The sequence below is a fragment of the Haemaphysalis longicornis genome, unplaced genomic scaffold (assembly GCF_048455015.1).
Source record: "Haemaphysalis longicornis isolate Haplotype H1 unplaced genomic scaffold, Haemaphysalis longicornis Haplotype H1 scaffold_1, whole genome shotgun sequence".
In the NCBI taxonomy this organism is placed as follows: domain Eukaryota; kingdom Metazoa; phylum Arthropoda; class Arachnida; order Ixodida; family Ixodidae; genus Haemaphysalis; species Haemaphysalis longicornis.
Window position 1 is genome coordinate 103,669,086 of NW_027526203.1, and position 144,179 is coordinate 103,813,264.

At 48.3% G+C, this 144,179-nt stretch overlaps 1 protein-coding gene and 2 long non-coding RNA genes across 4 annotated transcripts; 1 reads left to right on the plus strand and 2 right to left on the minus strand.

Annotated features, from left to right (window-relative positions):
• Positions 1-6,211: 6,211 nt before the first annotated feature.
• LOC144178503 (cytochrome P450 3A24-like) lies at positions 6,212-80,942 on the minus strand. 2 transcript variants are annotated; one of them, XM_077706427.1, is made up of 6 exons: positions 80,649-80,942; positions 40,601-40,790; positions 14,918-15,130; positions 12,030-12,211; positions 8,548-8,811; positions 6,212-7,297 (listed from the first exon to the last, which is right to left on the minus strand). In XM_077706427.1, exons 1-6 carry the CDS (start codon positions 80,829-80,831, stop codon positions 6,698-6,700), a joined length of 1,632 nt encoding a protein of 543 aa, XP_077562553.1. In that variant the 5' UTR covers positions 80,832-80,942; the 3' UTR covers positions 6,212-6,697. The 2 variants fall into 2 exon arrangements, with proteins under 2 accessions (XP_077562553.1, XP_077562546.1); XM_077706420.1 differs by having other exon boundaries at positions 6,213-7,297; positions 12,030-12,215; positions 14,922-15,130; positions 80,649-80,941.
• Positions 26,253-31,681, plus strand: LOC144178519 (uncharacterized). Its single transcript, XR_013324021.1, has 3 exons — positions 26,253-26,562; positions 29,002-29,082; positions 31,561-31,681. It is a non-coding gene; the product is annotated as an uncharacterized LOC144178519 (long non-coding RNA).
• Positions 80,943-118,837: 37,895 nt separating the features above from the next.
• On the minus strand, positions 118,838-121,027 carry LOC144165178 (uncharacterized). The gene is made up of 2 exons (XR_013321398.1): positions 120,914-121,027; positions 118,838-119,250 (listed from the first exon to the last, which is right to left on the minus strand). It is a non-coding gene; the product is annotated as an uncharacterized LOC144165178 (long non-coding RNA).
• Between the last annotated feature and the right edge of the window lie 23,152 nt (positions 121,028-144,179).

The following is a 144,179-nucleotide window of genomic DNA, read 5'->3' on the forward strand; positions in this document are numbered from 1 at the left end:
ATCTATCTATCTATCTATCTATCTATCTGTCTGTCTGTCTGTCTGTCTGTCTGTCTATCTATCTATCTATCTATCTATCTATCTATCTATCTATCTATCTATCTATCTATCTATCTATCTATCTATCTATCTATCTATCTATCTATCTCCATTTCACTCAGTAACACAGCAAACAAAAAAGGCTTTGCAGTATAGCTAATTTTGACAGCGAATTTGAATGAACATGAATTGCCTGATTCATTGCCCGTGCCCACATGTAAAAATTGAATTGCCAGCCGTGGGAACAGTAAATGAGCTCTGGCAATGCCGCCCTGTGGTGCTTGAGTGTTGCCAAAGCTGCAAGAAAAAAAACTGGTTGATTCCTCTGCCATAGGAATCGGTAAAACACGAAAGTGAAATGTGCGGCGAAATCTGCAGCTGAGCATGATTTGCGGGATGGCGGCTGCCTTGTGGGTGTTCTTGGCGAGCGACGTCCTGCTGGCAGGTCGCTCCGGCAAAGGTGGGCTGGCGTCATTTCTGCGACGGATATGACGTCAGTAAAATCTTGGTGTATCCTGGCATAAAACAGTTTTGTGTTAGAATATAAAACCCGATAACGAACAACGCTAAGTATAAGTTACTTGTTAGTACTGAAGGTTGCTTCCCCGCAAGAAGGCCCTGTGTGCAGGGGTGGGACGGTACTGACTGGAACAAGGAGCTGGAACGGTACTGACTGAAGTTTTAAAGCCAAGTTCTTTCAAATTAACTAAAGTTGTCTTTTGTCTAACTGGCCCCTTCAATACGTCTCTACGCTGTTTTCTTCAGTGGTAAAAAGGTCATAAATTGTTTAGAAATGTACCGATGAAAATGTATGGGAGAACAAAGCCATGGTATAAAAATAAAAGCACAAGAGATGCATCAATTCTGCTTCCAATTTGAGAAATGAGTCATCATGTAGCCGGTTCGCCCTAGCTGCTTGACGCAAATGCGTGATAGCACTCGTTGCAGCCATGCCGAGCGGGCCTGGTCTTGAGTACACACGTCCGTTTTACGGCCTGATTAATGATAAAAACTTTACGTATTTATAGATGCCGGACGCCGTTCTAAGAGCTTCAAGTCACGCGCTGACTGCCAAGATAAGCTTTGAGAATCACTAGAGCATCATACAAAAAGGGATACTTTGGGAACGTTGTTGGTGTTCCTCGTCAGTAGCATTAGATATTTGTCGAGGGTGTAACAGCGGTTTGGTCACGCTTTCGATGCCTTTTTTTGCCAAAGAACTAGCAAAATTACCGGCTGCCACTTTATACCTACCGAGGCGACGAAACTTACTTGTGAAAAGTCGATGTTACTAGGTGGTGACAACAAATGGGTCCGCCGAAAAAAGTCGATGTCGATGAACATCTACTGGTTTCAAAAAGCCGGCAGGTTAGATTTTGCATCACTCAGTAAACACAGGCCATACTTTTCTGCATGACAGAAATAAGGGCAGAACTGCAGGACTCCTGCAGGACTCCTGCAGGAGGTGGGGCGAGGGGGGGGGTGTAAATAAGGCTGTAGATTGCAAGGTTAGCAATCTTCTTTTTTATTCAAATTTCCTTTGATGTTCTTGTTCTTTTTAAGCCATGCTGCAGAGTGAGGACAGAAGGTTCCTGTACTTGGCTGGCTGATTGAATGATAGGTCAAGAATGGACATATTGCACAACACTGGTCGCATGTTAAACGTCGCATCCTTCGTCTCAACAGCAGGTAGTCTCTATAGCAGCAGCACCGGTGTTCGTTCAAAAGGGACTTGCGATCAAGGAACTTAAACATGATAGCAGACACAAAGGGACGCGAAAAGTACGGGTTATAGGTTATCTCTGTTTATTTAGTTCGCGTTCGTTTTCACATGTTATTAGGTCACTAACTGCATTTACCTCCTGCGCTGAATTGTTATGGAGGAGTTTGTAGAATATGCTACTGACGTTTTGCCAAGACAAGAAGACTTTAAAACCTGAAGCCGGTAGTTCTGCCACACTTTCAAAGGTCCCTCCTCCTAGATGGCTGAAGCAACACGTACTCAAACCGCAATGTGTGCGTGGCAAATCCCATCAGTGAGTCTTGCATGTAAACTTACCGAATACTTTAAGAGATGCCAACGACAACAAGGGATCGTAACGGTGGATCGGAAATGCAGGTTACCACAAAGTTTATAGCTCGTCCGGTAACTGTCCCTTCGTCCGGTTTTTGTTTTTGATTCCTGGAGGCAGCAATTCCTCTTGCCCTACTAAAATCATTTTGAAATATTTTCTCTGCCGCTTTTTGATGCTTTTTTATGTTCGAGCCGCATAAGAGGCTGCTGCAGTAAATTTATAAAAATGTACGCAGTGAACATAGGTGCTGACGCGGTTAGTTCTAAACACTTGCGAGCTCACCAACGCCCACCTGCAGACATCAGACACCTTTACAGCCCATTTAGTAAGCTGAAGAAACTTCCCTAAATTTTTGCACGCGAATGAACGCTGAAGGGCTGAAGGCAGTGCGGCGCCCTCGCTCATTTCTAGCGGTGAACATTGACCGGCTGCTGTGGCTACGAGAAATAATGCCGATATCTGCAGCACGGGGCCACCCCCGTAGCATCTACAAAGAGCGCACGCTCTCGCCTGCAGTACGAGTCGGGCATCAATGTCTGCATATGCAGCTAGAAGTAGCCACAATGAGTGCGATGTCCAGGGGCCGAATTCTCTAAAACACGGGCGTCGCTTTGAAACGACGGGGTGGCGCCATTTAAATGCATGTGTTGTGGGGTTGTGGGCGTCGCTTTGAGGAAGGTGTGCTCCTAGTAAGAGCCGCAGAAAAGCATTGTGTCAAGGGCGCGAAGCGACAAGTGAAACGATGGGGGGCAGTCGGCGTCGCTTCGCGCCTTGGCAAGGGCGCGAAGCGACGCCGACTGCCCCCCATCGAAGCGACGCCGACTGCCCCCCGACTGCCCCCCATGCCGCCAGACTCTTTAACTCCCGGCAATGCGGCAACGCCGCCTGAAGGGCGGGGGCCCCGCCAGATGTACAAGTGTCAGGGGCCCCTCGCAAGGGTAAAAGCAGCTTTCCAGGCATGGAATCCCCTTACCAAGGGTCCGCACTTGACCTGGGACGCTTGCACCCACTAAAGAAAGCGGTGGGTGCCCGGCGGTACTAGGGTTCCAACCCGGTACCGCCCGCATACGAGGCGAGTGCTGTACCTCTGAGCCGTCCCTGCGCCCTAAAAGTTACGACCCCTTCCACTGGGGCATTTTAGACGAAGTCGGATAACTTCCCAAGCACGCGATCCCCTGTGCAGGGGGTGCTTGTTCCAATTTTGTTACTGGTTGGTGCCCAGTGGAACCGAAATACCTACCACTTTCTTGTAACCAATAGTACAGTCCGACGTGGTATTACGGCTTCCAGGATTGCCCGTATGGAAGCCGCCTGTACCCATTTTTATTCTGCTGTGTTACCAGCGGCTGAAGTCGGGGAGCAGCAGCCTCCCACGTATGCCGCAGCCGTAGAGCGGGTCCAAGCCTTTTATCCCCTGACCCTCCTGACTAATGGGCGCCCAGCGGTCCCCGACCCCGCCCGAAGGGTTTTCAGGAACCTCCCACGTGGCCTCCCACGGCTGCTTGTGGCCAAGTTCCCAGCGCCTATTCCCACGTCCAAGGCGTCCAGAGGCTACGGGGACGCTTGTACCCTTTAAAGAAACCGGTCGGTATCCGGCGGCCCAGGATTCGAACCTGGTACCTACAGCTTACGATACGAGTGTTTTACCACTCGACCATCGCTGTCGGTTTTTTTCTGAGAAAATAAGCGTTCAAATTACCTCCAAAAATATTAAGTTACTGACAGTGTTTTTTTTTATTAAAGGGACCCTGCAACACTCTTTGAGCAGTGCAAGTAAACCTGCGCGACGTTTAGATTACACTGCCAGGTATACCTGAGCCACATATTACACGTGCACGTGAAGCGGTGAGCGCGCAAATCGATGTGAAAGACGTGGAAAAACCAACCGCTCTCTCTTCAGTTGTCCTCATTATGCAACCCCTGGCATGGCCTAAGGGACGTCACATAGGCCATGGCTGCCCGATCGGCTGTCACTGGTCAACTTCGCGGCTAGATTCTCCCATTTCCGTCGTCGTCATCACTGTGTACGAACCTCTTCTATGCCTGAACCTGTAGGCACAGTTTTGCTGTTTCTATTGTGTTTTGAGTGCGGGCGGAGTTTGAGTGATGAGCTCAATACTTCCCTTTCAACGGGACCACTCGACTACAAACGTTTATTGCTTCAAAAACGCCCTACCAGCCCGAGCGCGCACTTGAGAGCAGGCACCCATGCCTGCTTTTTTGTTTCACCAGACCGGAAATAGGCCCCTCCGCGTTGCGGAGAAAACGAGAAAACTACCCGGCATGTGATAAATCGAAGGCCGCCGAACAGAACGCCGCGAGCCGCCCCCCTCTCCGGGAGAGAGCACGCAGCTTTCGTCGCGTTGTTCGCGGTCGAGTTGAGAGGGAACGATTACCTATGCGCGATTTCTCATCGCGCGTAGTTTCGTTAATTGTGAACGGATTTTCATAATTCTTGCGGGAGGAGATTTCTGGGACAATAGACTTTTTCCCAAAATACATTACTAGTAGTCGATGGCAAGTGTTGCAGGGTCCCTTTAAGTGAGGTATTAAGTGATATTAAGCGAGGTATTCAGTTACTGATGATTTTCTTTAGAAAATTAAGGTTCAAATTACCGCCAGAAAAGGAATGAAGTAACTGATGTTTTTTTCTATAAAACGTGTGTCTAAGTAATCGAAAGTAGACGTCATTACAAAACAGGAGAGGCTCTGTTATCTAACTTAATGAAGAGGAAATTATACTCGCTAATAGAGACAGACATATCTTTTACTCACAGATTAAGCCTTGTCCACGAATATCCATACACTGCCTCCTCAAGAACCGCTGCGATTAAGAAGGAACGTGTGGTTAAAAGGTAGCCGAAAAACATTTTAGTCATGAGTTGATGACTTTCCAGTTGGCGTTACTGCGTGCAATACCTGTTGTAATTGCTCAAAGGAACTATCCAAACATGATATTCTAGTATTTCCTGCAAGTACACTCAAATAAATCGCCGCAGGTCAGCTTGACTTCAACGCTCCAGGGCGACAAATCAGCATGACCAAATGTGCAGATTTGGCGAATGACGGCGCCCAGCATGAGATTTGGATAAAAATAAAAACTGTGTAAGGACAAGATCACAAGGTGCGCATTTGTGTTTTGTAACATATCGAAGTTCTAATACAAATGATCCCGAACTTCTGGGTTGAACAGCTCGTACTTTGTCAACGCCATTTTTATATGGAAGGACTCGCCCATTGCCGTGCCGCCCATACGACAGTTCTGTTCCTTTCCCTAGTTCTGCGTTGTAATCGCAGCTCTCGCGTTTTTTCTTGCATGTTCGTGGACAGTCTTGCAACTGAGTAGATGCACGTCAACAGCTTTCGTTGTAGGTCGTAGCAGCCTGGGCGATCGCCTGGAAGTTTTACCATTTCGGGAGCACGTTGCAAAAATTAGCCGGCAGCTGCCATGGGATACATGTATTGACGTTTTCGCCTTTTTACTCCATTTAAGCAATACTGCATGCACAAGTTGTTCAACCGTTTCCTCGTCGAGGTACCTATCGATAAAGACCAACATGCGTTTTATTTTCAGTGTACCTTTAGGCGCCTGGGTCAGGCTGATAAATCGCTATTAGATCAGGCCATTCGTCGATTGTTGATGGACTTGCGGTGCCAGCCACTTCTACCGTGATAGCTTACGGGGTGGGTAGTATGAGTGGGTAATAGGCACCCCAGCTTCCCTGATGAATTCGGAAGACGCACCCGCCGCGATGGCCCATTCTCCTAGGCGTTCTACGGTTGAGCCTAAAGACGAGGGTTCGATTCCCGGCCGCGGCGGCCGCTTTTCTGATGGAGGCAAAATGCGAAAACGCCCGTGTATTTGCGATTTGGGCGCACGTTGAGATCTCCAGGTGGTCGAAATTAATCCGGGGCCCTTTACTACAGCGCGCTTCATCGCCTGTGTGGCGTCGACGCGTTAGCCTCCATATACGATCAATCATTTCCGAATCGTAACGTTAACGTAAAAAAGAAGTCGTCTTGGGCCTTGGGAATTATGGCTATATCCTTCATGTAGGCTTTGATTTCAAGGGGAGCAGAAATAAAAACAAGTGCAGCAGAATCAAAACAAAAACACAGGGTGGAAGCCGTTTAATCTAAGCACGACATATTCTTCAGAGATAACAAGGATTTTAGAAAAGGCTGGTGCAAAAAAAAAAAAAAAAAACGAATACAAGAAGGGGGAGTGGCCAGGACGGCAAGCTTTATTTCTCCAGTTTTCCGACATCGGCTATAAAACGCAGTGTCGAGGCGGCACTGACTGACACAGTCCGGCGGGTCTTTCACTGAAATCCGCTCCATCTACTCCCTCCAAGCAGTCACGACGAGTTCCGTTCTCAGTCCGCTGACACTGGTAACGCTTGACCGCCATCACGATGCCTTAAGGTCGCCGTGATTGGGTTTTCTTGGGGTTGACGATTTTGGGTCACAGTTTGTTCGTGGGGGATTTGTTCCCCGCGGACAATTCATCTTCGCGGCACGCGTAACACGTTGGCACCGACGGAAAGCCCCGTCGGGAACAAATAACAAAAACAAAACCCGTGTCAGGTGGCAGAACTTCTCCTTTCGACCATTAGTTCGATATTGTTCACCGGGTGAATCATCATGGCTCTATTAGTCAGCTTCAGCGGATGCTGATGTTTTTTGCAGTCCGGCAGCGCAAGCCTGTAGCGACGTACAACTTTGCAAGCAATGGTCTTGACTTCGAGTACTGCGAAACGGCGGCCGATGCACTCGCGTGGCCCGATGCCGAAGGGCACGTAAGAAGCCGGGTGGGGCGCTTTCTTCTCCGGAATGGAGAAGGTGCTTCCATTTCCGTAGCCACCATTCGAGGACGGGCTGCAGCAAAACCTGTCCGGATCAAAGCGGTGCGGCTCCGGCCATAGCTCAGGGTCGTGGTGGACATGCCAAGTTGGAACGACAATGTTGACGCCAGCAGGGATTTCATGACCCTGGATTGTGGTGTCACGAGTGCACGCCCTGGCTATGAATAGCACCACTGGAGGGTAGAACCGCAGGCACTCGCGGATAAATGCGTCCAGACGTTCGAGACTCTGCAGCTCTTCGTAATTCAGCTCACGATCGTCGCCAACGTCCCGCTGGTCGCTCTCGTAGCCTTGCTTCGTTCCCGTGGGGTTGCTTAGCTGGAAGTTGGCAAAATACAGATGTGCGTTACATGCAGTACGATCAAGCCGGGAAAACTGAACGATACACTAAACGAATCTAGCACAGACGTGTTATGAGTATAATGTGATTACGCACGCACAGGTACCTTCAAAAATATTCTAAACAAGCAGTCATGAATGGAAGAGAATTTCCCCAGAAAATTGTTTGGAGCACACTCTCAACGCACTCTGTGTTAGCTTTTAGCAGTGCAGGGGAATGAGAGCAGTTGCGATGAGTAAACGTGAGCATATGACGTGGCCCAGCGGACGATATTCATTAGAAAAAAACCTGGTTTGCTATCTGGCATTACGCAATGGAAGCACTACATTTTACATTGGTTTACAGTGAAAATTACTCCGTTACTCGGTACACGTTAGGTTCTCCATTGCTCGTTAAATTTTCCGCTTTTTCTCAATTGATTGCTTATTCAGGCACTCTGTGCTACGGCGGACACAATTTTCTGAAGGCCAGCTGTTACAATGAAGAAGGCGGTGTTTCACGTTGGAAAGTCTGCCCTAAATACACGTCCCTGAATGCAATACTCACGTGGACGAAAAAACTCGTCTAAATTTGGGAGCTGAAGCCTCGTTTGTTTTTCATGATGCCTAAAGGGGCGTCTCGGGTAAGGCGCAATGCCGCCGTCGTGATGTGTCAGTGCTGTTCGTGCACCATTACAAATAAATACCTGCTTTTAATGGAGCGAAAGGAGTTGGGCGCGCGATAATGAAATTTCCGTTCGACCTGTTTGCAGCCATCGTCGCTTTACACCCATGCGAAGACACTATTGAGGGCAAGGGTCCCCCAAGAGATAAACAATTACCGACACTTGACATTTGTATTGACCGCAACTTTGGAGCGGGTCTATGAGCGATTTAGTATCACTTTCAACATAATATGGAATTGTCAACCCCTGCAGTTATTCTTGAAATGTCCCCGAACCTGCCCATATTCAATTTTTTAAAGGGCTTCAACTTTCCCCTAAAAAAGGCCGCTGCAAACTACATTCGCCCCCCTCGCCCCACTCCATGAAGAGTGTCAATAAATATTTACACCTGCTAGCAGAGAAGAAACCCAAACTTTCAATCTAGAAAGCACGCCTGCCGGTCATACACTGTTTACGTAAAGGGAAACAGTAGTAGTGTACAATACGCAGGTGTGTGGGAGACACCGCTACGTAGAGGATAAAATGCTGTGGAGGGTACCGAAAGTTTATCGACAGAGCACGCACCGCAACGAGCTCTTCGTAGATTTTATCCTGTTCTTCGGGGTGTCGGGCCAGCTCGTACAGAACGAAGGCCAAAGTTGTTGCCGTGGTCTCGAAGCCCGCAGCGAGAGAGACGAAGCAGTTGCTCAGTAGCTGCTTTTCCGTGAGCACGGAGGCGGCCGATTGGTCCCCTTCCGTCGCCAGGATAGCTTTCTCCTTGGCATCCAGCATGAGCTGCAGCATGTCCACGTGTGCCGACCGTTTCCCGCTTTGGCGCACGCTTACAACCTGCCGGGAGGGTTGGTTTGTGTTAGAAAAAATACAAAATATTGCTTCGTGTACGCAGCATGTGTCTCCCTCAAGGTTAGAAGAGAAATTAGCGCCGGAGCGAAGTCCACAATCTTCCTGCCTCGCATGTGAATCATCGAGTGTTAGGGCAAGCGTGGCAAGCCAGACCTCCATGTGGAGAAGGCAAGTGTTTCACAGCCCTGATGTCATAAACGCTACGCGATCATTTCCTATGTATTGTGATAATCAAATGTAAAGTGAATACTCTTGATGACGTCGCACCGAGAAAGTCTTTTACAGTTACATTACTGCGGTACACAGTCAAGCAGCACTGTGTATGGAACTCAGAGACTATGCAATTCAGCGCCAGCTGGGAATGCTCCCAAACTCCGCGCAACAGACGACATAGAAGAGATGGCGGGGGCAATGAAGTTTCGGTTAGGCCGGCATCGTGATGCACTCATGAATGGTGGGTTGCACGTTTCGTGCTCGAGACATGCGATTGCAGCAAAGGGCCAAGGATGGCTAGAACATCAGGACGCAAATTCAAGCGACAAGCAGCGTCTTAACTTAAGTGATAGCGAATTCTTGCTCATAAGGCTTCGGTCTCATTCACCTCCCGTCTAGCCAGTGTGTAATGCCGTTGCCATTCGCCTTCATGCGAACGTCTTCCGAAGCCCTTAGAAACCGTGCTAGAGTGTCAGCGCGCGTTTTTATATTCTGCTTTACATAATGAGACCTTGAGTCGCAAGACCGCAACTGTGTTCGGATTTCAACTCACTTTGTAATTTTTGCTTAGCGCACTTCGGTTTCACTCACGCAGCGACGCTGACATGAAAGCTAAGCCGGTCATTTTCACAGTCCGCACGGTGGATTTGCTCTTACCTCGTTTTCAAGTACAAGGCTTGAATTTTAAATTCTATGTAACTTTCAACCCACATTGCGCCGGAATAAATGTAGCCAGCTGAAAATTTGCATGGATCTTCATTGCCATTGCTTGCCGGTTGGGCGTTTCTGTTGAGGAACAGGTGCCGTCATAAGTAATTGGGACAAGCATTTATGAACATCACAAAATATGTATCTTACTATATTACCGGTTTACAGGAAGATTTTTCTATTAGCGAGGACTTTTCTAAACGCACACCAATGTAGGCAGCCAGTTTTCAGAAGAACGTCCTGTACATTTGCGAGGCCGCGTTCCAATCACTTTTGACGGCACCTGTAAACGTGGCTCCGTTGTAACCGCCCGGCGAAGACTCAAGTACAGAATACTTAAAGTGCACAGCTCTCGCCTCATTTTGAGTGGCTGCGTATGTCGAAGTGAACTCGCGGTGAAAGCCGACATATAATCACTTTATATTATTCATTGTGCTTTAAAAGAACATTGAGGATGTTCTGTTTGGAATGTTTTTCAGAAATTTGTATGCTATTACAGTAAATCCGGAAAACTATTATGCAGAATAAATACTTTCAATATGCACGTCGTCTCCACCAAACAACTCTTGACAGAGCAAATATTTACCCTCACTTGACTGATGGAGGCATATTGACCAAGTCGTAACAGCCTTATATTATTACGCAAGCACCTTGAATTGTTATTCAAAGTAAAATTACTGTTAACTTGCGGCAGAATGGCGTGGAGGCATTCTACAAGTTACTGTTGAATGTCTAGTTTCGTTTCACTGATTGCCTTCCAGCACAAAGATGCGGTACTCGCATCCAAGGAAGCTCGCTTTTTTGGTGCGTCACTCAAGCAGATATTATTTAGTAATCGCCTAACGAGGTAATACATTGGTACTTCTGGCCTGCATGTATGATCTGTCGCAAGCTTTATGTTTTAAGCGCCATTGTCATGCCAGATGAATTTGGGTTGAGAGTCTCGGACCACTTATCAACCATATATATTTAAAAAAAAGAGTTTTTCATAAACTTCATTTTGAGTGCAAATACCATGACACACCGACCTTTGTCTATAAACGAAATACATATTTTCTTCGTAGAGCAGGAACGGTAAATGAATAGTCTGCACCTGTACTACTTGCGTCATTTTCGGTGTTTCGACAGTTGCAGGAAAAGCGTTTGGAGATAACCACAGATTCAGTTTTCTACTGCGTATTAGAAAATATCCACGCAGTTACTAGAGTGCAACATTATTTTTTTTCAAGGCAACAACCGCGAATCGTTAGGTTGCTAATTTGGAAGTTGTATGCAAGCCGTAATACGAAATATATGGTTTAACAGAATTAAGGCAACAGGTTGGCCTTTGGGCAGCAATAATACGTCCAGTAAAATTCTCCGAAGCTGATATCCACACACACAAGACGGCATATTTAGCGAAACGCCATTAAATTTGTACCCAATAGCACGACTCAGTCTAATGTACGGTCATGTCCGCGTGTGCCGACTGTTGCTGTGCCGCCAAGGAAACACTTTACGGCAGTTTCGCAGTCGCCCAGCATTCAATGGCATTCTAATATGAATGTGCTTCGTTCTCCAAAACAAATATTTGAAGAGTGTCAGAGGCAGGATGAGGTCCCATATTGGAACGCTGCAGGAAGTTCTCATGACTGTTCAACGCGAGGTGTTCATCTGTGGCGTACGATGGTGCTCCCCCGCTAAAGCTACCGAGAGGTCGTGGAGGACCTCCATATACACTGAATGAAGGACGCGAGCATCAGTAAGCCCCCTGAGACAAGCAGAAATCGCCTTCTGAAAATAATCATTACGGCGATGAAAATGCTATTGCCCGTTAGATCATACATTTTATGCGTTAATATCTTACTGATATTATTGTTGATATTTCTCTCGACTATTTCTTTGTGTTCCTGCCTTGCCTTGCGCATGGGCATAGGGATGGTTGCTCATTGTATAAATAGAGCAACGTGTTGAATAATTTTTCAGTTGAGAGTGAGCGCTCGTCTTGTTTATTTTCTTTTCGCGTCTTGTACCTTCGCTCTGTAGTCATACCAAGGACCCCAACTAGCCACCTCACTTCAACCAAGGTGTCCCTTACGAGAAAGCTTCGCGTTCAGCCATCGTCGTAGCTAGACGGTGGGATGCATACACCTGGCATAAATGCTCTGCTGTGAAGCGCATTCGCAGTGATTGCGTACGCAGTGATGGCTGGTTACGATGCCGAACCCGATTTTCATGGCGCCAAATGGTTCCTTCATCCCCGTTATATTTGCTCAAGCTGTTAGTTCGCGATACCCAGTTACCTGGCGTAAGTTGTCGATGATTTGGCCGAAGAGACGTCCAAACGGGGTTAGCGGGAAGCAGACCTCGATGAGCGCGCGAAGCGGTGGGAATCGCAGGGCCAGCGCCGCAACCGAGTCCTCTACTTGGGAGAAAATCTGCTGCAGCTGTAGAAGGGTAGGGTTGTTGGGGTTCCTCTGGCACTCTACCTGCACCAAGGCGGGCGTTATTTTCGCCACTGCTCTTTGCGCCGAATGCTGCAAATACCATGCATCATTCAGTTTCTTCCGGAATATTACCATCCTCATTCAAGATACTCGAAAGAAGGTGGGTGTCGAACAGACTGTATTGAACAAACTGTATTGAACTGTATTGAACTAGTTACGCAAATTTTTTCATCATGAACAGTCTGATCAACATCATCCCCACTTGCATATTTCTGAATAAATCCATTTCTGGGCGGACTCTCCTATAGACTTCCAACCTGCCTCATCTGGCAATGCCCGAGTTCAACACATGACCCCAGATTTTTTAAATTCATCCCTTCATCAGCCCCTTAATTTAGACCCTTACTACTTACTAAATTCCCTACTTAATTCAGCCCTTTACGACTTCTAGTATTATCGTCCTTTCGATGAGTTATTTGGCAGTAATTTGGCTGACATTACCTCTTCTGCAGGTCATTAGTCAGTAAGGCGCAAAGACTCTGCGCTATAAGATCACTGGCTGCAAGCATTGGTTGCATTCGAATGAGAGCGGTAGCCTCCACTGGGAGATGATCCTAAGGTTCAGCTTCTTCACAATACACTAGATTGCGTAATCCATGCCAGAACCAAAGTGTATTCGACCATTGGCAGCAACGTGCACACTTTCGCACCCAGAAATTTGATTTTTGCTCCGGCACTGTGCAGTGCAGAACGTCGTGCTTGCACTGCGTGACGCCACAATGCCGACCAAACGTAAAAGTCAACCTGAATGCTCGACAACTTCATTCGCCGAAGTTTTATCGTTGGTTGGATGGATTGCTCATTCAAGTGCGGTGGAGTAAAGCTGATCGAAAGATGTGTCTTACAATGTGCCTACTGCTCATTATTTGAGTGTGCTTGCGCAACGCCGCCCCCCCCTCCTCCTCCCCTATACAATTTTTATGCCGTATTTCGCTGTCGTGGTTTGAATCCGCAGTACTAGCATACTCAAGATCGTTAAATTAATTCAGCTGTTCTAGTGTTAGTTGCCTAGGATGGAAGGGGTTAATTCGGGTGCCGAAAATTTTATTGGAGTAATTCATATCGTTGCGTCCTGACAAATGAAGACAAAAGTCGGCTCCACTCAGGAAGGTGGACTGTAAACGATGTCCCCAGCTGGCGAGGTCGGGTAAACCAAACACCGAAGATAGCCGGCATTATGGCGACGAAAGCACAGGCTCGCGAGCCGTCGGCGGACACTCTTCTTCACCGTCATCTGCCGTCACCATCGTCGTGCCATCTACTGCCCATACGTACACACGGGGCGAGAGAACGTGAAACTGTCCAAGGCCGGTTTATCTCTCGCCCTTTCACGTCATGTAAATAATACAAAATAAACTTCTATTTAATTGTATTCTATTTACGCAACTTGTACCTTTACCCCCCCGAAATTAGGCCAACGGAATTCAATTTAACGTAGGGGTTAATTTGCCACTTCAATTACGCTCCACATTGTATTTTTATGCCCAATCCCGCCGTTTTGGGAACAAATTAGAAGCGCGACGTCAGCTTCACCAGTAACGAAATTTTATTAGTCGTGCAAGTGTCATTATGTCATGATTGGAACAGCGCTATTCAAAAACGAGGACGAACCATGAAGCACAAAACGAAGCGCTTACATCCCATAGATGAACTTACACCAACACGCCCAACTATCAGGTCTTCTAAGTGGCACTATATGGGCAGCAAAAAAGCTGCCGTTAAGAAATGTTCCGAAGGCGCTCCGCTGCTCATCTAAAGCAGGCGGCGCAGTTAGGGTAACCATGATCTGCGACAACAATGTAGTTCACATCAGTCATAGAGAAACAAAAACATTACTGAAATACCATAATGGCCTTGAGTCTTTAGTCGGAATTCCACCAGACGCTACAACGGAATTATTATTCATAATTACGACGTCCATTCTTCTGTGACGCGTCATTTTTGTATGTAAAATTAGAGGTACATGTCTCGGTTAGTAACAACACCTGGTTAGCGATCCCTGCTACGATTCGACAATCTGCACTAAATGCAAATATATAAATCGCGCCTGATTAGTTAACAATTCTCACTTTAACTACCCGCAGGCACATTTTTGGGCGCCATCGAAGCAGCACACTTAACCCTGAAAAGCCTTTCTTTCAGCTGGTCTTTTCTCCTCCATAAATTTTTACCAGTGATTACTGAAGCACTGCGACACCTAGTGGAAGAAGTGACGACTGGGCTAGTTGGTAATGCATATGGGACATCTTGAAAGTAGCGCACTTAAACACGGACACTAGCGAAAGAAACGACAAACCACAGCCACGGCCGCTCGACGGAAACTAGGTCCCTAGTTTCCATCGAGCGGCCGTGCAACAGCGCTGACTCACAACTAATTTTTATTAGGACAGACACACGCTGGAATGTGACGTATGTATGATGTGTGGTCACATGGGTTAAGGTTGTAGTATTTAACTGTGTGTCTGTTCTAATAAAAATCAGTTGTGACTCAGACACACGCAGACACATGCTGGAATGTCACGTATATTTGATGTGTGGTCACATGGGTGTAGGTTGTCGTATTTACCTGTGTGTCTGATCTTATAAAATTCAGTTGTGAGTCAGCGCTGTGATTTGTCATTTCTTTCGCTAGTGTCCGTGTTTAAGTGCACTACTTTCAAGATGTCCCCGACACCTAGTGGGACTTGCCTGCCAGGCGAGCGCACACTTTGTGATGACGTCCATGCTGAATCCCTGTGCTATGGCCGTGACGTCGGCGCAGCGTCCCGAACCAGCCACCTGGTCGAGGACCTGGAGAGTGACGCGGGCGCAGCGGTCCATCGTTTTCGTCATGAGCTTCATCTTCGCCGCTGTGAAGCTGCCGTTGAGCACGCAACGGACACGCTTCCACTCCTCGCCTGCAGGGAACGGATGACATGAACCCCCCGCGCACAGCGGGCATGCAGCAGTAACGTGGAGAAGCGTGCTATCCTTATCACAATGGCAACCATATAATAGTGAGACTAAGGGCCGTAACATGAGTCCCTCCTCCACTCCGTTTGCTCCCTCCACTCGACTGAGGAGAGGGTTCCGCAACGCTAATGCACGGGCAAATCGATTTCAAGGATTTCCTCCGCTCGAGTAAAGGAAGGACTCAGAATACCAGGGTAAGTGCTTCAAACAGATTTTCCTTGCGCCTGACTACATTACCGCGTAAAACACTTCTTCAAAGTCAACGGCACCTTAATCACAGAAAATAGCACCTTATTGTTTATAACAGCCGGGGCAAATGCACGCTGACAATTACCACGCTCGCTGCTGTGCATAAAGAACGTTGTTGTTTTCTAAATTCGCCTTGTCGTCTTCCTTCCGTTAATCGTACGATGGCTGCGAAATTGTGTACCCTCAGGGTGGTTCGATGTGCGGAGGTTCACGATTGGTTTGACAGCTGTTTTGATGCCTGTGTACGGATGTTTACGCATGCATGCTTGAAATATGTCCGGGAGAGTATGTATCAAATTTGGTCAGGCTGATTATCGTAGGCGTTCAAGCGAGGCTGACATCGCAGTGTTCTCAGCAGTAATAAGCAGACACGGCCATAAAATTGACCCACCAGTAATACGCTCATCGATAGCATCGTTGGCAGTTTTTTGAAGCTGTTAAGTAAGCCATTAAAATGAACAAACCAACATTTTCTGCAAGCCGTCGAAGGGGAATCGTGTAAATAAGCTTGGTTTGTTCTCTACAAGGTCTCCAGCGGGGCTTCATATATTTGCCTTTCACGCCAAGCAGAGTTCTGTGACGCAACCTGACTTGGTGAAATGTGTTTTAGACGATTTTAAGCGCCTTGGTAAAGGCCTGACTTTTACTCATGAGTTGCCGCATGATGATGCCATCCAGTTCTTGGACCTGAATATTAAGGTGTTGCAGGGGCATGTGTGTTGGTCCTTTTCACCTTTTCAAGAAGTGCTACTGTATGACTCGGCACACTCTAAGTTAGTTAAGTTCATTTGAACACCTATGCTATGACTTATCAGCATTAGTGTTTTTGGTGCAGACAGACAGTGTTCCTTGAGCTGACAACCGAGCCCCGCTGAGCATGACATATGTGGAAATGAAGTCTGATTTCAGTGGAAACAACGGTATGAAGATGCAAAAACTGGAACATATCTATTCAAATATTCTATGTTAAGATGACAACCAGGCCTGCACAGACAAAAAGTAGCTTCAAATGATTCACCTTTAAAAATGTCACGTCTTTCTTTAAGTAGTGGTATAGTGTTTCATACTTCCTACCTTATTTTGCCTCATGCTTAGCGACTCTTTCTATAAGCTTGTTGCTGCATGTAGATTATTACTTAACATAACGATGTCACAGAGCTTTGTAGTTTTTTAGCGACTGCAGCTACTCCATTACATGGGTTGTTTACTGGGCTACAACAGAATATTACAAAAGGACAAGGAGAATGCAGCGAATATAGCCATAAATACTGCTTTGTGTGAAACAGTGATTTTATAATAAATGTTCTTTCCATTTCTTGGCATCTGTTTTGTTCTGTGCAGAACAATGACATTAACGCTGGACTGGGGAAGCACACGCCTGAGAAGCATATCATAAATTTAGCTCAAATTGGAACTCGTCCACAATTTGTTCAATGGCGGTATCCAAACAATCCGAAATTTTGGAATACTTTCCATACATCCGCGCAATTATTCGGGTGAAAGATCTGTATTTGGCCGTGTTTCTAAAGTGGACCACGCAGCGTTGACTAAACAGGTACAATAAGTATATGACTAAAGCAAATTCTACCTTAAAAAAACAGAAAAGAGAGAAGAACCAAGAACTTCGCCAACAGTTAAGGACTCTATTGTTAGAAGAAAGCGCAAACGCCGGCGAGTTTAAGCAAGATATAAGAGACACAAAAAAAAATCGCGTCAATCCACCCTGTGAATGTGGTTGGAAAGCAAAGCTATAAACGGCATTCATAACGATTACCCATGCGACATCACTTAAATTCACTCACATCGCTCAACAAATAGCAAAACCAGAGAGAAGTGAAATGCACTTAACCACACTATTTATTACATCAAAGAGATATTCTTGTTAAGGTTAAATCAATGCATGAAGCATGAATGGTGTTTGGTTGAGTTGTATTAATATAGCACAAGAGTGGAAGCTTTTTTTATAAAATTAAAGTAAGCTCCCACCCGGTGTTAGCCGATCTGTCTTCTCCGTCTCTGCACCGCGAATGGAGGTGACGACATTTGCGGCAGAAAAGGAGAAGCAGGAGGAAGAAGATATACTTCTGTTAAGATTTCTGAACGGCCCAGAGTGCAGCCCTCCATGGGGAGTGATTACTTCTTCTGAGGGGCCCATATGCAGTCCGCGTGGTCTGTGTTCTGTCCACCCGCTCAAGCGGGGTAGGTAGAGAGGGCCTGGACAGCAGCATCTCCCATTGCTCTTGTTGGGTAGTTCACGGAAAGAGAGAAGGGTAATCAGGGCTAAAGTTGCACACCCCGATTACGAGGCGAAGTGTTCCTACTTCTGAGCAAAATTTGCATTCAGCGTCAAAGCGATTCGGATACATTAAGTGAAGACGCGTAGGCTGTGGGAAGGAGCCCGGTTTGTGTGAGCCGTACAGTAGTTTGTTGTTCTCTGGAAAGGTCAGGGTAAGGCGAAGGTACGGTCTGTCTTAGAAGACGATAATGGTGGGTTATCTCCCTGAACGTGACAAGCTCCCTCGTGCAGCTCCATAGCACGAGAGGTAAAAGCGCAGGCTTGTTGGGTGGGCGTATTTGTTGCCCTCCATTGAAGCGTGTCGGGGTGTCCAGATGAGCTGAATGGAACCGTTTGGGGAGTGGCTTTTTAGCACCCGCAGTGCAAGTCAGGACACCCAATCCTACCGGTAATTCCAGTAGGCTTGCTGGGAATCGATGACTACCGTCCGAACCCCTGGTTGAGCGAGAGCCAAGGTGATTGCTGCCTTGCCATTGCCATTTCTTGGGTACTAAGCGAGGTACACGCAAGGAGGTTGGTCCTGGAGGTACCCACGATCCTGGCGTATTACTGCCCTCGATGTTTGGAGGCGTCTGTGTAGGTAACTGCATGTTCCCCACCGAGGGTGGTGTTTAGCGCTTGAGCCCGTGCTTTTCGGTGACCCTCGTCATGTGCGGGGTTCATATTCATAGCAAAGGGAGCATCTCTAGTTTTAGTCTCCCAGAGTCTGGGAATACGTCAATCGGAGTGACATTCTGGGCTGCCCAGCCAATCTAGTGAAGCATGCGGTTACCCATCGCAGTTCTGAGTCAGACCTTCTGGGTAGAAAGATGACCTTCTATCAGCTCTTCCACCGTGTTGTGGAGCCCCGTGCTAAGCAGCCTCTGTGTGTACGCACTCATGAGAAAACCAATGACCTGCTCGACCCCTTTTCTAATCATTATATAAAGCATCTCTATGTCTTCCTTGTCGAGAAGAAGACAGGGGGTTCACGTAAGTAACTCTCGAGAGGACACTTTAGGACTCGCTTCTTGGTTGCAACTCGCCTGATCATGTGTATGATTTGATTAATGCTGTTTTTGAGGCACTGCAAGGAGACGTCACTCTTGGTTTTAGCCTCGAGATGTAGGCCCAGGATCTTGATGCTGAGGTTTGGAGTGATGGCCTGGCCATCAAGGAGTATTTGAATGTATGCCTTGGTTTGGCATGAGGGCGGACGAGAAGGAGCTGTGATTGTTTACGTGAACACTGGAGGCCACAGGCTTTAGCACATTGGCGTTCTAGAAGTGCGATGTCATGCATTGGTGTGAGCTTTCTTTAATTTTTGTAACTCTTAGCACATGAGCAAGGTGCGCACAGGGCCGCTGGAAGGGCGTGAGCGGTCACGTGACGCTTTCACGTGGCATTCAGCGAGAACGCAAGGGGTAAACCCGTAGATGTGTTGGTGGGTACACAACCTGTCGTCGCCGTCATCCCGTGGGCTCGTAGCTAAATCGGTAAGGCAACGGGCTCTCGCTTTGTTAGTCTAGTAGTTCGAGGTTCGATTCCCGGCGGTGCCAGTAAATTCTTTTATTTGTTCGCTGGAGTTTTCTGGTGACACCAACGGTCGCGAAAGAACCCTTGGGGGGTAGAGGTAAAAAGCTTTGCTTTAAAACATTTCCCCGAGGGGGAGAATGTGAAAGTGCGAATGCACGGTTGTCGGCCCGCTTGCGGCGCTTGCGCTCGGCCCCTGCAGCCCACCGCCTCGCCGCCTTCTCTTCCATCTCTTCCATCGGGTTTGTAGTATCACGTGTACATCACGCAGTTATCAAGCCGCTATAACGCCGCTGAGTCGCCAACGCGCGCCGCTGACGACGTAGTTTGAATGCGTTAAAGATATAAGGCGCGTCTAACACTGGTATCACCGTCGCGTCCGTGGCTTGGTCGGTAGAGCGTCGGGCTGCGGCCCGCAAAGTCCTCGGATCGAAACCTGGCGCCGGATGCTGTTTCATTTTTAAATATAGAGGAGCACTGCGGACGCCGCCGCCGCCGCCGACGCCGGCGGTGGATGGTTTGGGGTCGCTTATAAAGTGCATTCGCACTTAAAAATTACACTATCTTCCCGCGAGGGGAACCATAGGGTAGATGTGACGCATCGGTGGTTGCCGTTGCGTTTCCGTTATGTTAGCGATGTCAGCGTGTGGATTGCTGTTGTTGTGTATCCTATTTACGCAGCATGTTAACCCCCGATGCGTCGCATCTACCTCATGGTTCGCCTTACGGGAAGATGGTGTAAAGTTTTAACCGAGCGCAAGCTGCGCGCTAACGCACAGCTGGCACGGCGACGGGAGCGAGCGCAGCCGAGCGCAAGCTGCGCGCTGACCGCGCTGACGCACAGATGACGCTGCGGTGAGAGCGGCGGAGCGCGCAGCTGCCGCGGCGAGGAGAATGGGGGAGGGATGCGGACTACGCCGCGACAACGACGCGGGACAAGGCGAGTTAAAGAGATGCGTTGCATCTAATATATTGTAACGCTTCGCATACTTGGACATGCACACGACGGATGGGTAATCCCTGGGCTGGAGGAGGAAGAGGAACGATCTTTTTTTTGAAGCTCCGTTCGTTCCTGTGAAGCTTCTCCGTCCTGTACAGGAAATAAACCTCCCTTTTACCGTAACAATATAGAAATATAGGAAAAGCCTAATACTCGTTAAGGGGTGGTAGATTAGGGTGGTTCGCAGCTTTGGTGCTTTTTAAAGAATAATCCTCATGTGTTATTACTTAAATATGGGTACTATATATGTTCCAAATACTCATGCCAAACTTCTGGAAATGTGCTCGTGTAATATGTGCAAACATAAGTGCACGTATTGCACGATCTTTTTGATCATCATGACCCAAGTTGTCACACAAGAATCTTTGGCTTAAGGCTATGTTATCACAGCTTTGGCGTCCTTTTGAAGTAAGCCATAAGTGTATCTCATCTGGCTTTCACTAAATGTGGTTTCACTAATGTGGTTTCACTTTCACTAAATGTGGTTTCACTAAAGCTTAACTTCATTCCCGCAATTTACTATAAGAGCTTTCATGCATGCGTGATGCTCGTTTCTTAAACCGCACAAAGCTGATGGCGACATCAAATTTAGTCATGCCTGTTCATATGCCTCAAGCGTTGCCAATATACTCAAAGATTTTTCAGTGACAACTTGGGTAATGACTATCCAACAGGTCATCCTATGCATATACATATGGATGCATATAGGTAAATTAAGAGAATATTTTCAAGCTTTATGTCGCCGGAATTTTAGTAATTATAAAAGTAACTTTTATTTTAGTATACCCTTATTGCATTGTTTGCACAGCCGCAATGGTGGCCGGCAGTTCATTGAAGGGACTTACAAAAGACACTCGAGGCTTTCCGAGTTCAGACTGCGCAGTGGATAGCGTCGTTGCACATATCGTCTTCCACTGACGCACTGTGCGTTTACCGCGCCCGAAAGGCGCCATCGGAGGCTCGCCACAGCGACGTCGGCGGAAACGCACTGATATGCAGCATAACTCCTTCCAAGTGTGTAGCCTTGCAGGGCGGTAGATGTCACCTATATAAAGGTATACATGCTGAAAGCTGCAAAGTAACCTATAACTCAGTAACCCTGACTTGTATACTTATATAAAGGTTACTAAGATATAGGTTACTTTTGTACCTTATAAATTATAGGTTACAAAAATTCGAAAATGTGCACCTCTGTTGAGAGTTACCCAGCTTAGAGTGTAGAATACGCAGCATCGGTATGGGACCCAAGCCATTCTCTCGAGCTTGTTCAAAATAATTCCGCTCGCTTTATCCTATCAAACTATAACCGTACTGCCAGCATATCTCCAATGAAAAGCAGCCTTTCCCTTCCCTCTTTATCATCACGCCGGAAACTTTTCGGCTACTTCAATAAAGCTTGGTGTTGGGCTAGTTGGCATCTATACATAATGGAACAATAGCGCAGAAATTAACACAATGACAACAGCGTAAAGAAAAAAGGACACACGAAACGGAAGATGCGCTACTAGCAACTGTGAAAAGTTTAATAAACACGACAACATATCAATTCCCCTGCCACCTTGCATCACCACCCAGTGCATGTGCGAGTCATATCACTTCATACAACAATTCTTTTTCTTTAGATACTCAGTCTCTCTATCCAGTAACGAGACTGACGGAGCACTGACGCACTCACCTTCGAGGCCAGAAACCATCGAAAATGCTTCGCATATTTCCCTTGTAACTCTGTCCCGTGATTTAAAGCGCACCTTCGGCTAACCATGCTGCACAAAATATATCATCATTCCACCCTGCGCAACGAACTCTTACCCCAACCCCTGTACATTTCCCATCGCGTTGATCACCGTCACAAGGTGGGCATTAACTATTATTATAGAAAATTTGCCACTCAGTCATTCGTGGCACGTTCATCCCGGGAATGGAACCACCCTCCAGGTGAAATTGCGGGTATAACTGATAACCAATTGTTCCGAGCTGCCCTAGCCAGTATTGTATATGCAGAAGATATATGATGTGTAATCTCTGTTTATGTGACCACGTTTTTGCGATAATACTAATTTGTTTTGTCTTTGCTTTTGCTTTTTATGCACACCACGTTTTTGTAACCATGCTACCTCATTTTATGCTTTTTTTGTACCACTCCCCTCTTAATGACTTTGGCCCTGAGGGTATAATAAAAAAATAAATAAATCTGGACTGTGGCACAACGGCAGCTGAAGTGTGGAAAGTAGGACAATAATACTGCGGCGGAGACGAAAGAAAGGACACGCATTTGCAGAAGGTGCCACGCCTGCGCAGTGAAGTTCGTTCTGCGCCATGTCGGTGGTGGAATGCTCGGCAGACACGGTGGCCAGCTGTGCCCGCATCTGATGCCATCACACCAAAGCACCCCCCCAATGGAAGATAAAAAAGTTAAATTTTCGGTAATTCACGTGCCCGAGCCACACCTACGGGCGCTATAATGGGAGCAGTAGTGGAGGGCTGCCGATTTCGACAACCTGGGAATTCCTAACACGTCCTAAAAGCTCGACACACTGGAGTTTTTTTTTATCTGCTTCCACCAGGAAAGCTACCGTAGTGTCCAGGAATCGAACCCGCGTCATTGGGCTCTGTATCTCCCAATATTTAACCACTTGCACAAATTATGAAACGCCAAACCAAGAGAAGAGCAGGAATGAGGGAAGAAACGGTAAGACTCATGCAGCCACTGATAATGAGCCGGATTTCACCGACCCTACCGTACCACTAATTTACGTGCACCGAAGAAGATCAAAGGAGCACCATCATCAGGACAGCCTTCAAGGCAGCCCTCACTAGCGTGAGACGGAAAGACAACCGGTGGGTCACCCGTGTTGCAGAATGGGCACCCAGACTGGAAAAGAAAGCTTTAACTCTATTGAGTGACGAAATAAGAAAATTCGCACGCAAAAATAAACTTGGGCATCGCAGCACAGGAGCGGGTGAAGGTCAGTGGAGATGCCTTCTTTGAAACATATTTGGAGAAATCAGAGAAACCGCTCTCCTGGTACCAAGGGCGTTGCTCAGAAAACAAATTCTGGACAGGCCATCGTACAGACGAGTAGACTCCCACCCACCGCAAAAATTACCATATGCACGCATCACGGTCGCGTCACCGATCCAACGGCTCCGTATAAAAACCCTCAACCGAAACGCTGATCCAAATTTACACAGGGGCAGGATTAAATTAATTCAAAGAAATTCAAATATCATGAGAACATAGTGTACACCGACTCCGGCGTTTACGAAAGTATGAGGCAATAGTTGACTACTCCGGCAATCTTTGTGACTGCATGACCCTCCTAGAAACAGGAACAAAGAAGCGAAAGTTGGGGCCACCCTTTAGGCAATCCGACTAGTGGAAGTATCAAATAGAAGAGCAACACCATTAAAGAACTCTCAAATGGCTTAGACTTTTGGGTGCAGGCAGAATATTTAAGCGCTTCGGTAATATATTCCCACCCACAATGACGAAAGATAACGACGTCACCAGGACACCCGGACACATGGGATTGAAGAGATCGAGAACCGACCAAGAGGCAGGCGAACTAACGTAGCGTGCTTCTTGCGGCCACGACTACTACACTCGCCTCCCCGAAAAAAATTAAGAACATCTCGTAATCGTAAACCTAGAAATACGATCTTCCCCCTGCTACAGGGGGGTCGCAATGCCGAAGAATTTCAAACTCTCTGGAGATAAACCAACACAAGCATCCACAAATAAATGTGGGAGAAGATGTAGGGTTGGAACATCATGCATTAACATGAAACTCTGACAAATTCGGGGAAGCGTTTGGGTAGAGTGTGCTTCTGTGTTTCTTTTTGCTTCCTTTTGTGCGTGATTGAAATCTACTCAACGGGTATGTAACACTGTTCCAGGCTTCAGAGTACGCGCACAGATTTCTTGCGGTCGAGTATCTTGCATCTTGCGCAATACATCATGCACCACAAGGAGAGGGACTGCCATTATCTTCCACAATATATACGCATGCGTAACCAGCAGAAGGCCCTTATGAAAATGAACTTTTCCTTTCTGTTTACTTTGTGTCTCCTGCATGTTGACTGTGTGGCCTTTCTTTTGACTTTTCCTTTGTGTTACCTCTAGGACATAAGCAGGCTGTGTACTTTTTATAGACTGCCGGATAAACAGCCATGATGTTTTACCTTTATATGTACTATGGTAAAGACAAAGTTTAAATTTCTATACAAAGATTTTATTTCGGATGAGAGGTATAAAACTTTAAAAATGACTTGCTTTCTTCTCTTTCTGAGTTCCGCAATGCTATTGCCCATGTGTGTACTCAAGGCAAAATGAAGTCAAAAGACTTTGGCCTGTTTCCCCTGTGTTGCCTCTAGGACAAAGGCTGTAAGATAGAACTTGAATTTGCTGTCTTAATTCTTCCGTGTGCCGTAATGCTGTTGCTTATGTATGTACTGAAGGCAAAATGAAGTAAAAAGACTGACTTATGTCTTTTGTGTTGCCTCTAGGACACTGGGAGGAAGGATAACTATTTGTTACCTTACATTCTTTTTCTGAAGATTGTGCTTCCTCTAGTAAACATAAAGTCGAGCATGTAAGCCTTAATTATACTCGAAAAGTTAAGTTTTTTGGCTTGGCTAGAGATGGTAAGAAACAATGCCGATGGTTTGTGGAAATTCTGCAGCACTGTATACGTTATTTCGTGCTAGTGAGGTCGGATAAATTCGCAGAATTAATATTACCAACTGGTACGTTTGTATGAAACAGTGGCGTAAGAAGGATACATATTGAACGAGGCTGTTCGAAGTGCCTCGTCCCTCCCATTACGAAAAAAAAGTGGGAGGGAGAAGAATATACAGATCAGAAAAAGTAAAAAGAACACAAAAAGCCGAATAGAAAACGAAGCAATGAAAACAAAAACAACCTAAAAAGTGGCTTCCGATTGTCCTGGTCTGTGTTTTCCTTCAGGGTCGTTGTAAAATGGCTTATCCTTGCAACTAAATGCTGAAGCGGTGTACTGTTTTTTGGGGCAGAGCTTGTGGTAGAAATATATTGTGACAGAAAAAAAAGGGACACAGCCAGACGAGAGCAACAAGAGCAACAACAATATCAAAATATAACCCAAGGCAGAAAAACTTCAATTAAAACACGGTTAAAAAAAAAAATCAAAGCCACTCAGCGGGTTTCGAAACTCCGCCCTTTGAATCAGTAGGCGAGTACTTAACCTCCAAGCCACCGAAACAGTACACGTTCAAGTTGTAAACCTAGGTCTAAATACTTGAGCTCACATAGTCTTGCTAAGCCTCCATTTGAGTGAATTGTTTGCCTGCGTGGATTTGACGCACGGTGCTTTTGTGCGCGCGCGCGCGTGTGCGTGTGCGTGTGCGTGTGCGTGTGCGTGTGCGTGTGCGTGTGCGTGTGTGTGTGTGTGTGTGTGTGTGTGTGTGTGTGTGTGTGTGTGTGTGTGTGTGTGTGTGTGTGTGTGTGTGTGTGTGTGTGTGTGTGTGTGTGTGTGTGTGTGTGTGTGTGTGTGTGTGTGTGTGTGTGTGTGTGTGTGCGTGTGCGCGTGCGCGTGTGTGTGCGTATGCGTGTGCGCGTGTGTTTGCGTATGTCTGCGGGGAATAATTTTTTTATCCGGCCGTTCTGTTTGTGAAAAGCCCACAAACAGTGAATGGTAATGCTTGGACGCTGAACAAAACACAAAACAGTCAATCTAGATGTAGATGACGATGATAATAACTTCGTTTGTTAATACATTTTTATTCGCTTTTGAGTAGCAACAACTTACAACAACAAAAGACGTTGCTCGCATCAAGAAAATATAGTGCCATTATATATATGTTTGCTATTATCAACTTTAACAAAATACTATAATGGCGTCTGCCTAGTTTGCTTCAGGGGTGATGATGAAGGAGGAAAGTAACTGCTAAAACTCTATGACTGCTAGATAGCCAACTGTAGTAATAAGTCTAGTCTAGGCTAGCATATATGCAGTCATTGTTATAGGTGCGCAAGAAAAGACGTGGTTTGTTCGTTGTGCGTGGTTTTGGCGGTTTGTTTTCGATTTGCTGGTGTTACGTGAATTACTACGTGCTCCTCCTGCCGTAATATTACGTGTTAGTGCTCTTGTGCCACCTGAAACATCGTGAGTGCTGGCAAAGCGTCTGTGTCGTCGCCGTACTGCGCTGCTGTAGCAAACGCACATCGAGGTCGCCATTTGACAAAATACCTGACAAGTTGTGCGTGCCTACGTGAATCAAGAGTCTCTACTGCAAGTTCCAGTCTGTCGACGCGACGTGGGAAAAATGCTGCGTGTTCTGCCGTAAGTGATTGTTTATCGTGGTGCATGTTAAAATTTTATTACGTGTTGCCGCAGTGCTGTTTTGTTAAACGTGTTGAGTATATTCCTTGGTGTTCGGCTCGCCGCGCTTCTTTTATTGTAAATTACCGGCTGCGTCGGCTTCCAGGAGCGGCGGCCAGTATGCTGTGTGAGTGATCGACCCCCTTGCCATTGCCGGCAACGAAAATATTATGCTGACGGCCCAGCGGCCGCCGCTTGGCTTGGGTGGATTCGACGCTAAAGCTTGTTGCATGAAAAAAAAGAAAAAGACAACTGCGTTAATGGTTGTAAAACAAAACGCCCACTCCCCGATTTTTTTTTTTTTTTTTAGGAGGCAGTTGACCCACAGTATATTTTTTTACAGGACGTAGGCAGCTTAGCATTGTTCTAACGGGTTGTTTTCGTTTACGGGTAAAGAAATGCAAGGAGGCTGCATTACATTTGTAGTTATAATACGTAAGAGTTGCATATACGTTGAATTTTCGACATTTAAGCATTGCTAGCAACTTTATAAGTAGTACCACATGCACAAGGTCTTTAGGCAGTGAACATTTGACCAGATAGTTGTTTAGACGTCGCAGCTTGAAAACATGCTGTTCCAGCCTGCATTGCTGGTGCAGTCACAGGGCAGCTTTCACTGTTTTAATGCAAGAAATTTGTCCACCTTCCTAAGCTCATCCAGCATCGTCATGATCAGACAGAAATTCTTGTTTGGTGGGACATTATTTGTAGCTGGCTTGCATAAATTGTGTTGACCGTAACATGTTGAGCATGGGTTAAACGTGTTGATTCTTACAAATATGCATGTGATGGGGATACAATCACGGTGCGAAAAAGATTAAACAGGGCGTGGGCTTGCCACCGTGCTCCTTCGCCATCCTGTTTTTTCGTTTCGTCAGCATTTCAACTTGCCTACCCCTTGGAGGTATTGGCACGCCGAGACGTTCACCATGTGCCTCGGAGAGAATTGTAATGGCGCCATGAAGACAAAATACAAGTTTGTGTTATTCGAAAGATTTCGTGTGGTATGGTGCCCCCAGCACTTGTCCAAATGCAAACGATGCTTTATTCACTGAGAAATTCATTAATTGAAGCTAAAATTTTGGTTTTCCCGCTAAATCGTGCATTTTCAGGGTCTGCATCACAGGAACCGACCGCTCTGCAGCCGATTGGGAAACCTTCTTTACCGTTAGTTAACCTAGATGGTGCCACCATACCGTGGCAAGCCACTTTCTGCTTTTGTTTTGTTTTTACCGTATTTAAACGTGGCTTGTTTTTGTTCAGCGAGAAAATAATCGTTTCGTGAAACATAGTGCTCGCTCCACAAATATGGTCACGTAAGACACTGTTGCTTGTGTCAATTGGCCATTGTTGTCCGAGACAACCCCAAAGCCCCGCAGTCCTGTGCAGCTAAACCAAGCATAGTGCGCGCAGTACCAACAGCAGTACGCATCGGTACTTCTATGCTTACGTGTGCTTTCCTAACCTTTACTGTTGGCCCCACCATTCTTACTACTGTAAAAAGAATGTGCCCTAAGTTTAAGCGCAAATAGTTCGTTCGGCAAGCTTATATATAAGCCTCTGCCTAATTCGTGTTTGCTGTTGCCGCCCTCCGCTAACTGCAGAGCTGGCTGGTATGACATAGGTTCTGTTGCGGGAAATGAGCTAGTGGGTCGCATGGCCATTTCCTTTGTTCCTAATTTGTAGCTTATTTGAGTGGAGTTTGTGTTAAAAATGGTGTCAGCATGATTCTAGCAACGGAATCCTTTGAATGAACCAAACTTGTGTTTTCTCTTCATGGCTCCTTTAAAAGCCGTAACCACGTTTCGCACCCTCTGGACCAGAGAATATGCTTGCCCAGTGGAAATCTGGGGCCACAGATTTCTACCACCTAGGGATATTTAATAGGCTTAGTTTAACATTAATTCAGTGTAAGGATGCTTCTGTTCCTTTAAAGTATGGCTGAAAGCCTTGTAAGGATTGTAATGTATGTACAGTGCTCACGGATTGAAACGCGACACTGCAAGCGCGTGGCCTGCGCTACATGCAGCGCCGCCAGTGGACGCCCGTGGAAGCTAGGTGTTGCATTGTGGTATACCACGAGGATGAGAGTGTTTTGACCATAAGCTTGCTGCTTCCGGTTGCCAATAAGCGGGGCAGTGGTTCCCCGCAGCTACAGCGGTGCGCTGTCAGCGACAGCGGCGTCCATGGACGGCGCTGCATGTATTGGCGGCCACGCGCTCGCAGTGTTGCGTTTCAATCAGTGAGCACTGTACTTATTTTTTAGCTTGAAAGAACTGAAGGTGCCTTTTTTGCACCTACAAAAAAGAAATTCTGTCATGCCCTGTCAGAGCGAGTATTTCACGGCATTATACCGCATATTTATGGCTTGTTTACTACTTGAACTTCCATTTTTTACAGGGCCAGGTGTTTAACATGGAGGATGTACGTTGTGAGCTACCAGAAGAATTGGCTGCCTCCTGTTTCTATCCTGCACGACCTGTAAGTGGAGTTCATTACGGCTGTGAAATGCATGAAAATCTCCATTTTGAAGGCTGAGAGAACATGAAAACATAGAAAACCATTGTGGCATTCTTGTGGTACCTTAGTGATATTAAGACATAAGAACATTGCAGAGATGGGGCAAAAAATAAGGAACCGATGAGGGTGAGAAACTTCCTGGTACCTTTCTTATTTTTTTTGTCGCATCAGGGCTGCGTCCTTGCTCCATGAATTAATTAATAACGACTTTGTCACCCTTGTTCACTGTGGTAGTTGCGTGGTACCCACAGACAGTGTGTGGGGATTTTTCTTCTACCGCCTATTACAGATGAACTAGATCTTTAGACTTCTACTCAAAAGTCATATTATGGATTACATTACATGAGTGAAACAATTCCGTGCACCCAGAAATAGAATTTAGGTGAATTCACTTCAATGCCCTAGATGCAACTTGTGCCTAGCAGTGAAAAGGGTGTATTGCGTGCCTTTTTGCCACTGTGTTTCATGTAGTGTAATGAGTCTCACTGGCCATCGTAGCCCCCCCCCCCCCCCCCCGAACAGCTATTTACTCTAGCAAATATAATGATGGTCCTAATTGTAGAAGGGTACCCTCCGCGGTGGCTCAGTGGCTAAGGCGTTGCGCTGCTGAGCACGAGGTCGCGGGTTCGATTCCCGGCCGCAGCGGCTGCTTTTCTGATGGAGGCGAAAAGCAAAAACGCCCGTGTGTACGAGATTTCGGCGCACGATAAGGATCCCCAGGTGGTCAAAATTAATCCGGAGCCCTCCACTACGGCGCACCTCATCGCCTGCGTTGCGTCGGCGCGTTAAACCCTACAATCAATCAATTGTAGAAGGGTACTCAGCAATTGAAGAAAGAGCTGTGGGGGGTTCTGGTTTGTGTATCAGACTTTGTTTGGAATATTGTTATGTAGCCACGGATAATGCAGGGTTTTTGTAAAAATATAGATTATCGGAGCAAACTTGTGCTCCGCAGTAAACATAAAAAAACACAAACCTCGAAGGAGTCAGCAAAGGGACGTGCATGGATGAGCGTTGGCGAATTGAATGCTGCAGGGTTTCTTTTGCACTCATTCATTTAGATCGAGAACATTTTCAATAAAAAACAGGAAAAGCTAGGATAGGGATCGCAAAGCAACACCCTTTCCATATCAAACAGGACTGCTGGTGCAGCATACAAAGAAAAAAGGGGAAAAAGACGGTTCCCTTAAAAAAGGATAAGATTGCAGGGTGTGGCCAGGTGCTTGTAACAAAACATTTTGTAAACAAATCAAATGGCGTGGTTGGGGGCAATATTATGATGTTTATAGTAGGAAAAACCTGCATTATTTCCAAACAGTATGAATCCTCTGTGTGCAAACATATGCAAAAATGCTTGTGTGTTTTTAGCATTTGAGTGCACGTTACAGAGTAGTCGGCTCAAGTTACTGCGGTAGCTTTCCTCATTGCTGGTAAGCATAAACCCTGAAATTAAATTTGCTGTATTCGACCGCTTTAACCCTTTCACTGTCACTGATGTCCTGGTTTGTCTTCGAATTTCTCCTCCACGGTGTCACTGACATACCGGTGCGTTTTCTGTTGTGCGTTGAAAAATTCGTGCCATGGTGCAAAGTTGGCGCACCTGCACTGTTTGTGCTATCTCAAATCTTTCTAGTAGCTTGTATTTTCACAAAGTACAGAGCGACCACGCCCAGCTTTCGCTGCTTGGGGGTCACTCCGTGCACTGTACATCTGTTGGGATGAGTGACCACGTGGCACGCGTGCAATGATGGGTGCAAGTGTGCTATCCACCACGTTTTTCTAGGGTTGTTTTTTATTTCTGTTCCTGTGTCTGCTACCCATCGACACAAGGAAATATAAGAAGTGAGGAGCCAACCTAGAGGTTGGTCAGTTCATGGTGATGTACATTTTGCTTTTTGTAAGCAAGCACAGACAAACAAACTAGACAATGCAAGTGCTGTCTCGTAAACGAAATGCACAATAAAACTGCTGCCTTTATAGGTTCCAAAGAACGCGTAGACACAAGCAACTACTTATGATGACGACTGATCAATGCCTGTCTTAGCATGTTCATGCAATTTTATGTTGCCTTCCCTGCCCCCCCCCCCCCCAATATTGCTTTGTTCCCACAGTGCTGCTGCAATAATCTCATCTCAAATGTTCTTGCGAGGCTGTATAAATGCCCGTCATGAGGCCATGAATCTAAACAGTACTTAGTTCTGGGTTGTGTTGCCTATGTAACAGTATGTCATATTTGATGTTCGTAAGCTCATTAGTTAATTTATGTGGTCTAAATTTTGTGGCTAATTTTGCAACCTAGAAGTTGTACCTTCTCTTTCAGGATACTTGGTTCAGTTTTGTATGGGAACACTCCTTTATATTTATAAGCATAACCAGCAAATGTTTGAGACGTGTTTGTTTAAACCCCTTCATATGCGATCAATGCGTTTGTCATTTCAGGTTCAAGCGTGGCAGTGGCTATCCCGTCCTGTGAGGGGTGAAGATGAGGCGACACCTGGTGTGGCAGGCGGCAGCAGCACGTATGGATCCAACCTGAATAAAATAGTCAGGTTTGCAAGAGTCGTGTGATTCATGTGATTTTCGTCAGCTTGCTCTTACAGAAACAGCTGCAGCATGAAACAGTGACTGTGGAGCTGGCTGACATTTTCTACATGCAGCTGGCTGTTGGGCGCTGTTATTTGACAGCATGCAAAGGGCACTCAAAAGGTGGAAGCTTGTGGGATACTTAGAGGACGGAAACATAAAGGATTCTTGGAGGACGCAGAAAGTCGGTGGCGAAATTTCAATACAGGGGACACACAAGGGACGAATGCGGTCTGTTGCCTTCAAGACATATAGGGGACACACAAAGGCCGTATGGTGTCTGTGTTGCCTTTGGGAGATAGACTGGACGCATGGAGGACGGAAACACACGGGACACTTGGAGTACGCAGAAAGTCGGTGGCGAAATTCCAACACAGAGGAAACACACAGGACGCACGCAGTCTGTTTCCTTCGGGACGCAGACTGTCTTTTGACTGGACATAGAAATTTTCATAAGGGGGGAGAGAAACTAGAATGGAAACCGAGTTTCGAACTGCGGTAACGAGCGCTTCTGTCACGAGCAGCTTAATAAAACCCCGCACAGCTATAGATTCATCATAGCCGCGAAAAGTATGTCTACATTATTTGCCTTCGAGTAAGGCCCACAGGGCTTTTGCGGCTATACACTCCGTACTGAGACCGATAGAGGTCGTTTGGTTTTAAAAACTGGCAAACGAAAAGTGACGGAAAAAGAAACGCTGCATAACAGATGAAAGTACGCTTAAAAATGCAGTTGTCTAAGAAAGCGTCGCCCATATAGCGGCGTAAGAAAAGCTGTGGCCACCCGCCGCGGTGGCTGAGTGGCTAAGGCGTTGCGTTCTGGGCACGAGGTCGCGGTTTCGATTCCCGGCCCCGGCGGCCGCTCTTCTGATAAAGGCGAAAAGCAAAAATATCCGTGTGTACGAGATTTCGGCGCACGTTAAACATCCCCAGGTGGTCAAAAAAAAAAAAAAAAAACTCCCGAGCCCTCCACTACGGCGAGCCTCATCGCATGAGCAGCGTCGGCGCGTTCAAACCCAAGGTGGAATCAATCAATAAATCAAAATTGTGACCGAAATACTCAGGCGTGATTAATTACCTTTTCACCCATTTGATCTAGATCTAGCCTGTCATATCTTGCTTTACCATGTATGTGCGTTTTGAATCTTCCGGTGGGTTCTTTCTGCGTCTAATATTAAATTAACGTGTTCAAATAATAACACACTGAACACGTCGGCACTGCAGTACAATGCAAGCAAAGATATTTGGTGAAGCATTACGCTTGTGCATCTACCGGTGTGCTTCCTCGTGGTGGTCTCTATACTGCTGTAGCTCTCGTGGCCTCATGGTTGTAAAACCGCAGGGTTTTCTATGTATGCTAAAAAATGCAGTCTAGCCTCCATGCTCACCCTTCTTTCACCACGCAGATAGGGTAAACTTCCGCTTTTGCAATTAGGCGGCAATGTTACAACTGAATCAGTGCAATTTCAAAAGCAAGCGCACATTCATTTGTACACGTGCTCTCCATTTTATGAGCATGTTTTAGGACAAAAGAGTAGGCGTAGGCAGATCCTGTCAATTATTCCTCACTCGGCCACCGCTGGAACTAGGGAACCGCACGCGCCGCCCTAAGCTCACTCCAAATGCCAGAGCTGATTAAACATTTTTCGCCTATCAGGTCGCGGATAACTGCGGAGCGTGGCCGAGAAGCAACCGTGCGGTTCTAGGGCTATTTCGTTAGTTGAAATGGAAGTATTAAAAAAATTCAGGGGGTTTTGTGAGGCAAAGCTACACGTTGGCTATGAAGTGCTCCGTATTGGATGGCTGTGGATTAATTTTGACCCCCTGGGGACCTTTAACACGCCCAAAAACCTCGACATACGGGCGTTTTTAAAAAAAAATCGCGCCAATCCACCCCGTGAATGTGGTTGGAAATCAAAGCTGTAAACGGCACGCATAACGATTACTCATGCGACGTCACTTAAAATCACTCACACCGCTCTACAAATAGTAAAACCAGAGAGAAGGGAAATGCACTTAACCACACCATTTATTACTTCAAAGAGATATTCTTGCTAAGGTTAAATGAATGCATGATGCATGAACGGTGTTTGGTTGAGTTGTATTGGTGTAGCAAGAGTGGAAACTTTTTTTTATAAAATCAAAGTAAGCTCCAACCCGGTGTTAGACCATCTGACTTCTCCGTCTCTGCGCCGCGGACGGAGGCGACGAGACTTGCGGCTGAGAAGGAGGAGGAAGAAATACTTCTGTTGAGATTTCTGAACGGCCCAGAGTGCAGCTTTGGGGAGTGATTCCTACTCCTGTGGGGCCCATATGCAGTCCGCGCGGCCTGTGTTCTGTCCACCCGCTGAAGCTGGGTAGGTAGAGAGGGCCTGGACAGCAGCATCTCCCATTGCTCTTGTTGGGTAGTTGACGGAAAGAGAGGAGGGTGCTCCGGGCTAAAATTGCACACCCCGATTACGGGGCGGAGGATTCCTACTTCTGAGAAAAATTTACATTCAGCGTCGTAGCGATTCGGATGCATTACGTGAAGACGCGTAGGCTGTGGGAAGGAGCCCGGATTGTATGAGCCGTGGGGTAGTTGTTCTCTGGAAAGGTCAGGGTAAGGCGAAGGTACGGTCTTTCTCAGAAGGCGATAATGCTGGATTATCTCCCTGGACGTGATAAGCAGGTGACTGTCCTCATGCAGCTCCATATCACGGGAGGTAAAACCGCAGGCTTGTTGGGTGGGCGTATTTTTTGCCCTCCATTGAAGCGTGAGGTGGTGTCCAGATGAGCTGAATGGAACCGTTTGGGGAGTGGTTTTTTAGCACGCACAGTGCAGGTGAGGACACCCAACCCGACTGGTAATTCCAGTAGGCTTGCTGGGAATCGGTGACTACCCTCCGAACCCCTGGTTGAGTGAGAGCCAAGGTGATGGCTGCCTCTTCTGCTGCCGTCATTTGTTGGGTCCTAAGCGAGGTACACGCAAGTAGGTTGGTTCTGGAGGTAGCCACGATGACGGCGTGTTGCTGCCCTCGATGTTAGGAGAAGTCGGTGTAGATAACTGCATGAGCCCCACTGAGGGTGGTGTTTAGCGCTTGAGCCCGTGCTTTTCGCTGACCCTCGTCATGTAAGGGGTTCATATTTCTAAGCAAAGGGAGCATCTTTAGTTTTAGTCGCCAAGAGTCTGGGAGTACGTCAAGCGGAGTGACATTCTGGGCTGCCCAGCCAATCCGGTGAAGCAAGCGGTTACCCACCGCAGTTCTGAGTCGGACCTTCTGGTTAGAAAGATGGCCTTTTATCAGCTCTTCCACCGTGTTGTGGAGCCCGTGCTAAGCAGCCTCAATGTGGACGCACTCATGAGAAGACCAATGACCTGCTCAACCGCCTTTCTAATCATTATATAAAGCATCTCTATGTCTTCCTCGTCGAGAAGAAGATAGGGGTTTGTCGTAAGTAACTCTCGAGAGGACAAAAGCTTCAATTAATCGAAAGGTACCGGATTCTTTTAGGCCTCGCTTCTTGGTGGCAACTCGCGTGATCATGTGTATGATTAGATTAATGCTGTTTTTGAGGCGCTGCAAGGAGACGTCACTCTTGGTGTTGGCGTGGAAATGTAGGCCCAGGATCTTGATGCTGGGGTTTGGAGTGATGGCCTGGTCATCAAGGAGTATTTGAATGTATTCTTTGATTTGGCGTGAGGGCGGACGACAAGGAGCTGTGTTTTTTTACGTCAACACTGGAGGCCGCAGGCTTTAGCACATTGGCGTACTAAAAGTGAGATTCCATGGATTGGTGTGAGCTTCCTTTAATTTTTGTAACTCTTAGCACATGAGCAAGGTGCGCACAGGGCCGCTAGACGGGCGTGAGTGGTCGTGTGACGCTTTCACGTGGCATTCAGCGAGAAGGCAGGGGGTAAACCTGTAGATGTGCTTGGTGAGTACACCATTTGTCTTCCCGTGGTCGCGTGGGCTCGTAGCTGAATCGGTAAGACAACGGGCTCTCGCTTTGTTAGTCTATTAGTTCCAGGTTCGATTCCCGGCGGTGCCATATTCCCAATATTTAGCGCAAAATAAAACTAAGGCACGTTTTAGGCAAAAGATTAACTACTTAATCATTAGCACCCGCGTTCTGTTAATGAAGAATACACGTTCGGTTTACTTTTGCGATGACAAATGAAAAACCAACGGTTAGAAATGCGGCCAACAGGCTCCATCTCGTGCGAGAGAAAAACCACACAAAAAAGAACAGATCTTCCACTCGTGATTTTGCAAGCCGAACAAGAAACAAAGAATAAAGAAAAAAATCGCGCCAATCCACCCCGTGAATGTGGTTAGAAAGCAAAGCTGTAAACGGCACCTATAACGATTCCCCCTGCGACGTCACTTAAATTCACCCACATCGCTCTACAAATAGTAAAACCAGGGAGAAGTGAAATGCACTTAACCACACCATTTATTACTTCAAAGAGATATTCTTGGTAAGGTTAAATCAATGCATGATGCATGACGGTGTTTGGTTGAGTTGTATTGGTGTAGCACAAGAGTTGAAACTTTTTTCATAAAATTGAAGTAAGCTCCAACCCAGTGTTAGACGATCTGACTTCTCCGTCTCTGTGCCGTGGACGGAGGCGACGAGATTTGCGGCAGAGAAGGAGGAGGCGGAGGAGGAAGAACTACTTCTATTCAGATTTCTGAACGGCCCAGTGTACAGACCTGGGGAGTGATTCATTCTTCTGTGGGGCCCATATGCAGTCAGCGCGGCCTGTGTTCTGTCCATCCGCTGAAGCTGGGTAGGTTGAGAGGGCCTGGACAGCAGCATCTCCCATCGCTCATGTTGGGTAGTTGACGGAAAGAGAGGAGCGTTCTCGGGGCTAAAGTCGCACATCCCTATTACGGGGTGGAGTGTTCCTACTTCTGAGCAAAATTTACATTCAGCGTCGTAGCGATTCGGATGCATTAAGTAAAGACACGTAGGCTGTTGGAAGGAGCCCGGATTGTATGAGCCGTAGGGTAGTTTGTTGTTCTCTGGAAACGTCAGGGTAAGGCAAAGGTACGGTCTGTCTCAGAAGGCGATAATGCTGGGTTATCTCCCTGAACGTGACAAGCGGGTGACTGTCCTCGTGCAGCTCCATAGCACGGGAGGTGAAAGCACAGGCTTGTTGGGTGGGCGTATTTGTTGCCCTCCATTGAAACGTGAGGGGGGGGGGTCCAGATGAGCTGAATGGAACCGTTTGGTGAGTGGTTTTTTTAGCACGCACAGTGCAGGTGAGGACACCCAACCCAACAGTTAATTCCAGTAGGCTGGCTAGGAATCGGTTACTACCCTCCGAACCCCTGGTTGAGTGAGAGCCAGGGTGATGGCTGCCTCTTCTGCTGCCGCCATTTCTGGGGTCCTAAGTGAGGTAGACGCAACTAGGTTGGTTCTGGAGGTAGCCACGATGATGGCGTATTGCTCCCCTCGATGTTTGGAGGCGTCTGTGTAGATAACTGCATGATCCCCACCGAGTGTGGTGTTTAGCGCTTGAGCCTGTGCTTTTCGGTGACTCTCGTCATGTGAGGGGTTCATATTTCTAAGCAAAGGGAGCATCTTTAGTTTTAGTCGCCAAGAGTCTGGAAGTACGTCAATCGGAGTGACATTCTGGGCTGCCCAGCCAATCTGGTGAAGCATGCGGTTACCCACCGCAGTTGTGAGTCGGATTTTCTGGTTAGAAAGATAGCCTTCCATCAGCTCTTCCACCGTGTTGTGGAGCCCCGTGCTAAGCAGCCTCAGGTGGACGCACTCATGAAAGGACCAATGGCCTGCTCGACCGCCTTTCTACTCATTATATAAAGCATCTCTATGGCTTTCTTGTTGAGAAGAAGACAGGGGGTTGATGTAAGTGACTCTCGAGAGGACAAAAGCTTCAATTAATCGAAAGGTGCCGGAATATTTTAGGCCTCGCTTCTTGGTGGCAACTCGCCTGATCATGTGTATGGTTTGATTAATGCTGTTTTTGAGGCGCTGCAAGGAGACGTCACTCTTGGTGTTAGCCTCGAGATGTAGGGCCAGGATGTTGACGCTGGTGCTTGGAGTGATGGCCTGGCCATCAAGGAGTATTTGAATGTATTCCTTGATTTGGCGTGATGGCGGACGACAAGGAGCTGTGATTTTTTACGTGAACACTGGAGGCCACAGGCTTTAGCACAGTGGCGCACTAGAAGTGAGATGCTATGCACTGGTGGGAGCTTGCTTTAATTTTTGTAACTCTTAGCAAATGAGCAAGGTGCGCACAGGGCCGCTAGATGGGCGTGAGTGGTCGCGTGACGCTTTCACGTGGCATTCAGCGAGAACGCAGGGGGTAAACCCGTAGATATGCTTGGTGAGTACACCAACTGTCTTCCCCGTCTTTGCGTGTGCTCGTAGCTAAATTGGTAAGACAACGGGCTCTCGCTTTGTTGGTCTGTTAGTTCCGGGTTCGATTCCCGGCGGTGCCAGTAAATTCTTTTATTTGTTCGCTGGAGTTTTCTGGTGACACCAACGGTCGCGAAAGAACCCTCGGGGGGTAGAGGTAAAAAGCTTTGCTTTAAAAAAGATGCATGATGTCGTCACAAATGGTGCGTGAGGAGTGCGAAGGCGGGGAATTCGAATTACATTGAACAAACGCATTAAATTCCTCACGAGAAAATCAAGAGAGGAAGGGAAGAGCTGAGACCAAAGGAAGAGTTACGCGAAAGCGGCCACCGACAACTATCGTTTTTGGACGATATTTGCAGTGAAGCCTGCAAATACACCGGTCAATTTCTGTATTCAATCTCCTGATGATACAAGTCACAGAGAAACTCAACCAGATCGAGGGAGTCGAGCACACAATCTACGCGGATGACATCGCGCTGTGGGTTTGCGGGGCAGCGATGCCCACGTAGAAGCAGCCCTACAAACAGCCGTCGACGCAATTGAAGACTGCCTCGAGGATACGGGACTTCAATGCTCACCGAGTAAGTCCGAATTCCTGCTGTACCTCCCGAGGAACAGATACCATAGGAAAATAACTAGTAGAGAACACGAGAAAATCCAAATTAGAACCAAAGCGGGGACGGTGATCCTGAAAGTAGAAACATGAAAGTAGAAAAAACTGCGCGTAAAAGACAGGACCGCGACAAGTAGACAGGGCATGCGCAGTAGACGATCCTGTCTTTTACGCGCAGTTTTTTTCTACTTTCATGATGCTGCACCAACTAGCCCAACAACATGCTGTACTAGGGGACGGTGATCCCGATGGTGAACAGAATCAGAGTGCTCGGGATGACCATCGAGGACAACTGAAGAAACGGAGACACCGTCACCCGCCTCATCGGCAAAGCAGCAAACGCAGTAGTGAGGCTCCTCAAAAGAGGAAGAGTGGCATGAGAGAGGAAAGCCTCGTCAGACTAATTCAATCATTTGTGGTCTGCCACATTGGGCGCGTGGCGGCTTTTCACAGACGCAAGAGGAGGGAGGGAAGAAATCATACGGAGAGCCTACAAGACGGCCCTGGAACTGCCGGAAACCACAAACACGAACCGGCTACTGCAATTGGGCGTCCACTATACACTGGAGGAAATAGCCGAAGCTCAGCGCGCAGCCCTGATTGAAAGACTGTCGATGACTAAAACACGCAGAAAAATCCTAGACAAGCTCGGTATACGATACCACGACCAACAAGGCATTAAGAATCCGATACCAGGAGAAATAACAAGCGGCTACAGAGTTGACCCTATCCCCAAGAATGTGCACCCGGAATACAACCAGGGAAGAAGACATGCGAGTGCCAAGGCACTCATAGACCCAAATGCCGGCCACGAGGGCGTCAGATATGTGGACGCGGCCGAATACGCCGGCCGCAAAGGCTTCGCCGTAGTGGTGGTCGACGCCAACGGGAACACTCGAGCGGCACCAGCACCCTAAGCACTCAACCAGAAGAGGCCGAGAACATAGCCACCACCCTGTCCATCGGGACTGCCAGACGGTCCTTAGCGACTCCAGGCAAGCCGTAAGGAACTGTGCCAAGGGCAGGATCGCGCCGGCGGCGATCCGCATACTACAACAAGCAAGAAAGGACAAGAACGTCCATATCAAGTGGTTTCCGGCGCACGGAGGAAAGGCGTCGGAGAGAAACGGGAACCACAACAAGACGGCAAACGCCGCGGCGCGAGAACTAACCGACCGCGACCGCAACGGCTGTCGACTGCTGTGGTTCAGCACCAAAGATCGCATGGTGAACTACAACGAGATGACGAAGTCCTTCAGACTGAGCCGCAGGCTTCTCCCACCTCCCTGTAAAGGGCTGGACAGCGTCCAGGCTGTTTTGCTCCGACACATGCAGACGGGCACCCTACCCAGTCCAGCGTTACTAAACAGGATGTACCCCGAGACATACCAGAGCGACAAGTGTGCTGCCTGCCGCCGGGAGACGGCAACCTTCACGCACATGCGGTTGGACTGTACCAAGAACCCCAGCGAAGCAAAGTCAGGAAGCATACCGCCGCGACGATGAGTGAAAACTAAGAACAACCACTTCGGGCTGTCCAGCCGGCCCTCGAGGCACTGGCCAGGCAGGGGCTCCGCGAACCGGTAACGGCAAACGGGGATCCACGCCGGGAGCCTGCCCCGAGGATGGCATAGGGCTCAGTCTACACGCGTGCACGCGTACTGCAGGCACCAATAAAGTTTGTCCAATCCAATCCAACCCCCTCCACCAAATGGCCGGCGTGGTCCGAGTTAAACCAGCGTCCTTACACTCAGCAGAATAACGCCTTAGTCAGTGAGTCACCACGGCGGGTGTAAACCAACCAAACAGCTTCCCCTGTAGCTGATGGTCACTCTGAAAACAGACAACAAAGAATAAAGCTGTTTCGATAAGTGACCAAGCATACATGGATGCCATTGGACGTACCTGTGAGGCAAAGCAGGCTACTCTTGAACGGCTCCACCATTATGGGCATCGGGGGACGGTCCCGGAACAGGTTGCACTGCTTGATGAAGCACTCCTTGATCATATCCGGGTCGGTGAGGACCACGTACGGGACCTCCCCGTAGAAGAAGCCGAACACCTTGCCGTATTTCTGGATCCACTCGCCCATCACCTGACGAGGAGGAAAGGGGCACTTGGGCTATGGAGGGGCGCCATAGACGGGAGGCCCTATGCGGGTCCTCAACTTGGGCGAAATCGAGTGTACGTGGCGATTTTCGCACTTTCCCACCACCAAAAATGCGGCCTTGGGGGCCTGCAATCGAACCCGCTACCTCGTTTGTAGCAACACAGTAGCATAGCCCCCCGACGCCTCAGCACGCTTCGGTGTACTGAAAGTTCCAGAGAGTCCAGACTGTTTGTTATTTTGGTGCGCAGAAATTAAGCGCCCACTGCTGTGGTTTCACGTCGTCGTCGTCCCTCGTAGTAACCGAGCGAACGCTGGGAACACCGATGAGAAACGAGATACAACGAGCAGGAAAACTGAGGCGGAAAGTGTGCCGAAAGTGAGGTATAGCGATGCGGGGCGAGACGCTCCCCGGCGGCGACGCGCTGCGAGGTAACCGAGAAAACGAAGAGGCCACTGAAGATACGGCACGCACGAAAGCGGAGGATGCAAGTATGGCGAAAGTGCAAGGGAGGAATGCGGAGGAATGCGCAAGACATGGACCCCCCCGTGCGTTCGGTGGTGCAGCGAAACTTCCTGAGACGCAGCCACCCAGAAGGCCGCAGTTCTCGTAACGCACAAATTTCGCATTTCGCATTACGGAGTATCGTAAACATCAGCCATTGTATCAATATATACATGGTGATCAAAGTTAGGTCGACAGGTTTTTTTTTTAATTAGGCGCTTAGATTTACATGAAGACCACCTCTACAGTGAGGTTGTGAGCCCAGGGGGACACATAATTAGGAGGTAAATATTGAGGAGGTGAATAATTGACTTAATTAACTAAAATTGATTAACTAACTTTTTAGTGGCTACAGTAACCAGGAATGTTTGTATTTCAAAGTTAAAAGCAATCGTGTTTCGAAACAGTTTCATTTGGCAGAATTATTCTAGCGCGTCCGTACTCCGAGATATCGAACTGAGACATTTAATTGCCGCTCGAATGATTACGCATGCTAGAAGTCAAGACGTCAAGTCAAGGGTGCCAGTTATCACTTTTGCCTATGCAAAAGTGATAACCCCGTTGCCGAACTAACCACCGTACACAGCAGGCAAGTCACAGAAGGAAGGAGCTTTGTGCCGGTACAGTCAAACCTCGATATATCGAACACGGGTATATCGAATTATTGCCTATATCGAACACTTTCTATATCACGCGGAAAATCACATGCATTTTTAATTTTTTATTTCGAACTGGGGCGGACATGAATTGGGTGTATCGAACTCCGCCACCCCAGAATGCCCAGACCGCTCGCGCTCTATTGACAGACAGCGAGCTATCCCGCAGTACCCTCGAGGATAGCGGTGGCGCGATGGGCGTTCCCGACTGCTGCACATCCGTTGCGCCGAAGCAGAATTGGGCGGTGCAAAAGAAGAATGCGAGCTTGAAGAAACCTGGGGTCAGCTGGAGCGCTTTTTGGTGCTGAGCCACGAAGCATGTGCATTGATGACTTTGTTGGCGGTGACGACAGCACCGGAACGACGGCGGAGTTGACGGATGTGGAGATGCTAGCGGACGTTACTACTGAGCGCACAAACGAAGACGCTGCCGAGGTTGTACCCGCAAGCGCTGATAGTGCCCCGCTCCCGACTTCGACCGAGGCTTCAGCGGTTTTGGGCCTACCGCACCGGTACTGCAGCGCTATAGAAGGCACCGGCTTGTCGCTTGTGGAACGTATGGACTACGTTGAGGAAGTCGTGTATGACACGCCAGGCTACCCTGCTGCAGTACTTTCAGCCAAAATAATAAATACTTTGAAGCACCAAGTGAATGTTTACTGCACAGTTCGCTCATTTGGTGATTTGTACCAGTTTATGACGCGATTTTTACGTGATTTTATATATCGAATTCTGGTTATATCGAACTATTTCGCGGGCACCGCGCTGTTCGATATATCGAGGTTTCACTGTATAGACTGTCTTGCGTGCGTAATCATGCCAACGGCAATTAAACTTCGCAGTTTGATATCTCGGAGTACGGATGCGCTAGGACAATTATGCCGAATGAATCGACGTAGAAACACGATTGCGTCTAACTTGCCAATACAGACATGCCTGGTTACTGTAGCCCCTAAAAAGTTAATAAAGAAGCCACCGAACTCAATAATTCCCTCCTAATTATGTGTCCCCCTGGGCGCATAACCTCACTGTATAGGTGGTCTGCACGTAAAAATAAGCGCCTAATTTAAAAAAACACCTGTCGACTTAACTTTGATCACCCTGTATAATGTAGTTAAAGCGTTACGCATCAAGCGTTGCAAACAGGCGGACAGACAGACGGGTTTCATCGTTCAGTCTACTTCAAAATGACGAGCCATTTTAAATGGCCGTAGTGAGCCTGGCCCAAAGATAGTGAACGGAGTGAACGGATTGAAACGGAGTGAATGGATAGTGAACGGAGCTTACTTTCATTTTTTTATTGAGAAAGCACAACACTGCATTTAATTCGGCATGCTGAACTGCATGGGAGTTCTTCTACGGCTTTGACAGTAGAATCAGTCTAATGAAATGTCGGCTCTGAAATTATATAACACTGATCCCGTGGACGCGGGTTCGGTCCCTGCCGGGAAGCCCGCTTTTCTGATAACGACGAAAAGCGAAAACACCCGTGTGTCGAGGTTTCCGTGTGTCGAGAAGATCCCCAGGTGGTCAAAATTAATCCCAGAGCTGTCCACTGCGGCACGCTTCGAAGCCGAGGTGTAACCTCGGGTCCTTAAGTCCCTTAAATTTGAAAGAAAAGGAAGCTCCGTTCACTATGCCATTAGGCCACCCTCATTGCGGCCGTTATAAACGCCTCGGCATTTTGATGTTGGCTCAGTGATAAAACCCGTCCGTCTGTCCGCCTGTCTGCAAGGCTTGATGCGTAACCCTTTAGCTGCATTATATATATTGCCACGAACCATGTTTTGGGTTTGTTTGTTCTGTTTCTGCCGAGAGGCTGCGCCGGGCTATGTTATCTCTGTTATCCGTGGGCCAGCGCATGTTCTATTCTTTATGCCGCACCTGTTATCTCCTTTGATAGAGAGAGTGTCGTGAACTAGCGTCACCAGCCTGGAATAATATTGTATGATCTACCATGTTCTGCATGGAATTCGACTGTTCGAGAAGACCTCGCGTCGAGAGATAAATGACCGCAGAGCAGACGCCGCCGCATTCGACTCACCGATGCTCTCCTGGGCAGGTCACTTTGTTGACTGCTGCTTCGCCACCTGTGTATGCTTTGAGTTGTTAGGGGAGCACAAGTTCGATCCAATAAACGTGTTTTCCTTCAAGACAACTGCGTCGTCTTTGGCTTCGTGACAATATTGATAAAATGGCTGATGATCCCTAACGCGAAATTTGTGCGCAGCTAGAACTGGGGTGGTATTCGTGTAACTGTCCCTTTTGAAAACGTCCCTTTTGCGTCCCTTTCGTCGTGACGTACTTCCGGTTAAGCACTGGGATTTGGCAGTAGGTTTGCCGCACTTGCATTACGTCACTTCCTGTTGTTTGCTTTTAGCCAATCAGGGCTCGCTAAAAGGGACACTTCTGAAGTGGACGCAACAGGGACAAAACTCGAGAATACCGCCCCTGCAGTCTTCTCGGTGACGGCGCATTCATGCCGCGCCTCAGAAAGTGATAGCCGCATCAGCGAACGCACGGAGAGGGCCATGTCTTGCGCAAACCACTGCATACCGCCCTCACACTTTCTCCACATTTTCATTCTCCGTTTCCCTGCTCGTGGAATCTCGTCTGTCTCCGGTGTCCACTTCGTTCACTAGGTTATAACGAGGGACGACGGCACCGCGGAACCACAAGAGCGGGCGCCTAAGTGCTGCGCACTAAAAATAAACGCATCGTGCAGAAAAAAACAGTTGTTATAACTAATAATTGGAGGTATTGAGATTACAACCTGAAAATTGAGCGTCTTGATTGATTGATTTTGCGGTGTAAAGTGCCGTAGTGGAGGGCTCCGGTTTAATTTTGAGCGCCTGGGATATTTAACGTGCGCCGAAATATCGACACACGGGCACTTTCGCTTAGCGTCTCAAACTCAAAAGCGGCCTCCGCGGCTGGGACCGAACCCGCGTCCTCGGTCTCAGCAGCAGAACGCCACAGCCACTGAGTTACCGCGGCGGGTTACCGTAGGCGTCTTACCCGCTACAATGCTGTCCCTTTCCGTAAGCGGCACAGAAAAGGTGAAGGTCTGTCGCGTTGCCCGCCAAATGTGGACGCGCGGTTCATGAACGGCAGGGTGCAAAGCAGAGGCATACTTTACTACAATCCCATTCTTCTGACTCTGCACAACCGTGCACATCCCCATCTTCGCGCCATTACTGTAAGCTTAGTACGTGCGCTGATCTAAACTGTTCCCTTTTTGATCACAGTGGTGCGCATGGGGCGAATGGCAGGTATGCGGTGGTGTAAAGGGCCACTGCGTACTGTTGGTCACCACACTGTCCGCTCACTGATGAAGCACGAAGACGCGTGTCGGCTGCGAAATCCACAAATGAAGGAGGTACTGATTGCCGCGGCTGCTGACAGATCTAAAAAAGCGGAAATGAGGTCCCCTCAGACAACGCGATGCAACAAGGAAAGCCTCGGAACAAGCAAGAGCTTAAATACCGAGCGTCACCGTGAACGAAGAGCTCAGTTGGGCGAGAACAAATCCAGGTAAAACGCGACAGCGGTGATGAATGTCAATGACACCGTCGGCAATGTGCCGCGACAGTCAAATCCCGAGCCCCTCTTGCAGAACTGGGTGCCACCACGCGCCGCGGTGGTGCACGTGCCACCGTTGAATCACCGAGCGCCTCATTGCTCCTCGGATATCCTTCACGTCCATAAAGCAGGCTTTGATACGAAGAGTGGGGTTTTGTGGGCCAAATAGCGGACGTTGCAGTTGACGCAAACGGGATGGCCCTTTCCCTTCCGCGCAACAGGTGTCAGCACAGTCACATGTTTACCAGCCGTTTAAATAGCTCCCGTAGCAGTTTCTTCTTTGGCTTTTTTCTACTATGCGCCTGAGAACAGCAGGCCATTGTGCTTATAGTCACCGCCGTGATCTTCGGAGACCACCGTACACGTAATTTACAAAAGCCTTCAATCTTAGAAAGTTAGCCCGGTGGGTAGCGAAGTCACTTACTAAAAAGGAGTTTTTATAGTGTGAAGTGGATCTGTAGACAAGGATTGCTTTTTTTTTACAGCGCAGAGGGTATGGTTTACACGAGACTTCGATATCAGGGGAGTGCTCTTCTTATGAGCGGCAGCGACGGCATGCAGGTTTTGGCGCAGATTTTCATTTTCGCCCGGTGGTACGAAACATTTGGTGATTGGCGGCGGAAGGAACGACACGGGAAGAAAATCGACGAACAGACATACCTCGCGAGATTTGAAAACACACGGTTTTGCGGGACGGTCGAAATTTTAACTGAAATTGATTCGTTTCTCGGTGAATAAAGGATAATAAAGGATCGTTTGCTTCCGGGCAAGCACTGGGAGCACTATAAAACAGGAAATATTTCGAATAAAACAAACTTGTCTTTTGTCTGCATGGCCCATTTAGGGCTCCGCGTACCAAGCTGAGAAGGCCAGCGGTCTTGCTCGCTGCGAGTGTGGCATTTCAGGCACTGGACGGCCTGGTCAGAAATCTAGTGGAACCTTTTTACAGCGAAGCGCTCTTGAAATAAGTTTTCACCAAAATTGCGTGCTTCTGTCACGTCGCGTCGGCAAACAGTCGCACATGCTCTCTCCAGAGCTAGAGTAATATGCTGTGTAGCTGTCAGTATAACATAGATATGTTCGAAAAATCTGACTGAAATTGGCCGCTAAGACGAATTTATCAATACGTCGAGTTTCATTGACTTTCTGAAAATAATTCACAGGGAAGTTGCCAACGTTACAACAACGTTGCCAGCAGAGTTACAGAATGCAGCTGTAACTCGAGCTGTATCAAAACTATTCTAAAACGCATACCCTGACAATTAAGCGCTAAGACGACTCTTATCATTACGCCTGTTTTCGTTTATTTGCCGCAATTTCAACTTTGAAGTTGTAAACGCTGCTGAATTCCTGTCTGCTATCACTACATACCCGTCGTACCAAGGATATGGCTGCAGAAAAGGGTTGTAAGGATTCATAAAAAGGGTTGTAATAGTTGATAAAAATTTTCAAAAAAACACGTGAGAAATAAATTAAAATTGATTCTAATGAAGTTATGCGTACGTGTCTTTATTCGATCGATGCAGTAAGCCACCATACATCACTCGGTATAGTTATCCTCCAATACAGCTTCGCTGGTCCAACATTTTCACAGCAGTGGAATGGTTCTAAATTGTTTGCTCTTTCATTGTGAGGGACAATCGCCTGTTCCCTAATTCATGACCGCTCATTCCTTCCCTAAGCATTACACCTTTCATGCACATTTCCGTGATTCATTGAACCCAGCGAACAGACTGGTTTTAGCAAAGGTTACGTTACAATAGATCCCATTCATGCGATCGCCCGGGTAGTCTATAATTCCCCGGAAACATACTCAGCCTATGTGCTCGCTCAATGACTGTCCTGTTTTCGTGCAAGGAGCTTAATATATTCCAAGTTTCTGCCGCATATTTCTCCCCAAGAACCTTGCATTGCTTGCATATTACCTTTAATGACACACCCGCCGCGGTGTGTCACCCACCGCGGTGTCACACCCACCGCGGTGTGTCATCAGTGGCTAAGGCGTTGCGCTGCTGAGCACGAGGTCGCGGGTTCGATTCCCGGCCGCGGCGGCCGCTTTTCTGATGGAGGCGAAAAGGAAAAAATTACACCATCTTCCCGAGGTGAACCATGGGGTGATGCGGAGCGAGTACTGCTGCTCGCTCAGATACTGTTGCTCAACGTTGTCGTTTCGAAGCGGTTTCTCGTTGTCGTAGTTCAGGTTCCGCTGCTCGACGTTCACGAACCACCGCTGCTTCACGTTGTCGTAGTTCAGCATCCGCTGCTCGACGTTCACGAACCAACGCTGCTTCACGTGCTCGAAGTTCAGGTACTGCTGCTCGACGTTGTCGTTTCGAAGCGGCTTCTCGTTGTCGTAGTTCAGGGTCTGCCGCTCGCTTCAAACGTTTACGTTCAGCGTCGCGTGCCCTTCGCTTCGCAGCTTTGTCTTGATTGGAAGTAACGTTGCTGTGTGCGTTTGTACTGATGCTAGTATGAGGTTGCGTCAGCCCACTCGCAGACGGGGCTGTTGCTTCCATCACACTGCATCTGAAGTCAAGGGAGTCAAGCGGAGTCAACTGACGTCAACTGAAGCAAGCGGTGCACTGACGCGCAGCGCGCTACCGCTGCTTATATTCACACTTGAAGGAGAGGAGACTAGAGGAGGAGATGTGCGCAAGCGCCGAACGTGCGCGGTGTGAGTAGAAGCGAACGCACGCGAAGGGCACGCAGCTGGTAGAGAGAGAGAGAGAGAGAGGAGAGAGAGAGCGGAGAGAGTAACTCTCAGCTGTTGGGAAGGAGGAGAGTTGCGCATGCGCAGTGTGAGTGCGGACACCGCCGACGCCGACGTGGGACAGGCCACCGCTATAAGATGCTCCGCATCTAAAACGCCCGTGTGTACGAGATTTCGGCGCACGTTAAAGATCCCCAGGTGGTCAAAATTAATCCTGAGCCCTCCACTACGGCGCGCCTCATCGCCTGCGTTGCGTCGGCGCGTTAAAACCTTACAATCAATCAACATTTAATGACACAGGTAACCAACTGTTGCTTACCTGAAAGTGCTCCCTCAAATTCTTCCTCTTCCATGCTAATTCGACATCTGTTTTCTTCCCATGGATACAATGAGCAGTGACAACTTGTTTAAGGTAATTAAATGATCACTCTCGTAGAATTTCATCATTTAGACTTTCATCATCTATGCTTTTGTCAATTTCATCATCCAGGCTTTCCTAGAATTTCATCATCATCTAGGCTTGGTCACCGCTTGAATGTCTGTTATTACCTCGAATTTCTTGGCATTCGTGTGCATATTTTTGGCTTCGCTATTTCAATGCCGTTGCTAAACTAATCTTGGAAGGACTCTGCACTCAAAGAGGACGACATCGTCTGCAAATCTATAGCGGCCTAGAGATACTTAATTTACTCGTATGCTAATAAGCCACCCCGATTAAACTTCTACATAGCCTTTATAGACGGCTGCAAAAAAATTCGCCCAGATGGTGTCGCCTTGGCCGAGGCGCTTCTTAATATGGGAACTACTGTGCCATTTTTCCTTACGGGAACCATTTTCCATGCGAGAACCATGTGCCATACGGGAAACATTTTTCGTTTAATATTTTTCGTTTTTTTCGTTTAAAAGCCCTTTTAAACTCTCCTGAACACCCGGGTCTCCCAATGCCTGAAATGCTGATGGTGTTCCCACTCTATTAAGCAGTCTACGAAATCCATGTGCAGGGGCTGAATATGTTTCGGTGATTTATAGACTACCCACTTTATTGCATAAAAGTAATCTATTGTAAATTAACCTTTCCTGCACATAGGAGGTCGCATCTTCTATTCACAGAGTATACTCTTTGGTATAAATTGCATACACTGTGGTGTGTACAAGTTGTTGGGTTTGTAATTGTTAACCTCTTTGACATACGCTTCTTCTGGATCAGGAGTACGCTTAGGCTTGTGGTGGTATCTTCAGCCCTGAGGCATCATAAGCGTACATTACAGCTTTCCTACCGCAGTACACCCTCCATACTTCATTAGATCCGTGATTATTTCGTGGTATTATGCGCTGTTCCTCTCAGCCCCCTCTATGACGCTCCCCCCACACCTCCGTCCCTATCCTTCGCAAATGTAAGCAACTATGTGAATCTTACGTATTTAGCTCGTCAACTGAATACGTTACATGGCCCAGCGTTGTTGACGTACACGTTGTGGGAATCGTAGTGAACCGCGGCCCGCGATCCCGAGCCGGCGCGCGCTTCGGGAGACGCTTGTACGCTGAAACCGGTCCCGAGCTCCGCTGGTTCGTCGGCGATCCCGAGAGATGGCACCACCGGTCCGTGCGGGAATAGGCGCATAGGCGCGCGGGCGGCGCGAACCCTGTTCTGTGCGCTCGCCGGAGGCCCGGTCGGGGCATGATCGGCGGTTCAGCGCGGCGGTGCGGATACATGTGTCTCAGGAGGAAACTATGTCGCGCGCCGTGAGTGCCTGCCTCCCGTTCGCGATCACGACCCGGACGGCGTGATTCGTCAACGCCGTCGAGCCTTGTGCTCGCATGCTTTGGGACTCCCGAAATAAACGGCTGTGCTTGGGCACTACTGTCTACTGTGTTGTCGTATCGGCGAACCTCGCTGGGCTTCCGTAGGCATGGGAGCCCGCGTGGTTGACACGGCGGGAGCTAGCGTGGCGGCCTACGCAGAGTGCCTGCAAGGTCCCCGAGGAACCCCCCATATGGAACCCCCATGGAACCCCCATATGGAACCCCCCCAACGTGGGGCTCGTCTTCAGACGAATTCGAGGTTCTAGCTCCCCGAGAAATGCGTTGCTGCAGTCGCAGCCCGCTATACTTTGTCCGGAAGACTTCGGACGAAACGCCTCGCGCCAGTCGGTTGCAGGCAGACAGTTATGATGCCCGGTACAGCCGTTTCGGCAAATGTGTAAACCTTCCTACACGCACCAGGCGGTACGTCAGAAGGATACCTCCGGGCACCGTAGTCGCGGCCCGCCTGCGAGACGGGAGGTACGTAGGCCTTGTTCCAACATGGCGGCGGGTCGCCTTCCTCGTAGCGCCGTCTCCGCGCAGTCGCGCCGGCGGCGCCGGTTTAAGTTTCCCGCAGGCGCGGCGGACACTACCGAGGGAGGGTGGGGTGTTTGGGAGTTCACAAGCCGCACGATGAACCCGCCGCTACTGCACTTCATGTCCGAGGCGGAGTGTTTGCCGATTTGAGGCCTGACAAACAGCGAGGGGTATCGCTGAAGCATCAGTCTACTTTCGCTGCGGGGGGAAGCGGGAGCAATGGGATCATTGTCTCCGCGCTTCCGGAGTGCGTGCGTCTCGATGCCGTGCAGTCTCCGCTCGAGATTGCGTTTAGGCAGCAAGAGCTTCGCGCGGCTCGGCAGCGGGCTCGTTGGTGATGAGAGATCGCCAGTCTTAGGAAGAGACGGACTCTCAGGCGACCTATACCGGTTATGTGCGCCCGTAAGCCGCTGGTATTGCGGTTAGCGCTGGCTCTACGGCAGCTTGTATTGCTCCGAGTGAGTTGCAGGAGCCCCAGCTGCTTGATGCTGACGCAGCTTTGCCGACCAACGCACCAGGCCGAAATAACTCGGATGGGTGTTTCGATGCCGACAACACGTAATAGACAGGCGAGCTGCCTCCAGGAGGGGGTGGCTACTGAAGCACAGTTGCCGGACTCGTGATTCCGCGAGCCAGCGAACGTGCAAAGGGGAGTACCCTCGGGTATCTTTGTTACCCCATTTGGCGAGGTCGTCGTTAAGGTTTTCGGCCAGTCACAGAAGACTGCGGAGTTCCGCTGCACCCAACTTCAAGTATGGGAATCGTTTGCACCAGTCGGTGAAAGCGAGACCTGCAAACGGATACCACCGGGAGCCACGCCAGTCACCACTGCCACGGACAGCGAGGATGGCCTGTTGAACCACCGGCGGGGCCGAGCGTGGCCCGCGGAACTAGCGCCAGTTGCTGCTCCGGTCCGGCGGGCGGCAGCTAACCGTTCGGGAGTACCTGCGGTCGAAGCGGCCATGGGACCCAGGAGGCGGCGGGATCTGGCGCCTACGCGAGCGGCGCGAGCCTTCGGGCAGCCGCAGTGGGCGCGGCCGTTCCTGTTACCGCATCGAGCTGGGAGTGGGGGTCGCATCATGGCGCGACTCCGGCGTTCGTCGACTGCGGCGGCCGGCTACCCCTGGGCCTGCCAACATGATTTGCTGCCCAACCGCGAGAAACTCGGAACCTGTGCAATGTGTTTCCGGGTTTGTGAGGCGAGCATCGCGACGACGGCATCGTGAGGCGAACTTCGGCGTGGACTACCGTATGTGTGGCGTTCGGGGGCAGTTTTGCTGTCTTGAGGCGTTGTGACGAGTGTTGTATGACGTGGCGTCACTTGAGCTCAAGGGGCGTCCAGTCTTTAGTGGGGAGGAAGGTGCGAATCGCGGAGAACCACGGCCCACGATCCCGACCCGCCGCGCGTTTCGGGAGAGTCGCTTGTGCGCAGAAACCGGTCCGGCGCTCCGCTGGTTCGTCGGCGCCCCCGAGAGATGGCACCACCAGTCCGTGCGGGCTAAGGTCCCTAAAATTACTAAGGTAGCGCAGCGTTGCCAGATTGAAAATACCTATCGACACCATCTCCTGGCCCAAATTTCACCAGATATCACCAGCACTAAATACAGCCACTATTATATTATTTTGGATCCTTCGCGTCTTCTGTGCGTGCAATTCTTAAAAACAGCCATTTGATATGGCGTTTTGGTTGCTTTTGGCAATCCATCCAGCCTACCCAGGGGGTGATTTGATCATCTCATAATTAAAAATCGAAGAGTGTTACTCAGTTACCTATATTATTAAATTGGCAAAGTAGTATCAAAAGAAGTGAAATATTACTTCGTATTCATATACATCGCAGTACCTGTCTAAGGAACCCTTATTCCATGTTCTATGGGCACGCTCGCAGAGCAGGTTACTGCGCATCCAATTCAGTTGTCGCTATGCTTTTTCACCTATATTGAAACGCAAGACCTGGTACAACGTAAATTTCTCTTGAGTTAGTATGTGAGGATTTAACATTGCACTTTTTTTTTATAATAAACATGCCATACAAAACTTATGTAGCTGTAACCATTTAGAGAGGGAACCTCAGGACGCTTTTGGGTACACGCCCTCCGTTAAAAAATTCGGAGGTTGTGGTTCAATGTGGTATATTTGAAATACAAAATGCACCATTTGAGCTTTCGTTACTTTCAAGCAGTATAGTGAAAACCCAATGTACTTATCAAGCACATTAGAACACGCATGCTCAGACAGTCCAGCGGCTTTTGGTGTTTATATGCTTAAAAAGCTTTCATTCAAGAAATAAAACAGTCTAGTTCAAAGAAACAACACTCTTTTTTCACCAGTTTTCACCAGATATTGTCTGGTGTAGCCGTATTGGTACCTCAACACCAGTAGCCCCCGAATTTCACCAGATTTCCACAATCTGGTGCCGTATTTCACCATCTGGCAACGCTGAGGTAGCGCCATCTTTAGATCTCGCCGCCTTTCGCCCTCGCCCGCGCTCCTCTCTTGCTTCGTTTTTTGCCATTTTCTTTTTCGCCGGCGAACGCCGCGCGCCATTGGTCAAGGGAAAAGTCACGTGGTTTTGTTTTTTTTTGCTCCGCCGCCGGGTCGCCTCGCCGATGCCTCGCCGGCTGGGACATTGCGCAACGCCGCCGCTGCGACGCCATTGCTGGCTTCCGCGCCACCGTCGCCACCGTGCTTCAGTACCGGAATTAGCTGCTCGCTTCGAAAAAATGTCGCACCGGTGTCGTTTTAGGTTGCTTCTCGGTGTCGATGTGTTGTGCCTTAGGCAGCGCGAATATCGTCAGGCAGGGCACAAGACTTCATTATTCCGTCCGGGAAACGCGACGCAGAAAGGAGAAAAGTTTGGTTGCATAGATTTGAACGGGCATACTTCAGGCCGACGCTACCATCACTCTTTTGCGAGGTAAGTTTCTGAATGCTTGTTCTTGCTCTGTTAAATTCTGCGCGAGCTTGAGCGGTCACTTACGAAGAAATGCGTATTCCCTTCGCGACCGTCGTCCACGCTTTGTTCTTAGTAGGCATTGCGCGCAGCGCCGAGTTCGTCCCGTCGTAAGCTTTGGTTTGGATAAGAGGCCGTGTATTTGTCATGTGCGCGCTTAACTTCCAGCATCAATATCAGCGGCGTAGCATGTTCAGTCAGTTGTCGTAAGGGTTTCGTGACGCGAGAATTGTTCACCTGAATTCATGCTTGTTTTGGCCGACGGCAGCTTGCGTCTGACCATGTATCGTGTGCGTTCCGAGTGCGTGTACGCTCTTTTTGGCGTGAAGTCATGTTTTGTGTGTTAGCTACCCGGTGGTATTATAATCCCGTTGTTATGACATCGGAGTGATTTGCTGCGTAATATGGGCTTGGTCGGTGCGGCGCAAATTGAGGCTGTTGCGAGAAAAAAAAATTGCGGCTAGGTAAAACAATTTAAGGTCAGCTAATATAGTGACCGCGCCGTTGACGTACGTTTGATGCGCAATTTCTGTTATCGCTTTATTAAATTCGCGCACGTTTGAATGAGCACTTCAAATGCATATTCGCACCGTAACGGCTGTACGCCCTTTCTTCCGTGTATGCACAGAGGAACGTTAATTACGACTTACGTTTGCATTACACGTGATGCCGTACATTTGCAGTGTGCGCGCTTACTTCATCTTAGTAGTAAATGGCGCAGCGTATCCAGTCATTGCGATTTGAACCAAAACACACTGGGCGGCTATATTATTTTCAGCAGACGTATTTTTGTCCAGCAAAGCGCTTGCTAAACGGGTTTAGTGTAGCGAGTTGAGCGGACGCGGCACTGAGCAGATGCGCGAACACGAATTTGACCATGCTACGGTAGAACAGTCACTAACTCCCTTCTGCAATGCATTATTGCCTATATTTGCGGAGTGTTTGTGGCGCATCTCAAACTCGGTGGCGACATTTCTTTTCCCTTCTCAATAGGATTATTTCACGGATCAATTTGAGCAAAAACTAAACCCAAACGCCACTCCCAACATTTTTTCTCACGGGAAGCCACGTCAGCAGCACAAGCCACCTGCACGACGTCATTACGGACGTTTGTTCCAATAAAATATCTATTTGCTGGCACCAATTCATTTTTGTGATTTATTGTTTTCTCTTGATAATCATTGTGACATTGGTCCTCTTTCGAATTTCTTTCGGGTGTATCCCTGTGTTAGTGCAATATACAAATCTGCCAGAATATATCCCAGCACAAAACAAATCTGTCCAGGCGCCTCCATTAATAACGGCTGTAAACGACCGCGCCCGGTGAAAAAACGTATTGCATGATTAATAAACTGCAGTAACTGTTACATAATTTGTACCTAGAGGGACTGTAATTTCAGTTTACCTGATCGATTGATCGCAGTCTTCTCTGGCGCATATTCCCAGAATTACAAGTCTGCGTTTTTCACTAGGTTCGCACATGAACGTACGGCCGCGAGTGTAGTTTAGTGTATCCGGCTGCGAAGTCGGGGAAGCAGGGGCTTTTCACGTCGCTGTACGTGCACACACGCACAACAGCATGTGTATGTTTTTAGTCTACTCACAGCAGCCTATAACGACATGAAGGTGAAGGAAACATTTCTACAAAAACGGCAAAGCACTCTAAACTGCGCGTAATTAAGGTAGGCTGTAGGTCGTTAGTAAAAGCGGGCGCAGAGTGAACGCCGCTGAGGATACACAATTATCGCAGGAAAGGCGAGTGCAAGGACGCCAGCGCAGCGCTCGAACTACGGCATTTGCGAATGAAGCGCACTGTATACTGCCGCGAACCGTGCGCAAGACCTCTGTGCAGTGATTGCACGACCACAGTCACGCGGATGCAAGAACGGAACTACCGTAACAGAGCAGTTTGAAATGTCCACGCTCGATCCTTTCGCATTCACGAGCTATCCTGAGGTGTTACAGAATGCCGCACACGTAAACAAAAACCGCGCTGTGCGTATGCGCCAGCGGCATCCGCCTCGCAAATATCCCCTTGTAGACAAAAATATAAAACAAAACACTATCACTCAGTGCCTGTTGGTAAAACGGGGCTCTAGAAATCCTATAAATGCTACCAAAGAGCGATTTCGGCGCGAAAACAAGAGCAAACTGCAGCGAGCGCCCTGAAGCGTAGCGAGGGCGTCTGCTCTCAAGTGGCCAACAAATATGGCGGCCCCGCCGCGGAGTTAAAGGGACGGCGGCGCCGCGGGTGAGGGGAGAGAAAAAAGAGGAGGGCGGCGGAGAAGGAGGGAGCAGTTGGCGCTACCTTAGTTCTTTCAGGGACCTTAGTGCGGGCATAGGCATAGGCGCGCGGGCGGCGCGAACGTGTGCGCGAGGGAGACGGTACGGAACGGCGTTCCTGGAACTACTTCCTTTTTGGATGAACAGAGGAACGCCACCGTTCTATTACGGGTCGGTGGGACTGTAACAGTAGAGAGTTATAGCAGATCGGAAAAACGGTTCCGGTACGGTAACGTCTACCGCCTGGACGCCACCTCGCATGCGCAGAACCCTACCGTATACCGGAACGACTTGGCCGCACAGTAGCGAGACGTACCGTGTCCGTCGTTCGAAAGCGGGCGGCCGCTTTGAAGAGTTTGGGAGACGTACGATTGGCTCACGCCTAGTCGGACGGATTGTAAATATGAGATCGTTTAAAGGAGCCATGAAGAGAAAACACAAGTTTGGTTCATTCGAAAGATTGCCTCGTTAGAACCATAACGACACCACTTATAACGCAAACTTCGCTCAAATAAGCTACATAATTAGGAAAAAAGGAAATAACCATGCCACCCACCAGCTCATTTTCCGCAACAGAACCTATGATGTCACTCGAGAATGCTCTGCGATTGGCGGAGGCCGACAAAAGCCGACATGTTAGGCAGGGCTTACAGTTTGCATAGCGAGCTAAATGCCCGTGAAACATACTGCAGATTCTTTTTATGACAAAGAACGGTGGAGTAAACGGTTCAAGTTCCGAACGAACACGCCAGCGTGTGCGCCAATGAGTACGATACTACCGCCGGCCGAGCTCGACATCTCGCCGTCGCGCAGACGAATTTTCGGGTTCGAGGCTCTTAGGGGCCGACGAACCGTTCCAGCACGTACAGCCGCGACCTTGCTTGGTATCTTAATCCCTTGACAGGAGGTTGGCCGTCATATCGCCAACCAGCAAAGGTAAAAATAGAAACGAGGGGAGTAAGGAACAGCAAGAAGCGACGAGATAGTGCCAGTCGTCGCAGAAGTTTCGAATGGTGTTGGCTTGCTGCTGTCGTTACGAGCTCGTTTCCAGTTTACAACCACTGAAAACTTCAGTTTGTTCGAGTACTTTACAATGAAATTTCGTTGCTGCGTTTTGAAATGCCCATGCAGTGCGGGCAAATCGTCAAGGGAGTGCGACATCCCCGCTGGTGAGGAGATCTCCTTTCATGTGCTGCCCAACGACGAACCTCGGCGAAGCAAGTGGCTACGTTTTGTGAACTTTGCAAACGGAGGAGAAAGAGAGCTAAAGGAAGTACGAGTGTGCTCGCTTCATTTCCGATGAAGTGGTTACGGCAGGGACCCTTACGTTAGCTCACTCCTGGGACATGCCAGCGCTCGTCGCCGACTTCGTCAAATCGCCGTAAACGCGCTCTGACCTTGGGGGAAAAAAATGCCGTAAACACCGCGCATTGACGCTCGTATCTTTCTGGTCGAAGCAGAGAGCTCGTGCGAACGGCTTTCCATACACGACACCGGCCAACTGGCATAAGCGATACTGCTACAGAAATTGAACTATTATTTACCGTAATAAAAATACGGCACATACGTACCAGTCTGTATTCGTCCGTCGCGACGGGGCTGACCAGGCTGCGGTACCGACGGCAGGGCGTTCGTCTGTTGTGGCTATCGCGGAATGGTCGCTTTCCCGTCCACCGCGTATTCCACAACTGTTGCCGCTCGTGCACTTAGAAGCATTGAGCGTTCAAGTGGTGTGAGGTTGTTAAATGCAAGCCCGAGCTCCTCGGCGAGAGTTTTGTTCTCCCGATCAGGCGATTCCATGACTAATGCTGCGGGTGCACTAGGATTTACTAGTATTTTTAAAATGGCCGCCGTCTCGGTCGACTCCCGCGTGTGGGTGCTATATGGAGTCGACATACTAAGTATCTGTTTCATGGACCGGCTCGTATGACGCCATTGTTCACGCCACGGAATCTGCAATTTTAGCGGGAGATTTAAAATTTTGGCATAAATTGCCGCATTTCTCAGTGAATAAAGCATCATTTGCTTCCGGGAAAGCGGCTTGGGGTACTATGAAACACCTAATCTTTCGAATAAAACAAACTTTTGTTTTCTCTTCATGGCTACTTTAAGAAAAATGAGGTTGCAACAAGTGAAATCCGCGCGATTCTGACAGCTCAAGAAGCAAGCGAAAGACGGTCCTGGCCCAACTGCCGTGGCTTGTGTCGTCGAGCCACGCATGTCTGATAGCTTCTTTTAGGTTAAATAAAGGCGGTACGGCTACATAACTAGTATTAACAGCAACATGGGGGCCGTCTACAAATCGACGAGATAGGAAAAGGCGGTATCAGTGCGAGGGACTCTCAAACACAACGAAAAACTAGAAACAGCCAGCCGTATGTACTGAGAGACCAGCTTGACCTGCTGGCGCCATCTATTGAAATGGCGTAGAAGTAAAATCCCTGCTCGATGTTCAGGCAGTCGCAGCTCGAATCTCCGTAGGGGCGTTGGGTGTTTTTTTTTTAAAGACGATAGTCTTCCTTGGGCTACTTAAACCCAGAAATTTTGGTCTGTCTGTATGTCTGTCTGTCCGTCTGTCTGTCTGTGACTCGATTCAGCCACCCGGCCAAAGCAAAAAAATGCCTGCGCAATAGTCTTATATAGTCACAGCTAAATCTACCCGTCTATGTCCGGTGTAATGTTCATACTTGTCAACATTGTTGAAGAAGAACAAGACATTACGCAAATATGAGACAACAAATCAATACAGAAGTGATATTTGCAGTGTTCCTTTATAAAAAAATCAAACATGCTTGACTTTTGCGAAGTTAAATACTTCATCAACTGCAGAAAAAGAATTCACTCCGCCGTCGCCTGCTGTCGCCCGCGCCACTATAGCTTCTGGCGCCATTTTAAGAAATCAACCGGCAACAATTACGCAAGGTTCCACTAGATAGGTTCCAAGTTCTGCTTGCAACGCACTTGGAGTAGGGAAACGCGGTTCTATAAACATTGAAGTAGGGCGCCTCGATTAACGCGCGTCTTCGCCGTACGGCAGCGTTCGCATCAAGACACCCGGTTTGGAGCAGTGGAACGCGGGAAATTTAAAATGATTTAAGCAAACCTTTGGCGTCTTTACCTTGGGAGGAGCGTGACGCAAGAGGAACAACATGAGAGGTGAGCGGGAAAGCGAAGGGAGGCATTTACTTCGCAAAAGCCGATAAAGACTATGGTCTGTTGACGGCATTTGCAACGAAAGGAGCAGATACGCGGCCAATTTTTTTAACACTGTTTTTAGCGCTATTGAGAACTGAAAACTAATATTTCAGCACAGGAAACGGCACAGGCTCACGAAAAATTGCCAAACAACGTACAACACAAGTCTCTCCCACTCACGGTAGCATGACCGGTAGTTACGGTCTGCTATAACTCTAAAAAACGAGCGTTCCCGGTACGGTCTGGTAACTGGTACCGTGTACTGTACCGGAACCGTTTTCCCGATCTGCTATAACTCCCTAGTAACTGGTTACGTTTACGAAGGAACGGAAGAGGGAACGGCGTTCCTTCTGCAAACGTTACATCGCTAGGAATTGGCTGTTTTTGATGCCAAGACTCGAGTACAAAAATCCACAAGTCGCTACTGTGTTTTTCTTCCTATAGGCTAGCCAATTTGCCCGCCCTTCAGCGGACCGTGCTTTCTCGAATGTCAAACGCAGAAGAATAACCACGCAGCGGGCCGAAGGTCGTGCTTGCTTGCATGCCGGTCGAGCTTACGCGGCGTTTTACGACGGGTGAATATATAGCGCAGCCGCGAGAATGCTTTTCACTTTAACTAGGCTACCAAGCCCCCCGTATCATTAATAAAGTTTCATTCATTCAATCGTTTGTGTGGGGAGGCCAAGATGCGCGTCTGGCCGATATGATTGTTCCCCGCCGGGGAAAGGTTTCTAAGTCCAAGCAGCGCGCTTCAGGTACCTTGTGAAACCACCGTATACGCCTCGAGATTCGCGATCGCTGCGCCGCCTGCCGCCGCTTCTCCGCGGCGTTAGCGGGATTAGCGCTGCGTGGCTGATAGGTGGTCATGCAGTGTTTTGGTTCTCTTTCGCTTCTCTTTGCCTTTCCGCACACTAAACAACTTGTTATGGTGACGTCTGTAAGCTAACTGCATGTTTAGGGAACTTAAAAAAAACCGCTGCGTCTTGGTAGAGCGCTCTAACACCAACAAGAGGTACCCGGGGAGGCGGTTCTGCGAGCGTCTTGGCCGCTCTTGCGGGCGTCGGCGACGGCAGCAGCATATCACCGCTGTCACCTTCGAACACGTCAGCACAAGTGAATTCTATTTATTGTCGCCTCGTTTAGTCCTGATATTGGCACTGTAAGAGGTTGGTTCGTTTTGCAGCGCAGACAACAAATGCGGCTTTGCTTCGAATATGTACGTCGTAGAAAAATATGTTTCGGGGATGTGGTAACCCAACAGCTGACAAAAACTTGTGCCATTAATGGGAATATAAGCCACGCGAAAATGTTAAGTACACTCAAAGGCTGTGCATTGTCAGATATGTGCCCACTCATGCCTTATAGTAAGAACCAAGGTATATGTTAATGAAACCACGGGAAAATGAATGGTCTGCAAGTCAGGAATAAATAGACTAGTCGTACGGGAATGAAAAAAAACAACCGAGTGCAGCTTCTGAAATGCTAAAGACGTTTGTTTGAGCAAGGTAGTATTCACCAGACCAACTAGATGCGAAATGCACTGATATTTCGCTAGACATCGGCGGGGGGGGGGGGGGTGAGGAGGAGGACGCTCAACTATCCTTGTTTGCAAATGCGGAGCGAAATCAACGACTGAACGTTTTAGTAATCACACACACAAGCTGCGTGCTCACTTTTCGTTTGTTTTTCACCTTCAACGAACGGCTGATCACTCGGCGAACGCATTTTTTGTAGAATACAGGGCAGGCAGTTCACAAGCGATACGAGGTGTCGTTGGAAGAGTTGATTGATTGATTGCAGGGTTTAATGCGCTGACGCAACGGAGACGATGAGGCACGTCGTAGTGGAGGGCTCCGGATTAAGTTTGACCACCTGGAGATCCTTAACGTGCGCCGAAATCTCGTACACACGGGCTCGTTGGAAGAGTGTCGTATCTGATAAGGGTCTCTGATTTCTGTTTATGCTAGATTCTGCAGTCTCCCTGTGTCATATGACGATGTTTCGAAGAAGAGTTTGGTCACGGACGCGGGTTACTCTATAAGCCCATCTTCGCGCTTCTCATGGAGGATTAATGTAACAGATGAATCTTTGCGAGCGCTCACCTCGGGACAAGACGACCCATCATTAAATTTGTCGTCGTGTGCTGACTCCGGAGTGTAATTTTGCATTATCCATCGTACTTCTTTGGTACAATGTTTGTGAAATTTATGCCGCATTGGCTTGTTCATGGTACTGATCAATATCTGATATGTGATATTGGCAGGCGTAACTTACGTGCTGTCAGGTATGAGTGCTCCGCTGGATTTTGTAAGTGCAAAAAGTCGATTTACATCATAGTGTGTATGGCCGCATACGGAGACACTGCCACTAAATTTCAGGGCAGCGGAATTGCAATCAGCTGCATGCAAATGCTGGCTTCGGGACGCCGGCCTGTGACACACGCCCGGCGCTCATATAGATCTCACCAAAATCGCGTCATAAACGTTTATACTCTCGTGAACACACCACGCTTGCAAACAGAGTGCCTGCTCCACGTTATCCGGTATTTCGAACGCGGACAAACCGTAAATCGCTGTCTTGAACGAGCCAAAAAGCAACGGCGACAGGGCGGAACGGGCCGTGGACTCCCGCGCCTGCTTTCGAAACGGGCCGCTAGGGGGATTTCAGTGGCGCCCCTACAGGCCGCGCTCGAGGCGTATACACCATTTTCCTTGCTAGAGGTAGGCACCGCCATTTGCTTTTTCTGACCGGACGCTAGCGCCGTCTATGAAGCGACCGCCGAAACCGCCGCGCTGTGCTGTTAAGTGCTCCGTACTTTCCGTGCGTCTTCTCGGAACCCGTGCATTACCGAGTGAACCGTAGCGATTTGGCGTTAAGTTAGTGGTTGCAGTGCTTATGTGTGTGTGTTCTGTTTTGTTTTCACCATCTGTGGGCGGATTTTCGATCCTAATTTGCTGCCGGAGCGGAAGATGCCGACCCCGGCTCTTGCGAGTAGCAGTAGCACTGGGGGTGGTGGTGCCGGTGGTGCTCCGCAGTTCCGTGATGCTTACGTACCGGTATGGCCCCTACTGACATAGAAATCGATATCGGGGAGTAAATACGTATTTTAAATATCCCCATGCTTGTTATTTTCACCGATTAGTAATGTTTACGGAAGCGCGGACGTCGAATGCGGAGCGCGCACAGCATGTGAGGGTCACGCTGACGCGCTCGCGATAGACTTCGGACGATGCGATTGCTACACTGTCGTCGTTGCATGCAATATAATCTTTGTTAACTAGACTTATGACGGTTACTGACGAAACGAAATTACCTGGGCGGAAAAATAACAAGACCGCACAACCAGTGAAATTACTATTCGAAGGTTGAGCAAAAGGATCGACATATATGGGCGAGTTAATATTGGTTGATCATGATCGTGATCATGATTGGCCTAACTCTACGCAGCGCATGTGGCCTGTCACTCGGAGCCCACCTTCGTGGAACCGCTGCTTGCAGCACAAATGCTTTACGCGATCAGCAGTAACTGTTTTGTAATTGTAGTACTTCAGATTCCGTGACAACGCAAAAGGATTAGAAGCTTTTCCTTTGACGGCGTTGTGAACAGGTTGAGGTATTTTCCAAATGAAGCGTTCACGTATCTTGAGCTGCGTTTCCACATTGGGCTGCCTGCTTATCCTGCTATCAACCAGCAGTGTGCGATGGAGAAATGTATGCTTTCATATCGTTTGGCAGTGTAATGCGTTCGCCAGAAAAAAAAGTAAACAAAACGCCCTGATTTTAAAGGTTAGATTAGATGAAAAGGGGATTGTTAATGCCAATCGGCTATAATGACCAAACAATATATGGTATTTTAAATTGACTACAAGGAACCAGAAGTTATTGTAATGTTGTATTGTATCGGCGCTCGTGAAAGATCCCCAGGTGGTCAAAATTAATCCGGAGCCCTCCACTACGCTGCGCCTCATCACCTATGAAGGGTCGGCGCGTTAAACCTAATCAATCAATTAATCAATCAACCAATCAATCAATGCTGTATATTAAAGGATAAAGTTACTTCTAACATATTCAGGGGGTTCCGTTCCCTGTCGCAGCTTTGCGTGTGATAAATGGATTTTGCTCCGTCTGCTTGCCGTCCAAGTGCACCCAACAAACCCTAGAGTTGGTCGTTGGTACAAAGTCGTTGCGATTTATCAACGGCGTCCACCGGTATCTCAACTCGCTGTTCTATGGGAAGCGATGGAGCAAGAACACGTCGCAACCGCACTGCATTTTCTCCAGGCAGTGTCATGCAGATCTATGCGTGCTGTGGGCGATTTTTTCTCGCTTTCTCTGGTTGTTCGATAACCCACCACCACACAGTGCTGACCAAGCGACGTTTGCGCCTTGAACGGCATCGCAGCATTGTCTAAAACAGTTGAAAGTTCTGCAAAAACTAAGCACACGGTGCGAAACACTCCTGAACTACGCAGCGGAGCACACCGTGCCGAGCGATGTTAGCAGCTCAGCGCGCACAGGCAACGCTGGTTCGCCGGAAGCGGGAAGTGCGCGGGCCGCCGAGAGAACTGGTTTGCGAGTATTTTCCTCCTTTTCCGGCTGCTCACGGAAAATGGTGTATATAGTCAGGGTAATTACCGCATTAGGTCGCGCTAGCCGCGGGTGCGTTGTTGTCGAGGGAGTTGGTCTCACTGTGAGGTCATTCGAAGGGTCACCGGGTCACCGTAAATTGTTCGGAATTGCTAGCTTGGACCCCTCAAAGGAAAGCGCAAGCTCGTTGTCACCAGTTGCTCAATCCCAACGTTTAGGATGTTATGGATCCCAGACTGTTCTATGCGAGACAAGGCGACCAACGACATAAAGACAGTGCTGGCTGCGGTGACCGAGCCATCCAGCGCATATTTTGCCACCTCGTCCACGTTCGAGGATTTCTTTCCCTTTGGCCAGCGAACCCTTCCAGCCGAGGCACAGGATGAGCTGTCGCGGTACCTGCTGGTACCAGTTGACTATCCGCTGTTGCAGATGAAGAACGTCGAGGGACTGAACCAACTTTTCGTTAAGTACAACACGTCAGTACCCTCAAGCGCTTCCGTGGAACGGCTCTTCAACATTGCCAACGAAGTGTTGACGAAAAAACGGGTTCGTCTGCCTGACTCCAACATCAAGATGCAACTCTTGCTGAGTTCAAACAAGGGACTCTACATAGTTGCGACTATGTATTCGGACATTTTTTTCCAACTCATTGTTTTCACATTTTTTCATTCATTCTACATTTTTTCTCTTCTGCCATATCCTGTAACTTTGTTAGAAGCTTAACTTTTTTCTGCTTGAAGAAGCAAAGAAGCTGTCGTTTCTCTACCACGGCACGTGTTTTATTGTTTTCTCATTACTTTTATTTATTTGTGCTTGCTCTTTTACATTATTGTGTCGCAATTTGTGTCCGACTATATTTTTATAGTGTAAATGTTTTTACGCACGTAATTAGGCTCCTGTGCTTTTCTCTTATGCGTATTTCTAACCATCGCAACTGATTCGTGCGTCGGATCCACATACTTTGCAATCTTTGGTTGTTTCCTTTATCTACTACGCTGATTGTGGTCGGCATACTTTGTAATTCTTGTGCGTAGATTTCGTGCGTGACTACGCTGTTGACTTTTATTTTTTTTCTTTTATCGTCTTCCAGGGACTCCTGGACTAAGGAGTCTCCCCACTGGTCTGCCTCCATACACCGAGTCGGATTGGGCCTCAATAAAAGTTTTATCCTGCTCCTTGTTATCGTCTTCCGACATAAACTTGGATTGCGAACCTCGCAGTCATTACTGGTTCTGGTGTGTTTTGTTGCTCGCAAATGTGTGCTGTATTACCCGCAAAGCTTCACTTTTGTAACCCCCTTACTAAATTCCCTGCAAAAGGGCCTGTAAGTATTTTAAATAAAATGTAATATTATATCTGGATTCATTAAAGGCCTATGTATTGCTCCTTTCGACGGAGTTTCTAATGAAATTAAGATATTTAATTACGTTCCTGCGTGTGAGTAACCTGCTATTCGCATATCTGAAGCGCAGTAACCTTACTGCGCATTTGTAAGACCGAAGTGGGAAGTGTCATATGTGTTGCACTTATAATACACGAGCACCAAAATCACAGTTAGACATGTCTGCAGTTTGCCGGTGCTCCCAGAAAAAGACCCGTCTAGGGGCGTTTCTTTGGATTCTTTTTATCTCCAGATACACTGCTCCCGGCTGTGTTCAAAATCCTATAATATTCGTAGTTCTATGTGAGTTTTAAATTTCTCACTTTATTTCGCCTCAAGAATCCGACACCATATTTTCATTTAAAAAACGAAATGTAACATTAATGTAACGACACGTTCCAATGTTCGAAGTGGAACTGGAACGCGTTCCTTTCGCAATAAAGGAACTTGTACCGGGAACTCGTTTCAAAATTGGGAAGGAACGAGGAACGGGATTTCGCTCCTGTTTTTGAGGAATGGGTACAGCACTGGGAGACGGGCACAGTCTCGGCGGAGACCCGGTAGGGGCTGGTTCGGCGGAACATCGCGGTGGTGGCGGATACATGTATCTCAGGTGGGAACTTTGTTTGTCGCGCGCCGTGAGCGCATGCCTCCAGTTCGCGATCACGACCCGGATGGCGTGATTCGTGAATGCCATCGAGCCTTGTGCTCGCATGCTTTGGGATTCTCCAAATAAACGGCTCTGCTTCGGCACTACTGTGTACTCGCTGCGCTGCCGTAGGCATGGGAGCCCGCGTGGTTGACACGCCGGAAGCTAGCGTGGTGGCCTACCCCAGAGTGCTGGCAAGGACCCCGAGGAACCCCCCATATCCCACAATGCTTACTGCTGCTTCAACGACACGTACACGGTATGCGCATTATGTGATGCATGTATTGTAAGGGCCTTGGTTACTCGGCGAGGTAAGGCGTTTATGTTACGACAAAGCCGCCTCCGTGACACCGGTCCGGCAACCAACGATGATGAAGATCAGTCCCGTAGTAAACGAAGCGTTCCTCGATGTGTTTGATGATGGAGATAATGGGAAGTGAAATAATGATTTCCTACACTTCGGAGCTTCGCGCTCACACTTATTCCCCCCGGCCGTCGAGGCGGCCTCCCGGCCGCAATCACACGGAAGGACGACAATGGAACGGCTTTAGGCGAGACACGTGCACAATCTCGGTGCCTCGGCATCGGCGGTGGGCAGGTGGAGCTAGGGTTATGCGGAAGTTGACCGGTGAGGTTTTCCCTAGAACGATGTACGGTCCAAGGAAACGGTGAAGGAACTTTTCGCAAAGTCCAGGAACCCAAAAAGGAGTCCATAACAAAACTTCATCGCCAGGTCGGAAATCAACAGTCTAGTGAGATGCGTTGTAGCGCCCTTTCCTGTCCTGCTGACATTCAGTAGTGTGGTCGCGGGCAAGCTGGCGGCAATACTTCACGCGAGAGATGAACTGTTCAGTTCTTGGAGCACAACATGACACAGGGGCGGCAAAGAAACAGGTGTCTAGTGGCGAGGATGGTTGGCGGCCGTATACGAGGAAGAATGGGGAATAACCGGTGGTGCGTTGGGTAGCCGTATTGTCAGTGATTGTTACGAACCGGAGTATGTGGTCCCCATTGCTGTGATCAGGTGCAATGTACATTGAAAGCATGTCAGAAAGCGTGCGATGAAATCTTTCAGTAAGCCCCATTAGTCTGAGGGGGATATCCTGTGGCCAATTTCTGAACAGTTCGTGAGGCATGCAGGAATTCTGCAACGATGTTCGAGAGAAACGTCCTCCCCCGGTAACTTAGCAGAACACGAGGGGCGCCATGCCGCAAGACGATGTGATGCAAAAAGAAGCTGGCGACCTCTTCGACACATCCAGTACGCAGGGGAGCCGTTTCAGAATAGCGTGTCAGTTGGTCCACAGCTGTCACGATCCAGCGGTAACCGGTAGGAGTTCGAGGTAGCGGCCGTACAAAACAATCCCAACAACCACAAAAGGCTCAGCGGGCACGAGAAAGGTTGTACCTGTCCAGCCTGAGGTGATGTAGGGCGCTTGCGACGCGGGCAGGAGGTACAGGACGCGACGTACTTGGATACGCTTGTGGACATGCCAGGACAAAAGAAACGGGCTCGGATGCGGTCATACGTTTTGTTGTATTCGAGATGGCCAGCGGTCGCACAAAGTCCGTCCGGGGTGGAAAATGCGGTTTTTCCTTTGTCAGATTCATGCATCGGGATTTGCCAATAGCTGGATCGGAGGTCGATGCTCGAGAAATATTCCGCACCTTGAAAACAGTCCAAAGCGTCATCTATTCGGGGCAAGCAGTATACATCTTTTCGGGGAATTTTGTTTAGTGCACGATAGTCAACGCAGAAACGCACTGATCTGTCTTTTAGATGCGAAGCATCTCATGGTCGGGGCTATATCCCCTTGTCGTTGTCTTTGTTGCACCCACCCCCCCCCCCGAGAGAGAGAGAGAGAGAACAACTTTATTTATCCGCACAAAATTGCGGCGAATACGTGCCGGATGGGGTGGTTCTCTCTTCACGGGACCCATATGCTTCCGCGGCTGCCTGGCCCCTGGAGATCAGGACGAGCTGGTCTTCCAAGGCAGGGCTGGTTAGCAAGGTCTCCCATCGCTCGTTAAGGGGTGTGGGAAGGGTGGTGGAGGGTTGGGTAAGGGGTGGGGGGATTGTCTCGGTGAAATCGCACTCTCCGATGACGTGCCAGAGCGTGCCCAATTGCCCAGAGAAGCTACACTCTTTCTCGTATATCTCGGGGTACATTCTACTTTGAAGATAGGGGTGCCGAAAGGATCCTGCTTGTATTTGCCTATAGATCGTTTGGTGCCCTCTGCTGAGCGATTTATGCGGGTCAGGATACCGCCTTCTGCCTTCCCTGTAGTGGCTGGTGATGTCCTTGTAAGTCGTTATGGCGTGCGGCTCGTGCTCGTCTGCCCGGTCTTCAAGTTCTCGGGCAAGCTGGTGGGCGAGTTCGTTGCCTTCCCCCTGCGCATGTTCGGCTTCTGAACGCCCGGTCTCTTCTATGGCTCCTAGATCAACAGTGTTGCCGGTGTCTTCCTGGGCCGGCACCAGACGAGCACGCTTCCCCTTTAAGGGCTCTTGGAGCGACAGCGTTGCCGGTGTCTTCCTGGGCCGGCACGAGACGAGCACGCTTCCCCTTTAAGGGCTCTTGGAGCGACAGCGTTGCCGGTGTCTTCCTGGGCCGGCACGAGACGAGCACGCATCACGCGCCTTCGTCGTTTCATCGTCGTCGGCAGTGGCGTGCGTCGGCGAGTCTCGGCGGGCCGTGATTACAAGCACCCCACAACCATCCGGGGAACGTGCATCAACTTTAGGGTCCATCGACTACAACAGCCCTTGACTTTATATTTCACAGACCATAAGGCGGTCATAATCAAAGCGGAATGCCAACCACAGCTCGACGTCACCTACGTTGAACATGAAGATGATAATGAATAGATAAAGACAAACTCATACCACGTACAACGTCTCTCTCTCTCTCTCTCTCTCTCTGTTTATTACGTCTCCACTCTAATACCCCCCACCCCTTGCAATAAAATTACACCATCTTCCCGCAGGGGAACCCTGAGTAGTATGCAAAACAGCCATGGGGTCAACGCAATGTCCCATTTCGTAATTCCGGCAAGTGAAAAGTGTGGTAGTTACCATGGAAACTGAAAAACCTTTGACGGTCGTTGAGGAGGACTTGGGCATTTTCCGGGCGACGCAGTTTCATCTCCGAAAACTGCAGGCGCTATTTTTCCGAGCGGTTGTCGGGGGCGTGGGATGCCGGGTGAAGAGGAGACACGGACCGCCGATACGGTGAGGGTGATCGGCGGCGCGAGGGACGATTGGTCTGAGACAGGTCAAGCGAGGGGGAGGGTGGCGATGAGCGTCGCGGGGTTTAATCATAGAGACGACATTGTGAACCGTAAGAATAACCGAAATTTCGTTCAAACTGTGCGTACCCTCGTCGTTCATCTTGCATACGGCGTCGGCAAAAGCGCGATATGTGCCCCCGGATCCCACAGTAATAGCAGACGGGTCGGTCGCTCGGGAAAGCCTGACGAGGGTTTCGCACGTTGGTGTAGTACCCCCGTGGAACGGTCGCTGCGGAGATCGCTGTTAAATGTGCGGGTGCGAATGGGGCGGGGGCGAATGGGGCGAATGGGGCATCGGCGGTCGCGATGCGATCGCCGAGTAGGACGGGGTGGGAGTTCTAGCAAGGGGGGGGGGGGGGGTGGCGTCGGCGTCACACCCGTCATGGATGCCAGCACCTCCTTCGCAAGGTCGCGCAACTGGAGCGCTTCCGAGCGAAAGGGATCACGTGGTCATTGAACTGGAGCTCCTCGCGGATGATTTGACGTATGAGGGCGCGTAGGTGCATGCCCCCTGTGGTTGCATAGCAAGAGCATTCGGTTGCAGACGGACAGCCTGCAGTTCGTTCAGGCGCTGACAGGTTGCCTGGGTATCGCTGATGGTCGAAGGATTTTGAACGAGAAGGGCGCTGAAGGCAAAAGGTGCTATGCCATTCAGGACATGGCGAACCTTGTTGTCCTTCGTCATGCTTGCATGCACACGGCGACAAAGAGCGAGATCGTCCTCTATGTAAGACGCATACGTCACCTCAGGGCACTGAAGGCGAGTGGCCAGCTTCCTTTTCGCCATGTCTGACCGAGCGGTTGGCCTACCGAATATCTGACGCAGCTCCTGACAAAAGGTGGCCCAGTCGGCGATCCGTGGTTATTGTTAAAAAACCATGTTTGTGCCACCTTCTCCAAGGAAACCCCAACGTTCTGTAGCTTCACCGCGTCATCCCAACCGTTAAACACACTGACTCGAGTAAACTGATCCAGCCAGTCATCAACGTCTTCATCGTAGAGCCCGGCGAAATGAGGGGGGTCGAGCTGGCAGCTGGTGATAGCAAATGCCAGAGGCACAGCAGGGGAAGTGCCAGCAGGACTGCTTCCGGCCTTACGCTCCATTGCTGCTACAGGCAATCGCCTACCTGAACGTAGCCCCAGGGGTCTGCTTGAAAGGCGTTGAGGACAGGATCGAGCGCAACCTCCACCACTTGTAAGGGCCTTCCGTCTCCGAACAAAGCCGTCTCCGAACACCGGTCCAGCAACCAACGATGATGAAGATCAGTCGCGTAGTAGACGAAGCGTTCCTCTGTGTGTTTTCCTACACTTCGGAGCTTCGCGCTCCCAGTATATTTATCAAGGGGCTCCGGCGCAGCGTCACCAATCGCGCCAGAGCTAAGCTAGTTCCACAGGTGCACGCTGGTGTTGCTGCGACGCACGAGCCGTCGGTTCCACAGCCGACCACCCCTCGCATGATCATCAAGTGGGCTGGGCCGCCACGTGCGGAACGGAGGTCGGCGAAGAAGTTGGGTGCGTGGGGTGTGTGAGAGACGCCGGGCAGCGAGACACGTTCCGTGCGCTGTGTGACGTCACTGCCCATCGTGTCTGAGACGGTAGACCTTCCAAGCAGACCGCATGGCTCTCCAGAGCCGCGCGACACTGCACAACATCGGCCAGTGTAGCTCACGCTGAAAAATTAGTACCCTTATACTCTGTGAAGAAGGATGACCTGCGAAGATGGCCACAGACGACGGAGTGCACGAAACAAAACACGTTTTCGTGTAATTTGCGGTTGAGCATACTTTCTAGCCGACTGGCGGAATGAAACTTGGAAGAACACCAGCTTTATTCTCCCGGACAAACATGGAGCTGTCTGACTGCAGCGTCGTAGGCATCTTACTGTTTCTGTAACACAGACCCAACCCGCTAGACCACTGAGAGAACACAGGACAGGACGTATTGGGCCGCTTGACGCCCACGTTTTAACCACCCGCCAGCACAACTGATAGATATTCCATTAGGGCATGAAAAATATAGCTGTCATTAAACATCCCTTTTTCAGCCAAAGCTGCCATAAACGGGCCACCGGTTATATGCTCGGGCTTAGAAGTGAAAGAAACCGTCGAGAATGTTTCTTTAAGCTGAACAAGTAATAATGGCATACGTCGGCGTTCCAAGCTGGAAAGTTGTTTTGCATCCGGGAGGGATTCGCAGCTACTCGACAAGCTGGAACTTGAGGCAGTAATGGCGGCCTCAGCGCTTTCCGTTATTTTCGCGCCCATTCGCGCTTCAGTTCTGGCCGGCGACTCTTCAGTTCCCGCTTTTCTACCCGCAAGCCAACGACATGAGTCCGTCGCACAGCGAATTAAAACCTGTGAGGACTCAAGCTTTATTTCAGCGGGTAAACATGCGACCGTCCATTTCCTTTCCCCGTCGTAGGTATGTTACTGTCTTTGTAACACACTAACCAAGATCCAAACCGCCCGATTACAGAGGGCAGCTGACAGGGCGCGTCCAGCTGTAAGACTTCCACGTTTAAATATCCCACTGGCACAACGGGCATGTCATTGCCAGCGGCATGAAGCCCAGCTGTGCGTGCACGCTCGTCTTTCCAGCCCCATCCCGTACCGGCATAAACCGGCAAACGGTGATGGGCACATACTTAGTCGTGAAATGCACAGGGGAAAATGTAGCCCGGAAAGCCTTTCGAATTGTAGAAGAATTATGGGCTCCCACTGGCGTTCCAAATGCGCAAGCTTCTCTTCGACCGCAAATAATTCTCAAATTCTCAGCTCCTCGGCGAGGTGGAATTGGAGACGACAATGGTGGCGGCTGTTCTCAGTTTGTTTTTGCGCCCATTCGCGCTTCCGTTCATTCTCCCAGTCATGTGATAAAGGCACTATCACCGCTGTCTGCCGTTTGTGCAACTTGTGAAAGGTGCATCGGTGGTGGCGAGGAGGGGCCCAGGAGCGGCGTGTAATAAAGCGGCTTCTCCGGAATGGAAACTGGGTGGGTTAGACATATACGGCTTCGCAGTAAAACAACACAAGTGTAAACATAAGACGCCGTCTTGTAGTTTCGCTTTGCGTGGCGCGAATAGGTGCTTCAAATCAACGCCACCTGCATAATCATTGCCTAACGCGTGAGCGAAAAATAGCCAAACAGCCACTCTCCTGTTGCTCTCTCCTACCCTTCCCCGCTCCGTAGCCTTCCTGAGTGCCAGCACCGCTCCGTAGCCTCCGCTCCGTAGCCTTCCGACGGCCAGCGCCGCTTCTCGGAAACTATGCGAAATAATTGGCAGTTTGTGTAGCGTTTCCCAGGCGGCATTCCTACGCCTTCTTGTTTTCACCATGCTTGTCTGTTTTGATTTGTCGCTGATAAAACCGCCTTTGCCACGGAGGAAAATCACTTGTGAGCCCTAGGCTGCTGCCGGCTTCGCGCGCTTATCTACTTGAATCACGGGCCCCGAAATTGTCTGAGTGGGGCATCCCCCTCTGTCATCTCCGCATTTCGGTCTTGTTTTGTCCCCGCTGTTCGCACTCGGCATCGGTACGCAATTTTAAAATTGAGGACTGTACTGTAGAAGCGCCCCGACAGCGTGGCGGGACCCTCAGCTGCTTATTAGTGGATCTCAGCTGCTTATTAGTAGCTGCTTATTAGTGGCTGAATTCGTGGATCCGTTTCCTTCATCACTTCGCGGTTTTCATGGCACCTGACACACTTGTATTCAGAGATTTTGATGCACTTCAAGACTCGCTTTTCGCAACCACAGATGGCTCTTTCACCTTCATTCATGTAAACTTTCGCAGCATTCGGAAACATTGGGACGAACTATGCCGTATTACCCATAAACTAAAAGAATCCTTAGACGCCATTGTATTGACTGAAATAAATATTCCTGAATGCTTAACCCAACAATTTTCAATCACCGGCTACGACAGATATTATTTTACTCGTGCTAACGGCTTGGGCGGGGGCATTGCCATTTTTGTAAAGCAGAAATGGCTATCTTCTGCCGTAACGACTTCCTTTTCCAGTGGGGAATCCTTAGCTGTTGCACTGCAGAACCCACTCTTTGATATTACGCTTCTCGTATTCTATCGTCCGCCTCATCAAAATGCTTGCCAATTCATCGAAGATTTGAAGCAATTCCATTGGCCTGCTGGACGTATTTGCATGACTGGGGACCTAAACATCGACCTTTTAAAGAACAAAAAACATATCGTGGTATTATCTAAACACTCTGGCGGACGTCGGGGTCGAAGCTTTGATTAATCTTCCTACTCGCATTGAACTTCTCCGCGACAAACTTGTTTCTTCCTGTCTTGATCATGTTAACGTCCGGCTGGATATGAGTGACTACACAGCATTTATTATTGAACAAAAGATGTCGGATCGTTTTTTTTTACCGGCTGTCGTCTTTTCTCTCCTTCCGAGGCTACGTTTCAAGCCCCTTGCACTCCGATAGAGTGGAAATAATTGACAGAAAGCAATTGGACTTGGCAGTGGAGCATCACGACTGGAATTCCCACCTGACTTCATACCCAGTTGATGAACTGTAGAACCGGGTTGTAGCGGCATTTCAGTCCATTCAGAATTCGTCGAAAAAATCAATTCGAATTGGACAAAGACAAGTTGGATGCCCTTGGATTACTGTAGCTGTGCTATCTGCCATTGCCGAGCGGGAATTGGTTTGGGCTCGATGTAGGCATGCTCCAAAAAGTGTTATTTAACATCGTTTTACAGAACTGCCCGCAAAAGAGCAAACGCCTTGATACGTGCATAAAAGCGCGAACATTTTAACACAAAGTTCAGGCTTTCTAGGACAAACCCGATTAAAACGTGGGTCACCATTAATGAACTGCGTGGCTGAAAATCCAGAGACGCATGCGCTACCGTCGTCCAAAACTTCGGTGCTGCGTCTATCACTCTCGCTGACCAATTCAATGATTTTTTTTTCCTCCGCTGGCGAAGCAACGCATGCGCATTACCACCCCGCTAACAGGCTTCAGTCGATATCTGAATCAGCTTTTTAAAGACGATAGTCTTTCTTGGGCTAATTAAACCCAGAAATTTTGGTCTGTCTGTCTGTCTGTCTGTGACTCGATTCAGCCGCCCGGCCAAAGTAAAACAATGCCTGCGCAATAGTCTTATATAGTCACAGCTAAATCTACCCGTCCAGGTCCGGTGTAATGTTCATACTTGTCAAAATTGTTGAAGAAGAACAAGACATTACGCAAATATAGGACAACAAATTAATCCAGAAATGACATTTGCAGTGGTCTTTTATAAATAATCATACATGTTTGATTTTTGCTAAATTAAATACTTCATCAACTGCAGAAAAAGAATTCACTCCGCCGTCGCCTGCTATCGCCTGTGCCACTATAGCTTCTGGCGCCATTTAAAGAAATCAACCGGCAACAGTTACGAAAGGTTCCACTAGATAGCTTCCACGTTCTGCTTGCAACGCATGTGTATCATGGAAACGCGGTTCTATAAACGCTGAAGTCGGGCGCCTCGATTCACGCGTGTCTTCGCCGTACGGCAGCGTTGGCATCGAGACACCCGGCCTGGAGCAGTGGAACGCGGTAAATTTAAAATGGTTTAATTAAGCAAACCTTTGGTGTCTTACCTTGGGAGGAGCGCGACGCAAGAGGAACATCATGACAGGTAAGCGGGAAATCGAAGGGAGGCATTTACTTGGCAAAAGTCGATATAGACTATCGTCTTTTGTCGACATTTGCAACGAAAGGTGCAGATACGCGGCCAATTTTTTTACCGCCCTGTACCGAAGATGATCTGCGTTGCATCCTATTCAGCTTCAAAAGAAATAAAGCTGCGGGAATTGACGGCATTTCTGTGGCAGTTCTCTGTAGGCATTTTGAGCGTCTTGAACCTGTATTACTCGCTATAATCAACATAATCATTGATACACAAATTGTACCTTTGGGCTTAAAAAAAGGCCGTTGTCACCCCATTGTACAAAACTGGCCCGAAAAATTCCGTTACAAACTATCGGGGAATTTCTATTCTTCCTACCATTGCACTTAATTTAGAAAAACACATTGCAACAGTGATGCTGAGTTTCCTTGATGCACATGATGTGGTCTCACCCAACGAATTCGGTTTTGTAAGAGGGCGTGGAACACAGAAAGCTCTAGAAGATCTTTCTGATCTTCTAAACAATGCTTTAGAACATAATGAATTTGCCTGTGCCATGTTTTTGGATGCCTCCAAGGCATTCGATTCTATTAATCACACCGTTTTATCTGATAAACTTTTCCAGTATGGTTTCAGAGGCCCGTTTCTATCCGTAATTAACCAGTACCTAACCAATAGTTCTCAAATTGTTGTGTTGCGTTCGATCAAGAGCAATTCACAACATTTAAAGGAGCCATGAAGAGAAAACAAAAGTTTGTTTTTTTGGAAAGATTAGGTGTTTTATTGGAAAGATAAGCGCTTTCCCGGAAGCAAATGATGCTTTATTCACTGAGAAATAAGGCAATTTAAGCCAAAATTTTAAATCTCCCGCTAAAATTGCACATTTGGTGACGTGAACAATGGCGTCATACGAGCCGGTCCATGAAACAGATACGTAGTATGTCGACTCCATATAGCACCCACACGCGGGAGTCAGACAGGAACCGAAACTCGTGCCGAAACCGAGACGGCGGCCATTATAAATTCCACTCTACGTGAAAACTGTTGGAAATGCAGAGCACTGATTCGCCATAATGGGCTGTAGCGCCGTTATCCGCTCACTGCTACCACCCGACGCATTTCAAATTTCCCGCCTTCGCAGTGCTCGCGCGCCCCCTGCCTGAAACTGCGCCAGCAGGAGTTCTGTTCTTTTTGTGCTTGTTTTCCCTCCCGCATGAGCCGCCCGACGTTCACGAATGGCTGCGGCTTCTCGCTGGCGAAGTTCGGCGTCGGCGGCTCGCTTGCGGCGCTTGCGCTGAGCATCCGCAGCACGCCGCCGCGCCGCCTTCTCTTCCCGCGTAGACATTGTCGATGAAGTCGATGGTGAAACGTGAAACGTGCCGTGAACCCCCTGCCGCGGCTATGACGCAACGTGGAGCGGCTATGACGCAACGTGGCGCGGCTATGACGCAACACAATCCAACACAATCCACTTTAATCCAATCCAATCCAAATCCAAACCAATCCAATCCAAGCCATGCCAATCCAATCCAATCCAAGCCAATCCAATCGAATCCAATCCAATGCCAGACCGACGGGGAGCGATGCGGACTACGGACGCCAACGCGGGTGACATCGTGAGTTACTGAAATGCTCTGCATTTAAAATACTAGTAAAACCTAGTGCACCCGCAGCCCTAGTCATGGACTCGCCTGATCCGGAGAACAAAACTCTCGCCTAGGAGCTAGGGCTTGCATTTAACAACCTCACACCACTTGAACGCTCAATGCTTCTAAGTGCACGAGCGGCAGGAGTTGTGGGATACGCGGTGGACGGGAAAGCGACCATTCCGCGATAGCCACAACAGACGAACGCCCTGCCGTCGGCACCGCTGCCTCGTGAGCCCCGTCGCGAAGGACGAATACAGACTGGTACGTATGTGCCGTATTTTTATTACGGTTAATAATAGTTCAATTTCAGTAGCAGTATCGCTTAGGCCAGTTGGCCGGTGTCGTGTATGGAAAGCCGTTCGCGCGAGCTCTCTGCTCCGACCAGAAAGATACGAGCGTCAATGCGCGGTGTTTACGGCATTTTTCCCCCCAAGGTCAGAGCGCGTTTACGGCGATTTGACGAAGTCGGCGACGAGCGCCATCATGTCCCAGGAGTGAGCTAACGTAAGGGTCCCTGCCGTAATCATTTCGTCGGAAATGAAGCGGGCACACTTGTACTTCCTTTAGCTCCCTTTCTCCTCCGTTTGCAAAGTTCACAAAACGTAGCCACTTGCTTCGCCGCGGTTCGTCGTTTGGCAGCACATGAAAGGAGATCTCTTCAGCGGCGGGGATGTCGCACTCCCTCGACGATTTGCCCGTACTACATGGGCATTTCAAAACGCAGCAACGAAATTTCATTGTAAAGTACTCGAACAAACTGAAGTTTTCAGTGGTTGTAAACTAGAAACGAGCTCGTAACGACAGCAGCAAGCCAACACCATTCGAAACTTCTGCGACGACTGGCACTATCTCGTCGCTTCTTGCTGTTCCTTACTCCCCTCGTTTCTATTTTTACCTTTGCTGGTTGGCGATATGACGGCCAACCACCTGTCAAGGGATTAAGACACCAAGCAAGGTCGCGGCTGTACGTGCTGGAACGGTTCGTTGGCCCCTAAGAGCCTCGAACCCGAAAATTCGTCTGCGCGATGGCGAGATGTCGAGCTCGGCCGGCGGTAGTGTCGTACGCATTGGCGTACACGCTTGCGTGTTTGTTCGGAACTTCAACTGTTTACTCCACCGTTCTTTGTCATAAAAAGAATGTGCAGTATGTTTCACGGGCATATAGCTCGCTATGCAAACTGTAAGCCCTGCCTAACATGCGTTTGCTTTTGCCGGCCTCCGCCAATCGCAGAGCATTCTCGAGTGACATCATAGGTTCTGTTGCGGAAAATGAGCTGGTGGGTCGCATGGTCATTTCCTTTTTTCCTAATTATGTAGCTTATTTGAGCGAAGTTTGCGTTATAAGTGGTGTCGTTATGGTTCTAACGAGGCAACCTTTCGAATGAACCAAACTTGTGTTTTCTCTTCATGACTCCTTTAACCTCAGGCGTCCCTCAGGGGTATATTCTTGCTCCTATTTTATTTAATATATACGTTAACAACCTCAGTAGTTCTTGCACTTATTGCCGAGTGTTCCAATATGCGGACGACACGGTGCTTGTATCCAGACATAATAACTATAAACTAGCAACAGAATACCTGCAGCATGACTTTATGCAAGTAATGCGGTGGTACAGCGGCAATCTAATTACAATAAACAACAATAAGTCACAACTAGTCTGTTTCCATAATCCAGCTAAGCTTATTCCTCACCACGTTCCAATTTTTTGCATACTAGTAATTGTGTCCAATGTGCATGTACACCTGTTGCCCAACAATCTACTGTTAAGTACTTAGGTTTATTGTTTGATTCTGATATGTCCTGGAATAGCCATGCAGCGTATGTATGTACGAATCAGAAAGGTTGCTTGTCTCCTATTTTCTATTAAATCATTATGTCCGGTGTACATACGCAAAGAAATATCTCATGCACTTGCTTACAGCGTCTTGGGGTATGGCATTTGTAGTTTTTACTTCTGTACCACCTTCTGGAAAAACAAAATTTACTGTCTATTGAAATCCGTTCTTAGGTCTGTAATGTACGCTGCATTGCTTGATTCGCATGCAGACGTTTTTCAGTTGTCAAGGATGCCCGATTTTTTTGTGTTGTTTAAACAAACTGTGGTGTTAAAATATATTTGGTCCCCGAACACTGTATATTGTACACTCCGCAACGTGACCTCAGCTTACAAGATCGCTTTGTTGTGCCGACGGTTCGCACTAAATATGGTGAGCGGCTGCGTACTTTCTATGTCCATTCTATCCTCAACTCCCTTCCCTCCGAACTGTTTTCCTTTACCTCTCGTGCTCAAGTTAAAGACGCCGTTTTTATGTTACGTGGTTGAATGTTTAATGGTGGAAGCTGTTGAATGTATTTTCTGGTGCTTGTTTTATTCCCAGACTCTTTTTTTTCTTTTTGTACCTGCTTTTTACTTTTTTTTCTTCTTTATATCGTTTTCCTTTTTTTTTAAGAGGACAATATTTGCATTGCGGTGTCCGTAATGGGCAGCAACTGCCGGGCACGGCCCCACAAGCCTTTTTTCGCTTGGGCTGGCCCGTATATGTATTCAGTGCTTTCAAATAAAGATTATTATACTTTTGTATTTTATAATCGTCTGAAATTTAGAAGCACGGGATAGTTTTAGAAAGTAATGGCAGAAGTGTGCGCCTGAACAAAAAATTTAAACGCAATTTTTTCTTCCCTAAATCCTCCAGAGAGAAAAATATCAGAAGAATAATGGCTGCGCCATCCGGAAATATCGTTTTTCTGTTAGCTATTTGTCAGCCCTGCAATTAATATGTTCTTACACTACTTAAGTTCCGCCTCTGTCAGTTATTTTTGGGAAAATGCAGCAAGTAGGAAGCGAGCGACACGTTGAACGAGATCCCCAGTGCGCCCCAGAACTATCGCCCCGTCGCGGCTAATGTGAGCAAAACGGCTCTTAACCCAACAGGCAAGCTGACAGACGCACGTCGTAGCAGTGGGCGCAGCGTTCGCGACTCGCGAGCAGTGACGTAAGGCGAGATGTCCGCCGGCGTGCGCCACATAGCGGATGAGTGCCTGAACTAATCGTCCCTACCCTTTTCATTGAAAAGCGCGCGACGTGTTAGGCAATCTTCATACAGGCGGCGTTGTTCAAACCAAACCAGTGCGGTCGGTTTCACACGGCTGACGCTCTACTGAGCAGACGAACGTCTGGAGATATTCAGACAATTGTCTAATAATGCGTAGCATACTCATGCCTCTTGTGTTGAGAGTGAGTTCTTTACAGCCAAATTTTTGGCTTTTAAAATGTTGTGCGACCAATTATTTCATTTACGCTATTATAACCATTACAGGAGGAACTTTCGCGGAATATGCGTTATTGTGATAATGCAGGTTCACCATTTGGCGTTTTTTTTATATTTGGCTTATTTTTTAGTTTTTTTTGAAGTTGCTCTATTTACGCTAATAAACAATTACAGGCAAGACTTCCGCAAAATCTGCATCATTGTGGAAATGCAGAGCGTTGTACGGTTTGCGCTTACAGTTCTTTTTTTATATTTTTCCTAGTTTTTAGCTTTTCAAAATTTCGTTCGACCAATTATCCCCACTTACGCTATTATATCGATTGCGTTCGGAACTTTCGTGAAATCTGCGTTATTGAGGAAATGCAGGGCGTTACACGGGCCTGGCCGCGGGAGTACTTGGCACAGAATTCTGCGCATTAAAACGCTTCCCGTCGCCGCAATCGCACTTGGGTCCCTCGCGTTATGAAGTCGGCGTCTATCCGATTTCGACATGGTCGACGCGGTTTGGAAAACTCAGACTGCAACCAAAGAATCCGTCACGAGAATGATGGCGTTGCTCTTCGTGCCGTAAGGCTGTTAGGCAAACGACGTTAGGCCTAACTTCCCATTTTGATGTTTATGAGGTTGGGAATGTTTGAGGTTTATGAAGTTTATGGCGTCATAAACGTCAAAATGGGAAGTTGGGCATAACGTCACATCTTGGGTTTAACACTTCAAACTGGCACACACTCAAAAAATCAATCACTGAACGCCAAGATGTAGGTACCGATTCGCGCCGTACACCCCAAACCTAGACGTTAGGCCAACGCAGTGCACACCTGAAAGCTGCTGTGGCTATTCTAGAAAAGTGGTGCGTACCTCCAGAGTAGCACACACTGTCAGTGAGGGATTGGCCAACCTAAGAATCCATCACGGGGGGGCGGGGGGGGGGGGGGGAACACGATTTTTGTTCTTTTGCCAGAAAATTTGTATCATTGTTCTCGGCCCACAGCAGCCTTTTGAATGAGCGAAGCTTGTATTTTGTGCTCATGGCTGTTAATAAATGAAAAGACATTTACCTGACGTCGCTGAGTACTCTGGTTTCGATTTTCCAGAGCCCCGGCTCATTGCTACACGTTGTGACGTTAAACTGCGGCACTTGAGACCCACCTTTAAATGGTCCTTCCTCAGCTCAGGGATGTTTCCGCTCAGCAGGTGAGGCTCGGGGCCTGGAATGCCGTATCTCCGAAACACTCCCAGGTCGTACTTTTTCCTCCTCACCCAGTGCGCGACATACGCAGCTAAGCACACACTTGCGAGTACGGCCACCACGCAGGCTAGGCCGGCGTCCATGATGGCAGCGTCACTTTCAGAGCCCCGTTTGGGCACCTTGCTACAACGACGATGGGCGGACACTGTGCTCCCCCCGCGTCTGGTTGTTTCACGTATGCACAGGAGTGAGGCGCCGGTCCAGGAAAGGGTGTTGCGGAAAGGACAGGTAGCGTGCGTCAGGGCAGCTTATGTCTTGCCTCATCGTGTAGTAAGTACCCAGCCTTTACGTCTAGCCCGCACGTGGCGCGAGGCGGCGAACCTGCGCACCGGTTCTGCTGCTGCTGCTGCTGCTACAGTGGAATGTAGGCGCAGTTCAAAAGGACGTAGAATGGGGGGTGTTGGCACTGCTTCATCTTGAATTGCGCTGGGTATACTAACAGAAATTGGCAGACGACGAGACGGAGAGCTAGCGTAAACTTAACTGTTTATTAAAACGAAAGGGCAAAAATAGGGGGGACACGTAAAGTATATATAAATGCGCGCGATGCCACGGCGGCATCGCGCCCATTTATATATACCGCCGCTTTCAGCCTCGAATAGTGACCTCTCCTCGAAAACGCAATAATCAGCTTCCAGGCGTGAACTGCCCATTATTTGAATAATCAGTGGACCATTCCCTAAGCTTCTTAACATTGCAGATACGTTATTTTTAAGAATACATTTGTACGTTTTCTTGTGAAAGGTCGAGACATTCGTACCCCCTTGCCACCATTGAAGCCGCCGTTCATATGCCGCTCTTTTTGACACCGGTGTACACTGCTTACCTTCGTGTTCGCCTGCTGACCTTCCTCGGTGGTTGAACCGACGGGGGAGTGCGAAGCAAACTGATATTTTCCTGTTTGTCACGCCGCGAACCTCCGCGGTATCTGCCACTTCAGTCATGGCCCAAGGTTTTTCTCCAGTGCTGCAACCGGCTTTTATTTACGCACTGTGACTTACGCGCGCACTGTTCATCTAATGCGCAAACTAGAGAGACAGCACTTCAATACAGCATTGCAGCGGTTGTACGTTGCTAATAGAGAGCGCCAGAACTAAAGTAAGGCCACTATAGAGCGTTTTCTCTCGGCTTGTGGAGCTTGACATCGTCTCAGATGGGCTATGGAGGCGCTTTCGAACCCTGCACGCCCTCACCAGCCGATGGGTAAAAATGCAGGCGTGATTGTGTGTTTGTAACTGGCACTGTAAACAAAGCAGGGGGTTCTTGCTCCGCGCCGACCATTCCCGTTTTTAAGAACTGAATACCGGGCTTTCTCTCCTCCTCTGCATAGCACTTCGTGTCGATGCAGTAGTAAGGGCGGACATAACAGCGCGGTCGGGCTAGGAAAGGGAAATCGCGTAATTATGCCGCTGTCTGGTCCCAGCGCAGGTGAGAGTTGCCTGCTTGTTTGCTGGTCATTTTTTACACGTTCCACAGGCCGACTTTGCATTGTGATCCAGGAGCTTGCTGAAAACAAAGCACTATGCGAGCGCACAGTCAGAATAACACGTTACGAAACGCACGCACGTTACCTGTGCACGCAAATGAAATTGCCCCGCCCTCCGTGTGGCAATGCCATTGGACCTCGGTGGGACGTGAGGATAGGCCTTGAAGATGTGTTTTTATTCATACTGAAGACTTCTGATGTCATCGACTCGCGGCACAAGCTCTGGCAGGCAGACTTCTTCTCCGGAGGCATACTTCCGTAGACGTTCGCGTTTCCAAGATGCCGCTGACGTAGTCGCTGCAGAGTACATCACACACAAATGCAAAGTGAGACGCGCGAGACAATACACTGGTTTGATGTTCATCGGTATGTTACGTTGACGTCGCATGCAGCCAATATGAGCTTCTAACTGCAGATGTCGAAATCACTGGCCAATCCAATCGGGTATGTTATAATTGTGGGCGGGCATGTTGACGTCTCAGCCAATGGGTTTTTTCTGCCATTTAACAACGTCAGACGAAGGATTTTAGCATAACGGGCCATATAAGACTTTCTTCGTAATAAACGTTCGTAAACTAAAATACATATTAACTTACTCGACTATCATAATTTATTCTGGGATGCTATAGGAGAGGACATTGTTCCTTTGACTGATAACCAGAAATATTCAGATTTTCACAAATATTTGCGACCAGAAAGCTGTAGAACTCGGGTTACATTTCAGCCCTGAAAAGTCGGGAATAAGGGTTTATAACCACGGTAGCATTAACGCAGTTTCACTCTAACATGACGAGATGACTAAAGTACACATAGTTCCTACAGTACATAAAGTACAACAATCAAACAATACTAATTAGTAACGCACGAGGAAAAGCGAAACGCAGCAGATGTAGCATGCAAAGCTGGAGGTGTGGAGGGTGGCTATAATAAATTTGAGGTACTTCGAGGAATTTGTAAAGGCTGCTATGCTTCGAGGCTTCGAGTTTTTTCAATGCAGCAAGTACTCGTCTCAAAATGAAACGCGGTAGCAAGACTACACGTGAACCAAACCTATAGGCCGTTGGCTTCAGTGACGTATAGTAAGGCAACGAACAAAGCAGTGCAGGAAGACGTATCATGTGTGGGTGGCAGTAAGACGACACATGATGTGACTGAGCCAAAGCAGACCGCACGCAGCTTTATTGGGCTCGCTTATATAGCCGCATGCGCAGCCAGGGAAGGGAGAGGGTGTGACAGTGGGGCTCGTTATCGGCTTGCGCGTCGCAACGGCCAAGTACGATACATCTGTTTTCCTTTGCCAAAACAAAGCAGTCAACAACAAAAAATCACAAGTAAAGTCAAGAGATCAGACGGAAACTTTCGTCATAGCGCAACCTCTTTGGTTCACTGCGGTGACGGGTTGACCTGCGGGGCTCGGTTGACTGCTGCACCTTCAGTGGTTCCAGGTGTTCCAACCGTCTCCTGCGTTCATTTTGCAACTCAGGCATTCCAGGCTCCTTGGCTTGCAGGCTCCGAGCGGCGAGACAGTGCTGATTAGGACCTTGTACTTGAGTGTCCGGGCTCACGATTTGTGCGTTGTCACCCTCGGCGTCGGGGCTCTTCCCGTCGCCAGGCATGGCGCGGAAGTCTTCCTCGGTTCGAAGCTGGTGCTGTCTGTTCCGTCCATGGAGCAAGATATAAAGAGGAGCGCCGACTGTGGCCCAGAAAAAATCTTTTGCTCTCTCTCTCTTTGCTCGGGCCGATAATGTCCACGCGCCGCCGGCCGCCCAGCTTTCCCTTTGCTCTCTTCCTCCTTCGTTCGCCCTCTCGTCGCTGTGCCTCTGTACATGGCTCTTCCCTTCTTCGCTCTCCCCAGAGGCATCTTTTCTTGCGCAGCGACGTCTGTCTTATGCCTGTCCTACTATGCAGGAGGCATGCGTGCACGCGCGGAATTTAAACACCCGTGAGCGGCCGCAAGAGACGGCGCAGATAATCGCACGCCGCCGCATACATGGCGATCGCTTATTCCCGGAACATTTAGTCTGACATTATGAATATCCACTAAAAATATTGTACTAACGCAGCACATGTAAGACGCAACTGAACGACGACGACTTCAGAAGCACCAAAGAATGAGCAAGAGTAATATGGAACGCCACAACATAGTCTAGCGTGATTCTGCTTACGACGAATCGATGCAGTGCAAAGGTTACCCTCAACGCTTACGAGGGTCGCCCGGAGACTCCATCGGCAAACGGCAATGATGCACATTTCTGTGCCAATGACTGAATTGGACGGCTGCCCTGTTGTATCAAGTGTACAAAAACACTGTCAGCTTGATAAGGAACCCAAGAATATCAAACGCATACTTCATTTTTACTCATGCCGCAACATACCGCCCGATGTTCACTGTCGCTCTATGGTCGTGTTATCTCGTCGATAACATCGCGGTCTCCAAATAAAATGCTGCGATTTGTACGGCTGCAATTTTTTTGGCCTACCAGGGTTCCCGGCGTTTTTTTTTTTTTTTTTTTTCGTTAAGCGGCTGACCAGCAAAACAACCGGCTCGTTAAACCTTTTCTTTCGGCGAGTTATCGCGAAATGAAGGCTTGTGAAAAGACCGCACTGTCAGGGACTTGATCTTGAGCAGATTGCTACGTCGCGGGCAGTCGCGGGTGATGTTATCGCATTTCTGTTCTTTTCTGATGAGCGTGTAAGTGCCGGCCCGTATTCTAGGCGCACTCTGTTTTGGACGCAAGTTGCAGAACTGCGAGAAAGCTGAGGGAACTTTTATAATCGCCAGTGATCAGAACCAGTTGCTCCTTTCGCCTTTTGTAAAACCTGTTAAAACACAGCCAAATTGGTATTCCCAAATTTACAAAACGAAGCCACATTTTCGGCAAGCACCGCCCAAAAGGTAGTGTTTGTATAGCAGCCATATGTTTGTATGTGGTCTTTATATTTTGTTTTCCCGCCATGCAAACCAATTCTTAACGTATCTTTGCCGTACGGCCACTCAATTCCGTCGGGTCCGGGTTACCCGGAAGGTGCTGTCGAACAAGTTAATCAACTGTGCGAAGGAGGCGCGCAACGAACGCGAAGCGGTGCCAAAGCAGGCCCAAAGCAGTCCGTGCCCAAAACTACCGTCGCCGAAGCAGACGACAGAGCCGACGGAATGCGTTCCGCCAACTCGCCCGCCGGCGCACGGGGAACGCCGGCCGCTTAGCCGCCGCCGGCTAAGGTCCCTTTCGCTGCGCCATCTACATTGTGCTCCGCGAGTTATGGACATTAAGAGCCCGCCGGAGAGAGCGAAGTCGGCGCTCCTGTTTATCTTGGTTCCGCCTCAGCAGCCGTCCATCCTTAGTTTCGACGATGTGGGATCGAGGAGCAACTTCCTGAAGTACTCTCGCCTTGCGTGACCAATCGTGGTCCCGTATACGCACAGTGTCTCCTTGCTGCAGTAGTGACAGTGGCTTTGTCCTGCTGCTTGTGCTTTGCTGCTGCGCTGCCGAGCTCAGCTCTGCCAGACGCTGGTGCGCAGTTGCCGCCCCTGTAATAGTTGTGCGGGTGAGTGGCCATCTTCTAATCCAGATTCCCGATACGACAACAGACCTAGCCAAAAATCATCACGCGACTCAGTAGTCTTTTTCATGATGCGCTTGACTACCTACACCCCCTTTTCAGCTAAACCATTGGACCGAGGGAGTCGCGGGCTTGAAGTGATATGCTCAAAGTCATACCGTTTTCCAAAGTCGGCAAATTCTTTCGACACAAATTGAGGACCATTGTCTGTGCATACTTGTCCAGGGATCCCATAGCGTGCGAAGATAGCGGACGTTTTCTCTACTACCTCACGTGGTGTCATGGTAGCTAGCTTTTCCCCCTCAGGAAAGTTTGAGTGCGCGTCGTAGACTACCAAGTATGCGCCACCAGCAAACGAAAAGATATCGATGCCTACTCTGTACAGGGGGGATTAAAAGAAATGCGAACAACGGAGCACACAGCCTCCGACGCATACTGCACCGTCTGGCTGCAAAGTCAGTAAACTGCGCGCATGCGCACTTCTTCGAGAGCGTTTGAGAGTGTGGCCTACATTATTGAGAAATGCTTGATCGAGGGGCGACGCCGGTCGTTTATTTTGAGGCGACTTTTCACGCTGCGTCGCCACTGAGCAGGATGATCGTTGAACGGCATTATGCTAGCTGCAATCAGCCTGCTGCGCGCTTGGCTCCCAAATGAGTAGATAACAGGATGCTCAGTGGCGACAGAGCATAACAAGACGCTTTAAAATAAATGACCGGCGTCGCTTCTTTATCAAGCATTTCCCCTAACAGTAGGCCACACTCTCAAACGCTCTGAAAGAACTACGCATGCGCGCAGTTTACTGACAGTGCAGCCAGACGGTGCGGAATGCGGCGGAGGCTGTGTGCTCCGTTGTTCGTATTTCTTTTAATCTCCCCTGTACGACGGCATACTGGGTGTTGGCCGAAGAACAAGTGGCTCGGACTGCTGCTTGTACGCATATTTCTGGCATGCCCTGCATGAACGAATCATCGATTCTATGCTGCCGTCAAGGCCAGGCCAGAAAACTAATCCACGCGCTCTTATTTTGCACTTGTCAATTCCGAGATGCCCGGAGTGTATTATCTTTAGCATTTCAGATCTCATGGACAGGGGCATGACAACTTTGCATCCTTTAAGTAATGCTTCGATGACGGATAGATCAGCAGCAAACGGGCGTAATTCCCCTTCAATGGGTCGACATTCGGCAAGCTGCTGTATCACCAAACTTAGATAAGGATCTGCCATAGTTTCAACTTGAAGACGTCGCTTCGTTGGTGTGCTTACTATTCCGGAGACGACCTGAACTGCGTGGACTTCGACGTCTTCGGTTGTTGCCGGGTCCGACGCGGGAGCAGGCGCGCGGGAGAGCATGTCAGCCAGGAGCAGGTCCTTGCAAGGAACGAACTGCAAATCGTAGTTGTACTTGAGCAAGCGCACAAAGAAACACTGTAGCCTTGGTGGCATCTCGCCGATATTTTTTTTTTTTTTTTTTGCAATTGCAAGCAACGGCCGGTGGTCGGTCTCGATAAGAATCTTGCGGCCGTATGTAAAATGGTGGAATTTTTCGCACGCGAACACGATGCCGAGCGTTTCTTTTTCGATTTGGGAATATCGTGTTTCGCCCAGTGTTGTACACGTTCCTCTAAAATAGGAACGTAAGCTCGTTCCTCGTTCCTTCCCAATTTTGAAACGAGTTCCCGTTACAAGTTCCTTTATTGCGAAAGGAACGCGTTCCAGTTCCACTTCTCAAATAGGAACGTGTCGTTACATTAACGTTACAATTGGGTTTTTAAATTAATATATAGTTTCGGATAATCCCGGGGCGAAATTAAGTGGGAAATTTTAAACTCACATCGAACTATGTATATTATACGAATATTAACACCGCCGGCAGCAGATTATCTGGAGATAAAAATAATCAAAAGAAAATCTCCTAGGCGTATTTTTTCAGGGAGCACCGCACAAACTCCAGGCGGCGCTAGGACATTTCGGTGCACGATGTTTCGGTGTGGAAATTTCGGTGTGGACATTCTGGTGTACGGACATATCGGTGAACGAGCGTTTCGGTGCTCGGACATTTCGGTGTACGGACATTTCTGTGCGCAAACTTTTCGGCAACCAAATTATCCGGTGCTTGCCTGTTTGCGAGAGCCGTTATATTTTTATTTCCGCTTAACGTGGGTTATGGACAACAATCTGGAGCAGTGAATGTATTTATTGATTGATGCCATGTTTGATCTTTGCCAGGTGTTTTTATAAATTCTGCATTTATATATTTTTGTTTATTACCTATTCCTGGGAACACCTGTTATGCAGCCGATTGATTTCTTTAGCACACGTTTTTTTTTTTCATTTACGATTGGTTGCTAATTTATATTTGCTCTTTTTAGCTAAGACCGGTGTTTACGATGGTCCGATCCCTTTTTTGTATTGTTTGAGAATTACACCCCCCCCCCCAAATTACATAAATTACATGCACACTCTCAATATCCAAAACGTAAACATTAGCTAGCCCCCCAGAATGCAGAAAACCTTATGAAGGGTATTACGTAGGCTGGGCTGCCTTGCTAAAATGAATTTGCGAACACTGGTCTAGGATATTGTCATGGAGGAAGAACGGGCCTTTTTGAAAACAGCCGCAGCTTCTAATGTCCTAAATATTGATTAAGGGCGTACGGGTTGTGCATACAAATTCCACCCATCCTTTTCGGGAAAACAAACCTTCATTTTATGTTTACATGCCTACATTCACCACATTTTAATTCTATGTCCTAGCCCCCCCCCCCTCCCGCCTGCACGCTCGAATCTCGAAGAGATTTCTTTTTCAGTCATATTATTTTCGGTTTCCTCTGAAAATCCTACAGGCGTGGCGGAGTTCACGGTCTCCGAAGCCTCACCGCAGTGAAAGAGGAAAATTATTTACATTCACCAGGAGCTCACGAAACCTCTATAATGTGCAACAAAAACCCACCCAAAAAGCCGCTGAGAACACAATGGCCACTATAGTTTGTTGGCTATGCCCTTCCGCGCGTCGCTGTCATACCGATGGCGCCCCCACTCCAGGAATCGCTCTGTCTTCACCTTCAGTCTCCCCATTAGGAATGAACTCATCAAGTCGCGCATATTATGGACACCGCAGGCATACATTGCTTTCTCCCAGCAAAAAAATTGAATATGTTAGTGTGACGAGAGCGGCAACAGTCGTGTTCAAGTTTTCGAAGTCCAGTTGACGGAATGACGGAATGGTGAACCACAAGTGACACCCCTATCTCTCTACCCAAGGGGCTTGTAGCGGGCGGGGCTCAGCGTTCCCCTCCCCTAAGTAACGCCACCGTAAGTGCGATCGTTGGTTGGTTAGTTTTAAGTAGAACCGACATCGAATGCAACGAATACGACATTGATGGAGAAAATAATTAAAACGGAATGCACACGCGCCTAATCTATACCTTGTTTTTCTGTTGCTTTTTTTTTTCGCTGTGTGTGTGTGTGTGTGGAAGGGGGGGGGATAAAAGCAGCAGCGTCTTGCACCGTTGGGTGAAGTGAAAGCAAAGCGCTTCGGTAACACTTAAAGTACTAGGGTTGTTCACATGAATGTTAAAATAAAAAAAAAAAGGTTGAACGCGTGCAAATAACCAACGTTTATTTTTACCATCTACCACAGAAATTGGGTTTTACGTGGCAATGCTCCGCGAGAGGTTAGCGTTAGTTTCCACGCACGGCAGCGCAAGCACTAGTCCCGAACGTAAAATCATAAGAAGTCACGAAATTACAATATTAAAGCTAAAATGTTAAAAGAATGCCTGGGACATCCGTGACTCAAAATGTCCGAGCCAAGACGTAGTGCACTAAAATGTCCGTGGACAGAAATATCTGCAACGAAACGTCCTGCACCTAAAGGTCCGACACCGAAATCTCCGGATCCCGTATTAGACAATCTTTCCCCGCCACGGACCAATTCTATCGGCCAGACGCGCGTCCTGGCCTCCCCAGGCAAACGATGAAAGGTGAAAAGCATTCTCGCGGTTACGCTATTCACCCGTCGAACGCCGGGTAAGTTCAACCAGCATGAAAGCAAGCACAAGCTGCGGCCTGCTGCGTGGTTATCCTTCTGCCTTTGACCTTCGAAGCAGCACTTACGGCTGAAGGGCAGGCAAATTGACCAGCTTATAGGAAGAGAAACGCAGTAGCGACTTGTGGATTTTTGTACTCGAGCCTTGGCATCAAAAATACCCAAATCCTAGCGATGTAACGGCAGGAACGCCGTTCCTGCCGTTCCTTCAAAAACCTAACGAGTTACCGTTACAGTTCCATCGACCCTTAATGGAACGGTGGCGTTCCTCCGTTCCTCCAAAAAGGAACTAGTTCCAGGAACGCCGTTCCTTGTAACGCCGTTCCGTACAACACTGGTTTCGCCATCAGTTAGCGTCCGCGATGCATACATGACTGGGCGCCAGTCACTGCCATGCTTTTGCAATAAAGACGCACCTATGCGCACTGCAGAGGCGTCCGCTGCCAGCTTTGTCACTTTTTTCTCGTCAAAGAAAGCCAGGAGCGGGGGAAACGTTAACGCCTCGCATACGGCTTCCCGCTCGCGCGCGTGAGCTGCAGTCCACTCGAAAATGATATCGTCCTTGACGAGGTGCCGCAACAACACCGGGGTATATACAGACGGGGACTTAACATTCCGGACCACGCGAGCGCATGGCAAAAGCCACCGATGCGCACTCTGGAGGCCTGGCGCCTGTTGTCGAGACCATCGCGGCGCGCATGCGCGTCCCTTTTTACTCGCAGGCACGCTGATCTTCTCGCTTCCTGCAGCGGAACTGCGATGGTCCCTGAAGCACCGAAGAGCGACGCCTTTGTAGCATTACTTTCATCCCGATGACACATTGGCGGCCTAATGTGACGATTGCGCCTGCTTTGGCACAAACGCTCATCGCATCCTGATAAATGCTGACGCGGAATGTTTTGTTTGGTATTTTTTGCTTTGTGCTTTATCGTTTATACGCGATGAGGCTAGCGGCTTCCGAACGGCGTCGCCAAATGAAACTTGCATGAAACAGAATCGCAGGGTGCCGTGCTATCGACAACGAAATGTCGGCGAGATGAATCGCGAGCATTTATTCATTGTCATTATTTTGTGTGCTACATGACCACTGAACTTATCTTTCAGCACGCTTTATGCTGCCGCTAAAGTAGGCACTTTGCAAGGTTTGTAAAAGAAATTGTTTTTTGTTGTTCTATCCTTACTTAAAATTGTTCCAAAGAAATATAGTCCTAGTATTTTCTCTTCTCTCTGTACCCTTCGGTATTTGTCAAAATGGCACCTCGGGTCCCCATCGAAGAACGTCGTCATATTCTCGTAGAGCCTCCCGAATTTATTTGGCCCTAAGTAGCGGGTCTTCAACCACTGCAGCAACAATCAGCTTGTCCTTCTCTTCTGTTTTGAACCTTGTCCTTCAGCTCTGCTGGCCATCTGCAAGCCGGCCTTCTTAATCCCTGTAGGCATGAACCGCTCGGGTAACAACATCCGTCGACCGATTAGTAAGCCCGCAAATTTCCCTTTTAGGAATGCCTACTAGAAGTAGCGAACAATCTTAGGACGTTCTGCGATTGGAACCCGATGTGCCATTTTGACGAATGCTGGCGTGCAGAGCGAACAGACAATTAAATAAGTATCTCTTTAGGTCATTTAAGTAAGGAAGTAGACAGCAAAAAACGACATCGATATAATTTTTTAATGCATTTAAAAATTGCCTACTTTATCGGCAGCGGAAACTGGGCTGAAATACAAGTTCAGTGGTTGAGTAGTATACACAGTAAACAAACTGAATAAAGGTTCGCGATTCATCTCGCTGGCATTTCGTTGTCGATATATCGCAGCAGCACCCTGTGATTGTACTTCACACACGGTTCATTTTACGACGCCGTTCGCAAGCCGCTAGTCTCAGCGTCTATACACGATAACGCACAAAGAGCAAAATGCCAAACAAAACAATCCCTGTAAACATTTATCAGGACGCGAGCAGCACTTGCGCCAAAGCCAGCGCAATCGTCATAATAGGCCGCAAATGTTTCATCGGGGGCCCTATTCTCGACTGCACAAATTGCCGGCATTTCGCCCATGTTTTTTTGCGTAAGCACGACGTAAGCAATCAGTGACGTGCTGCACCTATAGCTATGACGACATGCAGTGTAATTTGACGAGTCACTCATAAAGATCGCTACCAAGGCATCAAATATTGTGCAAGAAAGATATAAAAACACTTGGCATGTACAGCCGGTAAAAGGCTTGTCTATAACACAGCGTTCGTACTCTCAGCCCTATCCTGCCACGCCGGAGCGGGATTTGAATAAAACTACTGCGGAATTCCGAAGTCTTAGCCCTTCGCTTTTGCCTCCGACATGTTTGGAACGAGTATGTTTCGGCAGTTTTTGGATGTAGCTGGTTGAAGTTGAAATCGCTGTTATAGACAAGCGTTTTACCGACTGTACTATAAAAATTAAGACGGTAGCTGAGGGTGACAAGAAAAACACATTACAGGAGGTCAAATTTCACGCCAACACCACAAGGCGATCGAGTAACGTTGATCCAAAAGCGAGCGAAAGGCGGATGTCGAGCTAAAGAACATCACACAATTTTTTTATCGTATCTATTTATTTCTTTCAATCGCTTTTATTAACATAACTGGGCTCTCTGCTTCGATGCAAGCTTTGTTGCGTTATCACCTTCCCTGCCGCCACCGCCGCCACGCCATCGTCTGCTGCTATGTTACAAGTTTATGGCGTGATTACAGAAAAAGACGGCCGCGACCATCGCTTCTATGACACATAAGAGCAGCGAAGCGCTACGCCTGATAACCGCGGAGCGCACCGATGTCGCCGATTCACTCATTCGTCAAGCTCGACTGCAATCAGCGCTGTAATGAACTAAATAGTCACTTTTCATTGTTATTTATATCTTGAGTTCGATCATGTGACCCAACAGCTTACTAGGACAAGTATGGACAAATGCCATGCATTGGGTTCTCTTTGTCATGGAGAGGCTTGTACTGCCCTCTTATGTTGCGGTTACGCCAAACAAATAATTTTTATTTCATTGCCAAACATAGAAGCAAAATACTGCATGTTATTTGTATGTTCCATGATCGCTGACTTGGAAGCAGTTGAAACTATAATTTGTTCCGGTAGGAAACACGCTTTAAACAGCGCGCATGCGAAACTGCGCCTGCTGCAAATTGCCGCACATTTCGCGGCGCCGTAAGCCGGGGCAATATTGTGCCCTATTTTGCTTGTATTTTGCGACAAAAACAGCCGCCATTTTCAAGCTGTTACGTAGCGTTACGTCACTTTTACGCAGGCTGAAGTTGCCAATGCATGACGTAATCGTTCCCGCCAACTGTTTAAATTACGTCACGCCTTCTCAGCCAATCACAGAGGGGGTGTGTATTACAAGCAGTATTGTTGCTGAATAGCAAAGGCAGGCTTACGTTGTCATGTCCGCTGCATTTAGTCTGGTTTTTCATTGCCGGCCAAGAATTATGCGCCTTTAGTAACGAGAAATAAGGCAAACTTTAGAACTGGTGTCCGTAGACGACATGAAACGTCAAAATGACGACAGCACACACAACCGCTTTGTCAACCGGAAGCACGTGACCAAAATTGAAAGCCAATCAGAAAAGACTTCCGGAAAATTGCCTGAATTGCCGGCAATTTGTGCAGTCCAGAATAGGGCCCCGGGATAAAAGAAAGGCTACAAAAGCGTCGCTCTGCGGTGCTTCAGTGACCATCGCCGCACCGCTGCAGGAAGCGAGAAAATCAGCGTGCCTGCGAGTAAAAAAGGACGCGCATGCGCGCCGCGCCGGTCTCGACAACAGGCGCCAGGCCTCCAGAGTGCGCATCGGTGGCTTTTGCCACGCGCTCGCGTGGTCCTGAATATTAATTCCCATCCTGTACTTGCGGAAGTAATTTACGACTCCCATCATTCTCCGCACTGCATTTTTGTCTTCAGGAGCGGGCATAGCTCGGATGGTTTTGGTCAATTCGGGGCTGGGGAGCACACCTTCTGCGTTGATCACGTCACCCAAAAATGCTATTTCGCTCACACCGAAGACACACTTTTCTGGGTTAAAGGTCAGCCCTTTAGAGCTCTGCCCTTTCTAGAGCGGCGCGCAAACGTTCGTCGTGTTGAGCTTTGTCAGCCCTCCACACCAGGACGTGATCGACGTACAGGTACACCTTCAAAGATTTCGGACAGCGTTTTCTGAAATACTTCGCTGGTCGATGAAATTCCGAACGGTAACCTTAATAAGCGATAACGCCCGAATGGTGTTGCAAACGTGCAGATCCGTGATGTAGCTTCATCAAGTGGTATCTGATGAAATCCGGAGTTTGCATCTCGACGCGAAAAGACTTGTGCCCCTGACAACTCACTTTTGATGTCTTCGCGGATGGGCATGGGGCAGTGCTCACGCAATATATTTTTGTTCCCTTTGCGTGGGTCCAATACTCTGAGCGACCCGTCCTTTTTTCGTACAGCAACCAGTGGACTCACCCATTCAGTTGGTTCTTCTACTGTCATGATGATGGCTGCTTTTTCCATGCGGGCGAGTTCGTCACGTAGTGGTTTCTTCAGAGCCAGTGGCACTCCCCTCGTTGGTTGCACGACTGGAACAGCATCAGGCCGAAGAACCATCTTGTATTTTCTTTTTTTTTACGCAACCAGTGCCACGAAAAAGGTGCGCGAATTCTGTCTCGGGCGCCTCTGCACCGCTTCGTCCTATCGCGTCGATGGTTGCCGGGACAATGCCGAACTCACGGCAAGTGCTCAGGCCAACAATTGCTTGACTCCCTTTCTTGCCGAGGAAGAAGTTGGTTTCTTTCCCTGCGCCGTTCATCTTCAGTGCTACGGTCGCCACGCCAAGGACAATGAATTTCTAGGACGATTACGGACCCATTGTAGGCGGGGAGCACTGCGGCTTTCTTCTGCAATGCCGCTGTTTTTGATATGCGTTTGAAGACGCTGAGCGGAATAAGGTTCGCCTGAAGTAGAGAACCCGCATCTACTTTCAGTTCAATTTCGCAGCCGTACACCTTACAGCGTACTGTCCAATATTTTCCTGCGTTGTTGCTGATGCCGCAGATGCTAACGTCAAGCACGTCGAAATGGACGTCCGCGTCGTTCTGAATATCGTTAACCTGCGTGTTCGTGCAGCAGGACGCAAAGTGATTTTTCCTTTTGCATGCGTAGCATACTTTCATGTAAGCTGGGCTCTGCCGTGGCGCATGGCTCTTACTGCATTGCGTGCAATGACTTCTTTGCAGTTTTCCGCATTCATGCCGCCGGGCAAAGTCAACCTGTACGCGCTCACTGGCCCCTGCAGTATTTTGTTGCGCCGCTACTTCTGCTGCTTTGCACATATCCTCTACTTTCTGTAGAGTCTGGTTTTTGTCCCGCAACATTTTTTCTCTGGTGTTCTTGTTATTGGTCCCGAAAACAATTTGCCCCTTATCATAGACTCTTCAAGGTTCCCGAAATTGCAAAGCTTGGCTTGCGTCCTTAACACTCTTGAAAATCGTCCGAAAGGCTCCGCCTCATCTTGGACCCGCACGCGGAACAGATGTCGCTCGTAAACCTCGTTCCCTTGCTCGAGACAGTACTCATCGAATTTGCGCACCAGCGTGGGGTAGTCGTCCTTTCGCTCACCTCCAGGGAGGTAAAGTTGTTGAAGATTTCCAGTGGCTCTTTGCCAGCGGTGCTAAGCAGGATCGCTGCCTTGACCGCTTCTCTCCTGGGTTTCTCCGGCGAAGTCACCGTCAGGAATAGGTCGAGTCTTTGCTTGAAGAGCTCCCAGTTGCGTCTGATCTTTCCAGACAGTTGCAGTGGTCCCGGTGGTTTTATGGCGTCCATTCATTGCTTCTTGTTGCGCCGGCGGTTGCACCAGGGGGATGCAACTCCGCCATTTTTCTGATGATGATGATTGCTATTGGTTTTCCTTTGAAGCAGGGTGATGACATGTCATCTTTCCAAAAAGGACTAATATAACCATGTTTTACACTCTTGGTTTAATACTAGCGCTGCTTAGGGCAGGCACTAAAGCTTATTAGGCCCGAAATACTTTTTTTCCCCTGTTACAGGTGGTAACTGTCCTAGGCAATATGCCTCTCTCTGCTTTTCGTCCACCAGCATTCTAATCTTCTTTTCGTCCCCTCAACAGCCTTGAAGTTAACTTCCTCCCTGATACCCTTAAATCCTAGGGCTTCTGGAAGCCCACAATTCCTTTATGTAGATTTGGATGGATACCCTCACATTCTAACACTATGTGCCGCATAGTTTCTGTTTCTTTTCCGCAAACCACGCATACACCATCATTTTGTGAATACTTCCCCACAAAACTCTTAGTTCGCAGGCAACCTGCTCTAGCCTCAAAAAGCAAAGCACTGTCCTGGGAATTATCGTAGAAATTTTCCTTTCTGATGTTCAATTTCTCAGCCCTGTACACCTCTAATGACGTTTTAGCTTCCATTTTTTCCCTCCATTTGTTCGTTTCAATCTTCCTTGCCTCTTTTTTGGTTACCTTGGCTGTTTTGGATTCTCCACTGTTCTTTCCGTATTTCATCGTTAGCCTTCTGGTCTTTCTTAACCACTGCATGTGCACGCTTTTCAAGTATAGGTACCTAAAAACCTTAGCTGCCCACCTTCGTTGATCCATTGCCCTCAACCTCATCCCAAAGCATATTTTACTCTTTGCTTCTCTAACTTCAAACGACGCCCAGCCCATATCTCCCTGAACTGCTTCGTTAGTTGTTTTTCCATGCGCGCCTAAGGCCGAACGTCCTACCGTTCTCTGGTTTACTTCAAGGCTTGATAGAGGCCTCTACTTCAAGGCCTCTGGTTCTGTCCCGTGACTGCAGCGATCCTAACGTTTGGGGGCTGTACTACATACGAGTATAAATGAACGTTGTTGTTGCATTTTATATTTATTACAAGGTTACTTATTAATTACAGAGTTTTTATTATGCAAGTGAACTTAAAAGTTGCAGTTCGAGATTGCGAAAATACGAGCGCCACCAGGAGTGGAAAACGGGAACTGCGCCTTTCTACTTCGCACCGCTGAAAAGGGGCGTATCTTGTCGCGCCCACAGATATGCCATAGAGAAAGAAATACTGATGTACTGAGTGGTGTAGAAATTCTTCACGCCAGGCTGCATAAAATTCTTTTGGATCCCGGCGGACGAAAGGTACGATCTGCATGCTGCTCGCTTTGCTTTTCTACGCTTGCACGAGATAGCAGGATGCGGTTACAGCAGTAGCTTTATAATGTAGGTGAGAATACACGGGCAGTATTTATTTATTACATTCTGATTGTCTTCTTTGACTCTTGAATTACGCATGAAATGCGCGGCAGAGCATTTGGTAATTTTTACAATGTCTACATTAGCTACACACGTTTTTTTATACGTGCGTTATTGATTTAATGCATTTCGATCGTGTGTTTTGCATTTTAGCGCAAGTGAATGCACGGTGTGCAGAAAAATGTATAGGAGGCAACATATACAAAAGCTAATGCAACAGTGTGAGCCTATCTGCACTTTTTTTATTAGCTTTTGATTGCCTGCGTTTAGTTTGTTTTCGTAGCATGCGTTGCTGTTGTTATTATATTAATAATATTATTGTGAATATTATAATTATTATCGGTATTATTGTTATCATTATTATTATCAGCCTATTTATGTCTACAGCTGGAGGAAGGCATCTCCATACAATTATGGCTCAAAGGGTGGGTCCGTAGGGTTATATCGTGTTGTTAGCACTATGTTAACGAAGTAGTGACTACATAAATAATTAATTGCGTTTCAATTGTGTGTTGTGCATTTTCTCTTCAGGTGAATCAACGAAACATAGCACAATGAATTTCTAGCAATAAATACACAAACTAAGCAATTGAAGTACATGTTTATAATACAATCATAACCATTATTCCGCCACTTATAATTTATAATTTACGCTTCAGTTCCGTGCTTCGAGTTTCAGCTTTAAGTACAAGAACGATATATTCACAAAAACGAAGTTACAGCTATAAACCGATAAATAATTAGACAATGTAGGCTTAATCTTTGCTAGTAATTTATTAGAGGTAACTAATGTAACTAATAAACTTTGATTTGATGATGATTTGATTTGATGAGGTTTTTAAATACGGTTTTTCTAACCGGTTTATTGCAGGGCCCGAGAAATACCTGAGGAATACATAGTGCGCGAAAGAATATATGCATGAATAATTGCTTTGCGATTCCGGTGTGGGATGGCTGCTTTTGTCTGCAGAAATGTATTTTGATTTAGGAGCATTATGATCGCACAAACAGAAAAAAACGTATCCGCGTCTCTTAATAATAAAGGATGATTGTAATTTAAAATTTGCCTTTACGATTGGTGTTGTCACAAGTCGTCTTCGTAGCCAAAATCAATTTAAGAAAGAAAGATTCCTAATACATCAGATAACTTTTAATTCCAATGCAGATGCCAGTTTTCACTCAAAACTATGTGCGCCCGAAAGCCGCATTAAAGCTAGTATTCACTCTAAGCCAAATATACAAACGTGCTTGTTGATGTTCCAGATCTCGCGTTTGGCTCCAGTGCGCGAGAAGGCAGGACCTGGCTCATTTACCACCTCGTCAGACCTACAGCAGCTACCGGCTGTGTCCTGCCCATTTCACCAGCAGAGACTACGCGGGCTGTGGACAGACAAGGCACTGGACACATATGCACTGGCTGGATATCTAGTTATTAGCATGCGGCCATGTGCCATACACTTTTGTTTGCGACTAAAAGCGCAAAATATCCAAGTAGTGTTTTTACTGTATGGATGGTACATTTAGACAATAAACATTAAAATACCTGTACTGTTTATTCTTGTCTAGATTGTGTGTACTAATGAACCAAAACAACGTCGTACTTATGATAAGAGGGGCAAAAAGAAGTGGGCGCGCAAAACTTCATCAATCAGAAAAAAACAATTGCCCTTTTGATAATGTGGTGGGTTGCGCAACAGGAACAAGGTCGTGCGCTGGCCATCTGAATATCTTCCACTAGCTCAATTTACCTTGCATGTGCGTCCCAATTGAATTTGGCGCTAAATTGCCTCCCCCCACCGCTCGGCTTGTCAGTCCTCATTAACATGGCGTCTCCCAGTGCATGTCTGCAACGCGTCGCCATGTTTTTAGTAACGCCCCCAAACACCAGGGGTTGGTCCGGCGCTGCGAGCGAATTTCGCGTTCCATGCAAGCTGTAGGAAGTTTCACTCCCCTGGTTGCACTGGGTGGCAGTAAGACGACACATGATGTGACTGAGCTAAAGCAGACCGCGCGCAGCTTTATTGGGCTTGCTTATATAGCCGCATGCGCAGCCAGGGAAGGGAGGCGGTGGGACAGTGGGGCTCGTTATCGGCTTGCGCGTCGCGACAGCCAAGTACGATACAGAGGTCGTCTGAAGTTGAAGGAGCTCAGCGTGAAGCATGTTTGGAGGAAAGATTAAAGGAGCCATGAAGAGAAAACAAAAGTTTGTTTTATTCGAAAGATTAGGTGTTTCATAGTACCCCAAGCGCTTTCCCGGAAGCAAATGATGCTTTATTCACTGAGAAATAAGGCAATTTAAGCCAAAATTTTAAATCTCCCGCTAAAATTGCACATTTGGTGACGTGAGCAATTGGTGTCACACGGGCCGGTCCATGAAACAGATACTTAGTATGTCGACTCCATATAGCACCCACACGCGGGAGTCGACCGAGACGGCGGCCATTTTAAAAATGCTAGTAAAACCTAGTGCACCCGCAGCCCTAGTCATGGAATCGCCTGATCCGGAGAACAAAACTCTCGCCGAGGAGCTCCGGCTTGCATTTAACAACCTCACACCACTTGAACGCTCAACGCTTCTAAGTACACGAGCGGCAAGAGTTGTGGGATACGCGGTGGACGGGAAAGCGACCATTCCGCGATAGCCACAACAGACGAACGCCCTGCCGTCGGCACCGCTGCCTCGTCAGCGCCGTCGCCACGGACGAATACAGACTGGTACGTATGTGCCGTATTTTTATTACGGTTAATAATAATTCAACTTCAGTAGCAGTATCGCTTATGTCAGTTGGCCGGTGTCGTGTATGGAAAGCCGTTCGCGCGAGCTCTCTGCTTCGACCAGAAAGATACGAGCGTCAATGCGCGGTGTTTACGGCATTTTTCCTCCAAGGTCAGAGCGCCTCGAAACCGAAAATTCGTCTGCGCGACGGCGAGATGTCGAGCTCGGCCAGGCGGTTGTTTCGTACGCATTGGCGCACACGCTTGCGTGTTCGTTCGGAACTTCAACCGTTTACTCCACCGTTCTTTGTCATAAAAAGAATGTGCAGTATGTTTCACGGGCATTTAGCTCGCTATGCAAACTGTAAGCCCTGCCTAACATGCGTTTGCTTTTGCCGGCCTCCGCCAATCGCAGAGCTTAGCCCATGTGACGGCATAGGTTCTGTTGCGGGAAATGAGCTGGTGGGTCGCATGACCATTCCCGTTTTTCCTAATTATGTAGCTTATTTGAGCGAAGTTTGCGTTCTAAGTAGTGTCGTTATGGTTCTAACGAGGCAATCTTTCGAATGAACCAAACTTGTGTTTTCTCTTCATGGCTCCTTTAAGAACTATCTACCTGCGTAAGAGAGCAGCTAAAGTGTCTGCGTACCTCTGCATGGGAAGTGTGCTCACAGAGTTGTGAAAAAGAAAAAGTAGAAGGCGAGCGGCAAAATACGTGAAGAACAGAGGAGAACCCAATACAGCCAAGATAACCACAACAGAGGCAGTATAAACCAAAGGCGACCTAAATAAGAAGGGAGAAAAACGAAATCAAATACGCTAATAGAGGTGTCAAAAAAAATGTGATGAGAAAAAAAAATTCCAAGAAAACTACAAGGGCAGCGCTCCGCTTTTTTATGCTAGGGTGGTTTCCCGAGAAGAAAATGTCTTACGGTGAAGTATACATGAAATCTTGTTGCACGTTGGGCCTACGCAAAGGAAACAGGAACTAGTCGTCCCATTTTGTTGGAAAATATTCACATTCACGAAGTTTCAGGACAGAGAAACTAAAGTGCAAGGCTTCAGGGGGACTATAAAAAATTGAAACGCTGGTGGAGATTAACGGAGAGAGGGGCTATACCGTAGATGTACAACCTGTTAACAACAAATGTAAGTTTGTGCCTACCGCAAATAGCAGCTCTAAAATTGAAACAGTAGCACTTTGGCGTTGTAAGACGTTGGAATTAAGCTCATTCCACCGTTTTTGCGTGCCTGCCAGCCATATCAGCCGTGCTCATCAACCGTCCACCGAAGTAGGCCATCCATGTTAACAGTAAGCTACGACTAAGGCAGCCAGATAGGAGGGCTCATCCAAGTCAGGAGTACAGAGCACCGGCCACTAGACTGTGGAAAGGAGGACAATGATACTACGTCTCAGGCGAAAAAAAGATGCGCGATTAAAGCAGACGCCGCGCCTGCGCCGGGAAGTTAGCGCTCGACAGACACGGTCGCCAGCCGTGTCCGCAGCTTGCGCCACCGCCAAAGCGACTCACCAACTGATACTAAAATGCCGGCGCTAGCTCACACTGTGTAACCTACGTAAACAAGGTTGCAAAAGTTTAACGCCAGGCCCCCCAAAACTAGGGAAAATTTTGATTGAACCAGAAACGAAATAAAAATGTGTTACAACAAACCATAAAGCAGAGTATATGGCTTCTATATCAGAAGAATTTTGAAATGATTTTTCGCGGCCCTGTTATCGCAGTAAGCTCTGTCCGGCCAGAGATGAATGACGCCTCGTGGACAATTTACAAAACCCAAAAATAGGTCTGCATATGATTTCAGAAAACCGTCGCGTAAGAATAATCAGCATGTCCCTAGAGAGAAGGGGCAGAGCCGATTACAGAATGCAGAAGCCGAATACAGAAAATACTTGAACATTTCGCCTAGATTGTAAAACTCGGACACAGGGAAGAGCAAGAATAAAAACGGGAAAGCGACAAAACATGAACTTATGTAGGCGCTGATGATGAGCCAGAGAGAGGTCAGGCAGCCGTACCAGAAACGTACCCGCAGTGAAGAAAGCCAGATAAGCGGGATTAACCCAACAGCATAAAGGCCCGCCCTACATGTCAATTTTCATGATCTGCCACATGTCCGATAACTTTTGTCTTATAATAACTTCCAATATATCAGCGAGACCACTCTGCTAACCCAAAAGGAACCGCTGGGGAAAAAATCGGGACCGGCCATAATGTGGAATATATGCTGCACCTCCAGAGAGAAAACGGTTGGACGCCATGTTGGAGAGGCCACTGATCTAGCGGCTAAACCAAAACGTTCAGCCAGGCCACGACAATAGAGAATAAACACATTCAACACTGAAACTGCCATGTTCTTGCTCGAATTGACCAACACTGCAGCCGCAACATTTCACGCCCACATCTGCACACAAATGTAAATGGCCTCTGCCTTTACCGTGCCGCAGTGATTAAAAATCGTTGCGTCAAATCTAGCTCTCATTGTTGAACGGGAGTGCTTGGAAAGCATAAATGGTAAATGCACGAACTCCAGTCGGCCCCGCCGAAGTAACGCTATCGCGTAATAGATCTTAAGAAGTACCGTATTTATCCGATTCTAACGCGTACTTTCTTTACGCAGGAAGCATTTTTTGCGCTGGGTAAACAAGCACAGCGGTCAGCAGCACGACCGCACATCTGCGAACGCTTTTCCGTCAAAGAAATGCAATTGCTAGACGTGAGATATTGTGGAAGTTTGGCCTTGGTGAAGGATGACCCTGTAAAAGTCATGTCCTCAAGGCAGCGAAGAAGCGCTGAGCTACTCTGATACAAGTTGAGCGAGGGTGACGGGTCCACGGCTTCTTAGGATCTCCTCGTCACCCCGCTGGTCTTGATTGGCTGCTCATGGGCTTGAGACACCCGGCGGCGAAAATAACAAAGTTCTTGCCCCGCGTGCTGGGGCTGCCCGTCCCGCCTCGCGGGCTTTGGACGCTTGCGTCCATGCCGATACGGTGCTCGGGGCCCAGCCTCCACCAGCCGCACCCTCCATCAAAGCACGTTGGGCAGTGGCAGAGGAGGTCACAAGAGCCCTGTGTGATATGTTTCTACGTCGGCCAAGAAATCCCAAGCATGACACGCACACACAAGCACGCGCGCGCACTCACACACACACACATACCCCTACGCGCATGCACGCACGCACCCACACACGCACACACAAACCACACGTGCACACACATGCACGTACACTCACACACACACACACACACCCGCGCGCACGCACACACACACACCCGCACACGTGCACACACAAACACACACACGCACGCACGCACGCACCCACACACAGACCCACCCACACACACATTCACACACGCACGCACCAATACACACACCCACCCCCACACACCCACACCCACACACACAGACAAACCGCACGTGCGTACACATACACACATACACACGCACGCACGCCCCCACCCACAGATACACACACACAAACCACACGTGCGCGCACATGTGCACGTACACACACCTACACGCACAAACACACCCAGAAACCACACGTGCGTACACATACGCACACACTCACGCGCACATACACCAACCCACACACACACCCACACACACATACACACCCATGCACGCACGCACGCACCCCCACACCCACCCCACACACAAACCACACGTGCATACACATGCAAAAACACACACACACATGCACGCCCACACGCACCCACCCCCAGAAACACACACAAATCACACGTGCATACACATGTGCGGATACACCCACACACCCACACGCACACTCACACAAACACACACACAAACACACCACACGTGCACACACATTTGCACGTGCACACACGCCCGCTCGCACACCCCCACACCCCCACACACAAACACACCCACATCCACCTACAAACCCACACACGAACCAATGCACGCAAGCACTCACCCATACCTCCACCCCCAACCATACACACACATGCACGCACGCACCCACAAACACCCACACCCATACATACCCCAGACACAAACACACACATACATACACACACGCACGCACGCACGCCTCCCACACATTTCAACACACACCGATTCACACACATAAACACACACCCACACCCGCAAACACAACCACACACATATACAAACACACGCATGCACGCATACACCCCCCACACACAAACCACATGTGCAAACACATGCACGTACACACATACACACACACACACACGCAGGCACGCACCCACGCACACACAAACACACGTACGCACATACATACACAGACACACAAGCTCGCGCACACACGTAGGCAGCCATGCACACGCGGACACACGCACACGCCGCCTCGCACGCACACCCACACACACGCAAACGCGCGGACGCACACGCACATACGCATGCACATACACGCACGATGGGATATGAAGGGATATGAATGCAATGAGTCATCGATATGTGCTCTTCCTTTCTGCGGTAGTGTAGGGGCAATCAGGTAGCAAGATGCGCAACGGCGAAGGCCTGCACCCTAAACCTCCCTCGTAGTTGTATTGCATAATGCTTTAGGAGGGCGCACACTTGGACAGTGTGAATATTTAGCCAGTTTAGCTGAGAGGAGTGGCTCAGTGGTTAAGCCGTTAACTGTTGACCCCAGCACTGCGGGTTCGACAGCCGCTCCCAGCGGCCGTTTTTCTGCTGTATACGTATATCGAAAACGTCGATTTACCTAGTTTTCGAAGCAGGATACAGATTCTAAGGTCGTTTAAATTATCCTTGTACCATTAAATACACGGAATGCCTCATAGCAAACGTGTACAGCTTCGGGCATCAAGGCGCGAATATTTTTTGACAAGTGTGTTTCCACGCGGAATAAGTTATTCCGCGCAGAGGTCATACACTAATAATTTCTGCTGTTTCTTGTTGCCTACAGGCATAGACTAAGTAGCGGGGGCCAAATATCTCGGGGCATACTACTAGCGCGTGGCTAAGTGCATCACCGCGCCATGTCACGTTGCATTTCTGGTGTCGAGACGTCGATGTGCGCATGCGGGTCCACCTCCGTGCGCTACCCAGTCTTTCCCTTCAGTTCAAGCGGCAAAGCTGACCACACTCATCGTTTGGCACCAGGGGTCACTTTTATTGCTGAACACGTCTCTTTCGCACAAACGTCGACGGAGGACGGCGAAGGTGAAGTGTGTGTTGCTTGTTCTGCCCCCATCCGACTGATAACATACCGTACCTGCCCCAGGGAGAAACATGTGCCACCTGTATTCCACTGCGTCTTTTGATTTTCCACCTCAAACATGCTCTGGGTTGTTAGCTAAAACGGGGCACACCAAAAGGGAAAAGCAGTTCTGTCGGAAAATAGTTTATTCGAATAAGGTTTGATGAGAGGTCACCTTGCACACGTACTAAAGCAAGTACGGAACGGGAAAGATGCGCGAGCAGAGATCGAAAACAACTACATCGAAAAACAGAGATCGAAAAACAGAGACAAAAACAACTACAAAATTGACCGCGTATGTGCTCTATTCACTGCAAATGTCGTCCGAAGACGACAGCCTTTTGTTACCTCTGCCACGCAACAGCCTCTCCTCTGTGCCCCTACCACTTCTTCTACAATGGATACAATGAAAGTTTGCTCAGTTCTATGAAATTTTCCCCCATTCGCTATGATCGGTCACCATTTGTTGGGAGCGCCCAACAATTTCTTTGTTTGGATTCTCTCCTAGTAGCAGCTTAAGCAAGTATTTCTTGTTTTATAGTTTGCGTTTGTCTCACCTTTAGAATACCTCTTTTAAAGCATTGTTTGTTTTATTTGCTACAGAACCAATCCGACGTAAGAAACAATCCGACGCGTAATCTCAATTGAAAAACTCTCGTACTTTCGGTTGTGTGCTTACGTTTTACCTCAAATAGGCTCGATGTTTCCTTTTGCATTGAATGTCGGGGAGCTGCGTGAGCCGTGAGATCAGTAATAGTAGTCTGTAGAGCGACAGAGTAACATAGCGACTCTGTAGAGTAACAGAGCGACATGTAGACAAGAATACCACGCGAGCGTAGCGCCATTTTGCGGGGCCCACTCAAATCCTGGGATCGTAAAACTGTGCGCCACACCTTCAGCGTAAGGAAACAATGGCACAAATAATAGGAGCGCTCGAGGGCCTCCGTGGTTTGATATACACCGCTTATATAGCCCCTGTCTTCTCAGCAAGAATTTTGTGCTTAGAGGTGAAGAGAACTTTAATTGGCCTGTAATCGTAACCCGGCTTTTCCACATTGCACGTCCGTCTACGGAGGGAGCATGATTATAGCTATACCTCCTGTTTCATTGACACTATCCCAAAATCAATTCTCTGACAACTGGCCGCTAAGGCGGCTCTGCCATTAGGCGAAACTTCATTTGCGTTTCAAAATTCCACACCTGCCAGTGAAGTTGCAAATATTGGGGAGTTCCCGTCTGCTGTCAATACTTGGGTTTCTGCGGGTGGGAAGCGGACGTGCTTGCCCGCTGGAATAAAACTCTAGTTCGTCCAAGTTTCATTGAGGTAATGAACTAGCTAGTATGCTCAACCGCACAGAAAAAAAGCCAAAGGGCTGTTATATTTCAATAAGACGGCTGAAATTGCCCCTTAAAAATGTCTTCCCTGCAATGCATTTGTGTGTATAGAGGTGAAGCCAACTTTCGAGGTATCGGTGTAAGTTTGGGCTCTGTAAGCTGGCCGGTTCTTCATTGCCTGTTCTGCAGGGAAGCATGGCCACCTACGAAGGAAGTATGATTGCAGAAAACGGCTCTCCCTCTTGTGTTATCAAAAGTATCCCGAAACAAATTACACGACCATTACCCGCTAAGACGACTCTACATGCGTGAAACCGGGCTTCGGTTGTATTAAAACGATCAGAATTGGAAGTCGCGAAAAAGGAACCGTTCTGGATAAGACAATACCGATCACGAAGAAGGAGTGCAATAGCATAAATCTCATACATAACGTATCGGTGTATATTTAGATTGTTCGTGAATGCGTTTGCTTAGTGCGCAAAAAATATTCGCTTGCGCGCTTCTCTCAACTTTCTTTCGGAAGGGGTGGTAGATTTTTTAAAAATTGCCTTTTTGCGATTGATGCTCTTCGTTTTTTAGGAGGATTTCTAATAGCAAAACAAAATTTTATTTCACAGTTCATTCACGCAAGCTGTGTGTTTCGGTGGCTGAAACCTGCAGCGGGGACCGCCCCAGCCAGAATTAGGTAATCATGCACGACGCCGCCTAAGGTCCGACCAGGTCACAGACCATGTACATTTCAAGCAGGCAATGCTGCTTAAAACGCACAGACGAAAAGAGGCTTGTCAGTGAAAAAAAAAAAAAAAGATCTGTTCCATTAACCAAAATGCCAGACAACTGCAGTGACTCATCAAGAAGCTTGCGCGCGGTAGCGAGGCCCCGATATTGACTGACTGATTGTCTGAGTTTGTCTGCCTGATTTTAAATCTACTGTTGACTGTCTGATCTTAACTTTTAAGCAACCCACCGGTGTTATAGGAACGAATGCGGCAGGTATTAAAGCGAAACTACTAGTGCTATAAATACTCTCGGACAGCAGGAGCAGGAATAAGATGTCAAGTGACCGATAAAGCGTACTTTTTTTCGTAGAATACCCCCGTAAAATTATGAATTTTCTACAATACCACGCACCCGCGCCTCCTCAATGGTTAGCGCGCTGGACAGAGGACCAGGCAGACAAGGAAACATCGTCGAAGTGGTGGTCTTAGTACTAAATAACTAAAACAACGGGTGCGCTAGCTCGAGGTTGACACCTCAGGTAACATATTGGCAGAAGGACTAAGTTTCAGCGTTCAACTTTATTCCGTGCTGTGTAAAAGCGTCTCGGCTGCGTTCTGGGGTTGGCGCACCATTTTTCCTCCCACACGGGCAAACGTCCAGCGGGGCCAAGTGATTGCTGTGGATGTGAGCACAACAAATGTGTTGTAGACCGTGCAAGGTTTGTCAGGGCGGATAAGGTTAGTTAGCCTAATACGAGAATTATGCTTTCTCTTGTACTTTAAAGGGACACTGAAGTGAATTTGTCAAGCTCCCGTTTTTGCTTGCACTGTGTAGACTGGCTCAAATTAACACACTATTCATCGTTTATCCGGTTGACAAATCGGTAATTATTTTACAAAGCGCGAAAGAAGAAAAACTACCATGCGCGGTTTGCGGCGGCCGCACCAACTAAAGGCTGTGACGTCAGGAGGGGGGGCACCGTGATTGGACGATGCCCAAGGTTAGCAATCAAACAAGTTTCGGTTTCGGTTCTGTAAAACAACATGCTTGACATCCGATGGCGTTGTTGGATGGCCATTCTCGATATCTCAGTAATCGCCGTACCGCGCTTCTGCCATGTTGTCGGCTGTCAAATGTCTAAGATAAACCTCCCAGGGCGGCTTGGAATCGTAGAAATCACTAGACGAGGCCTACGCAGTGGATGAAGCCCTCCGCGTCACCGCAGACTCTCAAATGCCATGCGCTTTTCCCGCATATTCGGAGCTTGCCTCACTCATGTCTGTTCGTAAAAAGCTAGTTCGCACCAGGCCAAGGGTGTGCTGATTGAGGCCTGGGCCGACTGCCCGCAAGCACTCGGTGCTTGTGGCAACAGCACGCTAGCGACAACTCGCTAGCGCGTCATTGCCAGTATGCGCGCGTTCTGCGACCTCGCTCGTGGAGCAGTGACCGTTACGGCCCGAAAAGGGTGAACTCAGTCCAGAAAACATCGGCCGCATACGGAAAAATCAACTTAAAAAAAAAAAAATGTACTCTCGGGGATTCGAACCTGCGACTTTCAAAACAGTAATCACAGCGCCTCAAACCACTAGGCCACGAGCCGGCACTGATCGGTTTGGATATATAAGGTCTATAATGTATAATCAGTTTACATTTTTATTTATTTTAAGCATTTCAAGTACTTTATGTGACTATTTGTTGTATAGCGCTCCGGCAGTAAGCGTCTCCCAAACTTCCACAATATCTCACGTCTAGCAATTGCATTTCTTTGACGGAAAAGCGTTCGCAGATGTGCGGTCGTGCTGCTGACCGCTGTGCTTGTTTACCCAGCGCAAAAAATGCTTCCTGCTCCCTAGTTTTTCGCTGTACGGTAAAAGTTTCAGTTGATTTTATTTTCATAGTACCTATATTGACTTCGCTGACTCTTCTCCCGCCTTCAATTGGCCTTAGATTTTCCTACTAGCGTAAAGTCAGCGAAGCGTCGCATGTGCACTTGTGCAGCGCTTGTGTGGAGCGACCCGGACACTGAGTTTGACACAGTGTACAAACTAACAAAGTAAAGAAAGGCACATTCTTTCATTCACAAAGGTGTTGTGGCTTAGTTTAAATTGAGCGAGCGAATAGCGACGACCCGTCGGCGGCCGGCGGACGAAACGCTGGGCCGACTGACTCGATCGGTAGGTCGGCTGGTCGGCGAACCGTGCAGTAGCGCAGCCATTTTCCAGCTCGTCTCCTGCTGACGTCACACGAAAACGCCACAGAAAGTGGGCGAGCGTAAAGAGAGGAGGACAGCATTTTCGAATTGATTTTTCTACTAAATAAATTCGCGCAAACGCGGCCAGAGTGGTCGAAACAAGGCCTACGGACTCCGAACTACAATTTGCGCTAGTAATCCCGCAATGTTTACAAATCACTTCAGTGTCCCTTTAAAGGGCATTCTTCACTCTCTTCTGTTTATCTTTAAAACTTTCAACACATGCCAGTAATTTAGACATTTCTGTCTTTCTTTTGTTTAACAAATAGACCTGCTCAGAAATGTGCGCAAGATGAGACAGCAGCAGACACGAGTTGCCGTAATAAAGTTTTTCTTCAGTTTGTTCGCAACACGGAAGAAAGGAGATTTCAATGGACGCCAAGAAATCCCAGAGAAGCTTTACGCGAAGCCCGTAACATCACCCTCTGATCGATAAATAAAGATTTATTCTCGTTCTCTCTCTTAAAATAAAACCACTTCGGGCTTTAAAACAATGTCAGACCCCGGAAATGCAACCCCCCTTTCCGAAGTAGCCAGACGATTGTACGATTTTTTTCTTCATATCCATGTACACAGTAACAATAGCAGCAAAAAAATCGTTCTTTACGCAAAAAGAAGATCGATTAAATTTTATGCGCCGCTTTTTCCTGCCTTAAGTATAGCCCACGTTTCGGGCCGATAAAGTCGCGACAAGGCGCCTTTTCAGGGTAAGTTTTGTTCTTGTTTCAGCCGTTCGTTTAAGCACAAGTGTCGGAAGGCAACAGTTACACTTGAGTTAGTTTCGTCAATACCGTATCCCAAAGCCTTCTCAGGCGGTTTCTCGGAAGGCCAATTCCATTTTCGCACACTCGTATTGAATGTGAAATTGTGGGTCCACATGTTTCTCGGTGTTGGCTTGAAAATTTGGAATTAAATAATTACAAACGCCTATGTCCAAATGAACACAAGCATTTTCTCCCTCTCTTCGAGGTCCACCGCCGAAGTCTCTTCTTTTGATGCACGGAAGACAGAGCCCGGTAAAGAGAACAGGGAAGGAGGGGGGGGGGGGGGGTTCAGTTTATGTCGGCGCCCCCTTTTCGCCGGCGCCCTGGGCGACCGCCCTGGTCGGCCACCCCTAGGACCGGCACTGGTCTGTATCTCTATAACGTAACTGCATTGCAGTCGAGCCCTACCGGTTCGTTCAGGCTCGGAAACAAATTATTCCAAAGATATAAAACTATCCCAGCGTCCCGCAGGCAAACATCCAATCGCAGAATGTTTGCCGCAACGATAAGTAGCGCCGGTTTTTAATAGAGGCTGGAAAAGAAGGGAGGAACTGCGTGGCTCACCCAGTACACGGCGTCCCATCGAAAGCGGGCCCTGGGCCGGCGCATGGAAATGAGCTTCCCCGAAGCGTATATGAGAAGAACCGAGGCACTGGTCCCGCTCTACAAGTTTAGAATCGCGCCGGGCGCGGTTTGAGCGCTCGACGAAAACAGCGCGCACGGGCGCCCGCGAACACGCCCGGGTGCCTGCATGCATGACCAAGAGCTCCCGATGCCCAGTCGGATGCGCTGAAAGCCCACTCAGCCGAACTCGGTCGCTCCCTCGGCAACTCGGCACTTGGCATGCGGCCGTGCGGGCCGAGGTGACGCGTGCGCCCGCCCTTCCATGTACCGTCTTGACCGGCGTAGAGCTGCGCTGAGCACTTCCGAGGAACACCGAGGCCCGCCGCACACAGGCAGCGCTGATCCTCCGGCAGCCGAAGGGGCGCGGGCCGCCAACATTGCTGGTTTGCGACTATTTTCCTCTCTTCCCGGCTGCTTAGGGAAATGGTGTACGACGCAGTGGCGCTCAGTCTGAACGCCCCGCAGTCACCTGCCGTGCGTGGCTCAGTGCCCCCGTTTTCAAGTCTTAAGACGTGGCTCGACTCTCCGCCAGTGACCTGTGAATATTTTTGCTGTTTTCTGGTCACCAACTGATGAGAATTTAATGTAGCCAGTGGGTGCGCAGAGCCACGGCGCATTTTATAGCACCGTATGGGGAGTCATCCGGCGCGTCAGTGAACGTAAAACAATTTTACAGAGGATCGGCTTTTTTGGGCTCGGTAAACGCATAAATTTCGTTCTGTCTTTCTGCCTACCTGACGTACTATCATTAGATAATGAAACGCCAACACAAAGATTTCAACCATAACTCCGCAAAGAGAACATTGCGGGTCTTGGATGCTACATTTCTGATGGATTCTGGCGTGTCCAGAAAGTGTTACCACCTTCCTTCAGGGTTGTAGCGTAGCCATGCCATTGATTGATTGTAGGATTTAACGCGCCGACGCAACGCAGGCGATGAGGCGCGCCGTAGTGGAGGGCTCCGGATTAATTTTGACCACCTGGGGATCTTTATCGTGCGCCGAAATCTCGTACACACGGACGTTTTTGCTTTTCGCCTCCATCAGAAAAGCGGCCGCCGTGGCCGGGAATCGAACCCGCGACCTCGTGCTCATCAGCGCAACGCCTTAGCCACTGAGCCACCGCAGCGGGTGTAGCCATGACATAATTTCATTTTCACGGAAACAAATCGCGGAGTTTTTCCGTTGTTCCCATTTTTTGTTCTGTGGTTCTCAAACCCCGGACCTACCCCTATCACCTCCCCTCGTATGAGGGGAGGTGATAGGGGCAGGTCCGGGGTTTGTTGACACTCCGATACCTGGTGGCACAGGGTGCTGGACGTGGGACAAAAGTCGTGCGCAGGTATGTAGGGATGTGGAGCAAGCTAGAGAGAATGAAGGAACGTGCTGAGGGGTGGGCATACGTCTGCATTTTTTTAAGAGTGCTGTCTTTGTTTCTCTGTATAGCCGAGAGTGTGGGGGAAGGAATCATCGTTTGCCTTGGCTGTAGTGTGCCAGAATTTATGCGCTGGAGAAGCGGTTCCGCTTTGATGGTGGCGGCGAGTGTGGACTGCCTTCGGCTGATGGCCCGGTGTATGTACGTGCGGGCTACAGCGTGAGAAGCCTCGAGCATCACCGTCGAGGGGTTTATGCCCAGACCACGTGCATCTTGGGTAGCCCTTCTATGGCTTGAAGGACCTTCAGCGCTGACGCAGTGACGCTGCCTCGTTGATAATGTCGGCATGCCGCTTGCCAGTCGGTCAGCATTCTGATGGGGTCCTGGCTGGTCGCACGGCAGCCAGCGCAATGACAACTTTTGCCAATTTTGTTGATGTTGTACGTACTGTCAGTGCATTGCCTTTTGAGAATCTAAACCAAGTCTCACCTGTGAGAAATGGGAGCACTGCCGACTGAGCCACACACGCAGGAAGTGTGCATGTGGTTCACAGGAATTGCAGACGCTTGGGGCGAAGCACAAACCTGGTATGTCCAAGTAAGTTCGACGAATTCAGGGGTGTCAGGAGACACTTTAGAAAATTTATTAAAATGTAAGTGTCGTTACAGCTGTGGTATCAATTACTTGCAAGGTGAAGGACTCACATGTATCGTGGAACTCGGATTCTGTTGCGCGAGCTGTTCTGTGCTTCCCAGTTGAAGCGCGAACGCATGTGATATGGCGAGGAGAAGAGCACGCTACGCCACGAACTCTGGGCAGAATGTTGATTGATTCGCCGCACCGACGCAACACGCACCAACGCACCGACGCAACACAGGCGGTGAGGCGCGCCGTAGTGGAGGGCTCCCGGTTAATTTTGACCACAAGCGGATCTTTAGCGTGCGCCGAAAAACGACTGGGAAAATACGCCTGCCGTTGAGAGAACATCTTATCTCTCGCTAATGTCCGGCTGGCTCAACCTTTTCTAGGCAATCTAAATCTCGTTTAGTAAACGTTGAGAAAATTCCGCTTTTGAACAGGGATTATAAAGGACCTGTAATATTCGTTTTGGATCTATTACTGAATCGGCGTATAGGACGCCTTGTAAACACCTGAGAAATCCCGATTGAAAACTGGTCGTTGGAACACCATTCAAATCTAATTGTAGGCTTATTACAGCTGCATTTAAATAGCCGTATAGACGACCATCGCGTTTCTTTAGTTCTTGCTCTACACGACATTGCCGAATAAAATAACGGAACACTGCAGTGTGCAGCAAAATGCAACGCACCACACCATGCGTGCGTTACACAATCTTAGTAATAGAAACACAATCACTCCAAACAATTTATTGAATTCGGTGCAGCGCACTCGAAAACACTGGAATGTATGATTTACGGTTTGATTGTGATTCAGAATGATTAGTATGAAAACTAAATTTCTTTACAAGATCTCGGCCTGCCTCGCATCGGTGTGTCGCTGGCTTGGCAACGGCGACAATTGAATTAGGGCGTTTCTCTGAAAAACAGGAACGTAAAAAATGGGAATTAGCATGCTGGGGTGCGACAACACCAGAACTCACACCGGCAAAATACTACTTTCGAAACGGTTCTGAAACGCACTGGAATCGCACCCAGAAAAGAATAATGATGCCTAAAAATCCAACCGTCAAACGTTGCTTATATATGCACAACAGTTTTAAAAAATGGACCTTTAAAAAACATTTTGTGCTAGCTGGGTTACAGCTGCACATCCGTCCGGCGCGTGAGCTAAACACTGGCTGTGACTGTTCGGCGAGCATACCCATGTTTCACGAAACGAGTACTATCAACCGTAACGAACGCTATCCAGGGTAGTTATTGTACTACGGAACATTAACGCAGGGAAAGCTACAGAAGAGACGAAACACACGCGAGAAGTTCAACTCAGGGTATAGAGAGAGAGAACAACTTTATTGAAACGCCTGCACAGCGGTTAGGCTACCCCTTCATGGGGCCCGTCCCCGTGGCGTGGCCTGGACGTCGTCGCGATTGCGTCCTGAGGGCCGCTCCCGGGTTCCGCCCATGGGTCCAGGGAGGCTTGCGCCCTCCTCCCCAGCGGCTTACCCCGGTCGCTGCCTCTCGAGGGCTGCCGCGACCTGCTGGACGGCCTGGAGTTGTAGTCCGTAGTCATACCTCCTTGTTGCAGCCTCCAGCTTCTCGCTTGCCTCATGTGGGTTCACCTCACAGTTCCACAGGATGTGAGCTGCCGTAGCTCGCTCCTGCGCGCAGGACCTACACACGTCACTCTCATACACACTGGGGCAGATGTACTTGGGAAGCACCGGGGTGATCAGGGATCGAGTCTGCAGCTGTCGGTACAGCGCTGCCTCCGCGCGGGTAAGTCCCGGGTGCGGGGGTAGCACATTTCTCCTATTCAGTCGATACCACTTCACGATATCATTGAAGTTGGCGATTGTATCCTTGCTGATGTCGAACGTTCTCTACTCAGGGTCGGCCTGGCTGGCTTCCCCGCGGTTGGCGAGTCCTCGCTTGACTGCATTGGCCGTCTTGTTGTGGTTCTCGTTCCCCCTGCTCGAGACATGTGGGCCCATGTAGGCCGGGAACGATTTGATTGATACAGCTGTCGTGTTGTGTTCCGTCTTGCGCAGGATGTCCCCCGCGGCCCTGCCCACCCTGTTCTTGGCATAGTTCAGCACTGCTGTACGGGAGTCACACAGCACCGTCGTCAGGTGCTGTGTGACTCCCGTGACTCCTGTGACTCCTCCGCTTGATGTACCTTCTTAGTATAAATGCTCCCGACTGTCTTGGTCTCCCCGGTTGATGCCACAACTACCGCAACCACGTAGGCTCCAGGGGTGTCTTGATATTCTGCCGCGTCCACGTACACGGCACCGTTGTCGGTCGCGTGGAGGTCGATGAGGGCCTTGGCTCTGGCTAGTCGCCGTTCCTGATTGTGCTCCGGGACAAATGTTAAGTCGGCGTCTGACAGCATCCGGCAACGGGAGTGCACTCTTTTGTCGGTCTGCCGTGGGGACTAGCCCCAGGTGCTGCAAGATGTGCCGTACGGTCCTCGTTCCGGAGAGGCGTTCCAGCTGGGCCGTCCGTTGTGCTCCTGCAATTTCGTCCAGATTATTGTCGATACCCAGGGCCATGAACTTTTCGGTGCTCGTGCTACCGAGGAGCCCCAGCGCCATCTTGTACGTCTTGCGGATAGTCGCCTCAGTCTTTGCTCGCTCGCAGGGCCGCCAGCTGTGGAAGGCGGCCACGTACACAATGTGGCTGGTTGCAAAGGACTGGACGAGGCGGGTGAGGCTCTCCTCCTTCATCCCAGCTCTTCGTGTGGATATCCGCCGAATGAGGCGCACTGCCGCCGCGGCTTTCATTGCCAATTTGGTGACTTTCACTCCATTGACTCGGTTGCGTTCAAGTAGCAGGCCCAGGACTCGAATCTTGTCCACTTCGGGTATCACTTGACCTCCTTCCGTGTAGACCGTTATCCGCGCCATCTCCGTATACTTCTTTCCTCTGCCCTTTGGCGGGATCACGAGCAGCTCCGACTTGGACGGTGAGCAGATGAGCCCCGTCCCTCGTAGTTGGTCCTCGATGGCATCCACGGCCTCCTGGAGCGTTGTATATATGCCCATCGCTTCATCCTGTTACCCAGAGGGTGACGTCGTCGGCGTACATCGTGTGCCGGACATTCTTCACTTCCTCGAGACGGTTGGCCACGGCAATCATCCCAAATTCGAATAGCAGCGGGGATATCACCTTGGGGGGTGCTGACACTTCCGAGCTGTTTCCCCAGTAGTTGCAGGTCGCCCGCGCAAATCTTTGTGATTCGGCCCGTGAGGAAGTCCCTGATGTACTCGTACGTCCGCCCGCCCATGTTCAGTAGAGAGACTTGTGCAAGGATGGCGGAGTGACGGACTTTGTTGAAGGCGCTCTTGAGATCGAGACCCAGAACGGCTCTGTTGTCTGAAGTACCCACTGTGTCGTCGACAATCTCGTGTTTCAGCAAGAGCATGACGTCCTGCGTCCCGAGCTTCTCCCAGAATCCTATAATGGAGTTTGGGTAAAGCCCAGAGTCTTCCAAGTATCGCTGCCATCTGTTCATGAGGACGTGCTCGAGGACCTTCTCCACGCACGACGTAAGCGAGATTGGCCTGAGGTGCTCTATGCTGGGCGGCTTACCCGGCTTCGGAATGAGGATCGTCTTGGCCGTCTTCCATTGCCGAGGGAGCTGTCCTGCCCACCAGCATCTGTTGATGTAACGGGTGAGCGCTTCTATCGCCGCGTCGTTCAGATTCTTGAGAGCCTTGTTGGTCACCTTGTCAGGGCCTGCCGCTGATCTGCGGTTGAGGGTCTGCAAGGCCACCCGGACCCCCCACAACTCGATGTCTCTGTCCAGTATCTCATTGTCAGCGCTTGCGTACTCCGGATGCAGTTCCCTAGGGGTAGTCGGCAAGTACTTGGCATCTAGACGCCTGCGCACCACTTCCTCTCCTAGGTGTCGGGTGGCCCTGTGAAGGGTCGTGGTCTCGCCCAGCAAATGCCGTAGCATGTTCAATGTCTTACCCTTGTGCATCTGTCCGCCGGCCTCGCTGGAGACCACGTGCCACTGCTGCGCGCAGAGCACTCTGCAATGGGTCCCTATCTGCTTGTTGAGCTCGGCGACCTTCTTTCTCAAGCGCCGGTTAGTCCGTTGCCTCTTCCATCGCTCCTTGATGGACTGTTTGGCTTCTAAGCGATGCGCGAGCCGACTGTCGACCCTGCCGATACTCCCATCTGTTTCAAGCTCCGTAGTCATGTCCGCTGTAGTCTTCCAGATGGCCTCTGTCCACTGTTCAATTTTCGTGATTTCAGGCTGTTCCGCCGGGAGAGTTCGGCGGAAGGCATCCCAGTCAGTGAGACGGTGCTTCCGTGTTGCAGTAGCGCTGCCGGGGCCAGCGAGCGGTACGACGACTTCCACGATGTAGTAGTCGCTGCCGAGGTCGCTGCCTGTGTTTTGCCACCGAGTGCCGAGGAGTTCCCCGCAGTCCTGAGGAATGTAAGGTCTGTGGTAGTGTCCCGTGAAAATCACGTCCCTATTCTCGGTGGGAAAGGCGGGGTCCGTTAGCAGCTGCAGCCCCACGTCCGTAGCGTCTTCCATGAGGTCTCGTCCCTTGACCGTCGTCCTTGGGTAGCCCCACTCCTGATGCTGAACATTAAAATCTCCACTGATCAGCAGCGTACTTCCCCCAGCTACCCGGGTAGCCTTGTGAATGAGTGCCCGAAACTTTTGTTGCCGATGCGCAGGGTTGCTGTATACATTCACCATGAACGCGCTTTCCTTCTACCGCTTGCCCGTGATGATTTCCACCGCGCAGTACTCTATTGCTCTGTTACCAATCAGGTCGTGCTCTACAAAGGTGATTCCTTTGCGGACAAAGGAGCACACCCCACGTCTCATTCCTTTGGCCGTGTCCCATGCGCTCGGTGCGCTGGCGTGCGCGTGGTAGCCAGGGAGCTCCGCGGTGTAGTCTCACTGTGCATCTCTTGGAGCATAATGACGTCGGGTACGTGGGCGACCTGCTGTAGATGCTGTTGTAACACTGCTCTCTTGCTCGGATAGCCGTTGCAGTTCCAGTGCCAGACCAGGAGATCTCTCACTGGGGTACACTCTAAGAAGACGAGGAGTGCTGGGCACTCTGTCTAGGAGTAAAAACTTTTGTCCCATATTTCACTCCCTTTGGCAGCATTGGGCGACTCTTCCGAGGAGTAGCGCGTGGCGGCCAAACGAGAGGCGAAACACTCCTCGTGGGATTTACTTGCTGCTGTCGAAGCGGAGTACTTGAACCCTGTGTGGGAATTGCTATGCCATGTACAAGGCAGCGTTCCGTCACTCCCTTTAGGCGTGAATAAGCTCTATTGGCTTCGGCGTTCCCGGATACTGCAGACGGGTACTACTACTCTCTCTTGTAAAGCATCTCGTTACGCCTCAAGAGCGTTCTGCTATTCCCTGCGAGACAGCGTGTTTTCGCTCCGCCTGCTACTAGCCCCCCCCCCCTTCCATCCCTACGATGGTACTATAGGCAGTTACAAGCAAACAAAACAGGACAAGCCATTTTGAAACATGGGAAGAAAAAACAAGGTCAGACTTTATTTTTCAAAAAAATACCACAACAATCGGTTCATTCTGCAATTTCACACAAAAAGCAATTTATTTTGAATTAAAATATCACAGCATAAAAACGGTTCTTACTCCACATGCACACAGGAGACGTAACGCCTACTGAGGATACATCCAAGAAAAATTCACAAATAAAAATGCAGCAAAGCAATTGATAACACTGAAATAAAAACATTAAATTAAGACAATAAAAATGACATTAACACACACAAATAAAAAGGTACTGGCATTAGCACGAAAACGTCAATAGAAATACAGCAGTGGGAAAATAGTTAACAGTATTAACATAAAACAAAGTGGCCTTAGTACATCAGTGAGTGCTTCACATGGACTGGAAAGCCAGCTCTTATTTAGGACACGTCAAAAACATCTACAAATAAATTTTGCGAAACAAAAATCTTGGACTAAAACTATTCAGCGTGGATTACTATTAGCGCATTACAAGGTGCAATCAACACAAAGATACAAAGCCACTGACACGGGAACTTTGCAACAGATATATGTTGGTGGGACAATAGGAAACCACCGGAAACATTCCCACTGGGTTTTTTAGGCGGGTGGTTCTCAAATGAGGATGCGCTAGTAAGATTTAAAAAAGGCATAACTTGGTATTAAAAACAAACACGTTCGAGCTGAATGCTTCACAATGTTGGTGGCGGCCTTCAGAACAGTACCGACCAGGGCACCGTGCTTGAGCCGAAGTAACGTCTACAGAAGCAAGAAGGTGCGCTTCCCCTTTGAAAACACAGACAGCAGCAATGGGAACTCATCCACGATGTCCAAGGATGTGAGGAGAAGTGTCTTGAATGCGACGGCCACTCCTGCTGACGCCTCGGGGATCTCGTTCTCTCTCAGGAAAAAAAAAATCTTCGGGCAAATACCGTCTTCCCTGGTTCCTACATAGGAAGAAAGAGGGGGACAGCAAAGATAAGTTCTACAATGAAAAAACAATTTACTAGTTTGACGACGTGATAGATTAGTTTTTGCTCCGAGAGAACGCATTAAACCCGTATTGGAATGCAATACTGCTTGGCGCAGTCACAAGTCTACATGCGAATGTGCGGTGACCTTGGATGCAGCCACGCTCATTGTGCCACTTGGCCAATGTCATGTCAGACAGCGCGCCCTACAGCTGTCTGCCTACGCAATGCACCCCAAACCCATTAGTGCTTTCGTGTCCGTAGCTTCTATTGTTTACCCCGCTATCGTTCCCGGTATAAAAACATTTAACAATATTTAAGTAAAGAGAACTCTTTTTGTAACGTTATAATCCCCGATTAATTTGCATAGGATTTTGCCCTCAGCCGACTGCAACGTACGGCCCATTATACGTTCACAAGTACAGCGTGTAAAAGTTGCTATGGGTCATATAGCTACTGTTTTCTTCATTCTCGAGTACGCTTCGTTGCATGCACGCTGCAGATCGCAACATCTGATGAGAACCAATAGGCTCGTTATTGAACGATCAGAACGCTCGAACATTAAACCACACGCAGTGACGGCGACAACCGACGCGAAAAAAGTACCGTAATGGGTACAACAAACACTATGGGCGACAGCGGCAAACGAAAAAAAAAATAATGCATTGCTGCCAATGCCATTCGTCGTCGTTGCTGCCGCTCGCTCGTGGGCTGCTTCTGGCCGGTATAAGCCCGCGACGGCGACAGCCCGTCGCCTGCCGCAGTTGCCGCCGTCAGCGGCCTGTGTAAAAAAATTTTGTCTGTGTCGCCCACAATACCTGTTTGCCGTACCCAATGAGTGAGTTTTCTCGCGTCGCTCATCGGCTTAGACGCATGTAGTTACCCCTTAACAGTGCGGGGCGTACGCCCCGAAAAGTCCCATCTCCGGCCATCCTGCCCTCAATAAAAACGCAAAAAACCTAAACCCTGTCAGGACAGCATTTCAGTATGCTGCTGTACGCGCGGCGGTCACTAAAATTATTGTAATTTTAGTGACTGCCACGCGCTAGACGCGCTCCTATCACTCAGCCTATTGTACGAAATTCTTTGGAGCCGCGCAGGTAGCCACAGCTACTGCACGGCAGCCACTCTAACCCTAGCCGCCGAGCTAAGAGTACAAATCAAAACGCAAAAAACCTGTCTGGACAGTATTTCAGTCTGCTGCAGTACTCGCGGCGGTAACTAAAATCATTGTAACTTTAGTGACTTCTACGCGCTAGACGCGCTCCTATCACTCAGCCTATTGTACGAAATTCTTTGGAGCCGCGCAGGTAGCCACAGCTACTGCACGGCAGCCACTCTAACCCTAGCCGCCGAGTTAAGAATACAGCGTATCGCTGCGACTACTCGCGCGACCGTGCTTCTTACCTGCGAAAACATTCGGCTAGGATACCAACACTTCACGAATCAAAGAGATTGAAACGGTGCAAGGCTCGACGCTGTTTGCACACGGGTACAAAAGCCGCCCTTCAAATCTAAGCAACGGTCAAAATGAGTGACGAAAACTTTAGGGTTAGCCGCTTCCGCGGACCGAAGCTAGACAGCAACTCTCCTTCGCTAAATACACAAGATAAGAATACCAGGTTAACTAATGGCTTACCTCCACTTCCCGCCAGCATTTCTTCGTCCGGTGGATAAATCCATGGTCGTCATCCCAAGATCCCAAGCTTAAGGCGCGAAGCCTGCAAAGGCAGCGATTGCACACCGGCTGGCCCGGCGGCTTGCGCGCGCATTGCTACACAGTGCATATAGTTCCGGTATCGGCCTCTGCGCCGCCGCAGCTGTGATGTCCGTCCGAAATAAAAACTAGTTCCATGCATGCACGCGCGCACGAACGAACTAATATACGGCTTGCTTGCGTGTTCGTGATCTAACGCTGACGCACAGGCATGCAAGCAGTTAGCGAGCACGCGTCACACTGCGTTCAAGCAAGTATGACGATAAGGGCAGGTCAAACTTCGCATGTTGAGCAAGCCGTCTCCGAAGCTTCGGATAATTCTCGTGCCGAGAATGCTGGCGCCGAGAAGGCGAAAACGAAAACAGACACCGAGGGGCCAAGCCCGGAGCACGAAACACCTGAAACCGCCACCGTCGCAGCGAACGCGGCCGGATGTTTATACCAACGAGTGAGAGCTTTGGAGTCTTGCCTGGGGCGTGTCACGTGTGTGTGCTGTTCGCCGAGGAGAGTCGCCCCACGCCTGCGCACCGCGTCAGACGTTTTCTCCCCGTGCTCTTCTGTCCTGATCCACTGTAACCTCAGTTTTCTCAATAATGATACCTTTAATTCTCAAAACCTAGTTTCTCCTATTCGATGCGAGCACGCGTCGTACTGTGTTCAAGCAAGCATGACTATAAGGGCAGGTCGAACTTCCCATGTTGGAAGAAGCGTCTGTTAGAAAGTCCACTTCGTGCGTAGCACATGGTTTACAAAGCGCAGCCCTGTGTTCCGCGCTGGCGGGACATCACGGTCTGGCGCGATCAGTCGTCGCTCGCTCGCCCGGTTCTTGCGGGTGCACCGCCTGTGTCGGTTTTCACCGTAGACGCGAGATCGCGTGGCGGAAAATCCGCCGTGGTAGTACGCCGTATCTTCGTCGGGCTGAGCTACGGAGACGCGGCGTCCACCGCCGCGCCGCTGCCGCTGGGATGCCCTCAGTGTAATCGGCGTAATCGCTGAAATCGGCGCGCAGTATTCTTTCCTCCGTGGTGCGCACCTTTTATGATGCATAGTCTGACAACTTTATCAATGTCGATAACCAAGCCATTACAGAGGAAAAAACAAAACAAAGAAACAAAACCAAATCGAGACATGCGTTTTTTTAGTTTTGTTAAGCTTGCTCCATTCATGTCACTGAACGCTGCCAGCAATCGTTACATGAATTCATATTCTTGCACGATTAGAATGCGCGGCGAAAGTACTCGGGCGCTTTTTACACAACTGCTTTATATAATGTATACGTATGCAAATAAAACATCGCTGATGAGTTGGTGTGCGTAAATGGTAGGAGTGCCTCTCCATGCTTACTCCCGCACTTGACAAGAATGAAATTGCAATTTTACTCTTCGTACTGGAGAGAGGAGACGATGTGCAGCTTTACTCTTCACTGGTGCGGGAGCGGAACTGGGGCTGCACTCCGCCGCGCACGAGAAGAGTACGCTGTCAGTTTTGCTCTTCCTCCTCATGGGAGCGAACATTACATCCAACTCCCCGCAGCTTTCGAGGGGAGCGCGCCAACGCTTGCAGGAGTACAATGACTGTTGGACTCTTCAACTACTCCCCCGATTTCTTAGAGTGTAGGTGCTGTGCGGGCTGCCCGATCGATGGCTGGTGCATTGTCGGTGTGTTCTGGGTATTGTTGGTATGGGTAATCCGAGGAGCGTCTGAAGCTGCGCTTGCATTTGTATCATCATCGCTTGGATGCTCTGCATGGTCGCCATCATCTGCTGGAACGTTTGCTCTAGTGCTGTGAGGCGTTCGTTGGTAATTTTCGCAGAGGCTTTCAGCTTGTCGAGGTGGTCGTCTTGATTGTCTATCCATGCAATCAGTCTGCGGTCCTTGGCACCTTCCAGGGCTCGTCTCTTGGGGGTCGTCTCCATCGCCTTGTGGGACCGGGGATCTATCTGAGGTTCCGGCTCATCCTCCGTCTGTTCGCAACCTGCGGTGGCTGTTGGCGTTGCTATTGTAATGCGAGGAGTTGCGTCAGCTTCTCGCTAATGTCTTTGATGGTGGCATCTTGGTCCGCTATATTCTGCAATAGCTTCTCGTTCTCGGCCCGCAGTGCAGCTGCCGCAGCACTCTGCTCAGGCTGTTGCTTTGCGGGGGCCCTCGGTGTCTTGACAGCGTCTGCCCAGGCAACCCGCTCCCTCAACTGCGATGGCTGTCGGCGGTGGCTGGCGCTTCACTTGCTATTTGATCTCCGTCTGCTGCTGCTGCGTTGTTGCGACTGTCCGCGTTGCCCGTCGGTCGACGCCTGGCGTAGCGGAGGGGAAGCTCTCTATGTCTGGAGGTTGTTGCTGCCGCTGCTGGTGCAGGCTCTCCATCTTGCGTTCCCACTGCCTCTGAGTAATCAGCGTTGCCGAACGAACCTTGCGCTGAACGAACTTCGCGTTTGGCAACGCTGCTGTCAGTTGCGCCACGTGCCCAGTCTCGAAAAAAATTTCGAGTATGGCAGGCGATGTGATAAGCAAATAACAAAAAATGGGGCGGCCGTCTGCTCTTGGAACAGCCTTGCAAACGACGGCAGTAACGGCATTTGCGCATATAGTGCGCATGCTGCTACTCTCGCTGAGTTTGCCGTATAACTCCATCACGAGGCGCTGATCGACCGAACGGTCGACGCTCCGGTGATATTGGTAAAAAATTGGGCGGGTGTACATTGTTGGCAGCTGTTTGTCTTGTGTTACCCTCCCATGGTACATTTTAGGCACCTGTTTGTTTTGTGTCACTTATTTATTTTGTTTGTTTAGCTGGACTTGTCCTACCACCAATTATTTTTAATATTTTAGGACGGTCAGTTTTTATTTTTAATGTTTGTTTGCACTGCCTGTATTGTGTAAGGTGGCAAATGTGGCTATTAAACACAGATTTCCTGCTCACATTATTCTCACCATATTGTACATAGCTTGTTCTTAGCTTATGACATAAACCTTTTATTCCAAGGTATTGCCTTCGAACCTACCTCAAAAACATTAGTTATACCGGGGTGTTAGTTATACCACGGTGTGAGTGTTAGGGTGTCAGTCAGGCGGGTTGTTGCATTTTAAGTTGTCGGATACATAGAGATAACCCAGATGAAGAGAAGGACGGACCAAGGGGGCAGCCTTGGTCTGAACAAGGAAGTCGGGGATCCTCAGAAGCCATCAACATTCTTAGCTATCTAATGTAAATACTGCTATTCTTGCTTATTAGTGGACTTGGCTGTTTTTCATCATCTTATGGTGCCTGGAAAGTCGAGAAGGAAGAAGTCGGGGATACTAAACCAACCTATCGTGTCCAATCGGTAAGAGCATCGCTGGTGACCACAATGTGGAGGAGGCATTGTTATAATCCGGAAAGAAGAATGCACTAGCTGAAAGTAAAGAACAGCTCGTCAGCAACAAAACACAAGGCTTTTAGATGAAGCGCAGACGGTGTTGGATACTCCTGATGTGGAAACTTCAGGCTCACTCATAGAGTGGCTGCAGTCCAACAACGATGAGTTGAGCAAGCTGAATGCCGAGGTTAAAAACGTTTACCTGACGACGAGTTCGACACAATTATGAGGTACGATGACGCCACCAAAGACATGCTGGGCCAGCTAAAGGCTAAGAAGAGATCGCTATGGAATGGTCAACGCCTGCCAGGATCGACCTTCTGTAGTGGATTCTCAGAGTGACGAGTGTCATCTCCATGAAAGCTCCATGTAGCTCCCAACGCTCCATCTCTAAACATTCAGTGGGGAGTTGTGCCAAGGGATCAGCTTTTTGAGGCAGTTTAAAGGAGCCATGAAGACAAATACAAGTTTATTTTATTCGAAAGATTTCGTGTTTTATAGTGCCCCAGCGCTTGTCCGGATGTGAACGATGCTTTATTCACTGATAAATTTTGAAATTTTGATTTTCCCCCTAAATTGTGCGTTTTCGCGGTCTGCAATGACATCACAGGAGCCGATCTCTCTGCAGCTGATTATAAGGCCTTGTTTACCGGTTAGTGAACCTAGTTGGCACCATCATACCATTGCGAGCCATTTTCTGCCTTTGGTTTGTTTTTGACCGCATTTAAACCGGGCGTGCTTTTGTTCAGGGAGAAAAGAATCGTTTCGTGAAACATAGTGCTCGCTCAACAGATATGGTCCCGTAAGACACCGTTGCTTGCGTCAATCGGCCAGTGTCGTCAAGCCTCGCAGTCCTGTGCAGCTAAACCAAGCATAGCGCGCACAGTACCAACAGCAGTACGCATCGGTACTTCGATGTTTACGTGTGCTTTCGTAACTAACTTCCACTGTTTGTCCGCCCATTCTTACAGCTTTAAAAAGAATGTGCCCTAAATTTAAGTGCAAATAGCTCGTTCAGCAAGCTTATAAGCTCTGCCTAATTGGCGTTTGCTTTTGCCAGCCTCCTACAATCGCAGAGCTGGCTGGTATGACATCATAGGTTCTGTTGCGGAAAATAAGCTAGTGGCTCGCATGGCCATTTCCTTTTTTCCTAATTATATAGCTTATTTGAGCTGAGTTTACGTTAAAAGTGGTGTCAGTATGATTTTAAGGAGGCAATATTTTGAATGAAGCAAACTTGTGTTTTCTCTTCACGGCTCCTTTAAGGCAACCGCCCACGAAAATCCCAGCCTGCACAATGGACAGAAGTTTCATTACCTTGGGTCGCTGCTGGATGGGTCAGCTGCTGCATCCATTGCTAGGCTGCAACCGGCGTTAACCAGACGCCGTGGAAATTCTATTGTGATGCTTTGGTAAAACGCCGGATTGTACAGGAACATCTGGTGCATCTTTGATCGCTCCCTCCAGTCATGTCATCGAATAATGTTGGCGGGCTCCAGCGACTACTGGACCACGTGCAGTGTCACGTGCGCGATCTGGCAGCCCTGAAGGTTTGTTCACACACGTATTCTACGATGACGGCAAGTGTGCTGCTGACATTATAAGAAAACACTAGGTCACAGTGGGTGGCTAAGGCGTTGTGCAGCTGAGCCCAAGGACGTGGGTTCGATTCCTGGCCACGGCGGTCGCTTTTCTGATGGAGGCAAAAAGCAAAAATGACCGTGTGTTCGAGATTTCAGTGTACGTTAAAGATCGCCAGGTGGCAAAAATTAATCCAGAGCCTTCCACTGTGGTGCGCGTCATTGCCTGTGTAGCGTTGGCTCGTTAAACCCCATAATCAGGTTGAAGTGGGTATGTCGTATGCAGCAACAGGGTTGTTTTCGAGTAAAGTTGCATAGATTACATAAAGCGTCACTGTTGTTTGGTTCCGCCAGAGGAAAGTTTTTTTACTTGACCTTTCATTGAACGTAGTGGTTCCACCAGACGAAACTTTTTTTACTTGACCTTTCATTGAACGTTGATTTAATTGACCTTTACTTATTTATATATTTCTTTACAACACTGCTAGCCATTCCAGGTTGGAGAGGGGGTAATAGGTGAATAGACAGTGTCCACATAAACAACAAATCTAGCTGTCCTTCAAAGTTTTCAGATAATTTGCATCTTGTGAACACCTCGGCAGAGAGAATTTCAATCCATTGTTGTACAGGAAACAAAATTTTTAATAATACGCGGTGCATATGACTGAAGAACAAATGCATTCAATTTCGGGTTTCGTCAAATGGTAGTACTTCTTTACTGTGGATTATACCAGACATCACTTTAACGTAAATTTCAGGTAACATCAGATGTCACTGGAAGCATATGGATATGGATACATCAGACATGATTTTAACTTTTCACTTTGGGTTACGTCAAACACATCCGGCTAAATTTTTTGCATAGCATGTGTTTTAAAGTTAGCTTCTGCAACGAACCAGCCATACAAAAAAGCCCGACCCACCAAAGAGCATGTATATTTATGACTGCAGCGATGCAGCGATGGCGGACTGCAGCGATGGCGTAGAGGTAGAGCATCCGCCTCGCGTGCAGAAGCACCGTCGTTCGAATCCCCGTGCCGAATAATTCCCACCGGATTAAAAAAATCCGCGTATTGATATAATTGCACAAAGGGGCTTGGGGTGCGGCCTGACCCCGGCGACCATTGCCGGCAATGCACTCCCTCACCAGAGCAGGATTGGCCACACTGGGGTAGTAACGGCCACAACCTCCCATGAATATGCCAATTAACCCTCGGCCCTAAGTCCCCAGCGGCTGCGAAGCAACTGACCACGGCGGCGGTCAGACCTGTGACGCAGCAGAGGGTGCTAAGAATCCCTGGATCCGGACAGGCCGCCAATTGAATCTGAACTTGGCAACGTTTAACCGCGCGAACCTTATCTAGCGAAGCAAGTCTCGAGGTGTTGTTAGAGGAATTAGAGGGCATTAAATGGGATGTAATAGGGCTTAGCGAGGTTAGGAGGGCAGGCGAAGCCTTTACGGTGCTGAAAAATGGACACGTTATATGTTACCGTGGTCTAGGGGACAGACGAGAACTGAGAGTGGGACCTCTGGTCAATGAAAGCATAGCTGGCAACATAGAAGAATACTATAGCATTAACGAAAGGGCAGCAGGTCTTGTAATTGGGATCGACAAGAGGTACAAGCTCAAGGTGGTGCAGGGCTACGCACCCACATCCAGCCACGGCGACCAAGCAGTGGAACGCTTCTATGAAGATGTGGAATCGGCAATGGCTAAATTAATAACACAGTATTCCGTAGTTATGGGGGACTTCAATGCTAAAGTACGCAAGAATCAGGCTGGAGACAAGGCACAAGGCAGTTGGGAACTATGGTCTGGGATTTAGAAATAGCAGAGGGGACCTACTAGTTGAGCTTGCAGAACGGAATAACCTACGCATAAAGAATACTTTCTTCTGTAAACGGGAGAGTCGGAAGTGGACCTGGATGAGCCCGAATGGGGAGCATAAAAATGAAATAGACTTCATATTATGCGATAACCCTCGCGTCGTGCAGGATGTGGAAGGGCTCGGAAGGGTAAGGTGTAGTGACCACCGTATGGTAAGATCTCAAATTAGGCTAGATTTCAGGAGGGAGCGCAACAAGCTAGTACGAAAGAAGCCGATAATGAGCTAACAGTAAGACGTAAAGCAGAAGAATTCAGGATCGCGCTGCAGAACCGATATTCAGCTCTTAACGATGAAGCCGAGCTTACGACACAGGAAGCCAGCGACAACCTTACACTCATTATCACGGAGTGTGCAGTGGAAGTCGGGGGCACTATGGCTAGACAGGATACTGGCAAACCTTCACAGGAGACGGAAGATCTAATTAGGAAACGGCAAACCATGACAATCTTCACCGCAGCTGACAGAATAGAACTAGCGGAGCCTTCGAAGTTAACAAGCGTAAGACAGCTGACATACGGAAGTATAATATGGAGAGGATCGAATACGCTTTAAAGAACGGAGGTAGCCTGAAAGCAGTGAAGAGGCGTCTTGGCGTGGGAAAAAATCAGATGTATGCACTTAAAGATAAGCAAGGCATTGTCATCACAAATAGGGATAAAATAGTCACAGTGGCCGAGGAGCTCTATAGGGACCTGCACAGTAGCCGGGACATCCAGGATAATGCCGAACGAGACAGTAGTTCAGAGGAGATAGACATCCCACCAGTAACGACCGAAGAAGTAAGGAAGGCTTTGAAAGAAATGAAAGGGGGCAAAGCACCTGGTGAGGATCAGATAACAGCAGACCTCTTAAAGGATGGCGGAGAAATTGTACTTGAAAAACTGGCAAACCTGTATACGCACTGCCTAATGACCGCAAGTGTACCGGAATCTTGGAAGAACCCGAACATCATCCTAATCCATAAGAAAGGCGACATGAAGCACTTGAAAAATTATAGGCCGATCAGCTTACTGTCAGTCGTCTACAAGGTACTTACCAGGGTAATCGCTAACAGAATTTCTGCAACCTTAGACTTCAGTCAACCTAAAGAACAAGCAGGGTTCCGTAAAGGTTATTCAACAATGGACCATATTCACACGATCAATCCGGTGATAGAGGAGTGCGCTGAGTATACTGAACCCCTATATATAGCCTTCATAGATTATGAGAAAGCATTTGACTCGGTCGAAACCCTAGCAGTTATTCAGGCATTACGGAACCAGGGGGTAGATGAGCATTATGTAAGAATACTAGAGGATATCTACAATGGGCCCACAGGTACCATCATCCTCCATAAGGAGAGCAATAAAATACCTATAATGAAGGGTGTCAGACAAGGAGACACAATCTCTCCAATTTTATTCACAGCATGTTTACAAGAAGTATTCAGAACGTTGGATTCGGAACAGGTGGGAGTAAGGGTTAATGGAGAATACCTCAGTAACCTCAGATTTGCTGATGACGTTGCCTTGCTAAGTAACTCGGGGGACGAATTGCAAAACATGCTTTCCGCACTGGACGAACAGAGTAGAACTGTGGGCCTGAAAACTAATATGCAGAAAACTAAAGTAATGATCAATAACCTCGGGATAGCAGAGCGGTTTGAGATAGGTGTCGAGGCAGTGGAAGTGGTAAGCGAATATATCTACTTAGGTCAAGTTGTGACCCCAGATTCCTACCATGAGGCAGAGATAATTAGAAGGATAAGAATGGGGTGGGGTGCATATGGCAGACATTCTCAGATAATGAATAGCAGCCTACCATTGTCGCTGAAGAAGAAAGTGTATGACAGCTGCATCTTACCAGTACTCACCTACGGGGCAGAAACCTGGAGGCTCACTAAGAGGGTTCAACTTAAATTGAGAACGACTCAGCGTGCAATGGAGCGGAAAATGATAGGTGTAACATTAAGGGACAAGAAGAGAGCGGAGTGGGTCAGGGAACAAACCCGTGTTAAGGACATATTAGTAGAGATTAAGAAAAAGAAATGGACGTGGGCAGGGCATGTAATGCGAAGGCAAGATAACCGCTGGTCATTAAGGGTAACAGAGTGGATCCCTAGAGAAGGCAAGCGTTGCAGGGGGCGGCAGAAAGTTAGATGGGCAGATGAGATCAAGAAGTTTGCGGGGATAAATTGGTCGCAGTTGGCACAGGACCGAGGTAATTGGAGAATAATGGGAGAGGCCTTTGCCCTGCAGTGGGTGTAGATAGGCTGATGATGATGATGATGATGATGATCTATGAGTAACTTTGCCAATAACACACTGTTTATCAATATGGCATGGGTTTACATATTGAGTTGGTCAACACATGGAAAATATATGGCTGTCATTCAGCAATATTCCGGTTTGCCTTGACACGATGCATTGCCGATGACCAAAAATTAAGGCTAGCATTCTAATTATGTTACACTCAGTTCTTAGCTAGGCTGAATGAGAGTTGAAGCATCACAGCAAGCCGGCCTAGTTGGAAACGATTCATGATTGGACTTGCGCAAAACAAACGGGGACTTGCGCAAGTGCTCCAAGAAAAATAAAACCAGTTGTTAGAGTGCGCTCGTCCTTGTGTCCCTTCCACGTCCCCGTTTGTTTTGCGCAAGTCCAATCATGAATGAGAGCTTGCTTTACTGCTACCTTTTTTTTAAGTTTAATAGTTAGTTTCAGTGCCTGTCAACATCCTCAAAGCCTGGAGGACAACACCACGTCTTGTACACAAGTTTGGCTTAAAGCATTTGAAAGTGGTTTATCCAATTTTTTATAATAAAGAAAGGAAGTCAAAAAGGTAACAAAAAAGACTCCCACTCCGAAAGACATGCTATCGCATTACAATACATAATGGGAATAATTTACAAAAACTGAGAGATGCCATGCAGGAACATCAAAATGTATGCATTCACTAGTGTCAGTGGGGCATCTAGAAGAATGTTAACGTAAGCACTGTGCCTAGTACCACTAAAAAATAGTATACAACCAAGGCTGCCGGTAATGAGATATGGCAGAACGGCGGTTTACTTGAAGAACCAGAAAGAAAACTAATGTTGGCTGAATATGCATTGAAATGAAGAACTTTGGGAGTAACGCTTAGGGCCAGGAAAAGAGCTGCTTTGGATTGGGACACAAAGTCGCGTGTAGGATAGTATAGTTGTTACCTAAGAAAAGGTAAACTTGGGCTGACCATGTAATAAGATGAAATGACAACCAGTATTTTTTTTCATAAGAAACTTTATTCCATAAAACACGAAGTATGTACAAAAACCTGTTTCGACCGATAGCTGCAAAAGCTAGTGGCCGGTACAATATAAAATTACAATCAATCCACAGGCAATTCACAAACACTTAAGCGGCACAGCGTGGAGGGCTCAAGAAAAATTGAGATTTACACAAGGTTACATGTCATACAACGCAAATTTTACGCATTCACGGATAGACAACAAATCGAACAGAGAAATATTGACACTAAAAAGATGATTCACATAGCAAGAGTTTCAGATAAAATTTCACTAGACTTGTAGTGATGTTTAGTGGCCATTTTAAAATTCCTCACTGTTTTCACCTCTATCGGAAGGTCGTTCCATATTTTGACTCCATTGAACTCAATCAGGCGTTCACCATATACATTGTTACATTTTCGACGGTTGAAATTGAAATTGGAGGCTTGCCTTGTACTACTATAGGGTAAGGTGGAAAGGCTTAACGGAAAGGGAGAATTGGTGTTTATTATATCGTTGATCACTAGCGAAATTTTGTAATTGCGCAAGGACCAGAACGGCAGTACGCCATTATCCCGGAAAACGTTGTTCCTGGAAAGACTTGAATCAGTTGTCAACGCAGTCAATGCTCGTTTTTGCACACGAAGTAAAGGCGATAGGTAGGTTTTATATGTTTGCCCCCAAGATTCACAACAATAACTGATATGAGAATGACATAAAGCATAGTAGAGGGAGCGTCGTACATCGTACGGAAAATAATATCTCGCCTTAAAGAGTGCGTGGCAACCGAAAGCTAGTTTCTTGCATACGCTATTAATCTGTTCTTTCCAGTGTAAATGACAGTCAAAAATAACTCCTAGGTATTTGAAATGCGAGACTTGCTGTATTAACGAGCTGCCAAGAGTAAGTGCAAAAGAATTGTTGGTGGTCTTGTACCTAGAGTGAAAAATGACGTACTTAGTTTTGTCTACATTAAGTGTTAAGCGGTTTTCAAAAAACCAAGAAGACAAGTTTTTCAGCTCACTGGTTATTTTGGGTTGAATTACCTGAAGAGATGGTCCAGAAACAACAAGAGCGGCATCATCTGCATACATTATTAATTGTGAGGAGTGAAGAGCCTTTGAGAGATCGTTTATACAAAGTGAAAACAATATGGTACCCATAACGGAGGCCTGTGGTACACCGCAAGTTTTCTCTTTAACGTCTGACAAAAAACCATTTATAAGTACCCTTTGCTTCCGGGAGGATAAATAGCTATGACAGAATTTGAGGGAGCTCTCTGCAAAGCCATAACTTTCTAAAGCCATAACTTTCTAAACTGTGCCAAATGCCTTTTGAATATCCAGGGAAACAACGACAGCTATGTTATTTTGATGCATTGCAGAATTAAGAGCCTGTGATAAAGTAAGTACGGATGTTGAAGTAGATCTATTTTCTACAAAACCGCGCTGATTAGGTGTAATAAGATATTTTCTTTAAGAAATTTTTTAAGCTGTCGCGCAATAATGTTTTCGAAGAGAGTGTTCAGCGCACTCAGTACTGATATCGGCCTATAACTACCTGGTTCGTTTGGATCTCCATCTTTGTATATGGGGACCACTTTTGCAAGTTTGAGTACATCAGGGTAACAGTTATTTTCAAGGGAATGGTTGAACAGGCGACATAAATACGGACCAATGATATCAATGTTTTCTTTTATAACCCGCTTCTGGATGCCATCGAGACCCGATGCTTTATTTACTGCCATTTTACTGACACTGGCTTTTACATCTTCCGTAGAAATTTTATGGAAACAGAAGTTATTATATACAGTTTTGGGTGCAGATGTAGTTGATGACTGCAAAGGAAATTGCCGGGTGAGGCCAGAACCAACATTAATGAAGTAATAGTTAAAATTATTCGCAACGTGCGGGGAGATATTATTGGGTGAGACATTGTTTTGTCGGTCTATTCCAATTACGTTTTTGACTATCTTCCTTAGTTGTTTCGTGTCACCTTTGTTTTGTGTAACCATTTTTGCGTAATACAGTTTTTTTCGATTTTCTAATCATTGCTACTGACTTGTTTCTGTAATACTGAAACTGCTTGCGGTAATACTCATTTGTTTTGTTTCTTTTCCATCTGTTGTAGTACGAATCCTTACTCTTCAGAACAGCAAGTATATCACGAGTTATCCACGGGCACACAGGATCTTCATAATTGCGCTTGACGTATTCGCGTGTAGATTGGGTAATGACATTTGTGATGTAAGAAACAAAATTTTCAAATTGAATGTTTACATTGTCACTATCCATGTTTTTAAAGTTATCACGCTCAAGTAGTTCTCTAACGCTCACATAATCAATACGAGAAGTTCGCTTCGGGTGTCTTTGAAAAAGCTGTCTCATACAGGCTTGTAGTAAGAACATAAATGTCGGGCAATGATCGGCAACGACAACATCGCACACACCGGCTCGCAGATTTATATCTAAATTGCACAACATATGGTCGATGAGAGATGCGGATTGAGTGGTAATTCGAGTTGGGGAGTTAATGACGTTTTTTAAATTGAATGACTGCAAAAGGAAGACATAGTCACTACAATCGTCCGATAAAAGATCAATGTTAAGATCACCGCAGACTACGATGGGATTGTTGGTTGTCGCATATGACATCCCAATGGTTTCCATTTCAGAAACGAATTTTCGCACTCTGGAATGCGGCGGATGATAAATAACACCAATTATGAGGCCACACTGCAACTTTACGAAAAGGGCTTCAGTTGCGTCACTGATGTGTTTCTTAACTTCAGAAGCGCAAAAGGCAAGTCCAGCTTTCATAAAAAACGCTACGCCACCGCCGCGTGTAGGGCTGCACCTAGGCAGCGGTAGCATTTTGTGGCCTGGTATAGAATCCTGCCTTCAACCATGTTTCAGTGACGGCAATGACATCATATCGGAAAGAAAACTGTGACAGGTAAGCCAGAAGATTATCGGAATTTTTACGGATACTTCTTACGTTGCAATGTAGAATAGATAAATCATCAAACGCAAGCCTAGCTTGCTGTATTTCGAAAATAGTAAAAGCCATCTGATTAAACAACTCTGTTCAGGTCTTCTGCGCATGTCACATGGAGTGCTTTTGTTTTTTCTGCTTTCCGCATTAGAATTTTGCCGTCGGAAACCCAAGTATATTTCCAGTTGTTTTCTCGCTTTGTTGCCAGAGCCTTTCTTAGTAGTAGCTTATTCGCAGGACAAAGATGTTCTTTGGTGAAAATAGGATCGTTTTGCTCAAATCCCAGCACACATGTATTTAGCCGGCATTTCTTGGCTGCTAGTAGGACCAAATTTCGGTTTTTCAGGGAGACAAACTTCACAATGATATCTGATTTATTTTTATCTTTCGTTGGGACACCGTGTATAACTTCGATGTCTGTTTCCTTGATGTCCACTTTCAGCGTAGAGCAAATGGTCTGCATTGTTTCTAGGAGATTCTCATCTTGTGTCGAAGGGATGCCCTTAATTTCCAAATCTGTCTTCCGACTGTACTACTGGAGGTCAACCACCTCACTCTTTACTTCTTTCAATTCTTTTACAAGGCGGTTATTTTCCTGCTTGAGGTGGCGGTTGTCCTCTTTTACAGAAGAAAGGTCTCTTTAAGCGTTACTATCTCTGTCTTGCATTCTCCGAACTTCTCGTTTATAAATTTCAGCGACCCTTTCACACTTTCTAGTTCTTTCTCAATTACTTTTGTCAAGGCCTCTTTCAGCCTCTCCTCCTTGCCATTGAAGCGAGCCTCAAAATCGGCAAATGCTTTTGCCAACTCTTTTATCGTGGAAGGTGTCTTGTCAGCCATTTTACTTTAAAATCTACACTAAAAACACAAAACACAAAAACATCCGTACCACTTGGAGCAGACCAGGAGCTAGAAAGTTGTGGCTGAAAAACCAACATACCTGCGCAAAAGGTGAACAGCAGGTGAGTCACTGCGCAACCGTGCGGCTGCCTGGTCTGCTCCGAAGTGGTGGTCCCCCCAGGCTTTCCCGAGGTTATATAGATGCCACGCCGCCTGCCGTCATGTCGTGTCACGAACAGAGCAGGGCAGGCGTTGCAGTGACAAATCCGTGGTGGTCGTTGCACGTGTTAAGCGCTGTGGTATCAGGCAGGATGGGCACTTGGTCTGGTCGTCCGCTACGAGGCTTTAATCTTGAAGATTCCACCGGTGGGAACTGCGCAAAAGATGAACAGCAGGTGAGTCACTTCGCAACCGTGCGGCTGCCTGGTCTGCTCCGAAGTGATCCGAAGTGATCCGAACTTACCAAGGTAACTCGATGGAGAGACAAAGTAAAAAAATCTGGGGGCAAAGAATGGACTCCGGTTGCTCAGGACAGCAGCTGTTGGAGGTCAATGAGAGAGGCCTTCCCCCCGCAGTGGACTTAAATAGGCTATTGGTGATTGATGCTGAGTACGTGTGCACTTGTGTGTTTTCACAGGTGGGATGTACTAGAAAAGCAGCGTCAAGAACTGGCCACAGTCACAAATGACACTTTTTTGCAGGGAATAAAAAGATAATGTAGCACTTTCTTCATTTCCCTCCCATCTTGCATGATGTAGCAGAATGTGTATGAACCGCCACGTAGTTCTTGGTAAAACATAAGCAGGTTTGGTTTCTTTTACAAACTCTGTGCGAACGACCACAGTTAAGGCAAAGCTGATGCCTAACTTAGTTCCCTATTTGCTGGTTGTAGTACACTACAGTAATTACCAAAATACGTTTCATGTACTATACTTCGTCGTTATGATTAAAGGCACCCATAAAGTCAAGGCACTTGTATACAGCCGTTATGAGTGCATCTGTCAGGACTTCACTTCCACAAAAATGGTACGTTCCAATCAGTTATTCACCGATGCATGGCTATAAGCATTACTAGTCTTTTATTGTGGTAATATGTGGCACGAAAAACACAGCAAGTATTTCACACCCTGCAAGTTCTTCAACAGAGAAAATAGAGCAAAGGCAAACCATCTGTATCCAGCAGATAAGAAATGCAGTACACAATAGCTCTGGTGATTGTCATCATTAGGCAGATAATGTGACATGAAATTGAGAGCAATAAGTTACACTTTGTTGCAACTGCAGTTTCGGATATCGCTGCTTCATATTTATGGGGCATGAAAAAATTCTTGCAAACTGTGTACTTCAAAGCACCTAATTGTATTTGCAGAGAGAAGGATGTTCACAGCATTTACGTTTGTAAATGCATTAACGTTCTTCACAGAGTTTACGTATGCGAACTCCATTGGCATTACATTCCACCGAGCATCAAAAAAGAAAAGCACTGCACTTTCACTGCATACATATACAGATGCACAAAAAGTATGTTTGGTCACCCAAACAATAACCCCAGTGCACCAGCTCTGTGATCACTAAGCGTTGCACAACTACAAGCTACGAGAAAGAACTGTATGGAACCCATCGAAGGGGAGGTTTGGAAGACACAAGTTTTAGGGGCGAAGCTCGTCTTGCTCGGGCCCTGTCCCGGCCGTACACGGCACATTGTACACGGCACATTGATGATGATTGTGGCAGGAAATCCCTAGGGATTGTCCAACCAAAGATAGGCCGAAGGGGTCATAATGTTCTACGCGTTCGTTGCTACCCAACAAGGAGGAGAGGAAGAAGAGGTTGTCGTTCGTCGCCTGCAGCTCTAGACTCTTGCTCGGGCCCTGTCCCGTCCCTCGTTTCTGCCATACACGGCGGAATGATGATGATTGTGGCAGGATCCCCCTAGGGATTGGCCAACTAAAGATTGGCCGAAGAGGTCAAAACGTCCAACGCGTTCATTGCTACCAACAAGGAGGAGAAGAAGAAGAAGAGGTTGTCGTTCCTCGCCTGCGAGCTGAAGACACGTACCGGGGGTAAGCGACACAAGACGCTCTGCAGAAGGCGACGGCCAAGGTGGCTAAAATGTCACACACCGAATTCGCCAACTTACCCATAGAGATTCTCATCGTCCCAAACAAGCCCTACACAATCACCACAAACATCGACGTCGTCGACGGGCTTGTCAACGGAGTGGTGGAAAGCTTGACGTGTCGAGTCTTTATATGATATGTGGGCGAATGTTTCACGGTCTTACCGCGAAGCATTTTAGCTGCGCCCCTCTCATCATCATTCACTTCGTGGAGATGGCGGGAATTTTTGGGCTAGCAGGAGCCAGTGTGGCCATGAATTTTGTGGAGAGATCTAGAGCTAGAGTATTGTATTGCTGCCTGAAATGCAGTGCACACAATTATTGTTTACTAGTCACTAATGGCTACGAAATCGAAAAGAAATGAAGGGAATTATGCGCAAAAAATTGCCTGTATTCAAGCGCATTCTTTGGATATAAACAGAACAATGTAACAGTGCTAGTTAGTAAGACCAGTGGAGTTTAAAAAATTTACATGCAACGTAAAAAACAATGAAACAAAATTTATCTTCTGAACAGAGAAACTTTTGCTAGAAACTAAGCAAGAATACAGATTTGTCCAAAGGTGCACTCGCCTTTCTAGTACTACTTGAAAGATTTCAGAGGGCAGCACTTGAATGCATTTTTTTTACAACTCGCGCTAACGAACTTCGGTTACGCATTCAACCCGTCGAGCCCGTGCAATTGTCTCGCCATAATCGCTGACAGTGCGCAAGCTACGTGAGTACAGCAGGCATTAACAAATTCACAATAGCATAACGGCGAAACTGCAGGCTTTGTTCATCTCGACATTACAATGTTCAACCAGTGCAAATCTAGTACGCTTGCTTAGTCTGAGATGAAAATCCTGGTTTCATTCCCTCAGCGCGCATACAAGAACATATAGTGCCGCTCCGCCTTGATCACTATAAAATCAAAGAGGAACGGCGATGCGTTTGGACATGCGAAACATGTTCACTCATCTTAATGCGTAAATAAATAAAAAAACAGACACATCACGTCACGTAGAAAATTTCCTGGGAATGATATGGGCAATCGCGGGCTTCAAAAACTTTGGCTGGGGATCTCCCACCTTCCTTCAAGGAGCCATGAAAACAAAATACAAGTTGGGTTTATTAGAAAGACTACTTAGTCCCGATAACAATGATACCAATATCATCGCAATCTTCGAAAAATAACGGAGATATTAAAGAAAACGTGTGAAGCAGTCGCGACCCCCGAGACAATTTCCCGCAACTTTTCTGTGACGTCACGGAGCCTTGTTTGTGCGATTAGCGGCCGCCTAACTTACCTGTCGTGACGACACATGACTGGATGTCGGCAATAGGGTCTCTAGTTCCATTTGACCGCATCACTTGAATGCTAACGTGGAGGTAACGCACTGAAAATTGTCTTATTGTTGGCCCGTATGACGTCCTTCTTGCTCATAACACGTCACTGTGGCGCAAAATGTGAACGTTTTTAAATATTTCTTGCTTTTTTATCGTTAAAAAACATGTTTTGTGGCTGTAATGGAGCTGAGTGAGATACTGAATCCTAGTTCTTTCAAATTACGCGAAGTTGTATTTTTCCTTCATGACTCCTTTCAGCATCGGACAATGATAAGTCTTCTGAAGCACAACGCGCAATTTTTTAAAGTCACCACCACCCACCCAACCCAGCGGGCGGTTCTGGGGTTGCACACACAGAACCGAAGGATTTGTTCCGCAGCTGGCACACACCACCGCAGAGTTCACCAGCTGCCACACAGCATTTCGGATCGGCTATACCGTGACTTTGAATCGGATCGGCTATAGCGTGACTTTGAATACATGCTGGAATGGATTCAAAAATTTTTCGGCGCTTAGCACAATCATCGCAAAAGCACACATATTCCCGATGAACAGTTTAGAAGCGCTACAGACGAATTATAAAAAAATTTCGCCCACCTCCCCGCGAGGGGAACCATGTGTAGATGCGACGCATCGTGGGGTTCACTTGGTGTTTCCGTTGGATTGAGTCTGAAATCGCGTGAAACGTGTCGGGAACGCGTATGATTATTATGTTTTATGATTATTATTATGTTTTATTGGCCAATCTTGGTCAATCTCTCTAAGTGGTATGCTTGGTGCTTCGCTGTCGCAACGACCATCATTGTTGCTATAAGTGGGAGCTTCTTTTCTTTTATTGCAAGTGTTAATTATTGCCCCATCATGCGTTGTATCAGTAGCTTCTTGACGTAGTTTGAATGAGTCAAGGATATAAGGCGCGTTCGTAGCATTTGATTCTGTCTCAGTTTTGTGGTGCAGTGGGAAGAGCACCATGTACCTCGCGTTCAGGCCACAGGGTCGTGGGATCGAAACCGGGCGCCGCTATTATTTTTTTATAGTGTAGGGGGAGGGGTGTGGACGAGAGAGGGGCATCGAAGAGGAGAGGGGGTGAGCGGCGGAGAGCGCAGCTCGCGCGACGAGGAGAATGGGGGAGGGGCGGACGACAACAACGCCGACGCTGCATGGACAAGGCGGGTGAATGAGATGCAGTCGCATCTAAAATGTATTTGGGTCAGCTCCGCTGCTGCTACTGCCACTAAAAAGCGTGTAGCGGATGTGACGGCTGCGCGGCCTCGACGTCAGATACGTCACAGGCCCGAAGGCCACGCCCCCCTTGGAAAGTAGACGAAACAGAATAGCGCGTTTCGTTTCGTCTACTTTTCCAAGAGCAGACTGTTCCAAGAGCAGACGGCCGCCCCATTTTGGTTATTTGCTTATCACACTGTCTGCCATACCCGAAATTTTTCTTCTAGACCGGGCACGAGGCGCCAACTGAAACCAGAGTAATCAGCGTTGCCAAACGCAAAGTTCGTTCAGTGCAAGGTTCGTTTGGCAACGCTGATTACTCTGTTTTCAGTTGGCGCTACGTGCCCGGTCTCGACGAACATTTTCGAGTATGGCAGGCAGTGTGATAAGCAAGTAACAAAAAATGGGGGGCCGTCTGCTCTTGGAACAGCCTAGCAGACGACGGCAGCAGCGGCCTTTGCTTAGTGCGCATGCGGCCACTCTAGCCGAGTTTGCCGTATCACTCCATCACGAGGCGCTGATCGAGCGAACGGTCTACGCTCCGGTGACATTGGTAAAAACTTGGGCGGCTGTACAATTGGATAGATTTTAAGTATTCAGAGAACTGCAGTCTAAGGGCTATCAGGCACAAAGCTAATGACTTTCAGCTAACATAAAATTAAGTTCTTTTTGCAAAAATAGTTGCTTCACAAAATACACACCCTTATGCACCAAAGCAGTACTTTGTAATAGAGAGCTCCAGTCTAGGCATGCTCAGAAAACATGTAACTATGCAGTGGTACCCAGTTATTTGATATGCATCAAAATGTTTGTGCATGCCTCCACAAGTCTTTGGCTGTCTGCTAGGGGCACACGGTGGACACTGTAAGAACTGTTGTGTAAATTGTGAAAACGGTATCGGACGAGCAGCATTTAAGGGGCCATTTCAGTATTTCTTTTCACTAAAAAATTTCAATGACGAGAAGTGTAACAGTGTTAATGTGTCAGCATTCTTTGGCAAGTCTGCCCGCAAAGTCTGCCCTTAATGAAAAAAAGTGCAGTAACTTATACACGCTAACTAAACACATAATCAGACAAATTAACATGCGTAATTATGATAGACTCGTACCTTCAGACTCGATAAGAATAAAAAGCGTGGCGTAATGCACCAATTGGGTATTTAAAAACGGCTTTGGAACCCCACATTTTGTTGCCACACTGCTTATATTTCGCCTTATTAGATGGGTTTCTAGTAATGCGTTTGTGCTTAGTGAAGCCGGTTTTATAGGGGTGGATTTAAATAGCTCAATTGGGATTTGTTTGCTAACGCATGAGACGAACACAGAGAAACACAGTGGGCTCTCCCACATACAGCAAGCGCCAATTAATATTAGACAATACAGGTCCACTGTTGACATGTCCACCTTCTGGGTACAGCTTGAAGCACATTGGCAATGAAAGCAATACAGCTGTTCGTCATCTAGAACAGTCAACGTCACGCACGGCACCTGCACACTGAATACCTCTATCCCACAAAAGAAAAAAGAAGCGTTCACAAAGGATAACAATGCTGCGCACCACTTTTTCAGGAGACACGAAGCACAGCACGATATTTGGCTTTCCACAACTGCCGGTAAGATGCTCACCCACCAGCAGTTCCTTGGCAGAGCTGGCACACTACATTCCAATTCCCGGACAGAAAGCAGACAGCTTACCAGCAGTCAAATTACATGCCTGAAGCAACAGAAACTGGAACGACACAATGGTTCCCATGGCAGGCATGCCACCACAGCCGAAAGCCTCGTAGCACGCATGTTAACGCAAGCCGCAGTTTCGCAAAAAGCTACCAATGCATTGTTATTAGAAACTCTACGCAATTTAAAAAGGAAACAAAAGCATATTGAAAACTGGAAAACTGTGCAATATATTTGAATTAAACAAGTGTGTTTGCTACAATACGAAAAAAAGCGGCGCCGGCGTCGGCTTCATCTTTTAATTTAGGTAGTTTTCGTCTTAAAGGCATTGTTAAAGGCATTATTGAACGTATTCAACCAGTGGAAACCTTGTACGCTTGATTAGCCCGAGTTGATAAGCTTTGTTTGATGCTTGCAGAGCGGATAAACGAACGCAGTGACACTTCGCCTTGGTCGGTAAGAAAACCAAAAGACAAGCGGTGATGCGTTTGGGCATACGAAACATGTTCGCTCAGCCGTCGAGCACACCGTAATGCGTAGATAAAAATCAAACAAGAAATGAACACATCAAGTCACGCAGAGAGAGAGAGAGAGAGACCAAACATTTTAATGAGCTCAAATGTGAGAGTGGAACCCTAGTCCGGGAATCCATGCGTTGCCCTCGCCGTCTTGGCCCGTGTCACCAGGAGAGTCTGGTCCTCCGGTTGACAGCTGGTCAACAGTGTCTCCCACAGCCCAGGAAAGGAACAGGTGGAGAGGGGTGGTAGGGCTGGGTTGTGAGCGCATTCCACAATTATATGCTGGAGGGTACCTAGCTGTGGACAAAACTTGCATAGCGCGGAGTACTGTGTGGGAAGCAATAAATTCATTCGAACCGGGTGAACGTACGTGCCTGCTTGTAATTGTCGGAGTGTTATTTCCTGAGTTTTGCTGAGGGATGGGTGAGGGCACGGGAATTTTTGTCTGGTGGTCCGGTAAAATTGGGTAATTTCTTGATAGGTGAGAAGTGGCGTCGGAGCTGCGGTGACCTCTGGGGCTCGGTAGGCCAGTTCGCGAGCCTGTTGGTGGGCGAAGCTGTTGCCCGTTACAGAGGCATGGGCAGGTGTCCAAACGATCGCCACTCGGTGAGAGGAACGGTATCGCTGAAGTAACCGCCGTGTCGTTGGTGCAACCCTCCCTGAAAGGAAACTGCGGCAGGCTGCTTGAGAGTCAGTGATGATGACTCTGCTGGAACATTGGATGAGGGATAAGGCAATGGCGAGTTCTTCGGCGTTTCGCGGGGATGTCGTACGGATGGATGCGCATGAAGTTAAATGGCTTCTGGTTGTTGTCACTGCAACCATGGTTTGGTTGTCAGCGTAGCTCGCCGCATCGGTGTAGGACACTTCAGAGCGATTGCCATACAAGCGTTCGTGGGCTTGGCTGCGGGCGGTCCTGCGCTCGGGGTGGAGGTCGGGGTTCATATTCTTTGGTAGGGGTCGTACAGAGATATGTTTACGCCACTCGTCTGACAAAGGGGCCAGGTGGGTTTGTTCTGCACAGGGCCAGTTGATGCATTGCAGAACAAAGCGGCCTGCCGGAGTGTGTGTCAGATGGAGGCGCTGGCTTGCGATATGACCTTCAATGAGTTCCTCAATAGTGTTGTGAAGACCCATTTCAAGAAGCTTGGTTGTCGATGTACTCATAGGGAGCCCGAGTGCTTGTTTAAATGCCTTCCGAATTATCCTGTTTAGTGCTTCAATGTCGGATTTGGTTAGGGCCATGTATGGAGCGACATAGGTGAGGCGAGAAATGACGAAAGCTTGAATTAGTCTCATTGTTTCCTTTTCTTTCATTTTTCGATGCCGGTTAGTGACCCGCCTAATCATATGCACGACTTGAGCTGACATATTACGCAGTTTTGACAAGGCAAAGTCGTTTCGGGTATTGGCTTGGATGGTAAGGCCTAATATCTTGAGTGAGTGGCTAGGTTTGATCGAATGGCCGTCAAGAGATATTTCGATGGGCTCGACGTGGTGTCGTGGGGGGTGTTTCCGGATGATGACAAGTTCTGATTTTTCGGTGAACAATGTAAGCCACAAGCCTGGGCGTAATTATTGACTTCTTCGGCTGCACGCTGCAATGTGTCCTGCAGCCCACCGAGAGAGTCTGTGTCAGTCCAGAGGGTGATGTCGTCTGCATACAGTGCGTGGTGAAGATTCGGAATCTGCTCTAGCTGTTTTGGTAGGCCCAGAAAAGCGATATTGAAGAGGAGTGGAGACAATACCGAGCCTTGCGGTGTACCCCGACTGCCAAGAGAGATTGGTTTGGATTTTATATCTCCAATTTTGAGCACAGCCTGGCGGCCTGTGAGGAAGTCCGAAATGTAGGAATAAATTCGGTTGCCACAGCCAGTATTATTAAGGCGGGAGAGAATCGCTGCGTGCGAAACGTTATCAAAGGCCCCTTTTAGGTCGAGGGCCAAAATGGCTCGAGGTGAGTGGCGAGTGGCAGGTGCAATTACCTCTTCTTTGAGTCGCAACATAATATCCTGGGTGCTTAAATGTTGTCGAAAGCCGAACATTGTTTTGGGCATTTGGTTGGTGTCTTCAAGGTATGGCTGCAGCCTTTTGAGTATAATGCGTTCCAATAGCTTCCCCACGCAAGAGGTAAGGGAAATAGGCCGGAGATTGTCAATGTGTGGGGATTTGCCCGCTTCAGGAATGAAGCGGACTTCGGCGGTTTTCCATTGAATAGGTAGGCGGCCAGATGTCCAAAATTCATTGAGGTGTTTCAGCAGGATGGCAAGTTCATCATCACCTAAATTGGCCAGGAGCTTATACGTTACTTGGTCAGGACCCGGGGCACTCCTTTTCTTGCATTCCGCCAGGGCTGCTTCCAGTTCAAAAAGTTGGATATCTCGGTCCAAATCTGCGTTGGGAGTAGCAGAGTACGGTGGCGG

Coding starts and splice junctions, on each gene's coding strand:
- LOC144178503 (XM_077706427.1), bottom strand. CDS start 80,831: ATGGACGCCGGCCTAGCCTGCGTGGTGGCCGTACTCGCAAGTGTGTGC. Junction 40,791..80,648: donor TGAGGAAGGACCATTTAAAG/GTGGGTCTCAAG, acceptor CCTCCTCGTCAG/GTGATGGGCGAGTGGATCCA. Junction 15,131..40,600: donor TAGCCTGCTTTGCCTCACAG/GTACGTCCAATG, acceptor CGTTCCCTGCAG/GCGAGGAGTGGAAGCGTGTC.